The sequence below is a fragment of the Crocodylus siamensis genome, chromosome 1 (genome assembly GCF_052110815.1).
Source record: "Crocodylus siamensis isolate JL-2025a chromosome 1, ASM5211081v1, whole genome shotgun sequence".
NCBI classification, from domain to species: Eukaryota; Metazoa; Chordata; order Crocodylia; family Crocodylidae; genus Crocodylus; species Crocodylus siamensis.
Window position 1 is genome coordinate 103969082 of NC_143395.1, and position 144179 is coordinate 104113260.

The 144179-nt window shown below is 43.8% G+C and overlaps 5 protein-coding genes across 8 annotated transcripts in view; all 5 read right to left on the bottom strand.

Moving 5' to 3' along the window:
* Positions 1-15986: 15986 nt before the first annotated feature.
* Positions 15987-45247, bottom strand: TAAR1 (trace amine associated receptor 1). Of its 2 annotated transcripts, none has more exons than XM_090031456.1 (2): positions 45129-45247; positions 15987-18984 (listed from the first exon to the last, which is right to left on the bottom strand). In XM_090031456.1, exon 2 carries the CDS (start codon positions 18905-18907, stop codon positions 17855-17857), a length of 1053 nt encoding a protein of 350 aa, XP_089887582.1. In that variant the 5' UTR covers positions 18908-18984; positions 45129-45247; the 3' UTR covers positions 15987-17854. The 2 variants fall into 2 exon arrangements, with proteins under 2 accessions (XP_089887582.1, XP_089887581.1); XM_090031455.1 differs by lacking the exon at positions 45129-45247 and adding an exon at positions 43707-44108.
* Positions 45248-61724: 16477 nt separating this feature from the next.
* On the bottom strand, positions 61725-70989 carry LOC149873140 (pantetheine hydrolase VNN2-like). Of its 2 annotated transcripts, XR_016441348.1 has the most exons (8): positions 68686-70989; positions 68482-68612; positions 66771-66963; positions 65420-65711; positions 64712-65085; positions 63842-64012; positions 62614-62709; positions 61866-61984 (listed from the first exon to the last, which is right to left on the bottom strand). XR_016441348.1 is itself a non-coding variant. In XM_090039289.1 (7 exons), the coding sequence occupies exons 1-7, from the start codon at positions 68896-68898 to the stop codon at positions 61865-61867; spliced, it is 1494 nt and encodes a 497-aa protein (XP_089895415.1). In that variant the 5' UTR covers positions 68899-70980; the 3' UTR covers positions 61725-61864. The 2 variants fall into 2 exon arrangements, 1 of the variants encoding a protein (XP_089895415.1); XM_090039289.1 differs by lacking the exon at positions 62614-62709 and having other exon boundaries at positions 61725-61984; positions 68686-70980.
* Positions 70990-77444: 6455 nt separating this feature from the next.
* LOC149873141 (pantetheinase-like) lies at positions 77445-94381 on the bottom strand. Its single transcript, XM_090039304.1, has 7 exons — positions 93905-94381; positions 93691-93821; positions 90898-91090; positions 90164-90455; positions 84847-85220; positions 78238-78408; positions 77445-77953 (listed from the first exon to the last, which is right to left on the bottom strand). The coding sequence occupies exons 1-7, from the start codon at positions 94115-94117 to the stop codon at positions 77822-77824; spliced, it is 1506 nt and encodes a 501-aa protein (XP_089895430.1). The 5' UTR covers positions 94118-94381; the 3' UTR covers positions 77445-77821.
* Positions 94382-112238: 17857 nt separating this feature from the next.
* On the bottom strand, positions 112239-122198 carry LOC149873142 (pantetheinase-like). 2 transcript variants are annotated; one of them, XM_090031458.1, is made up of 7 exons: positions 121902-122198; positions 121696-121826; positions 118319-118511; positions 116753-117041; positions 115494-115867; positions 113661-113704; positions 112239-113338 (listed from the first exon to the last, which is right to left on the bottom strand). In XM_090031458.1, exons 1-7 carry the CDS (start codon positions 122112-122114, stop codon positions 113332-113334), a joined length of 1251 nt encoding a protein of 416 aa, XP_089887584.1. In that variant the 5' UTR covers positions 122115-122198; the 3' UTR covers positions 112239-113331. The 2 variants fall into 2 exon arrangements, with proteins under 2 accessions (XP_089887584.1, XP_089887583.1); XM_090031457.1 differs by having other exon boundaries at positions 113661-113831; positions 121902-122195.
* A 9964-nt stretch (positions 122199-132162) lies between these two features.
* Positions 132163-144179, bottom strand: part of SLC18B1 (solute carrier family 18 member B1) — a 24687-nt gene continuing 12670 nt past the window's right edge. The window contains exons 7-14 of the mRNA XM_090039318.1: positions 142865-143001; positions 140549-140650; positions 139065-139156; positions 137379-137474; positions 136482-136556; positions 133127-133220; positions 132979-133028; positions 132163-132725 (exon numbers count right to left, since the gene is read on the bottom strand). Coding sequence (XP_089895444.1) covers positions 132659-132725; positions 132979-133028; positions 133127-133220; positions 136482-136556; positions 137379-137474; positions 139065-139156; positions 140549-140650; positions 142865-143001 — 713 coding nt within the window. The 3' untranslated portion in view covers positions 132163-132658. The remainder of the gene's footprint in view (positions 132726-132978; positions 133029-133126; positions 133221-136481; positions 136557-137378; positions 137475-139064; positions 139157-140548; positions 140651-142864; positions 143002-144179) is intronic.

Consider the following 144179-nt stretch of genomic DNA (forward strand, 5'->3'; position numbering starts at 1 on the left):
ATGGAAATATTTTTTAAAATCTCTGAAAGCATGTGCACTTTGAATCAATTTTATCCTATGAAAACAGTTTGTCCAAAGCCTCACAGTTTATGTCATTGAAGGTTGACACATTTCATGTTTTAGTACTTCAAAGATTAAAAATGCAGTATCTTATTAAGAAATTCAGTGGGATTAAATACATATAAATGCAACTATTCAAATATAAAACTGAATTTCAATTCATAATACAGGTAAAACAGAAAACACCCCAGGAGTTGTTACTGTAAATTAATCATATGGCAGGAACGGCTGCCACTGGTAATGTTTGGAGAAGTAATTATGTATAGAAACTCAGTAATAATTTTTCACCCCTGACGTTATTGATTATTATTGACATTGATTCTTTTTGTTAGGTAATCCTTCGCATTTGAGGATGATTGTTTTTCATGATAGTCTTATCTGTGTGTCCAAAGATGGCTGATGAGCCCTATCCAGCATTATTGACGAATCCATTTATTTATTGGTTAATAAGCTTAACCTTGCTGTTTTCATGTTATACTTAATAACCATCTAGAGACAACTGCATTTGTTGTTAGCATTTGAGTGGCTTGTTTTCCAGCAACACTATACAGAGTTGAAACCCTTTCCGTCTTTGAGTTAGAGTTAGTCTTGTTACACGATAATTTTGAATGGCTCCTGGAGCTCTTAACCACTGGAGTGTCTGCCCATTAACAACTTAAAGTAGTTTTAAGCACTTGTTATGCTGCTCAAAGTTATGCTACCCCAGGGCAGGATTATCATTATCCAGCTCCTGTTCCATTAAGGTGTGGCTACTCCCCACAGATGTGCTGCTCAAATTGAAGTCCTCTAGTATCCCAGGATCTCTCACACCCCACCCCCAGTGCACAGATAGAAGCCTGTCTTGGCTCATTAGCCCTGTAGTGGCAACTCACAACTACAGCTCCTAGTCTTGTCCCTGCTCACCAGGCCTCTAGTGGCAAGTCACAGCTGTACAGGTGGGAGACAGTCAGAGAGGGTTTCTAGACTAAGGGCATGACTGTTCCAAACTCCACGCTAGCACTAGCACTGATCAACATTTGCATGGCTCACAATATAAGGTTAACAAGGCCCTTAGACTGCCTGGTTCTAGGATTCCTCTCTCTAGAGTACTGACCTCATACTCTACAGCCCTGCTGGTTAAAGAGCGGATTAAACTTTCCTATTGCCAGGTTTTTAACCAATGATTTACCTCAAGGAATTAGCAGGACCCTAGAAAGAGCAATACACTCTAGCAAACGCTGTCTCACAGATTCTATGATATAAAGTTCTATAATTTTAGAACCAAAAATTAAAATTATACTTATGAAAGATGCTGCTTTAACCTTCACATGGACATCTATTAAATAGGTAGCACATAGATGCAACAATACAGTTATTTTCAGATTGCCTTTTTATTGCTATCGTGCATTGGAGGCAATTATTTAGGAACACAAGCTGTTCAGTTCTTGATATCTGAGCTGAACCTGTTAAAAAATTCACCCCAAAAGGAAAGGTATTCATATGGACACTTAGGCCTGAACCCCACAAAATACTTAACTTAGAATGTAAGTGGAATTCAGGCATCCAAACCATCCACCATTCCTGCCTGTCTGCCCTTGTCCAAGCTTCCACCCATAAAGTTCTTCATCTCTGTTAAGCCCTGACCAGAATTGCCTCCTTGGTAAGGCCGAACAGGTAACTCAATGAGGTCCCTGAGCAGACCAGATCAAGTAGACAGGTTCAGAGCACCTCTCCCATGCACCCAGAGGGACACAAAACACAGCAGCCACAGCCCCTTTAATTCAACAACATAGGTGAATAGGAGCCACTGCTTCCCTTTGTATCCATTAGCTCAATGATCAGAGCAGTAAGCCAAGATATTGAGGACCTGAGTTCAGTAGCTACTTCAAACATACAGCTTCCATTTCCCAGGTGAGTGCCATAACCACTTGGCTACATGGTGTTCGGAGTTCCAGAAGCTTGGCAGGAAGTCTTCTCCATCCCACCTGTTGAGGCTGGGCCACTTCACAGAAGTATTTCAAGATTCATGCAATAAGGGAAACAGGGATCATGATTATAGTCGAGGACTTAGGGCTGACCTGGGAAAGGCTTGGGTTCCAAGGACCGTCTTTATATGTTGGTCAATGACTGTTTACTGTAAAGTACATTAGCAGACTCATAGATTAGATTGACCTGGGAACAGAGATCAAAACCCATGTCTCTCTTCTCCGTAAGCAGAGGACACTAATGACAAAGCTACAAAGTCATTCTCTCTTGCTTTTTCTCCCTACCCCTATGAATCAATCTTGATTTCTTTTATGCAAAGTGGAACAGCTTTAATCAGAAGGATGGTCCCTAGCCCCTGGATCTCAGCACAGATTATGGCCAGATAGGTAAGGTGTTATCCTAGAAAGTCAAAGTTGTGGGTCTGACTGTTCTCAGGCTGGAAAATAGCATTAACTCAGGTCTCTAACATCCTGGGTGAATGCTTTAATCACTGACCTTTTGCATAAATGAAAGAGGAAGCCTCACTACTAGCAGCCATGTTTTGAAAGGATTGACCACAACTCTCATTTTTTAAAGAAATGATTTAAGCACCTAATTACAGGAGGGGATTCTAGACTGAATCTCTCTCTGATACTATGCAGCTCAAAGTTCATAAAATCATAGAAAATTAGGATTAGAAAGGACCTCAGGAAGTCATCTAGTCCAACCCCATGCTCAGAGCAATACTACCCCCAACTAGATTATCTCAACCAAGGCTTTGTTTACCTTGGTCTTAAAAAACATCCAGGAATGGAGATTCCACAACTTCTCTGGGTAACCTGCTCCAGTGCCTTCTTATCCTCCTCATGAGAAAACTTTTCCTGAAGTCTAACCTAAACTTCCCCTGCTGCAACTTGAGACTGCTGCTACTTATTCTGTCATCTGCCACCACTGAGAACAGTCTAGCTCCATCTTCTGTGAAAACACCCTTCAGGTAGTTGCAGGCTGCTATTAAATCCCCTCTCAGTCTTCTCCCCTCCTCTCTTCTCTTAAGTCATGTTCCTCAGCCCTCTAACCATTTTTGTTGCCCTCAGCTGGACTCTTTCAAACTTATCCACATCCTTTCTGTAATGGGGACCCCAAAACTGGACATAGTACTCCAGATGTGGCCGCAGCAGTGCTGAACAGAGGGAAAGAATCACTTTTCCTGATCTGCTGGCAACACTTTTACTAATGCAGCCCAGTATGGCATTAGCATTTTTGGCAGCAAGAGCACACTGTAGACTCATATTCAAGTTATTGTCCATTGTAACCCCCTGGTCCTTTTTCTGGAGAGCTGCTGCTTAACTAGTCCCCAGCCTGCTCCGGTGCGTGGGATTATTCCATCCCAAGTACAGGACCCTGCACTTGTCCTTATTGAACCTCATGAGATTTCTTTTGGTCCAGTTCTCCAATTTGTCAAGGTCATCCTGAATCCTAGCCCTACCCTGCAGCATATCAACTACTCCCTGCAGCTTGGTGTCATCTGCAAACTTGCTGAGGGTGCACTCCATCCCATCTTCCAGGTTGTTGATGAAGATATTGAACATAACGGGCTCCAGAACTGACTCCTGGTTCCTCCTTCTTTCTGTTCTTAAAAATGGGTGGTATATTTTCCCTTTTCCAGTCATCTGGGACCTCTACTGATGGCCAAGAGTTTTTGAAGATAATGGCTGGAGGCTGTACAATCACATTAGCCAATTACCCCAGTACCCTCAGATGCATCACATAAGGCCCCATGGTCCAGATTTTCCAAATAGTCCTTAACCCTAAATAGTCCCCAGGGGATCCTTCCCATACTTGCCTATCCTTGCCCTTAGCAAGTCAAAGTCTTCTTTTTTGAAATGCAGGATCCTTACTCTGTTCTCCTTCCTTCATTTCCTCAGGACCTTGAACTCAATCATCCTGTGGTCACTTCTGTCCAAGTGGCCATCCACTTCTACATTCCCCATCAATTCTTCCCTATTTGTGAGCAGCAGGTCAATAAGCACATAGGCCCTAGTTGGTCTCTCCAACACATGCACCAGAAAGTTATCTCCAATGCTTTTCAAAAACTGCCTGGATTCCTCTGCACTGCTTTATTGCCCTCCCAGCAGATATCAGGATGATTAAAGTCCCACATGAGAACTAAGGCCTATTATCTGGAAACTTCCCCCTAGCTGTTTGAAGAAAGCCTCATCCACCTCATCTTCCTGGTCTGGTGGTCTATTCACCTTTGTTGCTCTCCCATCTGACCCTAACGCAGGGACTTTCAAGAGGCCTATTTCCAGTTTCATATTGAACATCTGAGCAATCATGAGCAATCTGAGCACTCTTTTACATGAGGCATACCTCTGAGGTACCTGCACCTATGAGAAGGGTGAGATTTCAAACACATCTTTCCTAAAACATTTCCTCTTGCCTGCTCTAAGTGTCTCCTCACTCATCATGGTATTAATCAGATTCTGATGTGCCTAACTCTCTCCACTCATTGTGTAGGTTCAGTGACTAACCTAGGGCTGTGAATTCTACTCTGGGAGCCAGGGATGTCTTTCTATCCTTTTCTTGATGCCTAGATGACTGCATCTGGTCATCTATGTGATCATCTAAGTCCCCAAATATCACTTATGCACAGGTTTGTACTCTATTATAGTAGCATAGCTAGGATTATGATACTAGCTTCACATTTTGAGTGAAAGGAGGCACCAGAAGCAGGAGTCAGAGCAGCGTGCAGGGAAGGTGAGGAGTTGGAGCAGCATGTGAGGAGAATGATGGGGTCAGAGTGGCATGTAAGGAGCAGTGGGCATCAGAGCCAGCTCAAGGCTAAGTGTTGCTGAATGCAGTGTTGCCATGCTCCAATGACAATAGGTTTCCACAGCACTGGCCAATGGCAGGAGGTGTAGGTCATTAAACACCTGGCTTCTTTTGGCTCTGTGCCAACACTTACCCCATCATCAGGATGCAGACCTTATCAGTTAGTTATGGTTCTCCTCTGTTCTGGGCACATAGCTCTATGCACATGGACAGCAATAGAGTACCAACTTGTGGCTATGTAGCATTTTGGGGACTTAGTCCACCATGTAGCTGACTAAATCTGTTCATCTTGGCTTTTAGAAAACAATAGAAAGCTGCCCCAAGTGCCTAGAAGTTAGCATGCAATACTGAGGCCCCTTTTCTGGATCTTCCAGAAAGTGGACTGAGAGCTCACATGAATTTTACAAAAGTTATAGCACAGCAATCACCCAGAAAATCTTCTGGTCTCTGCTGACCTTGGTTGGATTTTAACTGGCAGCCTTGATGCGAAAATCGCGGTTCGTTTCTTTTGGAGGCTCGCGAATAATAATTCCTCAGGCACACACTATTAGCAACACAAAAGGTATATTTGCAAATAGGGTCAGAGCAGAGACAGAGAATCTCAGATCACTCTGCCCCCAAGGAAACCTCTCAGCCGGCTCTATATACTCTCCCTCCTGGGCATGTATTGCAGAAACAGGAACTCTTACAACTTATTTCCGGTTCATACAAACATATATGTAAATACGTCACTTCATACATCGCATGTTCATTATAATTAACTACTTAAGTATGCGGGGCGGATAGGCATATATGCATCAGCTAATTACGCACGCTCAGAAAAGCCCCTAGGTCACCAAAAGTTGAAATTCTCCCTTTTCCAAGGACACAGCCAATTGAATTACAACTTCTGTAATCTACACGATAAAAAGCAGAGAGAGACTGGAGGAGTATGAGGGTTGAGAGTGATTTAGTGTAAGAACGGCTGACAGATTGGCAAAGGGAGTGATACTTTAGCACAAAGAGTCCTTGGTAGTGTTTCTTTTTATCAGGTACGAGATGTAAACTGTGCAGTTCTAACAACACTCTATTCATTATGCATTTTTAATAATATTTCTAACAGCCTGATGGTGAAAAGTTATATTAAAAAAATCAACAGAAACAAGGAAGTTAAACATGAACAGTCTAGTTAATGTGTGACTGGCAGGAAAGAGCAGGTATTGGAAAGTAAGGATTTAGGCCTTGACTGAAGAAAACAAACCTATTTAAGAGAGCACTAATCACATACTAATGCCTTTTCCTGAACTGGGGACCTGAGACTTGGTCTGTATTGTGGGATCTTCTGCCATTTTATCTTTGATATGCACTGCAGCAGTCAGGTTCCCTGCAGTACACTCAGTAACAGGGTTCTTCTAATGCCAGAGCTTCACCAGTATCTGCTGGTAAATAGGACAGCCATAAATCAGGGAATTCACATAACAATAAACAACACACATTTTAAGCAAGTGACTCACTTCATGTATTTATGCTCCATCATAGCACAGGAGGGAGTAGTAGATACTCAAGAGGGTAGGGCTAGAATTCAGAGGAAACTCAATAAATTGGAGGATTAGACCAAAAGAAATCTCATGAGGTTCTATAAGGACAAGTGCAAAGTCCTGCACTTAGGACAGAACAATCCCATGCTCCAGTACAGACTAGGGACTGACTGGCTTAGCAGCAGCTCTGCAGAAAAGGACCTGGAGTTAGAGAGAACAATAAGCTGAATATGAGCTAACTGTGTGCCTTTGTTGCGAAAAAGGCTAATGGCATACTTAGTTGCATTAGTAGGAGGATTGCCAGCAGATTGAGGGAAATGATTATTCTCTCAATGTCAATTATACCTGACATTGTTGAGGCCATATCTGGGGCGCTGTGACCATTTTTGGACCACCACTCACTCTCAGTTACGAAAAGGATGTAGACAAATTGGGGAGAGTCCAGCAAAGGGCAACACCAATAGTTAGGAGCTGGGGCACATGACTTCTGAGGAGAGGGTGAGGGAACTGAGCTTATTCAGTACGGAGAAAAGAAGATTGAGGAGAATTTAATAACAGATTTCAACCAACTGAAGGGTGGTTACAAAGAGAATGGAGCTAGACTGTCCTTGCCGTGGCAAAGACTCTTCTGTGTTCTTGCTGCTGGCTTTGCTCATTGTCTCGGTGAACTGTCCATGTTTCGGTGCCAGTGCTGTCCTTCCCTTGCTTGCTCCTGAGAGAGACTCTCGCTTGCAGGGAGGAGATGGTTCCTTGCACTTGGTCTTCTCAGTGGTGACAGAACAAGGAACAATGGTCTGAAGTTGCAGCAGGGGAAGTTTAAGTTAGATGTAAAGAAAAACTTTCTCACTAGGGAGTGTGTTAAAGTACTGGAACAGGTTACCCAGAGAGGTGGTGAAATCTACATCCTTAGAGGTTTCTTAGACTCCACTAGACAAAGCCTTGGCTGGGATGATGTAGTTGGGGATGGTTTGAGCAGTGAGTTGGACTAGATGATCTCCTGAGGTCCCTTCCAACCTTAATTTTCTATGATTGTATGATTAAGGAAAAAATTAAAGGAATACAAGAAGCAGGACATGTAGCCTATTGTCACGCAAGTTTATCCCAAGGAAAACTCATCTTAAAGTTTATAAAACTATAGTCAGACCATATATTACTTATGGCAGTCAGCCCTGGGTTCTCTCACAAGCAGTGAGATACTACTAGATTGTTTTGAAAGGAAAATTTTACTAAAAATCTTTGGTGCGCAATATGATCCCATTACACAAAAATACTGCATAAGAACCTAATGAGTTGCATTAATTGTATGTCTTTTTTACAGTAAATCAGAGCACAATGACTACAGTGGCTGGGTCATGTTGAAAGAATGGAAGTTATCTGGACACAAGACAAAGCAATCCTCAGAGTGCCAGAGGAGAGAAGGCCACTGGGATGACCAAGAGTAAGACGGTTATATGACATAGTGTCAGGCCTGTAGGAATGAAATGTGGTTGATGCACAACAGATGAGAATGGATGAAAATAATGGAGGCAGCCAAGGGCCTCTAGAGTCTACAGTCCTTTTTTAAAAAAAGCTTCATCAGCTCCCCTGAAAAGGAGGAGCTACCTTCTACCAGAGCTATGCCCACACCAAGAGTTTTGCAATCATAGCTACATTGGTTATGGGGCATGATCTTTTCACACCTTTGCTCAGGTATCTATATCATTAGAAATGTGTAATGTAGATAAGGTCTTAGACACTGGAGTGATAAGCATTCTAGAAACCCTAAAATGGACACACAACTGTGAAAAGGATAAGTTGTTAAACTGGTCTATATTTCTAAGCATCTATGCTGCCGTTTCTTTTGGTCACCTAAATAGTAATTTTTAGTCATATAAGTGCCTTTTTGGGCACATATGCATATGTAGAGATTTTGCTTCTCAGGCACATAACCCTGAATGTGTGGACACCTAAGTACGTGCATGCCTCAACACAAATCTAAGAAACTAAGTATTGGACAGAGACATAGTGACCTACTTCCATGCATGGGTACAACAGAGATAGCCAGATTGTCCCCCACCCCAACTTCTTCCCCTCAAATATAATACCAGTAAAAGAGAGGGAGGAAGATCCTTCCCTGTTTTAGCTCCAGTAGCTGAATATTTAGAAGCAGCTGTCTAGGAAGCTAGAAACTCAAGTTCTAGGGCTTTCCTACTTCCTCCACAAACAGAAAGGGTTTGAGCCTACACCTCTGATTTCTGAGGTTACCCATTAACCACACGTCAGGCATTAATCTAGTTCATCTCCAGGGTTCCTTTGAAAGCAGAACCACCACCACCTGAATTTAATATTTATTAAATAAAATGGATGGAAGGCAGTGCCAGGCTCCAGGCTAGAACACAGGCCTCTACACCTCTTTCAGGCCAGAAGCCATCTCATGAAGTCATAGACTCTGTGACTTACTTGTTTCCTCATAGCTCCATATATCTAGCTACCATGGAGGCAGATTCAGAAAGGAGTTCTGGAAAATAGCATGGTTAGAGAGCTGTGTTAAGAAGTCAGAAAGATGCAGGTCCACCCCCCCTCGGGCAACAGGGACCTGGAATCTAAGTCTTCAGCTACCCAGGCAACTACCCTAGCTGCTCAGCTACTGGGACTAAAACAGTGGAAGAATCTGGCTACCTACATTTGAGGGCCTTAGGTACTGGTACACATCCACATGGGGTGCACACACATAGTCTCATACAGTAGACCCCCGATTTACGTGATTCCAACTTGTGCGTATCTTGCATTTAGGTGACTTTTCATTAGGGTCTGGACTGGAAAATGCCCCTCAAGATGCACATCATTCACGTGTATACACGAACACTCGCAAGATTTGCATATATACATGCACATATACATGAACTCCTCGCAAGATTTGCAGGTGGAATCAAACGAAGCTGTGCCACCATCATGCCACCATTGTGGTAGTGGCATCTCAAGATGTATAGTTGAAATGCTAGACGTGCTTCCTAAAGATGATTCCACTGAGAAAAGGGGAAAAAAAGCTATGACTAAGGTATGTTTGGGGGACACAACCCCTTACTATTCTATTATTTCCTATGGGGAAAGTTGTCCCGACTTACACAAATTCAACTTACACGAAATTCCCCTGGAACCCAATACTCAAGTAAATTAGGGGTCTACTGTATGTCCATAGCCTACTACACATGCTCAGTCTTTGTGTACTGCACATGTATCCACTTGTGTGTTCATACTGCCAGGAAATAGAATTTCTACCTGCATGTAAATGTCAAAAATACCACGTAGATGATTAAAAACTGCCACTTAGACAACCAAAGGGAATTAGAATCTATACTTAGTATTTTTTTCTCCTCTTTTCTTTCTTAAGCTTTAAAATACTGCTTGTTATTTATTTAAGAACAGGATCAAATGTATAGGATATGTAATGTATCTTAGGAACTATTTTTGTCTTTTACAGTTTCCTGATAGAGATCTTATTTTTTTCAACCATAATGTTCCCTTATTTTTTTTAATTTTAACTTCTCAGGATAGTCCTCCATTGGCCTGCAGTTTTGTCTCAGAGTTCAGGAATAGCACAAGTTTAAAAGCAAAGCAAAGTTACAGACTTTGAATCAACAAGATCATTGCCACTGATTTCACTGGTGGCAAAATGAGCAAACTTAACAAGGCAAGGTGCTTCCCTAGTGACAAAGTCCAGAGTAATTGTTTAAAAAAGTTTTTGGGAAAGTTAAAACATATGATATCATCCTTTGGAGGCCCATTTGTTTTGAAAAAGATGGCCTTTTGGGAAATGCTTAATAAGGTCAGTAATTATATGTGTTGACAACACATTTAACAATACCCTTTGCACTTCATTTGCAAGATGACACTTTGAAGATGCACTTGCTTACATTCTGCTTGGCTAAATTCAAGCCATAATTTGACTGGACAACAGCGCAAAATATTTTCATCATGTTCTTTTAGTATGTCCAAATACTGGGTTCAGCTACAGACCCTGGGGCCTTGTTAACACATCCTTTCTCATGCCTCCGTCATAATGGGGAAAAAAAACCTTCATGGTGGCAGTGATTAGAAATAATGAAGGTAAATAGTACAGGACTTCGTTAAAGTTTCTGTGCCTTAAGGGACTGCAGAGAAGGCAAACAGGAGGCAAAAAAGGATCTTTGGGAAACTGCAAACTTAGCTAATCAGGCACAAGAGAAAAAAATTATTTCTGAAACTTTCTGAGCTTTGTGATGCACAAAAAACAGTTCCTGTTCTAGTAAGGAGTTAGTATGAGGAAGGAAATCTACCCTCTACGTTTGGTGAGGGCCATATGTTGTTTGGAAATACTTTGTCTTGTAGTCTTCCTTCAGGCAGTTAACATTCACAGGCATTACTGAGACTGTCACCACTGACATTTACTTTAGCTGGTGTGAGAAGTATTACCCTGTTATGCCTGTGGCTGGAAGTTAACTTTGTTGCTATTGTCATTCATATTACATGGAGCTGTTAGCATAACAGCTCTTGATGATTTGGTAAAGCATTTCATCACTACAAGATATTTTGTCTTCAGGGTTGCCCTTCAGAAAGCCAGAATTATACACCCCCTTCTCTCTTCACCATTCTGGACCTAAACTGAAATAGGGTCTGTTATTCTGAAAACCAAAATGCATCTTCTGCTTTTAACTGCTTAGATAGTTTCCCCAGTATCGAGCCTCATCTGGGGGTGTTGCCTGTCAACAATTGATGCCTGAGGCCTGCTTACTGCTAGACCAGGATAATTAGCTTGGAAGGCACATCCTTTGTAGTCTCACCATTGCTACAGTTTTATCAGATGTATGTTGGCCACTATGTCTTTTTAAGTAGTTCCAAAACAACTTATGCTAGGAAGGAGGCTCTCACCATTCCCATCCCCAGTTTTAGCCTCAGGCCCCCTACTAGCCCCAGCTATAATCCTCACAATAGTTTGGAAGGCCCTACCAAATGCACACCTATTCTGAATCAGGGCCCCCTTTGACCTCTGACCCTAAACCAGGTGCCAGGCCAGACTTACGAATTTCAATCCTAAACATAGTCCAGGTAGCCTTACAGAGTCCAACTCTAAATATAGATTTACCGTAGCCTAGCAATGACCCCCAACCCTATCTCTAGCCTATTGATCCCAACACTAAACTCAATCCAGTAACCCCTATCACAACCAAATCCTAGGCTGGGGAGCCCTATTGGCCCTAACCCTAACCGTACTCCTAGCCATTGGATCCCTATCAACATAAGTCCTAAATTTACCCAGGACTCCTACAGACCCTGTTGCTAAGACTAGCATGGAGACCATCACCATGTTTCCAACCAGATTTCTAACTCTAACCTGGTGATGGTTTTCATTCCTACCTATAGCCCAAGGATCCCTACTGTACTCACGGACTTGAGTACCTGAAGCCCTAGACCACGGACCCTACCAACTCCAATTCTAATCTTAACTAGGTAGCTCCAACTGGCCCTAAATCTAACCCTAGCCTAGGAGTTCCCACCACCATCCCCAACACAAAACCTACAGAGGATCCCTGTTGTCCCAAACACTAATACTAACCATAACCGAGGTCTTGCAAGCCAAATCAAATCGAACCAACCCAATCCAGCTGCCTGTTGGAATGAAACTCCCACTCTCATGGAACTCCTATCTGCTCCAGTTCTAAACCAAGCCTAGGGATCTCTATTAACCCCAACCTTAAGTATAGGTCAGGGCGCTTTACGTACTCCAACCTGAGCATCGATGACCCTAAATCTAATCCTAGTCTGGCATGACCTCCACTTTTCCTAAATCTAGGTCTTTACTGTTACATAATATAATCTTAGCCCAGGGGATCTAATGACCCAAACCCTAACTCTAGCTTTAGGTTTCCTATCAAACCCAATCTTAACCCTAACCTTTGTTGGTAGACCCTACCACTTCAAACTTATCCTGCTTCTGGGGTCCTTATAGAATAATTATCATCCTCAACTTCAAACTTGTCAGGAGAACCACTAAAGACCCCATCCTTTACCCTACACTGGGGACCTTTACAAACCACAAGCCTAACTTTAGGGCTGAAACATTTATACCCAAACCCAACTCCTACTCAGACCTCTTTTTATCCCAATATTAACCTTAACTAGGGGCCCCTTTTAACCCAAATGTAATGCTAGTGCTGGTGTCTGCTACTGAACACTATCCTATCACAACCTTGACATGAAAGCCTTTTGATCCCTCCTCTAATCATTGCCCAGGGAGCCTCAAAACTCCCTCCTACACTAATTCAAGCCTAAGAACCCCTTCCCTAACCCTAGCCATTGCCTTGGGACCTCTGTCAAATTCAACCCTAAACTTAGTGCAGAGAACTCTAGCAAACCCAACCCTTATCCTAGCCTGGGGCACCTATGATATATGCCACAGCCGAACAGTAACCCTAATCTACATATAGCTTCTCGGTCCCTAACAACTCCAATTTTATCCTAATATTGGGGTCCCCCTGGATGAAATCTTACCCTACCCTGAAACCCATACCAGCACTAACTGTTCCCCTTATGTGGGAACAGCCAGTAAGCCAACTCTAATTATCGTCTGTGGGTCTCTTGGAACCCAAACCATAACCCTATTCTGTAGACTCCATAGATCCAAAGTGTAACACCTCTTTGGGAACCCACAACATTAATTCAATCCTAGAGACCCCTACCAATCCCTACTAAACCCAACAACAACCTAATCTGGGGCCACAACCCTAACTCTAGCCTGGGGATCTCTACCAACACTAAGTAAGCCCAGCCCTTGCACATCTATTGACCCTATTCTTAACTATAGCTCCAGAGCTGTTGCTGTCCCAACTGTAACCCTACCTTGAAACTACCCCAACCATAACTTGTGGGGTGGGAGGAGATCCTACCGAGTTAAACCCTAACCTACCTCAGGGGAATTTACCAGTACCTACTCAATCCCTAGCCTGGCAACTTCAATTTGACTGGGAGCCAAAGGAGCCATTTTGGGTCTAATATTAACCCTAACCCAGGGAGTTCTGCGGGGCTGACCTTAGAACACTCACCCTGGAATGAAACTCCCTAACAGGCCAAACCTTGATGTTAGCTCAGTGGCCCTTTTCCCTCCAAGTGCTTCTGGGTGTCCCTCTCTTCAGGAGCACTGCCAAACTACCCTAACCCTAGTCCAGAAGCCCCTACCCACTATAACCTCAACTATAGTAAAGGCAGACCTACTGAGTGGGACTAGGTAGAATTAGGGTCAAACCTGGAAGGACTCCCCTTAGTGTGTTAAGGATTTAGCCCAGTAGGGCTTCTCGAGCTATGCTTAGGGTTAGCCTAGCCAGGCTCCCAGTGTTTGGTTAGGGTTGGGCCTGGCAGAATTCCTGGTGTTAAAGCTGAAGTTGAGGCCTGCAAGGGTCCCTGGACTAGGGTGAAGTGTTGGTCCCAGTTAACATCACTAGGCCAGGATAAAGTTAACTTTTTTTACTAACCAAAGGCTCTAGTTACTTTAAATACAGCAGGCCAATCCCGCAGTATGGTCAGACAGCTGAGCAAAAGCAAGTGGCACTGCAATAATCTTGCTGTGTGAGACAGATGGCCAGGTAGCCTGAAGGTAAATGCTGCAAGCAGCTGGGTTAGACTGCAGTAGGGGAGGACAGGCTGGTCATTTGACAGAAAATTAAACCTGTGCATGGCTGAGTCGTGTGTTTGGAAAGGGCAGGGTTTGGGAGCATAAGCCTGGAGCAAAGGGAGCAGTCTGGCTTTGCATGCTGCAGGGGGAAGAGCTCCTGAGAGAGAAGGGCTGCAGGAGACAGATGGGCAGACACCCAAGCCTCCCAAGAGACCTGGGATGAAAGAGAAGTATGAGGTCCCTCCCACAAGAGAAGTATGACTTGTGGGAGGGACGTTAACCCAGAGTGGGGAAAAATTTAATTTGTATAACAATTTGCCTGTGTTTATGTTTCATTTAGCTTTGATACCAGAGGATTGGGTTGGGGCTACAGGTAGATGTGGAGGCCACATAGGGGTGCCTGATAGGTACTTTTTCACAGTAGCCTAGCCTAGGATCAGGGACCTTTGGCTTAACTTAGTAAGCACTGGCCCTTAGCTTAGTGAGTTAGGGATTAGTGAGTTAGGCATTAGTGAGTTAGGCCAAGATTTGGAGGGTCAAGACCACAGGGAATGAAAGCCTCTCAGCCTGGGGTCAGGGACCCAAAGGGCTGAGGGCTGGTCTGGTGCACAAGAGTGCAAGACAGGGCCAGGGGTCTGGAGCACAAGACAGGATCAGCAGCCCAGACCACATGAGTGAGAGACGGGGCTGGGTCTCAGGGTTGGCAGCAGTGAACCTGGGCTGAGGAATGCAGCCAGAATAAAATGGCCAAGGCTGGGAAGGCTTAGGCCCAGCCAAAGGTTTGAGGCCAGGGGACCAATCTGTGTTTGAACCAGGATGCCGCCTCTGAATGAATATGAAGTAACAACTTCATGAACATGACTACAGGGGAGGACAGAGGCAAATAAATATAACCCATAAAGCAACTGGTACCCTGAGGCACTGGAGGGCCATAATTTAGTAGTTGAGGGGCTAGACTGAGGCCAGCTTAGTATGGGAAGTACCAGATAGCTAACATGAACCACAGCTCACTCTGGGATCCTGGAGCAGCCTCCCTAAACATCTTTAAAGTTCCATCAAAGCATGGCAGGTGAGGTAAAAAGGGATGGTACCCAGAGGAGCTGCTGCCCCTGGGGCCTGGTTCTGCTACACCACTAGAACCAGTACAACTGAACTCAAAGCACTACAACTGTCAGGCACAGTGAGCACAGTGTCTCTTTGGTAAACCATTGGGTAAAAGACAACAGTCTATGTGCAGATATTAACTATAAGAAGGAATGAAGAAGTCTTAGTCAAGTAGTAAAATGGGTTTACAGATGCTAGTTATGAACTCAGAAAGATGACTTCTACTCAGTCATAATATTTAAACCAACCATAATCTGTACTAATATATTAATAAAAATTACCTTGCTATCTAACCAGTCTCTTGGTTGGCAGTATTCTCAAGGCTTCGTGTTGGTCTCAAAGAAGAATTCACAGGATAACCAGGTAATGGTGACTTTATGGTCCATTCTGGAGAACATGATATGAAAGAAACTTTGGTACTGGGTAATTGGCAGTAGAAAATGCTCTGCTGTTAACTGCCTCCAGAGATTTTATGTTTTGTAAAAAGCTCCACTGATGCCTTACAATTTTTCTGGATGTCTCCCACAGGTCATATCATGGTGCTTGCTGTATGATCATTCAAGAGAATATGGTGACATGAGACCCTTCCCTTCCTGCATTAAGTACATACTATATGGGGGAGCAGAAGAAGGGAATGACAGAGAAGGAACAAAGAAGGAAAAGGAAAAGATTCTTAATTCTTTAATTATCAGTTAATTTACCAGAGTGTTATCTGATTGTTACTTCCTAGTATGAAGCATAAGCATCGTTGGTGATTAAAAACATCAATAGCATATTTGGTCAACTATAATGTATATATCAGCCATGGTTCATTTTTAGTTAGCTCGGGAGAATACAGATTTACAAAATGGCAATGAAACAACAATATATTAAAAGAGGCAACAGAGGATATCAGTATTTTGGTTTATTGAAATGTAGCATTATTTTCATTTCCCAGTGAAACACTTAACAGCTAATTTTTATTCTCTTTTTGCTAATTATTGTACAAAAACAGACAAGATCTGACAAATGACACATGCATTTTTACCATCCAAAAGGAAGCAGGATCCAATCCTTTATACATTTATACCTAGCAGAGCTCTTCCTACAACATATAGTTCACTGTGGGCACCTCTCCATTACTTCCCCTAGTAGCAAGTACAACTGATGATATTATTTGCAGGATCAAACCAAAGGTATTATTCTATTACAGTTTGATAGAACATTAATTTTAACATAACAATGTCATACTGTAAAAGCTAACAAAATATTTTGATTGACAAATGTTTTATGCCACATACAGGCATTAGTTTCTACCAGGAGAATCATAGCTCTCCTGTTATAAACCATAAGCATAAAGTCATTCACAGATTTTTTCCCAGAACAAACATGGTGGTTCCAGGAGAAAAATAACCCATCTTCAGTCCAGTAGATGTCACTCCTGGGAGAGCTTCTCTTAGCAGGATGAATATCTGTACACTTTCCTGCTGCTTCAGTCCTTCAGGGACCAACAGGTGTTCAGTGGTAGTGAAATGCTTCCTCTGTCTTCCCAAGGTTTGGAAAAAATCAAGCAGTGGAAAAATGCTCCCCATGCCTTCCTGAGACCAGAAACCAAGCAGAGGAGCAACTGTTCTTTGCTTCCCATCCTCTCCTCAAGCTGGGGTCTCTGGAGTGAGGGGTGGGTGGGGAGCGTTGGTCCCACTGCTCCTGTCCCCTCAGGAACTGGGGACTGGAGCAGCAGCTGCTTCCCACACTTCCCCCGTACTGGGATCACCCAGTCTTTGGCAGGTACAAGCAGAAGGGGAGAGGGAGAGGCTTCACACTGAACAAATCTCCCAGAAACATTTTTAGTGCTCGTCCCTTGCTGTTTGATGTTCCTTCTGAATTTGTTGCATGAAAGGGTCACTTACTGTTTTGATACTTTTTGACATGCAATCTTAAATGCTAACCTTATTAAATGTAAATAAGCATTGAAAGAGGAATTACTTTAAAACAGACCCCCTCATTCTTTAGGTCAGGGGTTTTCAACCTTTTTGGATCAGTGTAACCCTGGCAGCTGGACACAGAGCAATGTACCCTGGTGGCCAAATGTGGAGCATGGTGTGGGGGGCAGGGGATGGTGCACGGCCGAATGCGGAGCAGCAGCAGCTACCATGTGCAAGCTTTCCCTGTCTCCTGTGTCTGGCCAGGCAGGCGGCAACTGCATGGTAGCATAGGATGATGTGTGGTAGTGCTCCATCCCTGCCCACCTGCATGTACCCGCTAGGGCCTTCTCAAGTACCCCTGGGGATGTACATACCCCTAGTTGACAACTTCTGCTTTGGGTTATCACTTCAAATCCATTTGTAGATCCAACAGGAAACCCATTTTGCACATTCCTTAGAGGGCAGAAGATTCATACAGATATTAAAATGTATTTGTATCAGTTAAACAAATAAATATTTTATTTATTTGTTTCTCTTGTTCCACTGTTTCTTGCCTCAGAATGATATACTTCCACATACACTGATATAAGGTTCTTTTACATTGCAAACTTTGTCTAAAGTGTATAGTATAAAGCTCAGCACACTGTAAATATTAAACCAGTCTTTCATGAATATAACAAAAGAACCAAGGTTCCTTTGGCGCAGGCTCCAGGCAGTACTGGGAGAAAGGTTTAAGGTACTATGGTTAGCTGCCTGAACAGATTTGACAAGTGAGTAAGCAAGCATCTGTCAACTCCTTCACCGTTAGCTCTTGCTTTCATAAATAAAATCTCCAAACATAAGAGAATGGTCCAACAGTTCTAAGTGCATTACTCTAAAAATAATTGAGTTCTGGAAGAGTCCTGTTGAAAAATTTTACCCAGTAGAATCATTTTTAGTGCCCTGCGAAACCACGTGTAAAAAAAGGCATAAACTATTGGGTTAAATGTAGAATTCAAGTAACCAAACCAAACTAATGCATCTATGAGAACAGGAGGTGTGACATAATTCATAAAGGGATCGGTGGCAGTACAGAAAAAAAATGGAGTCCAACATAAAAGAAAAACTCCCATCACTATGCCTAAGGTCTTTGCAGCTTTTCTTTCTCTGCTTCGTGAAATGTGGTGCTTCATTTCAAGTCGGATCTGAGTTTGGCTACTTGCATCTTTGATGGATCTTGCCTGCCTCTTTGCTATGGCATATATTTTCCCATAGACACATAACATAACAAATCCAGGGATGTAGAAGGAAAACATGGAAGCTATCACACCTGATGTTTCACTAAAAAAGACAAAGCAGCCTCCTACGCAATGGATGTGATTATAAAAAATCTCTTCAGCTCCTCTTACGTTTAGTTCCAGAAAGATCATGACAAAGGCAAAAATAGCAGGGATGGTCCAACTAATGAAGATCATGACCAGTATGATGAAAGTATTTATCTTCGATTTGTATCTCAGTGGGTCACACACAGCATAGTAGCGATCAACAGAAATGAAGGAGAGATGGAAAATGGAGGCTGTACTCAGCATGATATCAGTGCTAGTATGGATTTTGCAGAAGAGTTCTCCGAAGTACCAGCAGTGTTCAACAGAGCGCACCATGCTGTAAGGCATGATGAAACATCCCAACAAGAAATCAACAGCGGCCATGGAAAGGATCAGGAAATTTGTAGGTGTATGGAGCTGCTTAAAGTGTGATATTGAGATGATAACAGTCAGGTTTCCAGCTACAGTGGCAAGAATGATGCACACCATGAGGATATACATGGAAATGCGAATGCTGTTTGACCAGCTGCTCTTTATGCAAGAGCCATTTACAGATTCACAGCAAAACTGCATCCTTCCTGAGAGCTCAGACCCACTTAAGTACACAGGATATTGCATGGACGCCTTCTGTCCTAAAGCTGAAATACATTTAGAGTTGTTTATGCTTTCCTCTGCTGTGCATCCAGCCAGGGTAACTACAGAGAGAAAAGAAAGGAAAAAATAAAGAGAAAATCATCTATTGGAACATTTATGAAATTAATTATTCTTAGTTCCTTAAACCGTTGGAAAGGATTAAATAGAAATATACTTTTATAATTAGACTCTTGAACTAAGAACCTTCTTTGCTTATATCATGTCCTACCTATTTCAACATCATAAAAGTCCTTGCTTATCCTTATCTCTTTATTAAAGCAGTAGCGTCACAAGCTGCATGAGGGAAGGTGTTTTATTGTATATAGATCGTTGTTTACAGTAGTAAAGAGGCATGTGTTCACCAGTTTTCATCCTTTAAACAGATCTTTTCTGAATTGTATCTTTTCTTATATTTCTAAAATAAAGTCAGTGTCTTACAGCAATCACACTCCTCTTTAAAATCATTTACTTTAGATTCTTCAGCCCACTTGACCGTTGTTTCCCTGAGACATAAATCAAAGGCCTGGAATTCTAACTGGATTGCACAACCATGCAGCTGGCAACAGCTGGAGAACAAGAAGAGGCTTCAACAAGATTCAGAACTGTTGATAAATACCCTAGAATCTGCAATGTGAAAACATTACTTATTTCACTTTCTTTTTATGTCCGTAGCTCTGTTCTCTCTACCTATCTTAATTTTTTTTGGCTGCAATGATGACAATGTTTTCCAGGATTCTTGGTATTAATATGGGCTGTTAACATGAATGAGAACAGGAGGCGATCCATCTAGAATTATCCAGCCTTAGAAACAGTGGGTGTGTCTACATGTGCCCTTCAATGTGCAGTAGCCTATAGTACTGCTCATTAAAGTGGCGTGTAAAAAGCCATGTTAATATGCTAATGCACAGTAGAAAAATCTCTTTAATGTACGTGTAAACTCACCCAGGGCACTTTTACATGGGCTGTGGGGTTGGGGTGGGAGATGCTTTAATTAAAGTCTGCTCTAATGCACTGGAATTCCAACACATTGGAGCAGCCTCCATGCTCATGTATAGGCTCCCCCAGTGTGGGCAGGCTTAGAAAATGTGTGGGCAATAACCATTTGCTATTCTGGTTTTTTTTAGATCATAGGCAGGCTTAGAAAGTGTGTGGGCACTGGCAACACATAGGGGGTGCATGCAGGTGCATGTGCACCCCCTGAGATCAGCCACGCACCCCCTGGAAGCACCAACCACAAAACCAGAAGTGCTGATGAAAGTGCTGGTGGAAACCGTGCCCCACCCCCGGCCGCCCTCCCTGTCAGCAATCTGGTGCTCCTCTGATTTGGAGGCACCAGTCTCCCATGTGTGGGTCTCTGTGTACTTTAATTTCCATATCTGTAAAATGATCCTTACCTTCTTTGTGGAACATGTTAAAATCTATTAAACACTATGTAAGAACTATGTATTATTGGTACATGACCCAGTTCTGCATAGGTAGAACCCCATGGACTTCAGTGAGGCTCCATGTGAATTCAGGAATCTAACACGCAGCAGTTTGAAGGATCAGGCCTACACATGGAAAAGTATAATATTTCTGGAGAGAATTAAGTTGTGGATGAAAAAGATCCAGTCAATGCTGGTGAGCAGCGAAAAGCCTTTTGAAGTGTTTATAGACATGGTGTGTTCTCATCTGGTTCAAGGTACATATATTCTCAAATGGTCATTTCAGTACTTAACAATAGGAATACACCTTGTATCCTTAATGATGCTAGACTCTGACATAGGAGAACATGAGAGAACCATTTCCTATCATCTCCATTTGGCTAAGAGATTGTCATATCCTAGTAGCTGATGAACTTGCTTCAGTTACTTATGCCCTTTTTACTTCTTAACTGAACTACTTCAGTGCAATAGTACAGCACAAGAAATTCCAACTAGCAGACAGCACTACAGCATGTATCCTTAACAATGCAGGTTATCTCCTCTGTACTGCACACTTGTTTTCTATGGAATTTCAAGTCAAGACAAAATCAGTCAAATCAAGTCATTATCTTCAATGTATTCTGCAACCTAGGGTTATTCTAGTCAAAAGACTGTTTAAATCTTCCACAGAAAGACTTTGGCTGGTAGCGTAATTCCTCTTGCCCAGTGGAACTATACCGCACAGCTAAGATTTATCTGTGCAATAGACAGTTTTCTTGGTTAATTCTAGGAAATGAACTCCCTTAACATCTTTGGACATCCCAAACCTCAATACCTTCTACTCTGTTTCTTTAATATTTCCTTCTATTTAGAGACAACAAAAACACCAGCAATATGTGGCCTCTCCCTCCAAAAAGGAAGAAAGAAAAAAAAAACAATCTTTACCAAAACAAAGCACTCCACTGCACCCACTTTTCCCTGGGGAATGAAATAGAGAACAAACAATGTGATAGCTGACAGTCATGCTGTTCACTGTAGTTCTGGAAGGTGCTCAGACACTACATTGATGTGCCTAGCAAAAGAGTTTATACAGGGTCAACTAGATTAGAATCAAAATGCAGTATAGTGAACCTGGAGCTTTATTTTGTCTTCTGTTCCACCATTGCAGTTATGGGGCATCTACACGTGCAGTTAATGTACATGAATAAACTCTGCTCCACGGTTTTTTTGCTCCTGGGAGCACTGTTTGAATGTGTGCCTGGGAGTAATTCGTCCACAGCATGTGGAGCCAGTCAGAGCAGCCCTGGCTGGCACAGGGGCCAGGGGGTCAGCATGCCAGCCCAAGGCTGGTCCAAGCAGGCTCAATATGCTGCAGAGGAGCTGGCTGGGGCATAAGGGTGCTTCAGTGCAGGGCTAGCTGGTAGGCAGGCACGACAGTGAAGTACCCTTATGCCCTAGCCAGCTGGGTCAGTGTTTACACATGCACTTCTATTCACAAAAAAAACCTCTGCAGCAGGGAAATACTTGTATTTACACATACTACCCTGCTGTGGAGGTTATTAGTTTCCTACCCCCTAATAAGGGTGCACATGGAGACACTGAGACATTTAATGCATAGTCAACTGCACAGTAAACATCTTGTGTGAATGCACCCACTTCTAATTAGACACCGAACCAAGCACAAAGTGTGCACATTTGTACATTTTTACAAATAATGTATATTTGATTTGCATGTTTGTATGTGTGTAGCAATATAAGCAAGTTTTTATGGGTATAACAATATAAGCATACCTTAAATATAATTCAGGCTGTAGCAAGGGAAGTTTAGATTAGATATTAGAAAAAACCTTCTTACTAGGAGGATAGTAAAGCACTGGAACAGGCTGCCCAGAATGGTTATGGAAGCTCCAGCCATGGTGGTATTTAAGAGTTGGCTAGACAAAGTGTTGGATGGGATGGTCTTTTGAGCAGGGGATTGAATGAGCTGACCTCCTGAGGTCCCTTCCAACCTTCATTTTCTGTGACTCTACAATGCTATTAAAATGGCCTTGCTTAAACTAGGTCAACTGTCAATAATTCAATTCACTTAATTAAATTATTTCTTTTTAAATCTTGTTATTTCTTCCTGATTCAGATACAATGTCAAAATAAAGTAGCGGTGACTGGTATGAATTACTCCATGTTTCTGTAGACTTGTTTTTCATCTGATATAGTGAAAACAGCACTTTAAATCATGTAGACAGAACATGGCATAATGACACTTGAAGAAACCACGTAGCATTTTACAGTAGCTTTATAGAAGAGAGAGTTTATTTTAGATTTAGAGTTAACTTGTTTTTTAAAAAAAGGTGTTCTATGATGAATTGCAGCCCAGGTCATCATGGACATTTAGGTGCTTAGGATAATGAGAGTTAAAGCACCTAAGTACCTTTGTGGCTCTGAACTTCAGTGGTTTTGCCTTGCTCAAGTGTCATGCACAAAGATTGCTGTTAACACTAACAGTAACTACTAAGGGATTCAGCTTTTCTTTAATTTGTAGTCCAGTGTCTTTACGGAGGAAAGTTTGGGCATTTGTTTAAAGGGATATCTTCAAGAAGAGTAATCTAATAATTCAACTAACCATTCCTATAATAATCTTCTAGGAAAAAAAAATAAAATATTGCTTCAAAAGAGTTTCTATTGTTTTTTAGGTTCTGCACGCAACTATAATAGCATACCCATTTGTTTTTTCTTCTGAGCTAACAGGAATATAAAATGCTTTAAAAATTCCCTGTATATGTTGCATCTATATAAGCAAAGTTTCCTTTTGTAATTGACTATTTGCCTATTTATTTAGTGTGCTGTATTTCCTCCTTCTTGTTTTCTCTTGTTCCTTTGTGATTGTTCTCTACAGTTCATCTCTCTCCACAAAACCAATAATGTCTTGCCAGTTAATTAATCCAATAGGTTCTAAATGACAAGCTGGTATGGATTTTCAGATAATTTGCTTAGTAATGGTTAGTTGCAATAACCATGTGCTATTCTGGTTTTCTTTAGATGTCTTCTCTTGAAATAGTGGGAGACAAATGTGATTTATTGTAATTAAGCAAGACACTGAGAAGTCACATAACAGCTGCATATGTATATCATATTTCTAAATCACTGCAGGACAGACTATAGGTGATAGAAATTCTATTAACTGATTTATGGAATCATAGAATGGGATGAATTGGCAAAAAATTGATAAGAGTTTGATTACAATACTATGTGACCTTACTGTATTCCTATAAACTATACTGCCTCATTTTTTCTATTCTATTTCTGTATCTGACATATTCTCTTGTACTGCTTGTGCAAGAAAATGACTTCCACTGCAGCAGGCCGGCTTCTCTTCAGTAAAATCTTTAATTTTCAAGTATCCTCAGCATCCTGGGAGATGGTGCTATGAGTATCCTGAATTCAGATGTATAGGCAGTTTAGACCTTGGCTTACATAATTACCCAAACCAGAACTTTCATATGAGAAATGTACTTCATTGCTGACAAATCAGCATGACTATGCTGTTTTGTGATTTTTACTTTCACACAAACACACACACAAACACACAGAGCATATATAGCATGCCTTATGCACTGTGGTACTTTATAAAATTAATTGATGTAAAATGTCAGAGAAAGGGATACTATTATTTGGTTTTCATTAACATCTGTTTAGAAATATTTGCCATTAATAAATACCTTCAGAGCATGACAGTAGACATAGAAATATGAAGTCAGATCTTCAGCTGACTGAAATCAGCTGAGCTTCACAGAGTTTGATAAAGCTATATGTATTTTAGCTTTATGAGACTATTTGGAGTGAATGGGCTTAGAATGTCATCTAAGGATTTTTCTCACTCTCCTATAAGGATGAGATGTGTCAGGCAAGTCTCTGCTACCGTGGGACTGTGCTGGGCAGCTCCACAGTGAATCACATCATGCTCCTTTCACATACATTACTGATCAAAATAGCTATAGTGTAGCCTCCTTAGTGCAGCTCCAGGTGTATACCAGCATACACTCTCTCTTTCAGGAGTCCTTTCTGTCCCTAGCAAACCCAGCAGCATAACCCAGACAACACTTAGCTAGTTACATTCAAGAATGCAAAGGCTGATGCTTACTGGTACAGTTATAATTGCTTATCAGCTTAGAGACTGTATTACCTATGTAGGGTAAAGCCATAGCTAAGGCCTTTCTACCCTTTGCATTAGTAAGCAGAGGCATAACAAATCTACCAGATGCCTGGGGCAGCAGGATGCATGGAGGCAGTGGCAACTTCCAACTACTGCTATACTACTAGTGCGATCATGTGGCTGCAGTGACAGATGAAATTTTTCCATCCCCATCCTAATTCAGTGCCAGGGGCAGCTACCTCAGTCACCTCACTTTAGTTACACTGCTGTTAGTAAGTACCAGCAGTAAAGCACTGGGGAGAAAATGGGTCCACCCTTTCTAAATGAGCATCTTGGACACTGTGATTTTCCAGTGTCCAAGAGGGTTCTGCTACTGTCAGAACCTGCAATACACAGGCCTATAGGGTTTTCATAGAATCAATGAATCGGAAGGGACCTAGACGGATCATCTAGTCCAACCCCCTGCCATGGACAGGAAGGAGCACTGGGAGTGGCAGGGGTCATAAGACCCCAGCCAGGTGCCTGTCCAATCTCCTCTTGAAGATCTCCAGGGAAGGTGAGAGCACCACCTCTCTGGGAAGCCTATTCCAGGCTCTGGCCACTCTTACAGTGAAGTAGTTCTTCCTAATATCTAACCTAAACCTATCCTCCCTCAGCTTGTGGCCATTGTTCCTGGTGACTCCAAGGGGGGCCCTGGTGAACAGACTTTCCCCGAGTCCCTGCTGGTGGCCCCTGATAAGGTTGTAGGCAGCCACAAGATCCCCCTCAGTCTCCTCTTGCGGAGACTGAATAGATTCAGGTCCCTCAGCCTCTCCTCATAGGCCTGGCCACGGAGGCCCCCAACCATACGAGTGGCCTCCTCTGGACCCTCTCCAGGTTCTCCATGTCCTTCTTGAAGTGCGGCGCTCAGAACTGGACACCGTACTCCAGCTATGGCCTGACCAGCGCCGCGTAGAGGGAGAGCAAGACCTCTCTGGACCTGTTAGTGATGCCCCTGTTGATGCAGGACAGGGTGCGGTTGGCTCTGTCTATTGCTTCGTCGCATTGGCGACTCATATTCATCCTGGAGTCAATCATGACTCCAAGATCCCTCTCTGCCTCTGTGCTGCTGAAAGGGTCAGCCCCTAACCTATAACCATAATGCTGGTTCCCTCTCCCCAGGTGCAGCACCCTGCACTTGTCCTTGTTGAACCGCATCCTGTTCAGATCCACCCACTTCTCTAACCTATCCAGGTCTGCCTGGATGCGGTCCCTGCCTGCCGGTGTATTCACTTTACCTCACAGCTTGGTGTCATCAGTGAACTTGAACAGGGTGCTCTCTACAACTTCGTCCAGGTTGCTAATGAAGATGTTGAACAGCACCGGCCCAAGGACCGAGCCCCGGGGGACTCCGCTGCCCACACCCTCCCAGGTCGACATCGACCCGTCCACCACCACCCTCTGGGTGTGCCCCTGGAGCCAGTTTGCCACCCATGTGACTGTGCATTCGTTAATGCCGCAGTCCCTCAGCTTGCCCACCAGAATGGGATGGGACACTGTGTCAAAGGCCTTCTGGAAGTCCAAGAAGATGACATCGGCTTCCTCCTTCCCATCTAAGCTCTTTGTTACCTGGTCAAAGAAAGAGACCAAGTTAGTCAGGCAGGATCGGCCTTGCACGAACCCATGCTGGTTACCCCTCAACATCACTTCCCCTGCAGGGCTCTCACAAATGTGGTCCTTGATAATTTTTTCAAAGACCTCCCCCAGGATAAAACTGAGGTTGACTGGCCTGTAGTTGCCAGACTCTTCCTTCCGCCCCTTCTTGAAAATAGGGACCGCATTGGCCCTTTTCCAGTCCTCAGGGACTTGGCCCGAGCACCAGGAGTCCACAAACAGCCGTGCCAATGGCTCTGTTATGACACCAACCAATTCCCTCAGCACCCGTGGATGAAGGTCATCCAGGCCCGCAGACTTGGACACATCTAAGCCCTCCAGGTAATCCTTAACTAGGTCTGAACTAACAGTTGGGGGACTCATATCCTTCCTGGGCCTCTCTATGTTGTCACCTGAGAGCACCCCATTGTCAGCAGACAGGAACACGGAGGCAAAGAACTTGTTGAAGAATTCTGCCTTCTCTCGCACGTCCGTCACCAACTGCCCTGCCCTGCCCTGCCTTGTAGAGGTCCAAAGTTACCCCAAGACTTCTTGCTACCTATATACTTGAAAAAGCACTTTTTGTTATCCTTAATTCCAGAAGCTAATCTAAGCTCCAGTGCTGCTTTAGCCTTCCTCACCAAACCCCTACAAGCTCGGGTCAGGGAGGTGTACTCCTCCTTTGTCCCTGCCCCCCACTTCCACCGCCAGTATGCTTTTTTCTTTACCCTCAGGCCAGCCTGGATATCTGCGCTCAGCCATGAAGGTTTCTTGGACTTGATTTGGTTTTGATTTGTTCCTTAGTGTCCCAAACAGTGTAAGACACCCAATCCTCCTAACCTCTTCAGAAATGGAAGTTAAGTAAAGAAAGGGGCCCTACACAGAGCCTCTTCTATTACTTAAGAAAACAGAAGGTCCATGAATGGTTTATACAGATGGAGCTTGTACTAGAAATAAATTACATGATGACAACTTGTGTAGCAAAGCTTCTTTTAATGTTCTTTTCTGCCAGACATAAGGGCTTTGGAGGAAATTATAATGTAGCTACCAATTACAGCAAAGTACGTTAAAAAGAAGGCGGTGTATTTCAGTTACCAAAAGGAATTCTTTTTCATAACAACTAAGACGGTTTTAAAAAGCAGCTAGCTAACAAATTATTAATAAAATGAAATAATATTTGTCTTCCTTTCTGGAAACATTTCTGGCTTTTAATAGCTTTCATTCTAGCAAGTATACCATCAACACATTTGGCAAAAGCCCTTGTAAAAGTATGAAGCAAAAACAGGGATGCACGGGAAGACAAAACTTTACATAACAATTTTTAGGAATCACGTTGTACTTATACAAAGACTCCAAAACTTTTTTAAAAGAAAAGAAAAAAAAGTGTTGGTAACAGACGACAAAACTTTTTCACATTTCTTTCACAAACGCTTTATCAAATGCCTGGTGAACAGATAAGATTATCCTGTATCCTGAATATTAGCAGAGTTGGGACCCTTCATAAAACTGCCCTTTCAGCAGTCCCCCTTGTTTATAAAGCTGTTCTTCTTGCATTTAACAAGGGTACTACAGTGGGAGTATATCCTCTGATACTAGCTGTGGCACTATGAAATGGGAATAGAGGTAGTGAAAATCACCAGGGGCAGGAAGGTTGATCTCCAAAGAAGCGTAAGTGTGACTTAGACCACTTTAGGGCCACTTTAGGCACCTGCTACCAACATTTAGATCCTCAAAACTTGTTGCCTAAACCACAGAAACACTTCCGTCTTAACAGTGCTGAGCAGCACAACTATAGCGTATTTGGGACTGGGGAGGAGATCTTTCTCAGTGCTGTCTACTGAAGCTCCACAACCTTTAGCACCATCTGCTTTAGCACCATCTGCTTTAAACCTTCTTTGGTGCACACATTGGAACCTGGGTCTCCCAGGTGAAAGCTGGGACTACAAAATCATTCTCACTCACTCTCTGCCCAAAAATGGCTGGTACCTTAATCCACAAAGAAACACTGATGGTCTCAACCACTTCAAAATATATTTAGGACATCCAGCGTGGGAGGAGATATCTTACACCTCACAGCACCTGATCACCTTGCAAACTGTCACATGCACAAATACAGAAAAATATCAAAGAGTAGAAAATTGGAATTTCTATTTAGCATCCAAAAACTGTTCACTCTGTTTCAATCAAGTTCACAACAAAACCAAACTCCTTAAATGGAAAGGAATCTCTGAGAATGTTTTCTTTTGTAAAAATTGAACTGTATGTACCCTGCTCCATGGTAAAAGAGGTCCTGGGGTGCCCCCTGATGCCCCAAACATCCCAGACTGCTCCTGGAGCATGAGGGTATGAGGGCAGCCTGAAGAGTGCTTTTCCCTGGTACATGGAGCCTAGAAGTCCTGTGAGCACTCGTTCCATTTGGGACCTTTGTAATGGTGAGAACCTTTTAAAGAAAAGGAGTTCACTGGAAAATTCTCAAATAAAAGACGATGTTGATTCCTTCTGCAGCAGGAAACACAGAAGCCACAAGACCTTCCAGACAAGCTGGAGCTCCCAGACTGTACATCAGGGGGAATGGGCACTCTATGTACCCTGGCCTAGGCTGGGGTTTTTCTGAACCTCTGGGATCCATGCTGCAGAACCAGGAGCTGAGGTCTAATTGGAGATGGGACTCCCAGGCTTCCTGTTGTGAAGGTTGAGATCTGGAGGCTGAGCCCTGTTTAGAGCTGGGTTTTTAGCTCTTTGTGTCCAGGTGGTAAATTTGGAACTCCAGGAGTCCCAGGCTCCTAGACAGTCTATGGTATGGCTGCCAGGGACCTGGAAAACCAAGGTCCCTGAAGAGCCTGAAATGCTAGCTGCTAGAAATAGCAGGTGAGGCTCAAACAGGGGCAGAACAAGGGTTTCCTAAAGGCAGGTGTGGAAGCAGCAACCTGCACTGCAGGGGTGGCTGTACCCTTTGCTCCCCACTCACTAATGCAGGCAGACCATGTCATGGAAACCTCTGGGGTCTTTTTTAAGTCCTTAAAGCAGGTAAAAATCCCTTTCCCTTCCTGCTCAGAGGCATGCCCCTTCCCTTCCTCTTCCCCACCTTTCTCATGAACAGCCTGCCTGCTGCTGGTGCTTCCTCCCACTCTTCAGGGGTGGAGAAAGCTCCAGAGCCATGCAGACTGAGCAGGGGCTGGGCTCAGCTGGGACAGGGACTGTGGCAACAGGGCAGCTAGAGTGTTTCTAGAACAGACACAAGGAAGGGGAATCCCCCATTCGTCCCTGTGGCCATTGTCCCCATTCCCAGCTGAGCCCAGCCCCCTAACAGCAGGCAGGAACAGCTCTGGTGCTTCCCTGTGCTTCTGGGATAGTGGGGGAAAGGCAGATGGGAGAAGGGAGTATGGGATGAGTAGGGGGCATGCCTCTGTACAGGAAGGGAGGATTTTCACCTGCTTTAGGGACTTTAAAAAGTCTGCAGAGGCTCCCATGGTGCAGTCCAGTCTAAAAGCAGGATGCAACCATGCTACTGGGCTTAAACAAAAAAATTTATCTCCCTTTGGACAAAAGTCGGGTAAAACTGAGATGTCTGCACAAAATAGTTCTACTTTAACAAACTTGCATTTTCTGACAAAATCAAGTTTGTTGGAAAATTCCTCATCAGCTCTGCCCAAAAAATAAAATACAGGGAAAAAGTCTAGCATCAATAATGATGTGAACTTTAGCCTGTTTTTTTTAAAAGTATTCACTACTTCTTTAAACAGCTATTTTTTCTCTCAAATTTTGATTTATTTCAATGTTAGTGGTTCATTTTTATACATAATTATTATATAAATATTGTTTTAGTTAATGTATACTCTATGCTCCTTTATGCTAACAATAATAACCTCTGAAACCCCAGAACATTGCAATTAGATGCAGTTTATACTATAAATTAATATACTAAAGCACATCTCTCTTTCGCTCATCATGCTATTAGAATGTGTAAATATTTTATTTTAAACATTAAGGGGCAAAGGTGCTTTTCTCAGGATTTAGTGAAAGTTTATAAGCTTAAGAATTACAAACCAAAATATAATTCTAAAATTTACATGCAATACTTATTAAAAAAATACTTATTCATGTATAATTCGTTCTTCATATTCTTCACAGCCTACAAGCAGAAGCTAAATCTCAGAAACAACATTTGCCACATTTTAAATTTCTTTTCTAGAATATAGCACTTTGTTTCAAACTTGGCATGTCTACATGAGACTCTTTACTGTGCAGTAAAATAGTCTACTGAGCAGTTAGCTAATACCTGTAAATACAGCTACTTGATTAACTGTGCAGTATACTCATGTAGATGCTGATTGGAAGCAAACTTGCTCCTGGTAAGCTACACAAGCAGGGGACCCGGTTCTGGCATTCTCTTTGTGCCCACTCCCCTGTTCTGGCAGTGCATGGCTCCTCACTTCCCACAGGAGCCAGGAGCTGAGCAGTGCCAAAATAGGGGACCTCTCTGCTTCCCGACTTAGCTGGGGGCTCACCAGCAGCTGTCCCATCTGTGTGGCAGCTGCCAGCAAGTCCCCAGGTGGGTGAGGAATTCCTGCCCAGGTGGGGCCTGACCTGGAGTTGCCCTGTGGGTGGGGCAGCTGCCAGAGAGCCCCTGGTTGGGCCAGGAATCCCTGCCCAGCAGGAGGCTGACCTGGAGCTGTCACAGCCAGCCAGGGGCAGATTCTCTGCCCAGCTGGGATTCCTTGCCCAGCTGGGGGCTTGCTGCCTGCTACCCCACTGATGGGCACCTCCTGGCCAGCTCCTGGCCAGCCCCTGGCTGGGCAGGATTTCCCACCCAGCCAAGGGCTCACTGACAGGCCAACACAAGCCAAGGGCTCACTCACAAGCCAATTGGGGAAGGGGGCTAGAAAACAGCTGCAGGGGAGGGGACACTTTCCCAGTCCCAGGAAACAGCTGTGCAAAAGTGGGACAGGAGTAGCCCTGCTCTGAATTGCTCCCATTGGGAATAAATTTGTTCCCAATAAGCATGTCCAGATGAGTATGGACATTTGGTTCCCTGGGAACAAGTAGCAGTGGTGAACCTTGCACCGCTGCTATTTCTCCCTGGGGAATACCCATGCCACGCATGCTTTATTGTGTGGCAAGTTGCCCTGGGTGGGGGAGGGAAGGCTGGAGCCAGCACTGGGCTGGCCCTAGTAGCCTTACCTAGGGTCCTGGGGGCCTTCTGGGGCTGCAGCTGCTGTGATTCTGCTTCACAGAGCCTGGCTGGCAGGGGAGTGCAGCTCTGGCCAGCCTGGCTCCGCTTTTCAGCAGTCCATGCTGACTGAGTGCATGTTGCTCCGAGGTTTTTTCCTGCAGTTTCTTTTCTTTTTTTTTTTTTAACCCCTGGATATCCAGGAGTCAAAAAAAAACACAGAAAAAAAAAAAAAACCGCTCAGCACACACTCAGCCAGCACATCCTTGCAGCATGGAGAACACCAGACTGTGGGTATATGGTGCTGAAAACGTGTTTATGGCACCACATACTACACGACCATGCTTGTCTGGACATGCTCAATGGGTGCACGTGTAGATGCACTACCAGGAGAAACTTACTGCACAGTATCTTACTGTACATTAAATTAGTCTACTAAGCAGTTAGCTAATACTGTGTATTAGTAGTATTTTATTGTGCAGTAAACTTACAGAACATTAATAGCACATGTAGACACAGCCACTGATGTGTTACTTTCTGTTTGAAAGCAAAGTGATATTCTCTAGAGAAGAAGAAGAAAAAAATCTTTCCTTACATCAAAGATTGAATTCCAGGCTTGGATTGCATCAAGGACTTGACTTCTATCAATTAATGCAGAAAGAAGAGGAAGAAAATATTCTTTCATATCCTCTAATTGTTAGAGTATTTGCTAGGGAACAATGCTATTTATAGATTCTTATCATCTATGTGATTGAAATAATAATAATGCAGGAAAAGGGAATTTCCTGTAAATAACTAACTACCATAGGATAATTTTATGGCATGAACTGTAATTTCAACTATCCAGTGAACTATTTAGTAATATCAGGTCATCCTTTCCCTTGTCTCATAGACAGCAGTGTTTTGTCTCATAGACAACAGTGTTCTGGGATTTTCAACTTTCATTTTCTTCAACAGGTGATATCATACTTGCCAATAAATATTTTTTCTTTACTCATCTATTAAGAGGGTACCCTAGAGGATACCTTGTTACTAGATAGGTTACAAGACTAGATTCAATAATTATTTAAGATGAACTGGTACTTTCATTTTGATTTATTTCAATACCTGACTAATATTGAGGGCAAGCTATCATCAAAGTCAGTGTGACTACTCATTAGCATTTGCAGCTTAGTAGGCATATGGAACTCCCCAAAATATTGATGACCATGCATTGATGATACTGTGAAATGTAACATTCTTGCAAAACCAAAGACTCTGCACCTCACTTGATCAAGCCCTAAGTGAAACATGCACTTTGATTCTTTTTTCCCCAGAGGCAGTATTTAAATTTTATGGCATATCTTTATATTCTTTATATTTAAAAAATACTTATTTTTTATTATTAGTATGTCAGTTTAGTCCTTAAAAATAGCTCCAATATTTATATTACTAGGAGGTGGCTGAGTTAAATGAATGCAGAGTATGGACCCCATCACCCACCCCTGTGTGTGCAGACCATGCTATCTAGCTCACAAGGCTTGGAAATTTGACTGTAGAAGAGAGATAGCAGCGTTAATTGCTACTGCCTCCCCCACCAACTTTATGGACCTTTTGGGAGCCCCATAGGACAGATTACATGGCTCCATATGCCAGATCTAGCCTGCAGGACAGGAGTTTAGCACCCCTGGATTAAATAATTTAGAAGAAATAATCACTTCACAAAATTTCACCTCATTTTTAATCAAGAAATATGAGTTAACTTGCTGCCATTGTCTTAGATTTCTTTACCATTTTAGATCATATAATAATATATGAAATGACATTTACTGGATAGGTCCATCAAACCCAGTATTTTGCCTCTCAGGGTGGCGGGGAACAGATGCTGGGGGGTTCCTGCTTGTCTCCTATCGTAGCTTCCATCATTCAGAGGCTGAGGAAGTTCTGATTCAGAGGCTTCATGCATATCTACCATATTCAATACTTACTGATAAAACTTTCCTCCCAGAATTGGTCTAATCCCCTTTCAAACTTCATTGAGCAATCAGCCTCCACAACTACTTGCAGTGGTGAGTTCCACAAGTTAATTACCTGCTGTATGAAACTTTGTTAGTTTTAAGCCTACTACCCAATAGCTTCATTTTATGTCACCTAGTTCTAGTACTGTGAGTGAGCATAAATAATAAATCTCTATTTACTTTCTCTGCACCATTTACTATTTTGTAAACCTCTATCGTGCGTATATTTTCTAAGCTGAAAAATCCTAGCCTATTTAGTCTCTTCTCATGTGGAAGCATAAATTCCTCACTAAGTAGTGTCTGTGAATAAATCTTAATCTTTAATTTATCAGTGAGCAATTAGTTGCAATTATTTGAGTTTTGAAATTAAAGTTATTTTCATTGGACGTGAGGGTCATGTTCAATTGCTTCTATTAGAAGTGCAGACAGAAGTGAAGCCCCCAAGTCTAACTTATGGTGCATAGAAAGTGTCATGAGTTAAACTGATCCTCCTGATTCAAAAGACATTAGTTGTTGGGTTGGGAGAGTGGAGGACTGAGCTCCAATTTGAAGCTGATCCAGGAAGAGAGGTTGCATCTTTGTAGCCAAGTCCCTGAATTGTCACTTCTATCTGCACCTTAGATGATGCTGGATGTGTCTACACATGCAAATAATCTGGGAGTTTACACTCAAGCTGTTTCCCATTGTGGCTGGGACACTGTTTCTGGCCCCTGGGAACTGCCTGCACTTCTGGCCCCTGGGAACTGCCTGCTGCTGGGGTAGGCTTCTCCACTGAAGCCTGGGTGAGGACAATGTCCCCCTGCTCCGGCAGTGGGAAGGTCCCAGTCCATGCGCCACGATTACAGGACCCGAGCTGAGAAATCCTTATCCCCCACCTGAACAGGGGACTCAGGGTGGGAGATAGGGATCTCCCAGTCCCATGATCACAGAGCAGAGGATGGGAGCTCCCTGCTGTTGAGGAGGGGGATATTGTTCCCACACAAGCTCCAGTGGTGGAGTCCATCCCAGCATAAAGCAGCTCCCGGGAGCAAAGAACAATCTCCCACACCCTGCTGCCCAGCTGACTGGGAGCAAATGCTCCTGGTGAGGTGTCTACATGCGTGCTACTGTGCAGTAAGTAAACTCAAATAAATTTGCTACTTGCATTTATTTGCAGGTAGCAAACGTACTTGCGATTAGAGCCAATTATGTATAGATGCGGACACTTTCTGTGCAGTAATAAGCTCTACTGTGTAATAAAACATCTCGTGTAGATGTGCCCTGTAATGCATAGAATAATTTTCTGCTAAAAAGACTCAAGTACTTATTGATAAATCATTTCTATAAATATTCTGCCACGTTCACTTAAAAATCAATTTTTCTGTCAATATTAGCAAAACATTTGTAGAAAACAGAAACAAAAGAGGAACAAACAATGAATAATTCAAATAGATAGTCACAAAAATGTTTTCCTGGTATTGGTTCAGCTCTGCTGTTTATCTGAGGATGCAGATTACTTTCCAGTGATTTATACTTCCATTTTCTTTGTAAGTGTTTCTGTTCTATAAGAGCATTTTAAGAGTAAGATCAACTAGTTTTCACATGCTTGTAAGGTACAAATTTGCTTTTAATTTGTAAGAAAATAACATTACTGTGAAAAATAGTGAATTTTAACCTACGTGACTCTTTTTAAATCTGGGGGTGGGGGATTTGGCTAATTATAATTATGGTGTAATCTGATTTTTAAAGTAAGTGCGACTAAAAAGACAAATGGTGACACTGGGATTTAGGAAGCACTAATGAAACCCATATGCCTTGGAGTACTTTGGTCTGTGCAGACTTAAATTGCATAATTATTTGTTCTGATCATATACAATTCAATTAAAGCTAACTTTGATTTTAAGCCTGATGGCTATTAAATAGAAGCTAACTGGTTTTACACAAGTAAATACTCTAAATATATCAAAGAGTTGAAGTTAAGGCATAGATGTGGTAAGCCTAACCACTTGGGAAAGAATTGTGTACTGTAATAGCAGAGTCCAAGATAAAAATTCAGAAATCTGGGGTTCTTTCCTGAAGTATCTGAATGTATGGATCTGAATGTATGTATTAGAGTTTGGGATACTGCTGGCTTCTTTCCTCTTTGCTTTCCTCTCTCTTGAAGTCTACATATTTCCTCTTTCTTTCTTTAATTAAAAATATCCTCTCATACCTTGTTTCTAGCTTTTTTTCCCACATACTTCTTTCCCTAGTTTAATACTTCTTTTTTTTTATTTCTTTACCCATTATAGGAAGAAGACAGTATAAAAACTGAAGCAAGTCTGATTTTCATAAACTGATCTCGAGCTATAAGATCTTAAAAATAAATAATTTGCCTTTTTTAAGTGTATACATTGAAATAATTACAACTGTTTTAGCATCAGTAAAGTTATTATAAATTACTAATGTTTCAAAAGTGGTATATAAAAGGGTCAGATGTGTCTGACTTCTTTATTTACATTAAAACTTTTTTAAAATGTAATCAAACTTTTTCAAAAGTTAATCAGAAAACATAATTTTGGTCATGTACATTTCTTTTCTTCATTTTATAACAAGTTAATAAACTCATTATTGTACTTTGAAAAGTACTAAACTTTGACCTACCATGAAAATGATACCATAGTGAAAATTCTTATTTTAATGAGTCCTTTTAAAAAGAAAATAAAAAAGCAAATCCTTTAAAAAATATTTAACAGAAATTAGGCACATGAGATCCACCACCAACAAACCAAAGCACATGAGACAACCTCACAATACGTTAACTAAAGCTTGCAGATATTAGAAGACTTAAAGAGGTAAGACCATTTTCCTTACATGAATACAGAAAGGCATTTTGGTTTAAGCAGATCTATGAAAACATGGAACAGATTTTTGGTTGAGCTTTTTTATTTGCTTCTTTCCTACCTTTTTCTCTACCCGTATAAAGGACATCTGCTCTTGCTCTTTGTTCACTGTCTGCTTGTTCTAGGAGCATTTTTACAGTCCAAGTCTCCCTCACCCAACAACCATAGCTTTTCTCGGCCATCATTACAGCTGTCAGAGAGCAATTTTTTAAGTGAGGAGGTCCCTACCACACAACTAAAGAGGCCTATAAAATCCCATTAGACTACTGCTTGAGGACCTAGCTTCTTAATTAATAAAATCCTTAGCCATTATAGCTTGGAAACAGTCGCCAGCATTAATAATCTTTTGAACCATTTATTTTGTCAGCCACTTCAGAACCGGAGTATGATTCTGACACTGATATTTGCTTAAAAGGTAGGATTTATAGGGATATTGAATTCATTTGAAGTAGGTTTACTTGTTTAATTAAGCATTATGGCCACATTACCTGCAATGCAAGATTATCTAAGAGCAGAACAAAAACATATATGTAGTTCCCCTTCTGCAAGCTTCTAAAAAGGTAACAAAATAAATAAATACGAGGAGCTCACAACAGCTTGAAAGATTTCTTTGAAAAGGCTCATTGTGTACAAAGAGTGACATGATGTACATTTATCAAGCTACCTCTGATTGCTCTCCTAAACAAACAGCTTTAATCCAACAGTCTAATCAGTTAATTGCTATTTGCAAAATAAAGCTACTAGAAACCTGTTTAATGTAAACACCTACCACTACTATGGAAGGTAAAGCATGCACTAGTAAGAAGCAATGTTTCCTTACCTTCCCCTCCCCCAACAGAAATGACACGGTATTTCTTTAAAATCGTGATTTTTTTCTAATGTTGACGCTAGAACATTGGTTTGAATATTAGTGACATATCATAGAATCATAGAAAATTAGGGTTGGAAGGGTCCTCAGGAGGTCATCTAGTCCAACTGCCTGCTCACAGCAGAACAATCTACAACTATACCATCCCAGCCAAGGCTTTCTCTAGCCAGCTCTGGTGGAGATTCCACCACCTCTCTGAGTAACCTGTCCTAGTGCTTTACTAGCCTCTCCATGAGAAAGTTTTTCCTAATATCCAACCTAAAGTCCCTTTGCTGCAACTTGAGACCATTGCTCCTTGTTCTGTCATCTGCCACCACTGAGAACAGTCCAGCTCCATCCTCTTTGGAGCCCCACTTCAGGTAGATGAAGGCTGTGATTAAATCCCCCCTTAGTTTTCTCTTCTCCAGACAAAATAAGCCCAGTTCCTTCAGCCTCTCCTCAGAAGTCACATGCCTCAGCCCTCTAACCATTTTTGTTGTCCTACACTGGACTCTCTCCAGTTGTCCATATCCTTTCTGTAATGGGAGGCCCAAAACTGGACACACTATTCCAGATGTGACCTCACCAGAGCTGAATAGAGGGAAGAATCAGTTCCCTCGATCTGCTGGCAATGCTCTTACTAATGTAGCCATGTGATAGCCATTACTAGCATAATCTGATTTTGCCAAATGCAACGTAATGTATTAAGTCCTTAGGATAAAGGGAACTAATTGTATTTTATTATTCGATTACTTGAATAAAGTACTGTTTGTAGCAGAACACCCACCATGAATATGGATCCACTGGGGCACTTTTTTATGTTTATGCACCTAGTCAACTACATAAATACTGAATATCTTTTTCATACTTGTAAAGCTAAATCCAAAGAGGTTTAGGGATTGAAATGCATCATGTTAAAATGCCTGTTTTTTCAGTACCCTTCTGACCAGTGAATAGCACAAACCCAAATACTCTTCCAAGTATGCAAGGAGAGTTAGTCCTGTAAGGCTGAGATTCATAGAAGAAAACAAATTGAGGAGGGGCCACCTAACCTGACCAGTAGGAAATATGAGGGAGAGAGGCAGGTTTCCACCCACCTTGGATTCACAGTACCATCTTCTACATTTAAGCGTTTAAATACTTCTGTGGACTTCCCACTTGGTTTCTTACCATCTTGATTCACATATTTTACAAAAAAGGTACATTTTGCAGATAATAAGTCATAGCTGTGAGACAGGTCTTCAAGTAGATGCACACACATCCTAATTGCCTCTTCAGACCTCTTCCACCTCCCACTTGGCATATAATACTGAAAGGATAAGACATGAAGATCTCTTCATGAATCATCTGCTTCAGTGGCAGCAGTCAGCTAGAGATTGTACTGCCTCTGCTGCCCACCATTCTGCTGGGTCCCAACATAATCTAAGGCAAGGAGGATGGATTTAGGATGATGGAAAGCTCATCTTAATTGGTCCTGTAAGGCAGCTGCCTAAGTAATAGCAATCAATTGTGAGGAGTATTGCCAGTAGTTACACTCTCATACTCTTCTTATTCACTGAAGGTTTCTGAATCTGAACATTCCCTCCAGATACTGGCTTGCAACACAACAATATATTGTTGTTCCTCTTCTACGAACAATTTCTCTGAAAGCAGATTTTATTAGTATTTTTACTGTCTTAAAACCTACTGTATGGACCTCCTCATGAAGAAGGTCCATACAAGGAAGGCCTTCGATACGCTTTCCCATCCCATACTGGTGAACAAGTTAAGAGGCTGTGACTTGGATGATTACACAGTCTGGTGGATGGCAAATTGGCTGGAGGGTCATACCCAGAGAGTGGTAGTGGATGGGTCGGTACTGACCTGGAAGGGCGTGGGTAGTGGGGTCCTGCAGGGCTCGGTCCTTGGACCAATACTCTTCAATTTCTTCATCAGTGACTTGGACAAGGGAGTGAAGTGTACTCTGTCCAAGTTTGCGGATGATACAAAACTGTGGGGAGAAGTGGATACACCGGAGGACAGGAAACAACTACAGGCAGATCTAGACAGGTTGGACAAATGGGCAGAAAACACTAGAATGCAATTTAACAAGGAGGAATGCAAAGTACTGCACCTAGGGAGGAAAAATGTCCAGCACACCTACTGCCTAGGAAATGACCTGCTCGGTAGCCCGGAAGCTGAAAGGGATCTTGGAGTCCTAGTGGACTCCAAGATGACATGAGTCATCAGTGTGCCAAAGTCATCAGAAAGCTAACTACATTTTATCATGCATCAGCAGATGCATGACAAACAGAACCAAGAAGGTGATACTTCCCCTCTATTGGATGCTGGTTAGACCACAGTTGGAATACTGCATGCAGTTTTGGGTGCAACACTTCAAGAGGGATGTCCTCTGGAGAGGGTCCAGAGAAGGGCCACTCATATGGGTAAGGGCTTACAGGCCAAGCCCTACAAGGAAAGACTAAGGCACCTGGACCTCTTCAGCCTCCACAAGAGAAGGTTGAGAGGCAGCCTTGTGGCTGCCTATAAATTCATCACGGGGGCGCAGAAGGGAATCGGTGAGGCTCTACTCACCAAGGCGCCCCTGGGGGTCACAAGAAATAATGGCCACAAGCTAGCAGAGAGCAGTTAGAGTGGCCAAGATCTGGAATGGGCTCCCAAGGGAGGTGGTGCTCTCCCCTACTCTTGGGGTCTTCAAAAGGAGGCTGGACAGGCATCTGGATGGGGTCATCTGAACCCAGCACTCTTTCCTGTCTATGCAGGAGGTCAGACTCGATGATCTACTGAGGTCCCTTCCAACCCTAACATCTATGAATCTATGAATCTATGAGTTTAGGAAAGTGAAGAAGAGTCTTGACAAAGATGGTATAGTGGACAAAGTTCAAGTAAGGAGGTCAAAGTCTCATGAGATGTATAATGTATAATGCATAATGGCATGTATAATTTACCAGATGGTTATCACTATGGTGTATATTTCTGTCTTCCTACATGGTGTATTTATCACTGATGTTTAATGGAAGATCAGACATTTCAGAGACACTCACTATCCTCTTTGCAAACTTGTGGAGATCAGGTGAGACTAGTCCTAGATGCCAGGAAGAGGGCAAATGTAGTGCCCATCCTTAAAAAAGAAAAGTGAGATCTGGGGAATTACAGACCTGTCAACCTGACATTGGTAGCCGGAAAATTCATGAAACAGGTCTTCAAGGAATCTATTGTGAAGCACCTAGGTGAGAACAAGGTGATCAGCAAGAGCAGCATTGATTTACTAAGAGCAAGTCATGCCTGACCAACCTGATTTCCTTCTCTGATAAGATGACTATCCTCTGCAGATGACAGTAGAGCAGTGGATTTGATATACCTTGACTTCACCACGGTTTTTGACAGTGTCTCCCATGACAGTCTCATTAACAAGCTAAGAAAATGCAGACTAAATGAAAGTACTTCGATGTGGATACGTAAATGGTTGGATCATCATACTCTACAAGTAGTCATCAATGGCTCAGTTTCTTGATGGGAGAAAGTATCAAGTGGGGTTTACCAGTGTTTTGATTAGGGTCAAGGATTGTTTAACATCTTCATTAATGATTTAGATGATGGCATTAAGTGCACTTTTAGCAAATTTGCGGCTAACACCAAGTTGGGTGGAGTTGCCGATACTCTGGAAGATAGGGCTAGGATCCAGAATGACCTGGGTAGATAGAAGAACTGGTCTGCCTTGAGAAGGGGCTGGACTAGACGACCTCATGAGGTCCATTCCACCCCTGCTTTCCTATGATTCTTATAATTCCTATTCTTCCTTAAAAGAGTCATTGGAAACCAGCCATTAGCCAATCAACATGTGGCAGCTATCTTTATCAATTTATGTAAGACAATCAGAGGGATTCACTTGTCTGTTTGCACAGTCAAGGAATAGTGAAAAACAAAGGAAGACTGGTACTATATAAAAGGCATTTACCAAACCACCAGTAATGTCCTGTTTCAGTAATGGGGTTGAGAGAACAGGAGTCTGTAGTGCTTTGTAAAATGCTTTCCCATTCCACTTTTAAGCAGTATCTTCCATCAATGACCAAGATATTCCAACTTTCAGGTTTTCAGAATTGATATGCTATTATCCTAGACTCTTCAAGGTAATTTTGTATAGATGATCTAAATAGTTTAAACTTTAATACACTATGCTTTCATGATTAAGGTACTGTACTTATGGTCAAGGTACTAATTTGAAGAATCATTCTTCATATATAGTGGGTGTGTCTACATGAGATGCTACATTGCCATAGTGACGAGCTACGGAGATGTAGCTCATTGCTATGGTAACAGTGTCAGTGGGCACTAACCATGATGCCACTGCAGCTTTATTGTAGCAACAAGCTACATCACTGTAGCTCATTGCTACAGCAATGTAGGGTTGTAAACAACCCATGTACCACTGGGACTGCACAGTCACTTAGTACTTGCTTTAGCAACGCACTACCAACTGCACTATTAGGGGCATGTGTAGACGTGCCCACTGGGTCTCTTATAAGTTAGGACAGATAACCAATGGCAGACTGTGCCCTCAAATTACCACCTCAGCCACAACAATAGACAGCAAGCTGTTTAGAATTAGCTACACAGGAGTAGCTTGATTTCTCCTTGTTAAACACAAATTCTAAGAATCTGAAATTTGGAGTGTCCTGGTAAAGGAGAGAACATACCATCCAATGTGATGCCCCACCTATATGGGTACTCACACTGGAAGTACTAAATTTAATGTGCATTAGGAAAAGTGTATTCATGTACATGTAGATGTACCCATCGAGCGGTATGTAACCTGAGAATTGACTGTCTTCCTTATGGGCACCCATGGAAGGAACAGGGTTGGGCAGGATATTGTAACAGCCCAGCAATCTTCATGTATTTGAATTGAATTGAACCCTGGAGTAGCTGGCAGCTGGTGCAAATTAGAGTAATTGTGAGGTTGCTCTAAACTTCATCAGAAACTGGAGCTTTTCAGGAACTTCATCAAGAACAAAATAAGTGAAAAATAAGTAATGGTAAAAAGCCAAATTTGCTTGTTCCTCTCCCTAAACACTGAATGCAGCATTATTTTTCTCCACTGTCAAACAAAGTGCATTTCTCCCAAATGCTTAGTTTTTTTATTAATATTTTTAATTAGTTTGACATTTTTGGCAACCCTGACTGGTATAATTTCTCTGCCAACTTCAGAATGTAAACAGAATTTCAGCTTGAGAAAGGATCCAAGAATATAGCAGACTTTCCCAAAGAATTCCTGGGCTCCACATGAGAACATTTTCTACTGCTCTACTGTGTTTCCTGTTTCTCAGCTACAAAAATATTAGAGTGGCACTAGGCTCTAAGGAAAAAAAAGAAAAGAGAACATATTTTCATGGTTTTAAGCATTCAGATTCATATAGAAGTTCTCACTGCTAACATTTAAAGAGCAAGTGTGAAGATGAATACTTAAGCTTACAAACAGTAACTGCTCACAAGTCAGCTGGGACAACAATCTTAAATTTTGGAAATCATGCACCACAGCACTATAACCTTGAAATAAAAGTGTATCTGTTTGGTCATAGGAATTCCTTTCTTCACTGTGAAATTTATATTTGCTGAGTCATTTCAGAGTTTTGAAAAGGAAATGCATCAGCAACAAAAAAGTAAAAAAAACCCACTAATGTCTGGAGTATGCTGGATCACATGAAACACCTGGAATTACGCTTTGGAGAAATGATAAACTTAATGGAAAACAGTACATCAAGAAATGGGAAACCTTTGGCCTAATTTCAAACTCACTGAAATACTGTACTCAGTAACATAGCTTGAAACCAGATGTAGGTATATAAAAATAAAACAAGGCAGGGAAACAAGAAAAGTTAAAATGCAAAAAGAAAAGGCAGGACCCCAATTAATCCGTGTTGAAAATCCACTGACTTCATACTATATTAGTATAATAGTTCCTCTGTAGGGTACTGTTTGTACAAGTCCACCTGGGTTGGGGAAAAGGCACTTTTATCCACTATAGCAGTAGTTCCCAGCTGTTCCAGACTCAAGGTACACCTTGTTAGATTCAAGGCAGCCCTCAGAAAACGTCAACTCTTAGCTTTCGTTCATTTTGACTACTGAAAAAGAGTAATTCTTCTGTTGCCAAGAACCCAGAAAGACTACAGGTCAGAATATTTTTGATGCTGTTGATTCCTAATTGAAATCTGGATGTATCTTGCGAATCATATACAGGTGCCTGCACACACAACCATGCTAATACTGCACAGCACCCCAAAGCACCCTTACAAGGATTTCTCAGAACCCTGGGGTGCCACAATACCCTGGTTGATAATCATTGCCATATACAAATCACACACTTCCTTTTAGCTAGAATTCATTCTTAGAATCAAGTCCCTCCTAGAAGGAAAAAAACACATTTCAAATAGCAAGAAACAGGAAAGGAAACAACAACTGAACCTTATAAACTTTGAAAAGGTCCCCAAGTAAACTGAGAAGTTTGCAAAGCTTAAACATCCATGAGGTTTACCCAACCTTATCTACAATCCTCAGAAGGAAAAGGAACTGTACTAAAAGAATACTCCTTGGACATATTCATATGATTTAACATTAGGAAATATCACTGTTAAACTGCCTTAGATTCAGATCTAGATAGTATTACTCAAAAGAATGGTTTAGCTGTAAGGGTAAAATAAGAAGACATGCCAAAAACTGAACTAACCTGTACTGGTGCAAAGCTGGAGCAATTTCATTGTGGTTCATTTGCAATTATTCCAGATTTAAACCAGGATAACAGAAGAATGAAGGAAGTGACTGATCTCTATTTTTTCCACAGCATATACTGTATTCTGTAGTGTAAACAGTGCTCTTTCTGCAAGCAGGAAGAGTCAAATATAGCTAAGTGCATACCAAAGTGGTATTTTGTACTGTTTTTTTCTGAATGCACTGTATGTAGCAATGTGATAGCACATCTTCAAAATATAGAAAAGTCAAGCCTTTCTAAAAGTACAATGAAATAAAAGTTTTAAACATAAAAGGAACACAACAAAAATCACCCACCCCCACTCCAGCAAAACGGCAACACCAGCTGAATGATGTCAGAATATAGAGTTTAATCTCCTTATCTTCCCTGTGGTAAAGTTCCTAAAATATCAGTAGTTCTTGTATGGGGTGTAACAGTGCATTTTGTTAGCTCCACTCAGCAATAAAGGGCCCCTCCCACCAAAACTGATGCCAGAATTCCTAGTGATTCAGTAAGAGTAATAGCAGTCTTCATGACTTTCAAAAGGGGTGTACCTGGTAGCCGTGTTGGTCTGAGACAAGAAGACATATAAAAAACTAGAACTCTTGCTTCCAAAATGATACCTTTTATTAGACCAACTGGGAAATCAAAATAAAGTTGTCCTTTTTCTTCTTCTCTGAAGGACAATTTTCTTGCAATGAAGAAAAAAGGATAATTCTTTTGTGATTTCCCAGTTGGTCTAATAAAAGGTATCATTTTGGAACCAAGAGTTCTAGTTTTTTGTATGACTTTCTATAAGCATCGGTAAATTATCTAAATTACAGTGGTGAGACTGATAGTGCGCAATTATTTTCACACACTTGTCCCATTTACAATCTGCCATTTATACATTTATATGTACAAAACAGGCTTTTATGTCCAATAAACTGTTGAAACTTGGATTGCTGATAACTTTCACTGGGGTGAACGGGTGTTTAGGGATTGTTGGATTGAAGGCAGTTAGCAGATGTTCATTGGTGTCCCTTGCTTTGGAATCGCCTTCATATACAAAGATAAAACCTGGGAAAACAGTAAGAAATAAGAATATATAATCCATGGCAAAGGTTTTAGAAATGATGGGTAAAATTCTGCTTCAAGACTCATCATTTTGACTCTGGAGGAGTTCCCCAGAATGTAATGATTTAACTTTATCGGTGCTCCTGAAAACAGAGTTTTGCTCATTCCCTATCTTGTTCTGGTCGTTACTATAATTGAATGACATTATGAAGATCTTTTTGTTGCCTACATTACTTCATTATGTAAAATCCAGCAGAATTAGTGACACAACTTTTTAAGCCTTTAACAAAGAACATATTGCTTCAAAGTTCTTTTCTAAGTAACGTGTATGACTCGGAAGCTTACCGTACTCTCTCGGTAGTCAGTTCCTCATAAAAATCAAAGCAGCCTGTGGTTACAATGGTTTAACAATCCATTCCATGTATATCCCACTACTTCAGCTGTTACACACTTGAGTCTGACTTTCGCTTACAGCCTGTCGGAAAAATCTTACATCAGGGTGACGTAAACACTTAATATTCAGAGAAGATAAGCAGGTAATAAATCATTCCTGAGACGGGCAAACAACACAGGGAAAGATAAATGCCTTTGTGTTAAATCAGAGCCAGGTCATGGCAATATGCATGCTAGGGAAACACAAATGTTTATTATGAGCTAATCAAGGGCAGGGCTAGTAACACCACTTCTTATTAAGGTAACCTGACGCATCCTATTACTGATCCTGTTTCAGTTGCTTATCATTTTGCTGGAACTTAACTGTTCGGGCTGAAATTGTTGATGCTTCAGGGTAAGTATTTTTGAACAATTTCATCCCCAATGAAATTTAGCTATTTTTGAGAGCCAGGCTGGTAAAAAGATCTTGTTTTTTGAAAATTCTGATAACATTTAAGTGCGCTAGCACATCTGAAGCTTGTGATAGGGACCTGAAATTAGGAAGAGGTGGTGGTCTTTGTGCCTTGGATGTGCCTTTTGTAATCCCCATTGAAAATCTGCCTGAATTGGGCCAAGTTATTTTTGGTCTTTGAAAGATTCCTATTCATACATACTCACTAAATATACTGCAATGCTCTCTGTTCCCTCTGAGCATGATCCATCCCCTCCAAGCTCTTAGTGCTGACTTCACTGTGCATGAACCATCCCCACAAGTAAATTACCATGTGTCAGTTCAGGCCATGGGATCTCAAGGAGACTTTCCCTGTAATGGCTGCCTTGATCTGCTTTGGGTTAGGGCTGAGGTCAGGCAACTAGAACTGATCAAGTCCGTCTTTCCTGTGCTCTTCCTGATAGCCCTGCTGTCTCAAAGACAGACTAAAGGAAAAAGCCATCTGATCTGAATGCAGCAGGAACAAAACCTGATCCAAAGTGATGAGAAAGAATTAGATTGGCAGTCTGGCAATACTACGAAGAAATAAGAAGAAACAACTGTAACTGACAGGGGGAGGAAAAGTAGGACTGGATGGATGAACAGGGATATAAGGAGTGGTAGCCAGGGAGGTTATCACAAATGGCAGAAGAAGAAACATCTGAAAAGGAACTGAGGTGTGGAAGAGACCTGGAAATGTGTAGACTCAGAGACTGATTCAGGGAAGGAGACAAGGACTAGGGCTGGATGGACCTCCTTTGAAAATAGGTTCAGGTGCAGGTGCAGGTGCTGGAGCTGGAGCTGGAGCAGCAGTTCTGGCAGCAGCAGTATGACTTGGGACTAAACTGGCAGAAAGGGCAGAAGGCATGAGGGTTCCTGTCAAAGCACAAGGGACAGGACCCCCCCATGACTCCCTGCAGAGGAAGAGGGCAGTGCAGGCGGGGACTTTGCTAGTGGCCTGCATCTCTCCCTTGGGGTGGGTTTGCTGGCCAGGTAATACAGCCCTGCAGGGGTGGAACACCTCGTTGCTTGTCTAGGATTCAGGTGTCCTTAGAAGTTTTGTCCCTTCTGGGACAGCAGGTAGGCTGAGACTGTATTTGCTCCCAGTAACCAGCATGGCTTCCCCTGCTTCACCCATCTTCATCCCAGACAAGCACCCAGCTTCCCTGCTGGACACTGTCATTGAGAGAGGCGGCATGATCTCCTGGGGGCTCTGCTCTGCTCTGCTCTGCTCTGCTCAGCCCTGGCAGGCTGGGTGCAACACAAGTGGGGACTGGGCCTTGGATCAGGTTGGCCAAGGACAGAGCCGAGCCCCAACCCGCATTGCACCCAGCTTGCCTGGGCTGAGCTGAACAGAGTCTCCAGGAGTTCATGCCACCTCTCATATGGACAGTGTCTGACAGAGGCCAGGCGCTTGGAGGTGGGTGGAGCAGGGAAATCTGTGCCAGGTGCTAGGGGCAGATGCAGTCCCAGCCCACCTGTTGTCCCAAGTAGGAGCCCCAGTGCAGACTTCTAAAGGCACCTGAATCCTGGGTGGACAGTGAGGTATCCTGCCCCTGCAGGACTACATTGCCCAGCTGGCAAACCCACCCCAAAGGACAGGTGCAGGAGAGCCACTAGCAAAGTCTTCACCTGTGCTGCACTGTGCTGCGCCCTTCCCTGGCAGGGAATCAAGGGGGAACCTTTCCCTTCTGCTTCAACAGGAGCCCTCATGCCTTCTGCCTCCTCTGCTGACTTAGTCCCAAGTGGGTCAGCACACCAACAGGGACTGCTGCTGCCATAATTACCATTGTAGCTCCAGCATCTGTGCCTTGCAGAACAGCACTTACCACATCTTCTTGGTGGACCTGTCACAGCATGGCACCCTCAGGCTTGGCTCCGACCCACTGTCATCTGACATTGGGGCAACAGGAACAAGGGGAGGGGGGTAGAGCCAGGGCTAGGGCCGGGCCGATGGTGTCTGGCGGGACTGGAGGCTCCCACCCCTTGGTTGGTGCTGGGCTGCACTGCCCAGGTACACTGCTACGGGCTTCCATGGGCTGTCCAGGGTGCTTGCCAAGGCAGGCTGCCAATGTATTCACCCAGTGAGCTGCTTTAAGGTGCCTTAAAGGGTCCACATGTAAATACATGCCTAAATCACCTTAATGCACCGTAGGCTAAGTTGCATTAAATTTGGGTATGCATAAATTCACATTTAGATGTGCCCAGAGAGATCTAGACAAATTGGAGGATTGGACCAAAAGAAATCTCGTGTGGTTCAATAAGGACAAGTGCAAAGTCCTGCACTTAGGATGGAACAACCCCATGCACCAGTACAGGCTGGGGGCTGACTGGCTTAGCAGCAACTCTGAAGAAAAGGATTTGAAGGTTACAGTGGATGATAAGCTGAATATGAGCCAACAGTGTTCCCTTATTGCCAAGAAGGTTAGTGGCATACTGGGCTGTAATAGTAGGAGTGTTGCTAGAAGATCAGGAAAAGTGATTCTTCCCCTCTATTCTGCACTGGTGAGGCCACATCTGGAGTACTGTGTCCAATTTTGGGACCCCACTACAGAAAGGATGTGGACAAATTGAAGAGAGCTCAGCAGAGAGCAACAGAAATAGTGAGAGGGTTGTGACACATGACTTCTGAGGAGAGGCTGAGGGAACTGGGCTTTTTTAGTCTAGAGAAGACTGAGAGAGGATTTAATCACAGCCTTCAACTACGTGAAGGGGGGTTCCAAACAGGATGGAGCTCTCAGTGGTGCCAGATGACAGAACAAGGAACAACGGTCTCAAGTTGCAACCAATGTTACCTCTAAGGTGTAGCAGTCCATGAACACACTGCTTCAGTCCATGAGTGCACCACTTCGGTCCCGCTTCCCCCTTTCAGTGCACACCACTTTGGAAACCACAGGTACCTGAGAAGCACCCTGCATAGAGCCCTATAAGGGCCAGGGACCCTGGCCTGAGACTGTAGTGGAGGGTGAGCAGCCTTGTCTGGGGTTAGGGACCCCAGGGGACTGGGATGGATGGAGAGGAGCCTTGCCAGGGCCAGGGATCCCAGGGGAGAATAGGAGTCTACACACAACCAAAGAAGGGAACCCCAAGTCCTATATCAGGGGTGGGCAAAATACAGCCCACAGGCTGAATCCAACCTGCCAGACAAATTAATGCAGTCCACAGGCAGGCACCCAATTAATTGCATCTGGTCTTCCCTGCAGCTGCCCCTGCTATGCTCCACATGGGCCCAAGCCCAGCCCATTCCCCCAGTACAGTGTGATATGCTGCCACATTCACTAGTGGGCACAACCAGTGTGCACAGCTTCCGGGCAGGGCAGCCGCCACTGCTGCAGGCTGCAGCCGGAGCCCATGCCAGCCCCCACCCTCACCTCACCTCACCTCACCTCAAGAAGCGAGGAGACACGTAGCATAAAGGTTGGGAAGTGAAACAGTTCCCCGGCACCAGCCCCTAAGCCCTAGCCCCCATCTTGCCATGGGCTTCCCCCTGGTAAGAGTCCTGCACCAGCCCCAGTGTGCTCTGTGCCCAGCTCTTCTCCGGGCAGGTGTGCAGTATTAATAAGTTAGTGTGTGGCAAGGTTTTAAATAATGCACTGCCGCGCACGCATGCACCTTGGAGGGTACCTCGGTTGCAGCAAGGAAAGTTTAGGTTAGATATTAGGGAAAACTTTCTCATGGGGGGGGTAGTAAAGCACTGGAACAGGTCCCCTAGAGAAGTTGTACAGTCTCTGTTCTTTTAAGCCCAAGGTAGACAGCTTTGGCTGGGATGACCTAGTTGGGGATGGTCCAACTTTGAGCAGGGGGCTGCACTAGATGACCTCCTGAGATCCCTTCTAACCCTAATTTTCTGTGATTCTATGATTCACTGAACTATGGTGTCTGAACAATTTTAAGACCATGTGTATTTTGCTATGGAATAGAGAGGTTGAATTTAAGCTTTCTGCTTTATCATTCTAACCATTAAATATAATGCCATGTGATGTTTCTGAAATATGTATGAATGACATCTGTTAGGAAATGTACTGCCCTAGTGTTTTTATCCATACCTGCCAGTGATTTCCTAATCTAATTAGAAGAAAGTCTGGCCAGTTTCCCTTAATGATTATGTTAAAATCTAGCTCTTCCTGTCTTACGTCCCAGTTTCAGATGTGTTTGATTTCTACTTGTGCAAGCTTGATTTTTTTTTATGAAACAATAGGTTTCTAGGGGTGAATTATTAGGCCATTGCTATGTGATTTCCCAGATTGTTTACATTACGTATTACAAAGCAGAGCAGCATGAAACCTGCAACAACAAAAAGGGAAATGGCAACTCTCTAACCAGGTGGTGTTGGGGAGAGTAAAACCTTCTACATTTTCAGTCAGATGTTGGTGTAGCTTGATTCTTGGGTTACAGACTGAAGACCTATTTTACCTACACATGCACACAAATGTATTTACACATATTTATAAAGTCATATTTCTATTTACTGAGAGGTGAACCAATCATAAGATTCAGGAAGGGTAACATGCTCAAATTCTGCCAACAATATGGAACATGATGCATTATTCTCTATTCCAACTGTATTTGGCAAGTTCCTTGAGTGTTCAGGATAGTCTTTAGCATTCCAACTTTTTATACCAAGTCAAATGCTCTGAGATCCTCAATAGTTTCATAGTTTCATAGTGTTTAGGGTCAAAAGGGACCTAAACAGATCATCAGGTCTGACCCCCTGCCCTGGGCAGGAATGGGTGCTGCAGTCAAATCGCCCCAGGCAAATATCTGTTTAGCCTTCTCTCAAAGACCCCCAAGGTAGGAGAAAGTACCACCTCACTTCAGAGCCCATTCCAGAGCCTGGCAGCCTGTAGAGTAATGGCTCCTGGTGTCCAGCCTGAACCTTCTAACAATTTGTGGCTGTTATTCCTAGTAACCCCGAGTGGTGCCCAGGGGAACAGAGCCTCCCTGAATTCTTGCCGGCCCTCACTGGTAAGTTTGTAAATGGCCACCAGATCCCCTCTCAGCCTTCTCTTGTGGAGGCTGAATAGGTTCAGACCCTTTAGCTTCTCTTCATAGGGCCTGCCTTGACCATGCGAGTGGCCCTCCTCTGGACCCTGTCCATGTTGTCCACATCCCTTTTCAATGCTAGCCACATCCCTCTTGAAATGCGGCGCCCAGAACTGAATGCAGTACTCCAACTGTGGCCTGACCAATGCTGCATAGAGGGGAAGGATCATTTCCCTGGACCTGCTTGTGATGCATCTGTAGACACACAACAAAGTGTGGTTAGCCTTACTGACCGCTTCCTCGCATTGGCAGCTCATGTCCATCGTGGAGTCAAAAATGACTCCGAGATCCCTTTCTGCCACCATGTTTACAAGAAGGGTGTTCCCCAGCCTATAGGTGTGTTGCTGGTTCCTTCTCCCTAGTTTCAGTACCATGTACTTGTCTGCATTGAATTCCATCCTATTCTTACCTGCCTCTGTAACCTGTCTAGATCTAGCTGGATTCTGTCCCTTCCCTCCAGCGTGCCCACCTTGCCCCACAACTTGGTGTCATCAGTGAATTTGGACAGTGTGCATTCCACACCCACATCCAGATTGCTGATAAAGATGCTGAACAGTACAGGCCCCAGGACCGAGCCCTGAGGGACTCCATTGCCCACATCCCTCCAGGTTGAAAGTGACCCATCCACAACCACTCTCTAGGTGTGATCATCTAGCCAGTTTGCCACCCATCCAACTGTGTAGGCATCAATGCCACAGTCACCAAGTTTTTTTAAGAGAATGTGGTGGGAAACTGTGTCAAAGGCCTTTTTAAAGTCCAGGAAGACAACATCCACCCCGACCCCCTCATCCAGGGACTTTGTGACCTGATCATAAAAAGAAACCATGTTAGTCAGGCAGGACCTGCCCTCAATGAACCCATGTTGGTTGCCCCTGGGCATTACCTCCCTTGCTGGGCCCTTGCAGATGTGCTCCTTGATGATTTTCTCAAAGGTCTTCCCAAGGACCAAGGTAAAATTGACTGGCCTATAATTGCTGGGGTCCTCCTTTCTCCCCTTTTTTTAAATGGGGACCACATTGGCCCTTTTCCAATCCTCTGGAACCTGGCCAGTGTCCCATGAATGCTCATAGAGCCATGCCAGGGGCCTCACTATGACCACTGCCAATTCCCTCAGCACCCTTGGGTAAAGAGCATCTGGACCTACTGATTTAAACATGTCCAGCCCCTCCAAAACTTCCCTAACTAGGCTGTCCCTGACTCTAAGCATGGCGGTGCCTCCCCTGGGTCCATCTGCAATTCTAGTGGGGGAGATGTCCCGGTCCCTGTTCAGGAATATGGAGGCAAAGAATTCATTAAAGGGGTCAGCTTTTTGATTTGCCACAATCACTACATTGCCAAGCCCATCCTGTAGGGGCCCCATGTTACCCGATGCCTTCTTCTTACTTCTTATGTATTTGAAAGAGGAGTTTTTATTATCCTTAATTCTGGTTGCTAGCCCTGGCTTCATCTCAGCCTTGGCCTTCCTAACAGCCTTCCTGCAGTCCTGAGCAATGGAGATGTAATCCTCCTTGGTGACAGCCCCTTGCTTCCACTGTTTGTACACCTCCTTTTTTTCCCTCAGGCATCCCTGGATGCTTTTACTGAACCATGGGGGCTTCTTAGCACCCCTGCCTCCCTTGATGTGCATTGGGACTGACTCCCCTTGAGCTCGGAGGATCGTCTTCTTGAGGAACAACCACCTGTCTTCGACTCCCATCTCATTGTAGCTCTGAGACCCCAGTGCCCCTCCTACTAAACTTCTTAGCTTACAGAAGTCAGCCCTCCTGAAGTCAAGGACCTCTGCCTTGCTGCTTGCTTTCACCGCCCTGCGCTGAATAGTTAATTCCAGCAGGCGATGATCACTGTAGCTCTGGTGGTCCAGTACCTGCAGACCACTTACCAGGTCATTGCCTGTGGCAAAGACCAAGTCCAGCAAGGCATTTCCCCTGGGTCCTGGCTAGGAACCTATGTGAGCTGTCAGACTTGGCTGACTGCTCCTCCCAGCAGATGTCTGGGTAGTTTAGGTCACCCATGAAAACCATGTCCCCTGACTTTACTGCCTCTGTGAGCTGACCTGAGAATTCCAGGTCCACCTCGTCCCCCTGGTGAGGCGGTCTGTAGTAGACACCTACGATCAAGTCCCTTTCTCCATGCCCACCTTGCATTCTTACCCAGAGCACCTCATTTTGCCCCTCCTCCAACCACATCTTGATCATTGAGGACATGTATTGCTCTTTGATGCTACACCCCGCCCCTCTTTTCTCTGCTCTGTTTTGTCTGTACAGCCTGTATCCCTGGATGTCCACTGCCCAGTCGTGGAGTCATGGGTAGAATCCCACCAGGTTTCTGTGAGCCCCACTAGATCTAGGTTTTTGCTAGCTAGAAGGAGGATGAGTTCCTCCTGCTTATTCCCCATGCTTTGAGCATTTGTGTAGAGGCATTTGAGGACTCCTGTAGAAGCCTGTGCCACCTCCTTATTACTAAGTCTGCCCTGGCCCCTGTCACTTAATTTGGTACTACCTGTACATGTCACTTGGTTTGACGGTGGTGTGTCCTCATATTCCTCTCTGTCCCCATCCCCCAGTGAATCTAGTTTAAAGCTCACTGTATAAGATCAGCCAGCCTGGCAGAAAAAATGCTCTTACCTTTTGGGGAGAGATTAGATGTTCCCCAGAGGCTTGCCACTAGTCCAATTGATTCTGTGGCCCATGACAACTTGCATGTGTCATGGTGGAAAACAAATGTCCAGCATGCATAAGGCCAGGCTTCCCATACAGCCTTGGGCTCACAACCTGCTGGTGCAGAACACAGAAAGCACACCACAACACCAGACCTCAACTGCAATGCCCCAACCTTTCCAAGTTCCTCCCTACCAGTTGACCACACTAACATACATAGGTTTTCCACCAGCACCCACACTTTAAAAAAACCAACCAAACAAAAAAAAAACCAGAAAAAAAATGTAAACCCTTGACTGATGGCCCTGTGCCCTGGAACAGGAGGCCATTGGCAGCCACAAACCTCTCTCTTTTCCCTCCCAGCATCATGCGCAGCCCAAGAGACACAACAAAAGCCTCCGGGGACTGCTGGCTGTTTTGTGCTCGGGCCACAACTGCCCTGGCTGCCCCAAAATTCAAAAAGAACAAAAGAGGCCGTTTTGGCCCCACCAGCTTCCCCTTCCTCACAGACACTCCAAGTGCTCCCTTTGGAGTTTGGCATGCCATGCCGAGGCCTGCACTTTTGCATCCCGGAGCCTTGCCACTAGTCCAACTGGTTCTGAGGCCCATGGCAGCTTGCATGTGTCATGGTGGGAAAAAAAAAATTCGGCATGCACGAAGCCAGAGGGAGTGATAGGGCTCTTACCTAGCCTTGTGCTTGCAACGTCCTGGTGCAAAACACAGAATATACACCATAACACCAGGCCTCAAGTGCAACTCCTCAACCTTTTCAAGTTCCTCCCTACCAAATGACCACACTAACATACTTAGGTTTTCCCATCAACACCCCACACTTAAAAAAAACCAAAAAACAAACAACGCCCCTCCCCCCCAAAATGTAAACCCTTGACTGATGACCCTGTGCCTCAAAATAGGAAGCCATTGGCAGCCACAAACCTCTCTCTTTTTCCTCCCAGCATCATGCACAGCCCAAGAGACAACAAAAGCCTCTGGGACTGCTGGCTGCTTTGTGCTCGGGCCACAACTGCCCTGGCTGCCCCAAAATTCAAAAAGAACAAAAGAGGTCGTTTTGGCCCCACCAACTTCCCCTTCCTCACAGATACTCCGAGTGCTCTGAATGAAGCACAGGCCGAAATCTGGGCCTTGGCATTGCAAGTCGAGTCCCTTTGGGGTTCAGCATGCCACGCCAAGGCCTGCACTTTCCATGTGTCACAATAGGAAAAAAAAATTTTTTTGCATTCCCCTGCACATGTTAGGTGTAGGAACCTCAGCCAATATTAAATTTACAACTCTTGATTTTGGGAGCCACCAGGGAGAATCCTCTAAGCTACAGAGACAGCACATATGGAAAACTTTTCCACAGTCCTTGCCTATACCCAGATGACGCTCACTTTGCTAACACCACCCCACCATTTAAAAAAAAACAAATTCAAACCCTCGAGAGAGGGCCCACTGCCATGCAAGAAGAGGTCAGGGGCAGCCACAAACCCTTTAGCCACAGAGCCAGGACACCTGCAGAGTCTTGCTATGCTCCCAGTCTACACCAGGACCATGCTCACATGTGAAACACCACCCTACCACTTAAATAAAAAAAATTAAAAATATAAAAACCTTGTCGGATGACTTAGTGCTCTGCAAGATGAGACCCAAGACAGCCACAAACCTGTTAGCTGCAGACCCAGAACACCTACAGAGGCTTGCCTCTCTCCTTGCCTATACCAGGACCACCATCACATGCTTGCCAAACACTACCCTACCATTTAAAAATATATATGTATATTCTGTGCTTGACTGACAGCCCAGTGCTCTGCAAGAAGAGGTCACAGACAGCCACAAACATCCCCCTTCCCTTCCCCTCCCAATATGTGATTGTCGGCTCTTCCCCACCCAAGAGTCAGGAGGCACCAGTCTCCAATGACAGAAAATGCTATTTCTGGTAACCCAAAGCTATTCACAAGTTTGACCTGAATTTTTCTAACTGTTTCAGCTGAAGAAAAATTATTTAGGATTGGCTTTTCATGGGTATATTCCCATGGACAGAGGAAGGAGTAGGATGCAAGTTTCCTACATATAGGACTCATCTACATGTGCTATTAATGTGCTTTAGGTTTGGCATGTCTACATGAGATGCTTTACTCCACAGTAGACTAATCTACTGCGCAGTATACCATCACTGTCTATATGTGCAGAGCATTTACTCTACAGTAAATTAGGCCCTGATCTTAGTTACTGCCCAGTACTGCACTTGCACCATACTTGTAGATACTGAGTGGGAACAGATTTGCTCCAGGTCAGGCTTGGCAGAAAAGGGCCACAGGGGACAGGATGTTCTTTGGCCCTGATCCTGACACTGTTCAGCTCCTGGATCTCCCCAGGAGCTAGGAACCAATCAGAGCCAGGACTGGGAGCTCTCTGCCCCATATCCAGTTCCCAGCATGGAGCTGGGAGCTCCAGAATGTAAGCAGAGGCTGGAAACACAACCCCACCTCCCTCTCTGGAGCAGCTGTGTGTAGCATGGAGCTGGGAACTCCACCTCATGCCCACTCTCCTGAGTTTTCATCTCTGTACCTTGCAGAGCTTCTCCAGAGGGGAGGGAGGGGGCTGGGAAATAAGGTAACCTTATGCCTCTTTGCTTCACAGGGGGCTGGCCAGAAACTGTCCTGCAAATGGGACAGTAGCTGGCAAGCAGTCCCCTTCTGAGTGTAGGGGTGTGGGACTCACCAGTAGCTGCTCCACTTTTGGGACAGTTCCTGCTGGGTTGGGGGTGCTACCTGACAGGAGGCTTTCTGGCAGCTGTCCCACACCCAGGACAGCTCCTGTTTCACTGGCAGCTGTGTGTCCTGATGCACACAGGGCCAGGAGAGCTCTGCCAAGGAACCAGGATGGGGGCAAGAGAGCTTCCCAGTTCTAGCACTGATTGGTTCCCAGCTTCTTGGGGGAGCCAGGAGCTGAGCATCACCAGGACTGAAGCCAGAGAGCTCCCCATTCCCTCTGACCCCCTCCTGCCTAGGCTGACCGGGAGCAAATTAGCTCCCAGTCAATGTGTACAAGTGTGGTACTGCACAGTAACTACTGCACAGTTAGTCTAGTACCTGTATTTACAGGTACTAGCTAACTGCACAGTAGCCTAAATTACTGGGCAGTAAATGTCCTGCACATGTAGACTGTGATACTTTATTGCACAGTAGATTAGTCTACTGTGAAGTAAAGTGTCTTGTGTAGACACACCTATAGAGAATGTGCGGTAACCACTGGGATATGGTACAGTACGGAAACCACCTCTCCCCCGTCCCTCTGTCACTTTCAGTTCTTTATCAGCTTTACTTTTCTCTTGCAAGTGCTCAATACAAAATGGAGCACAGCATAAAACTAAACATCAGAGGCATAAGAAGTGTAGCAAGCTCATTGAGGGCACGCCAACTATAGTATACAAGGCGAAGGTGGGTGGTGTAGAGAAGTGGAAGGGATGTCATACCTGCCTGGGCTACTGTTTTCATAGGTGCTCCTGTAGCAGCTGCAGAACCAGTGGCAGCAGCACCATGGCTGGGCTCCCTGGGAGTTGTGCCTAATGCCCTATTTGCTCCCCTCTGTCAGATACACATATGCTGGGTGCAGGGCTGTGCCTACTCTGGGAAAGTCTTGAGGGAGAAGCAGCACAATTCTGTTTGCCCCCCTCACTCCCCAAACCCTAGATACACACCTTGGTGTGGTGCTTCACTCCTTGGCTCTTCTGGCTGGGCAAGAGCAGAGCAGATTTACCCCTGCTATGGCAAAGACTGCTGGTGGGAGAAGTCTGGCTTCCCCTCATAGTTGGCAACTGGTGCTGGTACCCAGCTCACCCCAGCCTAGTTATGTTAAACATAGGAACAAGGAACTGGAGGGAACCTCTGGACCACTGAACCTTGCCCCTTCTGTTCAGTTCAAAACCTCACACACAACTGGCTGAATGCTAGAAACACGAAGAGTGCTGCATAACATGCCATAGCTAAACGCAGGGGAGATGAGGGCACTGTGAATGTCCTGCCACTATGATAACAAGTTGGTTAACATATACTCAGAAAATCCTAGGAAATGGTCCATGCCTATGTAACAGAGAATTAATGCCCCCTCCACACTAGATCCTTGCCAATGAACGAAGTAAAATTTTTCTTCCAGTTCCCACCTTTGGTGATTAATACGGCTGAGGAAGACAAGACTCCAGCCAGCAACCTCCGAGTTTTCTAAGTACTGGCAGGAACATTTTTAAACACCCCAGCCAAAAATTTCCAGCCTTAGTGGTGGCTGACATCGCAATGCTTCAGAGAAAGGAAAAAAAGTAAAGAAGGAAAAAAGAAGGAAAAACAGAAGCTGGAAGTACTTAGGAGAGGAAAATATACTCCTTACAGACGTTCAGCAAAATCCCTGCCACACAGGATTACCAGACACCAACCATACTACAAAGGAGTTGCCCAATGCTGGAAATAAATAACAAGTAAACAAATAGGCAATTATTTTTAGTTTTTATTTTTATTTCAGTGGAAAAAAAGTGACTATGTTTTAAGTCTGATTTATTCTGAACTAAATTTTTCCTCAGGTTTTTGGTTTGGCAGTTACACCTACAAATCAGTTGTTCTCAACAATCCTACCAGAATTTAGCTCAGTGAATCCAAACTTTTAGAACACTATTTTAAAAATTATTTGTAAATATTGAATACAAGGCAAGATTAGCCCCCAGAAGGCATAGGAACTTCAGAATCTGGAGGTCTGGCTGACTGATATGTCCAGGCTTTTGAGATCATACCTATTTAAATCAGAATCTTAAATGAGGGATATATCTGAACTACAGCCACACAATTTACTGCCAGTCATCCCAGACTAGCAAGAAGCTTTGTCATAAGAGCTATTATCAATAATTATGTTTTATTAGGGGAGACCAAGGAGTTCTAGTCATCGATCAGCATCCTGATGTATGTAGCCCTGCACAAAAACAGAATATTTGAATAATATATACATTTGAAATAGAGACATTCCATGTGAAGTCACATTATATAAAAAGGATATAAAAAGACACTAGCTGTAGTGCTTTTTCTTTTAAGAAATTCTACTATGATCCTCAAGCAATTTATTTTTGCTCATGATAGAAGAAAGGCGTGCTGTGAAAGTCTCCAATATGCTGGGGGCAATAAAATGTACCCGCAGGTGATTATACTTATACATTATACTCAGAGAAGCAAAAAACCCCCAAATTTATGACCATGCTTAGCTAAGTCAACAATGTTTTGAATCACATTTTTTAATGTTATCATTTTTTATTACTTCATTCGAACATTTAGCCCTGCATCAGTAAAATCTATTAAGGACTTTTTGCAAAGTGTTGCCACTCTTTCTGTGTGATCAGACACATCGTGGACAGGTGGATTTTGTTTGCTTTGGCAAATGTTCAGGGTATCAGGAAGAAATATTGACATGTGAAGAGCAAACTATTCCATCTCAGGAAAGGTTGTAGTAAATTTTCCTCACTTTTTGGTTCATTAGAACACCATCTGGAGCAGCTTTTAGAAAATGGGCAGAGTAACATACATGCAGTCTAGCTAAATTGTATATATTTTCATTTTACCTTTTTCCCTCAGCTCCAGTACAGAGTATGCAAATGCTAGTTCTCTCAGAAAATCAGTCATCCTTCCTCCTCTGAGGAAGCAGTGTTATTATTGGTTTATTTTTGCCAAAGACCAACATAACTTGTTGCTTCTCCTAGAAAGAAAACGAAGTATAAATATTTGAATGACTTTAGTGGAGATTTTTCTGCATTTTTTCCAAGTAGTTAAACCTCCTTGATTCTCTGAAATCCACTCTAGGTCCTATAACAATGGTCATGGAGAGGTGTTACATTTGTGCTGGAAAAATGCCTTTTTTGGGGTGCAAAAACCAAATGTATGGGCAGTTTGTGGAGGAAAACATGGTGCTTCTTCCACAAACGTTTAGCTGTTTCAAACAGCAACTTTGCTGCCTTCTAATGTCCTATATAATGCCTGTTTAGCAACATATAGCAAGACCAGGGCCCCTAGGTTCTCAAATATCCCATAATGGAGGAGGGATATTTATCCATCAGGGAGGAGGCACAAGGAGCAGCCGCCTAGTGCCCTCTGTTTGGAAAGATCAGCTTTGAGGCATCTGCGTAGCTCTCCATGCAGGGGGCTGGAACTCTTGTATGCCCCTATTCTTGACCCGGTCCCTTAGTGCTAAGAGTTTCCTGGAACTTTTTACTAATGGACCTGAACACATGTCCAGATCCAAGTTAAAGTGGTCTGAATGTTGGCAGTAGCCTCTGTTATAAGCTCAGATCTTCTCTGCCCCTGACTCTGGTAGTTGCTGTCACCACCAACTTTCGTACTTGGAGTTTTGTATCAGGTCACCCATCGCTATTCTAATCACCACATCCGCAGAAGTATAGTATCCACATCTGTCCACTGTTGTAGGGTCTTGCTGATAAATAGCGTAAGTGTTCTTCACAAGTTGGCTGAAGAAGGAACAGCTGGTTACTGCAGCTCCACTCCAGACTTGGTTAATAAATACATACCTTAAACAACCCAGGAGTGAACTCATTTACAGTGCTTCTAGAAGTCCTGTCATTACCCTTTCAAGTACAGGAAAGTATAATTGAAGAGCCAAGGTCAGACTTCCTTCCCAGAAGCCACAGGATGTATCATCCTCTGAATATGTTTTTACCCACCTTGTTCCATGGAGCCTGGGCTTCTACAACTCCTGATGGATAAGACTTGAGAGGTCTTTTCATAGATTTCATAGACATCAGGGCTGGAAGGGACCTTGGGAGATCATCGAGTCCAGCCCCCTGCCAATACTTTCAGCAAGATCCCTCCACCCCCTGCCCCAAACCACCTCTAGCCAGCAAGCCCCAATCTTTTCTTCTTCTAGTCCTCATTCCATCTCCTCCCACCCTTGTGCTGCCTTTTGAGCAAATACTCCAGGTTGACACTTACTAACCAAATTGGACTTTTCAGAAATATCAAATTTTAACCTCTTTTTTATGTCTAGTGACAGTTTTGTCCTTGACGCCATAAAGCAATACCACATAAAATACTTACACCAGTCCCCTGAATACCATATGTTCTAAATAATTGGAAAATATTGGATTGCACTGGTCTTACCACCACCTTTTTCCATTCTGTGCCTCAAGACAGGGGATGCAGGAACCAACCAGACATGCGCACAGAACTATTCTAATATAATAAAAGCCTTACCACTTACAGCTGTGTGTCTGTCTGCCTGTAACGCTCCAGACCAACTGTGGGTATGTACTCGGAGCCTTACAGATGGAGAGACAGACAGGCGGAGGCAGAGGCAGGGGTGGACATGGGTGAGGCCAGGCTGTGCTCCCTGCTGCAGGGTGGGGGGAGGACCACCTGTGCAGGAGGCATGGCTTGCACGCTCCCCCGTGCAACATGCCTCAGGGCTGCTCCCCACGCTACACCCTGCAGCTGTGTGCCACTCCCTCTGCGTGCACCCTGCACCACACCCTGGGGACACTTCTCCTGCCACGCAACTGTTGGGTACTCCCTGTGTCATGGCTGCTTTGCGTGCCACACCCTGTGGCTGTGCCCTATGCCGCTCCCACGTAGCCATGAGTCATGCTCCCTCGCAAGCGGAGTGGCGGGGAGGGGGAGTGGAGCAGGGCTGGACCCAGAGTGAGCGGGACATGACCTAGAGAGGCAGTGGGAGTGCAGGGGGAGCAGGGCAAGACCTGGAGCAGCAGTGGGGTTGGGGGGAAGCAGGACAAAACCCAGAACAGCAGCAGTGGAGAGGAGCGGGGCAGGATCCAGAGTGGCAGCAGGAGTGGCGGGGAGCATGGCTGGACCCGGAGCAGCAGCAGGAGGGCACAGGGCCAGATGCTGGTCTCCATCCCCTTCCTGCCCCCATCATTCATGATGGGCATTTTGCTAGTCCCATAATAAGCAGCCCTTTGGCAGAAGAGGCACAATAGGGTTTGCGCTCAGTTAGTACTGGCTGCCCAGTGATGACAAAATGGAACAGGGCAGAAAATCTGCTCCTGAATAAAATAACTGTTTATTTAAAAGTTAACTCATTCTCAGAAGGCCCGGTTACATTAACCTTCACTCAGATGTTTTAATAAGCAACTTCTGATTGTTATAGCATGGATATTTCAGGAAAGTTTACCCTGATATGAGAAAGATAAACCTACTAATTATAGACCAAATGTCAATAAGTCTTTTCAGTTCTGGCCTGTTTAATTTAGTCTCTTTTATCCCCAGTAACATTTTTTTTCATTGTGTGTTCATGTGCTTTTTGTATGATGTAAGGACACTGCCAGCAGTCTCAAGCATGCATTTTGTATATAGGATAATAGAAATAAATGTTCACAAATTAGAAGAATTTTTTTTAATTGAACTCCTTTCTTCTCTGGGATAGCAAACAAAACATTTCTACCATTTTCTTAAGGACAGGATGCATTAGAAAAAAAAGTCATTTGATGATGGCAGTGATGTCAAATCTCAGTAATGACATTATGGGGCGTTCCGTAGTGGGTGTGGTGGATCCTTTTCATAATACCTCCCAAAAAGCGTCACAGTTAGGATTGGTTTAGCTGTGCCATTATTATTTTTCAAACGTCCATCATTTAATACCTAGTTAAAAAGAAAAGGATCCAAATACACTATTAATGGAGCAGTAATATTACATGCCATATAAAAGAGGCACAGTTATAAATTAAATATTAAATATTTTGATGCAGCTATTTCTCTTAAGGTAGTCATGGAAACACGACACACAAGCCAAATCACTCTTGTTCACTTATGATTTTAACTTGTCAGGATACCTCTGTGGTTGAATCACTGAATGGGTTCAAAATATCTGGGGTTTGATTCCCATCTCTGTTATAGCCTTCCTATATGTTTATGAGCCAGGTCTCTAGAATCTCTTCTCCAGTTCCACAAGAAGGGGAAATGAGTTCCTTTTCAGTTTTCTTGGGGTGCTTTCACTGCATGGTGACTTGAGCTGTAAAAATGCCTAGATGGATAGACTGCTACACTGCCCATATTTTAGAAGCCTCCATTCAAAGTTCTGAGGACAGATTAGCAAAAAGATTCACAGTCTCTAAAGGATCTCAATCACAATTTTTAAAACATTCCACTATACTAAGTAATAAAACCTCACTAGGTCCTGAAGCTTATGAAACTTGTTTGTTGTACAGACTGGAATGGTAATAGCACAATAGCTGCAGCTCATAAACCTCATTAAGTGAGCAGTCACATACCTATGATTGTTACTTTCACCTTGAAGATACTGGAAGACCTTTTCTAGTCCTTGATACAGTATATTTTTATTTAAAGGCAAACATTGTGTTCCAGCACTAAACAGATGAGAAAATACAGTCAGCTCTTGCACTGACCAAAACATTCCTTATAGAATTAAATTTTCAATAACAACTAGGGTTTGTAGATGTCTGTTTTTCAGAAACTCAGTTTGAGACACTGCTTCTTAGAATCCAGGCCCTCTTAAAATGTTTTTCTAAAAGGGGACATGAAAGCTGAGGAAAATAAAATCATTTTAAAACAGGCTATACTAACAAGAAAAAAAGAAAGAATAATGCAACAATCACCATTGAAGAACAACAAAAATGATCAGAGGCCTAGGAAACATGACTTATAGGGAAAGGCTGAAAGGTCTCTCAACCTTTCCCTATAAATCATGTTTCTGTGGCTGTTGGGGACAGGACTAGGAGCAATGGCCTCAAACTTTAAGGGAAATTTAGGTTAGAGAATTAGGAAAACCTTTCTATGAGGGTGGTCAAGCATTGGCACAGACTACCTAGAAAAGTTGTGGAATCTCCATGCCTAGACATTTTCAAGAGTGGGAGAGAGAGATACCTGGGAAAGATGGTTTAATCAGGGATGATCCTGTCTTGAACAGGGTGGCTAGATGACCTCTTGAGGCCCCTTTCAGCCAAACTGTCCTATGATCACTACTGACAGTATCTCAGTCAACAGGAGTACTTCATCTTAACAACATTGTTTGGGGAGGTTTTTTTGTGTTTTGTTTTGTTTTATACTATGGCATTATATCTGATGGGGAGCATCCACCCAGCAACTAATCATGCACAGTAGGCTTCACTGTGTGCAGGCAGATAGGTGACTCCATACATGTGTGACTGGGTGAGCATAGTTCATAAAATTGTAGCCAGACAAAAATCCACAACTTGTGGATATTCAGTGTCAGAGGATAAGCATGTCCATATTCATGTGGATATGATTCTAAACTGGGTGTCAATGCCAAAATGCAATCAGAGAGCTAGACAACTGTTGTTTGGGCAAGTTAAGTGAAATAGGATTTGGCTTACATGCATGTCTCACTGCCTTCCTAAGGCACGGCCTGTAGTTCAAAGTTGGACTTGGCTTTTCTTTAACTTCATTCCATATCAATTTCCATTTCCATGCCAGGGTACAAATAAGTTAGCTCAAAGCAGCTCAAGGACATCTCCCTACCTGAAATTCTCCTGGTGCCAGTCGAAGCCCACTGAGCAAGACTTCTGGAAAGACGTACTTAGTCCCAAATGTCCCACTGAGGGAGAATGCCTCAAACCTGGTCTGGGTAGTTGTTACTGGCTGTCCACAAGTTTTTAAATCCATTCTTTTACATTTCAGGAGTGTGCATATCTGTGGGGAAGAGAACAGAACAGAACTTTTACAGAACCTAGAGTGAACAAAAGTTGGGATTTACTTCCAAGAAAAGCTTTCTTTGCATGGGTGGATCCAGGAGGAGGAGCTAGAAGGGTGGAGGCAGTGCAACCACACATCTCTGAGTTCATTGGTTTCTGAGTTAACCTGCTTCTTAGCTTGACCTCAGTCAGGGCTGCTGCCAACAAGCTGACTCTGGAACCCAAGGAGTGGCCACTTCTTTCTCCCCCTTTTCCCCCGCTGCCAAATTTGGTGGCAGGCAAGCAGGTCAGGGTTGAGTGCAAATGGTAGCTTTTACCCCGCAGGCTCTGGAACTGCACTGAAACAGCAGCTCCACCAGCAGTTGTGCAGCCAAGCCAGTGAGCTCAGAGACTTTACTGCACATGTATTACACAAACAAAGGGCATAGGTAGGCCAAGAGGGAGCTATCAGGCCTAAGGGCAGGATTTAGATTAGTGGGTCCAGGAAAGATCCAGTGTGGGAATAGTTCAGATTAAGTCTCACTCTAAAGTCCATGAGCAGCCTCCCTTACCCAGCTTTCATTAAGGTGAGGCAGGAAAGCAACTGAGGGAAAGTGATATGAGAATCAGAGCCAGGCAGGAGCCACACAGCTACCAGGGGACATCACAGCCACCCCTGTGGCCACAAGCCTGTTACACAGCCATAGAGGCAAATTACCTGCCAGCAATATTTTATAACAGAGCCATGAAGTCCATCAAAAGCACCCAGTACATAAACTTCATCTTCTCTCTTCTCTACCATTCTATAGATCAAATGACAGCAAAGGTCTTTCTGGCAAACTGTATGATTTCCTGCTATAGTAATAAGTTCAGTGAAGGTGAAGTTATCACGGTGAACAGCTCCCATAAAAGTATTTTTATCTACATGGAATTGTTTGATGCTTGTAGCATATGAGCTCCAATTGACAGCAGCAGGATAGGTGGGAGAAAGATGAGGGTATGAGCTCAATTGTGTAGTCAGGAGATGACCGTTCTCCGTTTCCATGTCATAATGATATGCTCTGGGTCCATCTGGTGCATAGATACCACTGCCTGTGAATGGCAAATATGATGCCTTTCAACCAGCTGAGTGGTCATATTGTATCTGTAAGAGCGATGGATTCCCCATTACAGCTATACAAGCGTTTCATTGTTTGGAGTAAAACTAAATTAAATCAATTAATTAAAAATCAGTTCTTTAGCAAAACTAGAAAGGACTTTGCCAAAGAGAACATAGGAGAAGATTATATATCTTTGAAGAGAAATATAGAACCCCTGATGTGATTAAATAAGATTGTCCTTGTTTGGAATTAATATCTATTTCCGAACAGAATTAGAGATTAAAGATAAATCATCATTCCCCCTCCCCCCCCATATTGCAAATTACCTGTCATAGCCATAAGGGTATTGTGTGTGTTAGATGCTAGAAGGTTGACACCCATCCCCATAGCCCAAGCTGAGTGGATTTCAATAGCAGTCAAAAATGGCAGGACATTCATCCAAGCTGTTGGAAACAACACAGTATCTACATGTAATTTTTTCACTAAGACAACAGCTGGGTCATGGAAAAGGATGTCGAAGCAAGTGAAAATGCCAAAGTTTCCAAAGGTTGTGTTGAAGGTGACCATTTCCAGCTCTTTAGGGTAATCAAACTGTGTTTCTGACCTAAATAGATTATACTGTTAAAAAAGAATTAGAAATATAAATTAAGATATGTCAGTGATTGCTTACAGCTAATTTATAAAACTGAAAAAATCATCCCTGAACTATAAGCTATTCTGCTGGCTTATGCCAATAAAACCTGACTGAGTACATTAGTCAGTGGTGACATGTAGGGGGTGCACAGGGGTGTATGTGCACACCCTGAGAGCGCTGGTGCACCCCCTGACAGGCCACACTCCCTGCTTAGGCAACAGGAGCGGGGGCAGGTAGGAGTACCGGTCTCCCCCGAGAGCGCCAGTCGGGGAATGGGAGCCTGCAGCCACTTCCAGGAGTGCTGTGGCCACTTCCAGGAGCACCACAGCTGCTTCCTGTCTGTTGAGACTGGCCATGCCCCCTGCCCCTCCCCCATCTCCAGTTGGAGAGATTGGCTGCAGAGAGATTGTCCACAGTCGAACCCCCCACCCCCCAGTCAGAGAGATTGGTTGCAGGGGGACCCCCCCAGATACTGACTGATTGTGGGGGGGCACATGCCCCCCCGACTAAGGTGGCACCAGTTGCCCATGATACTAGTTATATATTCACTGCATTAGAGATATTTGACAGATTGAAGAAGAACTGAGAAAGAGGTCTAATTTAAGTTCCAGTTTTACAAGGATTCTTCTCATTTTCTGAGCACAGGTACAGGTCTTGAAAATTACACAAGTATTATTAATACATAATTGTATTGAGATAGCAGTCCAAGACATGGGAAGAGACCTTGTTCTGCTCTATGCAAGTCTTAGAATGTTCCCTGCCTCAGAACTGACCGAGTAAGGGGCTCATTCCCAAATTTAGCTAATAAGATTTTTTTTAAAGGAAGTGTGAGCCATCATGAAGAAACAGCCAAAATGATGAGGAAGCTTGTAATAAGAGTGAGCTCTAGGCATCCAAGAAAAGCACATTCAGAAGTTGAGAACTCCCCACTAGTATCTTTTTCCCTGTTCAGTCCCTTGGCCCAGTCACCCAACAACATCATGATGAAAAGGAATCAATTAATTACCTGCTAAAATAGAAATGGTAATAAAAGCATTCATTACCTTGTGATAACGTGCTACCAGCTTCCCTTGTGAATCAAAGACAACATTAGTATTGTACTGATAATGACCATCTCTGGGGCACTTGGCATCACTGCAATTACAGGGCTTCTTGTCCCCCATATTTGCCACTACATAGATGGAGTTGTTCCTTGCCAAACAGCTGAGTCTTTCTTGCACTGGTGCGGGAGCAAATCTAGTTTGTAAGTGGTGAAAGGAAAACCAACAGGATCAAAACAAATTAAGAGTATGAATGAGGATGAAATAGACTTGACATCATTATTTCAATGGATGAAAACCCCACAAGTGATGCAAACAGGATTGATCAAATGGAACGTAATGGTAATGACTAAGGGGTGTACGTACAGATGTTATTTCTTTCACCATTTAAAGCATTGTATTGCTGTGCCTTAACAGAAGTGCACAGCTTTACAGCACTTTAGAAATGGGTACAGCTCTTTAAATTAATCCCTCTTAAATAAGGTATTAAATTTGAAACTCTGTATTTTGCAGCAGTTTAGCAACCTACAGCACTTCAAATAACTTCTGTATGCTGGCCAAATTTCTGGTGATTCCACCAGTATCCCATGGGCTTTGCAAGCTGCTGCCTGGCTGTTTGGCAGATGTGGTGCCTGTTCCCAGTGCAATGTTTAAGAGTGCTGTAAGTTCATACTGCTATAAAAAGTGCTCTAAATTACAGTGCTGTAAAACATACATGGAGCACTTCTGAGTTAAGCAGAACCTTTTAAAAAAGAGAGATAGAAGCACAATTTCTCCCTAAATTAACTAAATGGAGGTCCACCTAGGAGAGATCTTGGAGGAAGAAAGGACGTTCACTAACGCGGCCAGTGCTGATTAATAATGTAGACATGTAATAGCATAATAAAGGTTAAAATATTTTCTGAAAGGTCAAATTTTAGTCCATTTTCAAATAATCTTACATCCATGTGGTTCTATCACCTGCTGTTCAAAGCAGCCATATTACTAGCAGATAAACTTGACAAGGGCAGCATTAGCAGTTTGAAGCAAGAGGTCACACAATTTACACCCTTCAGAACTGGGGAATTCATGCTTCAGACAGCACCAGAATAGAAGAAGAATACAGTAGTCTCAGTGATGGAAACAAAAAAGACAAAGCATATCATCAGGGTGCCACCTGCTGGTACACCATTTAAAACCTTTCCGTATAACAACAAAAATCATAGTCCAGATGAATGCTGAAAATAGCAATTCTTTGAAATCAAATGTGTTTAAGTGAAAGTCTCCTATGTAGGGGAGGATCAGCCTTACCTTAGCTTATGTTACACACTATCTTCACATAACACAATTAAGGCAATAAAGTAAATGGGGAAAAAAGAAAAAATTAGAAGGCAAAAAGAAGAGAACAGGGCAAAACAAGCCTGAAGCTTCTCCACTCTGTTCCTTGGGTACAAGTTAAGAGTCAGGTTATCTCAAGACCTTTCAACAGTCAGTGTTTCATATTATTGCCTTACTAAGGAGTTTGGTGCATCTGATTTATAAAGCAATTATTTTTACCTGGATGTCCCCTTTAGTTGGTGTGGAGATGGGATATATTGGGCTATCTAATGGCTGCATATAAAAATCATAGGGCTGAAGGCAAAAAGACTTGGGAACTATGTTGCTTTTGTTAGTAGACCATTTCTATCAAGATCATTGCAGCATGTTAAAGCTGTGAACACAATGTAAATCATACCTTTGGGGATTGGTACATGGAATCCAGTTCACCTGTGGATCTGGGATATCCTCCAGGTAAGGGTAAAGGGCTTCTCTTGTGAAGTTCCAGCCGTAAATACCATCTTCTGGAGTCACGATGATGTGTGCCCCCTGGCAAAACAGGCTAAATTAAGCACTTGCTATCATTGTCAAGCAAATAACCCAGGGAGCCAACAGACAATACCTGCTGAGCAGCTTCTTTGATGGCTACTTCCAAAACATCTATATTTCTGTTCATCAGTATCAAAGCTTCATCAAGAGGCACAGGCTTGTCAGTGACATCTGGCAGAATAACAGCATGCTCATACACTGCTGCAGTGTACATGTCCGATGCAAATACCTGAAGAACTGAGAGTGCAGAAATCATAGCATATAGATGTGGCTGGAGAGACATCATAGCTGAAGCTGGAGAGTCACTGAAAAACTGAGAGCTGGCATCTAGAGAGTTCAGGTGCTGAAGTTATTATTGGTTTACTTTGAAAGCCTCTTGCATCATCATCATCATGTGAAAACCCAGTGTTACTCAACAAGATTACAACACAATACTATGAGGTGAGACTATAACATTACATAACTAGAGTGCCACAGCCCAAAAGTATAACAAGGAATTTACAAAACAAAAATAAACCTAAGGTAGCAAGTACTTTCATTTAATCAGAGCTAGAAACCCAGCAACAGAACAGAAATAGCAGACCAGGTATTCTCCCAAGCTGGGTTAACATCCATTATGTTTGGTCTCAATCAACAGCTAATAACTAGCTGTGTTCATTTTTATCATTGGATGTTTGTATGAAATACAGTTTTCAATATAAAATGTGTATTGTAGTGATTGAGGGAAACCTAATCAACAAATTATCTTTTTGTTAATGCTGTGGTGTGAGAGGTTGGGCACAGACAGAAGGGACAAATTTTTGCCTTATCTGGCCACAGAAAGTGGTCTATAGTAGTGACCAAACACAAGTGCATGGCTGCAGACCAATTACAAAAAGACCAGTCAGATGAAAATGAGGAAACCCATTGTATGATGGTTCAGATGAAGTGGTTTCAAAGCAGAGCATCTTCTGTAACTTGTATCTGCCCTGCCTCCCTGCCTGTTGCTGTTTTCAGAATGGAAAGGAAGAAAGGGAGTGGAGGGTGTTCAGTCTGGGGTTTTTTCATCCCCTCCTGGAGGGTGAGGTGAGAGTACTGGAGGCCCCTGGGGTGTGGGGCTTCCACAGCACTTCACAGCACAGACTAGGAGAGAGGAGGGGCCATTGCCTGGGAAAACTGGCTACAGGCTAGCAGCCAGCAGTTAGATTCCCCTCTGGAAACAACAATGAACTTCTGTTTGATCCAGGGGATCCTTGTAACTCAGAATGCTTCCTACAAATTGTTCTCCGTTACAGCAGGGAGCTGGACTTCTGTCTGCCCAAGGCATTGCCACTTAATGATAGCTGAGTCCATATCTATGGGAACTTAATTAGCGTATGTATTAAGTGGTTTAGAAACTCTGGGAGGAGATCCTCAGCTGAACATGAACAAAATTTCAGGGAAGAAAATGCAAAAAGGAGGAAGAGATAAGTAAACCATGGAATGGGTGGGAGTCTCTGGGAGGATCAAACAGACCTAGATTTTTAGGAGGAAAGGAGGTGAGGGGACCCAGCCAGAGAAGCTAAAAATATCACCCCAGAAATGAGTGGTGCTGATAGCCATTTGAAGCAAAGAGAACATCTGGAGGCAGCTCCAAGTTGGAAGAGAGCAGCACAGGAGTTTTGTTTCATTTCTGTATACTTATTTCTAAACCTAACAACTCTTTTTTCAGTCTTATGGTTTTATAAGTTTGTCCTCTTATAAGAGTGATTTGGAGGCAGCTGGTAGAAGCAGTCTCTCCATTCCTATGTGAATAGCAGTCCTGTCTTCACAGCCTCAGGAAACCCCAAGAGTTTACAGGATTCTCATTCCATAAGCTGTAGGTCCTGCTCAGGGTGCTGGTGGGACCAAGATTTGCTGGGGGGAAATGAGCCTCTCATAAGAAAAATCCAGTGGAGCACCAAGGATACACAGCAAGATATTGAGGAAAGGGCTTGAATCTCTTCATCACCCCAAAGGAAGTCCAGATTTTGTCATAGTTATATGCTGCTATTGTTTTCCCCTAAAGAAAAAGAAACCCTAAAATACATGGTCAGAATACTTTTGTTTTAGATTAAGAGAAAAAATTATGAGATGCCTCTCTGAGAAAACATAAAACTAGTAAAGCAAATAGACACTGATGGGATTGCAAAGAGTCATGGTATAAATCCCCTCTTTTCACTCTCCTGACCCTTCTGCAACTCATTGGACTAATTCTTCATGCACCAGATTAGGGCAGCCCAAAGCTATCCAGTCCTTCTCTCTAAGTTAGAGTATATGCATCTGCTCTTATAATGATGGATTGTGGTTTTCTCTGTTTAAAAATTGCAAATTCTCTGATTTAAAAAAATCACAAATTCTCTTATTTAAAAACCCTAAATCCACAATTAAAATGAAATACTGCTATATATATATCATTTAAACACAATGATATTTACAACTTTAAAGCAATTTGGAAGATTTAACAGTGCTTCAATCACTATAATAAAATATATTCAAGGTAGCTATAAACTTTGGTATTTGATTTTGGGTTTTTTATCATGGAAAATCAGAGCTTTCCCTGGCTCCTTAGCTCACCAGTATGGAGGTCCAGGCCCCTCACATCTGCCCCACAGCCCCCCACCCCAGCTGGTGCCCCTCACTCCTTACCCACAGCCCTGATGGTGACCTTTACTCCCCATCCTCAGCCCCTCCCCAGCCCTGCTGGAGGGCCCCCCCAGCTGGTAGGGCTATGGGACCAGAGACCTGAGTCCTTAGCCCCCTGGCCCTACAGCAGTGCCTGAGCCCTAGCTGCTGCATCAAAGTGGAATTTGGAGCTCAGTTCCCCCTTCCCCCCAGTTCCAGGTGACATAGCCGGAGTGAAGCCCATAGATGCAGGCAGATGCAAGCTGCCCACTACGGGCTTGGGCTCCCTACCCTGCTGCCTTCCCCCTCCATGGCCCAGTGGGAAGGACCTGGCACAGCAGGATAGAGTGGGGTCAGGTGGGGAAGCTCCTTGCCGCTGCAAGCTCCACGCTGCCCTGGTGAAGTGCCCCCTGACTGCTCAGCAGTAGTGAGAGGTCCAATTCCATGCTGCTGTTGCACAAAGGCCATTCGTTTCCCTGGAGGCAACACAGAGATCACAGACACACAGACATCAGTCGGCACAAAAGGATGTATTTGTTTGCAAACAAAGGTCAGAGAGTGGAGCTTTGAAGCTCAGATCACCTCTCTGGCAAACTAAATGCGTTTGCAAGAGGAATTTATCTTCTCTCTCCTGGGCACGTGTGCAGACACAGGAATTCTTGCAGCTTACTTCCGTTTCATACAAACATACATGTAACTACATCATTACATACATTGCATGTATAGTATAATTAGCTATTTGAGTATGCGGGGCGGAGAGGTAAATATGCAACAGCTCATTAAGCATACTCAATGCTACAAGAGTTCAAAAGTTTATACCCCAAGGCCATACAGCTAAATTCCAGTCTCTGTAATCAGTATGAGAAAGTTTAAGGAGGATGGGGGAGAGGAGCCTTGGACAGTATTTCTTTCTTATCAGGAGCAAGATGCAAGTGCTTTTCTAACACTGCTACCCCCACGGCTGCCAGCCTGGCAAGTGGCACCTTCTCAAGGCAGCACAGGGCTCACAGCAGCAAGAAGCTTCTCTGCCAGGCCCCACTCTCCCTGGCCACGCCAGGTCCCACCTGCTGTGCCCAGGGGGCAGCAGAGCAAAAACCTCAAACCTGTAGTAAGCAGCTGTATCCACCCTGTGAACAGATCTGGGGAGCACATGCCCCCCTGCCCCACTGGGAGCCAGCCCCACCCCCTACCCCATGGATGAGTTGCCTGTGGCCCCATCCCACTCCCTGATGGGGCCCTGTGGCCACACATTCTGGTCCTGGGCCCCAAGCCCCACACACTGCCCGGGCTGGGCAGCAGCAGCAGCCCAGCTCCAGTCAGCCCAGCTCCTTCCCTCCCTCCATTCCTGTGCAGGCCTCAATCTCCCCTCACCCCAGCCCACCAGACTTACCTGTGGGAGCTGCTCTCCAGGCTGCCTGGTGGGCATGTGCATATACATATACATGGGGTCCCCTGCCTGACCGCCCTTCTCCTGCTCTCCCCCAGCCCCTTGCAGGCTGGAACTCTGCATGTCTGCAGAGAGCCCTTTGCAGAAGTGAAAAATCTGAGTTAAAATCTCTGTTAAAATAAAAAGATCTTTTTTTTTTTCTCGGTTAAAGGGAAAATCCACATTTCTTTCCGTTTTTCTGTGGGAAATGCAAAACCTGGATCCCTGCTAATAACATGCAGAGAGATTAACCCAAAATGCTGCATCTCTTCACAGGAAGCAGAGTCATGTTAGAAAGTCTGAAAGCGTAATACTGGGGAAACTGAAGTACAAGAGTTACCCTGCTCTCACAATCCCGTCTCTGTGCAGGCTAGTGACATTTGTGCAATTGTTCAGGTACAGCCAATGCATTTAGTTAAATATCTACCATGTTAAAAAGAACAAAGGTGGATGCATGATTCTGTTCCTGTTGGCGACAACCTCCATCCTTTGGGTTCCATACCTTCCAGGACTCATTTTTTATGTATTTTCTCCTGAAGGAGGAATTAAACAATACCACCGGTTTTAAACATACTTCTCTGCCACCGCCCCATAGGCAGACACTGGAGAGGATTCTCCAGCTCCCTTGAAAGTAGGATGGTCGTGTTGGGTCTGGATTTAAAATCCAGATACCTTGTTTTGGAAGCAGGGAGTGGGGACCCACTCTCAGACCAACCATGACCTTTCCACTTGATAATAGGCAAATTTATTGATACACAGTGTTAACAGAAAAGAAGCAGTACAAACAATGAAGCAATTCTATATATCTGCCAAATTCTAGGGCTGTCATCAGAGTTAAAAACTGCCAGGACGCAGTCTTCACTCTGAGGCACTCTCTTATGTGTCAGATGTCAGCATCTCAGCAGCCTGGAAGTGGGACGCCGAGGCCCACTCCCCGCTCCAGTGGAGTACATAAGATGGGCTGCTGGTTGTATGTGCTCCATGGTGGCCTCGGGGACCCTTCCCTAGGGGCAGGGATGTGGACCCCTCTCAGGGAGGAAAAGGGGGGATGGAAGGGACCAAGGAGGGAGGGAGGAGGGATGGGACAAAGGGAGGGGCCCTTTGTTACTCTCAAGTCTCTACTTTTGTACTCTCCTCCCCTCTTGATGACTCCTGATGACTCTTCATCCGCAGCTGTCTCTGGTTGGTCCCGCACAGTCCACGTACTGTGTCATCAACACATTACAAGCCCCTTGTGTGCACACATATTAACTTTGTCTTTCTGGGCCTTTGCCTAATTTGTTCTGTTCCCCCAAAACCAGGACTAAGCTCCATCCCTGCCTGCTCTGATGCCTTGTTAGCTGGTGCCACTTATCTTGTGTTATGGGCAGCATGGTACCTACTCCTTTGGTTCCCAGCCTTGTTGGTCTTGTTGTGTTAGACAAGCTGTCTGCTCATAATGAGAAACTTTATGTGTGACACCCAAGTTTTTTAGAAATCAATTAATCCAGGCTGTCCATCTTAAACCACTCTAATGAATATGCATATACCTATAAGCCAATTTCCAAAAAAATCCTTTAAATACCATTTTTAAGTCGACAGGTGGGGGTGTGGAAGGTTCTAGAGGGAGCGATAGCTAGAAGAGGCTCCCTGTGAGGAGACATGGATGGAGGAAACTATCTGTTAGTGAGGGGAGGTTGACCTGCAGGGAATTTCCATAGACATTTTATGAGGACTGGATGGTAGTCCAAACACATGCTGAAGATTTTATTAGTTTTGTTTTACCATAGCCTGTAGTCAAAACATTTGATCACTTTTCCTTTCCGTGTAATAAACCATTTTCTGTTATTTGACTGAAGTGCCTGTGATAAATTGTGATTTCTAGACAAATGAGTAACATGGACATACCCATTCGAGAAAGTGAGGACAAATAAGCTTACACAAATCCAGGTTATACCTCTGGGAGCACCCCAAAACCTGGGTTTTTGTCACTGTCTCATACAGAGGGTTAGTATGTTAATGCGAGAACTTATAGCTTCTTTATCTGCTTGCCTCCTTGACAAAAGTTGTTTCTTGAAGACAAACAAGTCTTTTATTGCCAAGATTATTAAAAACTATGTTAACTTGTATTAGTTGTTTTAAGGAAATATATTTGGAATACATTTGTAATATATCTGGGGTATATTTTTCTGATATAAATTTGTCTTGTATATTTGGAATGTATTTGTCTTAAAATGGATACTGTAATAGAGGTTGGAACCAAATTTCTGGGTCCAAATAAATACCAGAAGTTGAGCAAAAAAACATAAGCCCTTGACCAGAAGACTTAGAACTGTCTTCCCTTCCCTTCTATTGGAGGGAAGGGAAACTGCCAACTACGGTCAAATTCATTTCCCTATAATTCTACCGCCTAAGTTTTCATCAGAATTTATTTTCCTTAAGGCTTAAGGCACTTTTATATGTGTTCTGGTGGTGGGAGGGGGAGCTGCTTTAATTAAAGCACTGCAGCGTCTCATGTATCGGTGTGCCCACGCTTCAGAATGGCGGTGGGGGTGCTTGAACTAAAGCTTGCTCAGTGAATTTTAGGTAAAGCTCCCCCACCACTATTTTGAAGTGCAGGGACACTGATACATGAGATGTGGAGGCTGGCTGGAGCATGGTGATTGCTATGCTCCAGCAGACTCGATTAGTTGAGTCTGCTCCAATGCGCTGTAATTACAAGTGAGCAGTCTCCTTACACATGTCATCCTCCCGCTGTACTTGGCTTTGGTGAGACCACAGTTGGAGTACTGCATCCAATTGTGGGCTCCACAATTCAAGAAGGACGTGGAGAAGCTTGAGAGAGTCCAGAGGAGAGCCATGCGCATGATCAGAGGACAAGAGAACAGGCCTCATGAAGAGAGGCTATGAGCCATGGGACTCTTCAGCCTGGAGAAGCGCAGGCTCAAGGGGGACCTGATGGCAGCCTCTAAGTACATCAGGGGTGTGCATCAGGATCTGGGGGAACACCTGTTCACCAGAGCACCCCAAGGGATGACAAGGTCCAACGGTCACAAATTCCTGCAATGCCGTTTTAAGCTGGACATAAGGAAAAACTTCTTTATTGTCTGAGTCCCCAACGCCTGGAACAGACTCCCCCCAGAGGTAGTGCAAGCACCTACTCTGGACACTTTCAAGAAACATTTGTATGCCTATCTTGCTGGGATCCTTTGACCCTAGCTGACTTCCTGCCCCTTGGGCAGGGGACCAGACCCAAGCTGTTACGAGGTCCCTTCCAGCCCTAATGTCTATGAAATCTATGAAATCTATGTACAGGCACCCTTAGTGTGTATGTGATAATAAGTATCTCTCCTCACTCTATTTAATATGTCCTGGGTATGGAGTCACCATAAAAGCACAAGACTGGGTATTAAAGACACAAGGCTGCCAATCTGAAGTCCCTATGCTTTGTATGGAAAAGTCTGAATGACAACCATGATGGGTTTGGCCATTTTGGTGAAGCAAAACCACCTGCACAGTGTGATGTGATTGGTCTAATAGTACAGCAGAACGCTGAGCCTCTGAAGAGGACTAGTCAGATCCACAGCAGCAGAAGAGAGCTGGCTTTCTGGCAAGAAGCAACTGAACTGGTTGCAGAAAATGGTGAAGAAATGACTCCATGTTGGAAGAAATGATTGGTGAAGAAATTATTCCATGTTCCATTCCTCTGTACCATCAAGGGTGGCAGCAGCACCACTGATCTGACTTCAAAGCTGAGCTAAATCACTGAGTGACACTGACTTGGCAGAGCAGTCAATCTATTGAGACTAAATCAGAGGTAGATGATCCTTGGACATTCTGGGCATGTCCAGATGACTGGGAGCATTTCTTTCCCCATTGCACTGCTGCTACTTGTCCCCAGGGAATGCCTATGCCATGCACACTCTGGCACTCAGCAGGTCACCCTGGGTGGGATAAGGGAGTCTGAGACTAGCAACTGTGCTGGCCCCAGCAGCCTTACCAGACTTACCAAACTGCACCAAAGTGCTCTGGCAGCAGAAAGCCTGGCTGGCAGCTGCAGCCTGGCCCCAGCTAGCCAGGCTCTGGTTTTGGGCACTGCGTGCTGCCACTATGTGCACTGCCCCACTTTTTTCTGTGTGGGTTTTTTTGACCCTGGGATCTCCCAGGATCAAAATAACCCATGACACTGCAAGGTAGCAAAGGGGGAACACCTGCACGTGCAGTGTGTGGTGCTACAGATGGGTCTGCAGCACCACATACCACATGTCCATGCTCATCTGGATGTGGCCACCAAGGCTGATTCAGCCAGTGAGCAGGGTTTTCAGTAAGAGAGGTAAGACTGAAGCCTGACCACCTTTATTACACTAGAGGGCACAAATATAACATGGCACACTTAACAGTGACACACTTCAAAATTGTTTGTCTTTTATCAATGATCCTTTTTCAGGATGATAAATAGTGGCTTATTGCTGTGCGTCACCTGTATCCTAATTTTTAGGGAGTTTTAAAGGCTGATGAGGTCCTACAAACATTACATATGTCCCTACCTATGATGACTGGTTTAGATAATATATGCTGATTTATCAAAATTTCTATGCCCATGGCCTTACACTCCTGACAAGTAGACAGGACAAAAATCTCAAGCATCCTGCCAGATGTGCTTTAAAGAACTGCACTTGTATACTAGTTGATTAGCTTAACTGACTGCATAAGTCTAGCATTTATGTCCTTGCATCTTATACAGAAATAAACCACTAAGTTTTTTTCCCTACTAGTTGCAGAATTATCTAAAATTATAAAATGTATGCTAGAAGCAAGGATATTTTGGTGTGATATATTTTATTGGACCAATTGCATGGTTGGAATAAAGTTAGACAAGCTTTGAATGCAAGGTATTCTTCATCAGGCATTCAAAAGCTTGTCTAACTTCTTGGATGTTAGGAAAAACAAATTCCAGATATCAGTGAGCCAAAGGCATAGGCATTTAAAACTGATAAAAGATCAACAGTAGCAATGACTGGGATAGCCGATTTGATAGTACATTATAGCAAAGAAATATAATGTTTATATTTATCAAACAAAACACAATTAGAAGTTTTCATGATAGGAAACAAGCAATATAGCAATGGTTAAAGCATTAAGAGAGAAACTTATTCTGACAAGACTGTAGTGGTAGATAGCCTCAACTATAGCCATATAGGGAAGCTTGCTGTGGTTGTGGGGGATCCTTTTCATACCACCTCCCAAAAAGTGTCACTGTGATGACTGGTTCAGATATGCCATGCCGACTAACCAAACGCCCATCACTTAACACCTAATTAAAGAAGAAGTTAAGAGAACACAGTTAATATTATCAGCAGATACAAGAGATACAATGCATTTAGGATTTAAAACCTAAGCATTTAGAGGACACCATTTAATACTAGGTGTTTTAGGACTATGACACACAAACCTAATCTCTTCCTAAAAGTGCATCGTATACATCTGAGTTCCTACCATGAGCAAGTTTTCCTCAGCTTTGCTTTGACTTGGTTGCAATGACTTGTTCTGCTCCACTACCAGGCCCAAGAAAAGGCAGACAGAAGCAAATTTTCATACCTGAAATTTTCCTGGTGCTAGTTGAACCCCACTGAGCAAGACCTCCGGAAAGACATATCTCGTGCCAAATGTGCCACTAAGCAAAAACGCCTCAAACCTTGTCTGAGCAGTAGCCACTGGCTGCCCACAAGTTTTCAAGTCCGAGTTCTTACATTTCAACAGCGTGCATATCTATGGGGAAGGGAAGAGATATTAGGAGACATTTAATGTAAAAAGAGATCTGTGCTTTTACTAGCAAAACAAGACTTTATTCTCGTCAAGACAAAACAACTTCATAGGAGTGAGAGGGGCCTTCTGAGTCACCAAGTTCAGTCCCATGCTATCATAAATCACCTCACAAAGTATTAAGCAGCATCCTAAAACTGGTTACCTTGTTTGTGCCCACTATCTCAACTGGCAAGCCATTCCAGAACATCATTGCTCTAACATTTAGGAGCCTCCTGGTAATTTCCAGCCTAAATAGTTCTCTCTGTTCCTCTGCCCTTTCCTCAACTCAGTACACAGAGACAGCAACTCCTTTCAGCCAGCTAGCAAGGAGGAACTGGCTATGGTTTTTTTGTCTCTCCAGATTCAGCTGCCTACCCATCATGGACTTCCGCACCTGTTTTCTCCCCCATTTGTCCCATTTCATCCTCACATGATTCAATTCCTCCACCCCTTTTTATTTTCTCTCTCAAGACAACTTCTACAACTCTTCCCCCTCCACACTGTAGCAGAGTTTTTTATGTGGAAAATTAAGATGGGTTCATTGACAAAGGACTCAAGCAAGTAAGTAAAGAAGACTCTCCTGTCTCCGTAGATTTTTGGTATCCTTTAAGGGTTCTGAAAGCCAGGTTCTGAGCAACCTATGAGGCATCTGAGTGGATTTAGGTACCCAAGTTCAATTCCATTCCACCCTGTTTAAATCCTGAAAAATTCATTAATGCATGTATTTCTGTAAACTACCTTCATCTAATCCTTCAGATTGAGTCACAAAAAGCAGAGAGGAGGAAAAGGATCCACTCACCTAGAGGAGGAAGAGGATCCATTCATCTGCTTTAGCTATTTTTCAGGGACTTGAGTAGGGTGGAACACAATTGCACCTAGGCACCCAAGTCCTCTTAGCCTGTAGGTACCCAAGTGTCCAATAGAAGATAATATGGCCCTTAATGACAAAATCATTTGGTGTATTTCTGGAGAGCTATGGGAAATTCTGAGCCAGTAACATCTACACAATAAAGACACTGCCACAACTGACCTGCTTGTGTGACAGCCGCAGCAAAGAGTTTGGAATGAGTATGGAAAATGAGCTATCCTTTCATCCATAGACATACAATCTTCAGGTCAAGGTCAGTGCACATTGGAAGGCAATGGGAGGAAACATGAACTATGATGTCCTGTTTTGTGGAATAATACATAACTTTGGTTCAAAGTCTTGTTCACTGGGTGACTTTCACATGAATAAAAATAAATGTATCATGTGAACTAAACAGGACTTGAATTCTATTAGAGATTTATAAATGTATTACGAGGAACACAAAGTTAAATGATAATCTGCACTCACTGGTATGGGAAATGACTATTGGCAGGTAGAAGAAAGTAAATTGAAGAAGAAAGTAAATAAAAGACTATTTGCACATTCAGTGACCTTGATAAAAATACAAAGCATGTTCCCTGCTACATGACATGTGTGGTGATTGAGTTGCAGGTGCCTCTTCCAATGTGCTGTTCCAGTGTGTATTCTCCTCCATGAGTCCTCTGAGCTGGCAAGCCTCTTTATAAGTTTCACAGATTGTAGCATCCACTGTTCCCAAGTTCTCAAATGATGTTGGACCTGTGACCTCATGCAGAAGCAGTCTCAGGTAAAAGCATTCAAAATTGTTTGCACGTGGCCAAGTGCATCACTGGCTTTGATGTCTAGCTGGTCTGGCATATTTTGTCCTGATTTGCAGTAGGTCCACATCTTGGTGCCAACATTCCATGTGTAGTACCTGGGTACCTGATTGTCCCACGGAAGAATGGGGAAAAGAACCCCGAACAATAAGTGGCAACCCCCTGGGGTAGGGAGCACACAGTAAAAAGGGAAAAGATATAAAAATAACGCAAAGAGATTACTTACCAGCAACAACAGGACCCGCGACACAGCTGGAGGGAAAAAGGAAATCTGCGCAGGTCATAAGCTGTGCCTTTATCCAGCTGAAACCGGTAGGTGACATCACTGGTAATCACTGGCCAGTGGGAATAAAGCAAAACACCGGGGAAGCCGGCAGAAAGAGCGGAGCAGAGAGGGGGAAGTCTCTGACATCAGATGCTGCCCAGAATACACTGAGGAGAGGAGGAGAGTTGGAGAAGACTCTCAAGCCAGGGGCCGTAAGGGATACTCCAGGGGAGAGAGAGTCGGCAGGGGTTCTCTGTGCCAGTGGTGAGAAGGCAGAGGAGCCAGAGGAGGCTCTCTGCACTGGCAAAGGCAGGAGTGTCGGAGGAACGGGTCCAACAAAGGTTGGAGTGTCAGGGGGACACGAGAACCAGAGGAGGCTCTCCCTCCTGGCAGGAACAGCCATGAGCAGCAAAAAAGGCTGCGGAGCAGAACAGCAGGAGGCTGGGCACCAGCACACAGTATAGGAGGCAGCCAGCCACTTGAGAAGGTACAGCAGGATGTCAGAAGCAGAACGCCTCCAACAGTATCTGAGGAGAGCAGCACCACATGCCGCGCTCGGCAGGATGAGGGGAGAAATGGCTCGGGACAAGGGGCTGTGGTCACCCCTGGCCAGATGATGGGTCAGCCCCCAATGGGATCCTAGGGGTGACCCGTTATGCTAGCAGGAGGGCTGGGGAGGAAACCAGATGGGTCCTTCCCAACTTATAGTTTGTTTTATTTCCTTTCATTTTCCCTCTTTTGGAGGGGTTGAGAAGTAGGGCAAGATGATGCTGTCAAGACAACTCTGCACCATCTTTCTTTTCCTTTTTTGTTTGATTGTTGGTTAAATTTAGAGTCCTGGGTCCGAGACTGCTTTAGGGCAGGTGGAGGCCCTTCTGAAACCAAACAGCTAAGTGATTGAGTTATCCAAGGAGGAAGTGTTAAAGGTGTAATAGGGCTATGGAGATCGTCGAGCTCAAAAAACGCAACATCATCGGGGGTATGGCCCAGAAGATATGACGACCTGCCAGAGGTTGGTGTAAGGTTGGGTTGTAGGGGAGGTGGAGCCCCACAGACTACCACTGGGTGGTCTCCCCACTGCAACTGAACCCACTGGTATAACATTCAAAGTCGTGGCAGGAGAGATTGGAGGAAGCCACTCAGGGGATAGACGGTAGCCCACGGGCCTACAGGAGACCTCAGGACGGCCTCTACTGGCCGCCCAGACCAAGGCTGCATGAGACCAGATGTTTGAGGCCCGGTGGGTACACCGATGATACAACAGTGTCTGAGCAAATTCATCATCTCTGCAGAGATTGAAGAAAGCAGTGAGAGTTGTGTCTTGTGGAACTCGGGTGTAATCATGTGCCTTTTCCTCAGTGAAGTACACTCTTTGGCCGTTCTCAAGGTGCACTCTGAGATGAAGCACTGTGGGATGTCACTCATGAATTGGGAAGTTCAGAATCCTTCAGATAGCTTCATTGGTGCTGATGCATCTCCCCAATTCATATTGCCAAACCTCGTCATGCACAGTCTCATCCCTTATGAGGCCAAACAGCTATGTCAGATCCTTTGTTGACATACTTGCGGACATATTTGATCGATTTCACAGAGTGGCACTACTCAGCATTGATGTGTGCATTGAAGAGTCATGACAGGAGTGGACAGTAAGGAAAAATCCATCTGTTGTCAACTTGAACCTCAGAACTATGAACTTTGATTGTTGTTGTGAATCCACCATCTTCTGGTTTTCTCCGATGATACAGCGGGTACCCATCTTGTCCGGTCTGTGTCTCTGTCAGAAGATCGCATGAGAACCTATTTGTGCATTTATTATCTTTCCTGCATGGTGAGTTTGGATTGATGCTTCCACAGGGACCATGCACCATCTGTGTTCTGACAATGCTGAACAAAAGCGGATCAATTTCTGGATCTGGAAGTTCATCACTGATGATGTCATCCACTCTGTGGACATGAAGTTCACCCTGAAGCCACAGCAGAATGGGGGTATGTGGCAGGCAAAATCTTTCCCTTGTTGATGAGATTCATTGATGCCTTCACTTTTTGGTGGAATACTCTTGCCAGCAAATCATGCCAATCCTGTGGTTTTTGGCCTAGCATCAGTACATTAGCCACTTCTGCCCAAGCTGGGTTGGAGGTGAAGGTAATGAAGAGATCAGGGTGGCCATAGTTTCACATGTATGTCATGGTATCCTGAGCATGCTCAAGCATGTAGCAAGGCCCACCTGTGAAACTGAAAGGCAAGATGACCAATTGGCCAACATTGGCAGCATCTCCATCATTGTTCATGGCATCCCCGAAGTGAATATAGTTTTCAACTCTGAGTTTCTTTTGGTTCATTTGAATGAATCTTAACCTTTCTGCTTCATTTTTGGCATACATGTCCACAGCAAATTGGTGGAAGAGATCTTTGCATCACAACATACGATTGAAACTTCTAGCTCACAGCATCATCCTGTAGCCATAAAAGTCCATGGCAGAAGTCTTCTTTTGAGTTGGCAGCCCCGTTGCTGCGTTTGTCGCAGTTCAAAATGGTAGCCATCATCACCCTGCCAGGAAATTGGAGGATACTGAAGTGCATCATATGATTGGTATGTCTCAGCAATTCTCTGGAGGAAGTTGTTCCTGAGTTGCAACACAATGTCTCAATCGCCATGTTGTTCACCAGGCAGAATGACAGCCACTTCTGATGTTGTGGGTGCATTGAAGTGCCGCTCATGCTCACCAGCTGGAGTTTTGTCTGCTTGAATGACAGCATTGTACTCTGGAGTCATCTTCTCCATGGCACTTTTGAAACTGTAAACATAGTTGTTATAAAACTGTGGAGCATGTCTTGCAACTGCAGCACCACCTGCAGGTTGGTTTGAATGACATTGTTATAATGCTGTTCAGCCTGCTTTGTATTGTTACCCATGAAGTAGATCTGCAGGAATTTGGGCTCTTCATTTGGGAGTGGAATCAGACTGCCAATCAGATGATAAACCTGGCCCTGCACTTTAAATGTGGGCATGTAATGAGATTCTCTGATGTCTTTTGTGGTGCCAAAAGATGTCATTTGGAAGCATGAGTTGTATTTTCTAATATTGCTTTGGAAATTACATGCATCTGGAGTGTTGCCGGTCAACAATGTGTAAAGGAGCTCAGGATGATCATTCATTTGGGGCAATTGAACCTTGCCATTGTTGCAGCATATCCCTGGAGCTTCTCCTTTCCATCTCATGGCAAGCCACTGGCTGCAAGAAGTCACCATTGAGCCAATTGCAACTAATGGATCAGAAGCATAATCTAAGACTGGATTATAGAAGAATGCAGAATTTTCTTTTTCCCTCCAGGACCAGTTCCTGGCTGCAGCTATTGCTGCTCTGTTTGTTTCTTGTCTTGTAACCTGCTGTGCAAGAGTCTCAGTTGCTGTGGATGCAGCCATTACTGCTCTGTTTCTTTGTTGTCTTGCAATTTGCTGCTCTTGAGTCTCAGCTGCTCTGGCTGGAGCTTTTGCAAGTCAATTTTTGGCAAGTTTTGCTTCTTGTAGATTGCCTTACAGGGAATGCCTCTCACAACCCCCTAATCAGTCCCTGAGAAGACACAGTATGTTTTTCTCTCTGCACCTTTCTTAAGCCCTCACTCCTCCTGCAGGTGCTCTTAGGTCCTGTTAACCAGTCCCAACCACAGCCCTTAGAGGAATACTCCTAAATGCGGAGATTTCTCCAGGTGTACCAGTTGACCTTGGCCAGGATCTTTGAACTTTGCTAAAGAATGGTTTGCACATGCAAATTTATTCTGCTTCCTGGGGCTGACCTGCCACAGGGGGTTATGCAGTACAGAGAGAAAAAAAATCGGTGAAATTTTTTTGAGCCAAATAAAAAAATAGCACCCACGTGCATGCTCCCAGGATCCCCTTAGTATGCATGCAAAGTTTCAGGTCTCTAGGTATCATGGTCTTGGAGCTATGGGACTAACACAGACACACAGGCCCTTTTATTAATATATAGAAGAGTTAATTGATAATGATGCTCTAGTTGATGCTCCAGTTGCTTGCTGTGGATTTTATTTGAAAGAACAGTGTTTTTCCAGTCAGCTGCATAGGAGTACACCAGCACTCCAGGCCATCAGACAAGGATCTGAGTGGCTCATTCCTACCTCAGCAAATACTTATGAACTGAGAAGATGATTTCTAGATGATAAATTCAGGTTCTACGGAATTTTTGTCCAGAAAAGACCAAACCCTTCTCTCAAACAAACTCTGCATTTGTACTCAAGGCTGTTTCAAAATTAATTTTTTTGTCATGAGGGGGAAGTCAATTCATCAGAAATTTCAGCAGCAACTCACCACTCCCAAACAGAGTTGGGGAGGAAAATGTAAGACAACACCAATGTCCATTTTGCCTCCTACCAAGCTACTAAAAACAACTTTCACTAAGGATGCTTCCTAAAACTAATAAGATGTTCCACAGTCCCCAAGAAAGAAGTATTACCTGCAAATAGTATTTTCCTTCAATCACATGAAGCCCATCAAAAGCACCTAGCACGTATACCTCATCTTCTCGTTTCTCTGCCATTCGGTAGCTCAAATGGCAGCAGAGGTCTTTTTGGCAAACTGTGCAATTTCCTTCAGGTGTGGTGAGCTCAGTGAAAGTGAAGGGATCAGAGAAAATGACTCCTGCAAAGTCAGGTTCATCACAGGAGAATTGTTTGATGCTTGTGGCATATGAGCTCCAATTGACAGTAGCAGGGGGGGTGGCAGAGAGATGAGGACGTGAATCCAATTCTGCAACTAGGAGGTGGCCATCGTCTGTTTCCATATTGTAATGAAATGCTTTGGGTCCATCTGGTGCATAAATACCACTTCCTAGTAATTATAAACAGAATTTGTAGAGCCATATTTTGTACTGTCCTATCCATTCCCCTGACTCCCCCCTATATTCTTCTAGTACCTTTATATACAATACTATAATAAAAACTTTGCTCTATGAACTTGACTTTTTTTTTTTTTACTTTTCCTAGTAGGTGTATAGGATGCATAGTGTCTCTGCAGAGAGAGTGGACTGGATTTCCTGTTGGGGTTGAGATCTGCTCAACACAGCAGAACAGTGTGGGTTATTATCGAGAAATCAGATTTGGTTCCCTTATTCTTCTGGCCCTTACACAGTTGAGGTTTGCTTTAAATTAAGATGAAAATGGGCCCCAAAGGACCAGTCACCAGTTCTGAACAGCTAGTGGGCCATACCTGTGGAAGTATAGGAATAGGTAGGAGTGAGACTAGATTGGTTTTACATCAGTTCAAAAATCTTTGAGGGGAAGGAAATTAGTGATTGACTAGATACAGGCAATTCAGAAAGAGGTACTAGTCCTGCAAACATATGAGTAGAGGGAGTTACATGGCATATTTATATAATTTTGTGGAGCCCTCTACTCAGGTGAGTTAGCATGCCTAACATGGTAGAGACTATGGCTAGGTACAAACTTTACACATAAACTGGTATAAGAGATTAGAAACTGGTTGAACCCTGTAACACAACAGAAGTTCAATGTGCATAGACCAACTTAAAAATGGCAGAACCTAGTCTAAAATAGACCTGGATGAATGTAGTATCAGATTTAATTGGTTTAGGTTAGTTTGGTCTATCAAACTTCCTTACCAAATCCCCTTCCAACTCAAGTTAGGTTGCAGACCCCAGCACCTCAGGTGTCTTTGTGGCTCTCCCTTTAACTCCCACTTGCAGGGTGGGCAGGCTAGTCTTTGCCTTCATTCATCTACTCCGGGCAAGTGTGGGGCCGACCCCACCCCACCCCACCCCACCCCCAGGTTGTCACAGAGCCACAGAGCTGAGGCAGCAAGGCCTCTCTTCCATAGCCCTGTGTCCTGCTTGCACCTATCAGCCAAGCCATGCAGCTGGGTATGTATGTGTGTGGGGAGGGGAGGCTTATCACCTTCAGCATAAGTGGCAGAATGCTGGGGCTAATGGGACTTAGCCCCCCAAAACATGAGGAAGTGGTGGCAGTGGAGAGGGCCACAGAGCAGCCCAGGCACAGGCTCTGGGCAGCTGCAGCAGGTGGGGAGGCATGGTTGATTGGTGCCACCTCAGTTGGGGGGGGCCTCTGCCCCCCCCAGCAGCAAGTCAGGTCCCCCCACAGCTGATCATGCTGGCCAGAAAGCACAAGCACTCCCAGAAGTGGCAGTGGCACTTCACCTGGTGCCTCCACTCCCCAGCCAGTGCTCATAGCAGGGGCACTGGCACTCCCACCTGCCCCCCGTCCCATCACCTAAGTGGGGAGTGCTATGTATCAGGGGATGCACCAGCATTCTCAGGAGGTGCATGTGCACCCCTGTGCAGGCCCTATGCATCACCACTGTGGGGAGGGGTTTCATAGAATGAAAAATGGAGCATGCCTGGGGACTGGCACACAGGAAAGCTCCCACGTGGAAGCTTACTAAGTTACTAAGATAACTGTTTTTGAAAATGCTAATGGAACAGTGTTCCCACAGCATCTCAGGAAACTGAGGGTGTCAGTTGGGGATCTCAGCTGCCTGTACACCAATGCCAGGAGCATGGGGAACAAGCAGGAGGTGCTAGCCCTCCTGCTCTCTAATGGGCAATATGTCCTGGTAGGGATCATGGAGACCTGGTGGGACTTCTTGCATGATTTGAGCATAGCCATAGAGGGCTACACCCTGCACAGAAGGGACCAAGAAGCGAGAAAAGGCAGAGGGGTAGCTCTGCATGTAAGTGAGCAGTACACCTCTCTGGTGGCTGACACTGGCTCCAAAGATAAGCAGATTGAAACCCTCTGTGTCAAGCTTTGCGGTGAGGAGGGGGACAAGGTGAGAAAGACCTAACTGTGGGCATTTACTACAGGCCACTAAACCAAGGGGAGGAGCTTGATCTGGAGTTCTCTTAAGAACTGACAGAGGCCATGCATGCAAGGGACTTGGTTGTCATGGGTGACTTCAATTACCCAGACATCGATTGGGAGGAACACTTGGCCAGGTCAGATCAGTCATGTAGCTTCTTAACTGTAATAGAGGAGGTTTTTCTGACCCAGGAAGTGCGAGGGCCAACCAGAGGTACTAGATGTGGTCTTGGCCAAAGGAAATGATCTTGTGTGTGGTCTGAACATTAAGGATAGCTTGGGCAACAGCTACCATGAGCTCATCAGGTTCACTGTCTGCTGCAAGGCTGACAAATCAATTAGCAGGATTGAAGTCCTGGACTTCAAAAAGGCTGACTTTAACAGGCTTAGGGCATTAGTAGGGGAGGTGATGCAGGACCAGGGATGGAAGGCAAATGGGGTGCATGAAGAGTGGTCATTCTTCAAGGACACTATAGTCGAAGCACAAAGGAAAACTGTTCCTATGAAGAGGAAAGGTAGCAGAAGGGCTGGCAAGCCCCCCTTGGCTCAACAAGGACATCATGGTCCTCTTGAAAAAGAAAAAAGAGGTGTACATACAGTAGAAGCTAGGGACAGTCTTCAAGGAGGACTATACAACAGTGGTCCATACTTGTAGGGAAATGATTAGGAAAGCCAAGATGACAACTGAGTTTAAGTTAGCCAAGGGAGTCAAGGACAATAAGAAGCCCTTCCTTAGGTATGTAGGGAGCAGAAGGAAAACAAATGGAAGTGTGGGGCACCTATTTAACACCTAGGGACAGTTAGTACTGGACACTCAGGAAAAAACTGAACTCCTGAATGCCCACTTTGCTTCAGCATTTCACCAGACCAAGGGGAAAGACAAGCAAGATAAGGATCACAGGGGCCATGGTGGGAATGATAGCTTTCCCACTGTGGATGCTGAGCTGGTGGAAAATCAACTAGAAAAGCTAGACATTTATAAGTCAGCAGGATCAGATGGACTTCACCCGAGAGTGTTGATGGAGCTGGCTGAGGTCATTGCAGAACCCTGGCAAAACTGTTTCAGCAATCAGGGCACACAAGGGAGATCCCTGAGAACTGGAAGAGGGCCAACATTGTGCCCATCTTCATGAAGGGGAAGAGGGAAAACCCAGGCAACTATAGGCCAGTCAGCCTAACCTCCATCCCAGGGAAAATCCTGGAAAAACTCATTAAAGAATCTATATACAATATGCTCATTGAGGGTAAGATTCTGAACAACAGCCAGCATGGCTTCATTTCAGGTAGGAATTGTCTTACCAATCTCATCTCCTTCTATGAACAGGTCTCTCGTCACCTGGACATGGGAGAGAAGGTTAACATTATATACCTAGACTTCCAGAAATCTAGTATCCCATGATGTCCTTGTGAAAAAATTCACAAAGGTTAGGCTGCAGATACAGGAAGACCTGGACAGGCTGGAGAGTTGGGTGGACCGGAACCAGCTGAAGTTCAACATTCAGAAGTGTAAGGTGATCCATCTGGGGGCAAACAATCCCCAACATACTTACAGGCTCAGTGGCGACAATTTGACTTGCACCATGGCTAGTGTAGGAGGACTGGATCCAATGATCTACAAGGTCCCTTCCGGTCCCTAACAATCTATGAATCTATGAATCTGTGAAATGGGGTGCACACAGACACACAGCCACAGCCTGGAGAGGCCAGGCTGCTTGTGGAGCACTGCCCAGCACAGCAAGTAAGCCTGTTGTGGAGAAGGGATGTGGAGGGGGTAGACTGAGGCCCCCATGGGGGAGTGGCTCCTGCTGCTATGCACACCCCGGGAGGCATGGCGGATGCATGCCCTGATCTGCACAGGCAGGGTGGGCTGCCACTGTGGGCTAGGGCCAGGGCTGTGCCAGGCTCTTCCTGGTGGGGGGGGGGCCATGCTGTGCTGGGGGTGGGTTGCGACAGCGATGTTGTGAGGGAGGCTATGGGTGATGGGGATGGCTGCAGCCATGAATGCACTCTTAGCTGAATTGAACTTATGCAATTGTATGACCTCCTCTCTATTGAGAAAAGAGTCTGATGCAACTTGTTTTTCTGCAAGAGTCTGATGATAGAAATTCCTATTATGGATAAAAGGGTTTGTTATGGTGTATTCCACCCATATCTGAAGTAAATGGCTCCTGGTACGAAGAAGAAGAGAAAAACAATGATAACGTGAAGACAAGTTGTTGAAGAAAAGCAGAAAAATTGGCCTAATTGGAAGCTACTTGACTAAAGGACTATAAATATTATCCCCCTTTTCCCTTCCTCTCTCTCCTCCTTCCATCCTCCTCCCCTTAACAATGCCTGAGAACTGAAGACATTTCCTGTCCTTTCAAAGAACCAGAGCCCACTCAGAGATGCTTGGCCACGTCTCGAGTTGTGTGTTATTAGGACTGGTCATATGCAATTACTTGCTTGCTAAGATTATATCTATATGCATGGTTGGAGTTAATACTTTATAGTGCTCAATAAAACTGATTTATTAAATAGCTAACTGGGTCATCATTGGGAGGAAATAACTGGTTCCTTGTTTGCAGGAAATAGATAACCGAGTCCTCATTTGGAAGAGATAAATAGGTTCTCATTTGGAGAAAACTGAAGCATACTTTAAGGTGATATTGATCCTGCTGTTTGCTCTCTCACCATTTGGGAGGAGAACCAGATATCCTCTCATTCTTAGGGCAACACCAGAGACACAGCAAAGGGAACAAAGGAAGCAATGAAGCGGAAAATCAGAATTATCTCTGTGTGTTTGCTCTGCAGTAACTCTGCAAGCTAGGGATGAGGCTACGTAAGGGGTAGGAGACAGTGAACTACAACTCTGACTCCAGAAGAAATATATAACTCTGCACATAATAATCTACACAAATACAGTCCCAGGCCCAAGGAGGTATCTCACCATGCACTAACCTGTCATCTCCATGCTGGTGTTATGTGTATTTGCTGCAAGGAGGTTGACCTGCATACCCATCGCCCAGGCGGAGTGGAATTCAATAGCAGTTAAATGTGGTAGAACGTTCATCCAGGCAGTTGGGAATAGCACAGTATCCACTTTTAACTTGCTCACTAGGATCACAGCTGGGTCATTGAAAAGGATGTCGAAGCATGTGAATATGCCAAATTTTCCAAACGGGGTGTCAAATGTGACCACCTCTGGCTCTTTGGGGTAATCAAACTGCTTTTCCATCATAAAGAGGTTATACTATTTAAAAATTGAAAAGGAAGTCATTAAAGGCTGCTAGTACCATTACCTGAAAATATCCTATAACCTGGTAAAAATATTTTTAGTAGTGTTGCAGGGGTGTTGTAGCCAGATATATGAGAAGCAAGGCTTTTTGTGGATGATATCTTCTATTGGCCAAACTGCAGAAGAAGAGTGCCTTGCACTCAAAAGCTTGTCTAAATCTCCCCAGACTATGCAGTTGGTCCAAGAAAATATATCACCCACAAAAAACCTTGCACCATGAGGAAGTAATATTTAAAAAAATTAACAGAAAAGTAAGCATGAGAAAGAAAGTCCTTAGGCATGTGCATACCCAGCTATCAGACATTTATATGGTTCAGGTACACCAGAATTAGAGTGAGAGATTAAGAAGTTGAAAAAAAAAATGTCAGTGACTGACTTGGGCAAGGCTATTTCTTACCTTATGGTATCGTGCCACCAGCTTCCCTTCTGAATCAAAGACAACATCAGTATTGTACTGATAGTGACCATCTCTGGGGCACTGGGGAACACTGGAATTGCAGGCCTTCTTGTCCCCAATATTGGCAACCACATAGATGGAGTTGTTCCTTGCCATGCAGCTGAGCCTTTCCTGCACTGGGGCAGGACCAAATCTAGTCCATTTTTGGAGAAAAGGAAAAATGGGAAATAAAGAAAATAATTCAGAATCAAAACAATACTTCAGAATGTAAAAGGGATGAGGTAGTTCTACAAGTTCACATTTCCATGAAAACTTTGAATTAAGCATAGCTTGTGTTAAGAAAAATCCCAAGAGAAACTGTTTATTTTCTTATCCTATGACTAGAGCAGGGCAGGCAGACTCCTCAAGCCTGTGTCCAGGCCCCTGGAGTGCAGTTCATGATATGTCTCCCCTCATATATCCAATGCAGAATTTCAGCCTTAAATTTTGAATGACTTGGAACAGTCTAATTCTTCCCATGTGCTCGTAGAGACCGTAGAAATATGGCCCAAAATTGAACTGGATTTGTTACAATCAGTCAAGGTCTGTACCTAGGTAGGCTATTGGCATACCAGGCTTCCTTAGCAAAAAGCAGACAAGATATTGGGTTAGCTAGCATTCACATCTAGACACCAATGACTTCCCAGCCCAAATAACCAAATACCCCTTTAGAACTAGGATCACTGGCATCAGTTATCAGCTCAGATCCAGAACAGTGCTTAAGTTCAAGAGCACTAATGACTTTCTATTTTGCCACTGTACCTCTAGTACTACAGAATAAATATTTAAGACAAATAAATGGGTCTTGATTCTCCACTCCCTGATGTCTTTTCTACCTATGGGAAGGAATCTAGGAGGAAAGCATGCTCTCTTCAGTGATCGCTGTGGCCTATGGTACAAAAGTAACACAAAAAAATCCTAATGTTTTAATTCAATTTGTTGCAGCCTTCTGACATTCTTTACATCTCTCCCACCAAGGCCTTATGATGACTACCTGGGAGTATCTAATGAGTACACACTGATAAATAATACTAACAATCAGAGCTAAGCAGGAAAGGATTTTCCCATTTTGTGGAGAACTAAGATTTCAATACCTGTGTTCCAATTAGGATGCACACAGTGCTTCTTGAAGTGAAAAACAACAGACCATAATTACCAAAAGCCCACTGATGGGAGCCAAACTTAGCTTCAATGTTTCAGGTTTTGCATCAGGCAAGATGTGGTCAAACTTTGGTCACACACAGCCCCAGGACTGCTTTAACCCCTAAGTAACAGGACACTGGTCTGTCTCTCATTTTGACCAAAAATTGCAGCCTCACCAAAAATTGTATATACTCACTACCCTCCCTCCTGAAAAAAAAGATTTAATATCAACAATTTCTGATGAAAAATATTTTGGCACAAAATGCCTGATCATCTCCTCTATTCAAAGTACTACACAAGGAGAATGGAATATAAAGGTGGCAAATCCTGACAGCCAAACTTCTTCAAGCACTTATGGTGATATTGCCTCAAGACTTTTCAACAAGCTGTGCACAGTAATCAAACTAAGGAATCCATCTTGCTAAATACCTGGTGTGATGGGAAGCCCATGCAAAGCTCCTGAGTACCCCAGAAGCGCGAGCTGACCCTGAATGGGACAGGCAGAGAGGGGAGAGAAAAGCTTACCAGGAGAGCAGGGAAAGATGGAGCTGAGGCAAAGTGCAGCACCGCCATACTGGTTTATAAGCACCATCTCAACCAAACTAGGTAGCACCTTACTGAAGATGTCAGCCAGAGGTACTGCTATGGGAAGTTTATAAGGCACTGGGAGTGTCATAGAGAGGGGATGAGGCTGCCACCAGGCCAGTGGAGGCCAGGGAGTGGAAGATGTCTTGGTGCGCCGAGGCAGTGAGGTGCTCAGGCAATAGGAACCCTGCTAGCTAGGGACAGGAAGGCCCCACTAGGCAGAGGCAGAACGGGCTGCTCCAGCCCAGCTCAGGGGCAATCCCCTGAAGGAGGGGAGAAAAATAATATAAATCCAAAGGGGCGATTCTGAGCCCATTTGTAGATAGCTCCTCTGTAGAAGAGGCTTTCTTCTTTATTTTCTTTATTCATAATTTGAATAAGTTCATTGGGCTAGTGTATCCCTGGTCCCTATAGTCAGAGCCAGCTTTGGGCATAGTGCCTAGAGATAGAGAAGCGGGGAATAAATGAATGGCCAAGAGAGGGCCTTGTAAACTCCTTCAAATGCCAGCAGCAATCCAGAAAGTGCCAGAAGAACGGTCATAAGTTGACCACTGCTGAGTGGAACCAAAAAGGCTGAAGCTCCAGTACAATATCATAAAGCCTCAATGCCAATGGTTGGTGCATGGCTGGGGTATAGGGGAGGCAGAGCCCCAACATCAATCACATCAAAACCATGAGTACCCCTAGCAGGAACATACCCATCTATACCACTGAACCCCTCCTTAGAGATTTTAATTATATCAAGACATTGCAGGTGAGTTGGGGAAGAGGTCCTGTGACAGGTACACATGGGATCAGTCATTGAGTGAGCACTGACATGACACCTGATTTATAAAGCATTCATTTCCATCTGAATTTCCTGTTCAGTTGATCAGGAAATTTTACCCATTAGGATATTTAAGCGCTGTGTACAAAACTATTGAATTGAAAAGACCTGCCTGATCTTTTGCATTTTTCATTAATCCAGTTCTTTGGGAACCATTACCCATGATTTTATATCTACTTACCATGCTGCATAAGCCATACCTTTCAGGGGCTGTGCATGGAATCCAGTTCACCTGTGGATCTGGGATATCTTCCAGAAAGGGGTAAATGGTTTCTCTTTTGAAATGCCAGCCATAAACAGCATCTTCAGGAGTTACAATGATATGTGCCCCCTAACAGGAAGAGACTAATATAAAAAACAGCTGTCAACAAAATCAGGATGACTTATAATTACAGCATAATCACTGGACAATACCTGCTGTGCTGCTGCTTTGATGGCTGTTTCCAAAACATCCATATTTCTGTTCATCAATGCCAAAGCCTCTTCAGGAGAAACAGGAATGTCAGTGTGCTCTGGCAATATAACAACATGCTCATACACTGCTGCAACATAGCTGTCAGAGGCACAGAACTTTAAGACAAAGAGAAGAGAAGCAATAATGGAAACATAAGGATAGAGACAGACCATGACTGAAGCTTTGCAGTTCAAACTGAATGCAAGTACACAAGGCAAACTTTGGAAAGTCCCTTAGCTTTTAAATCAAGTCAATCTTCTGTGGAATGCCAAATTATTCAAAATTGCCACACCTAGCAAACTGTATATTAGCAATTTCAAATAAACTGCAAAGATCAAACTGTGTCCTGTTCACAAACAGTCTATAGTGCCAAAGCTGAAAATGAAGAGCTGCAGATAGTGCATGTCCAAGTCACTGTGGCGCAGAGTAAATTGATCTGGAAATGGAGTTTGTTCAGGAAGTGTGGCATCTCTAAGGGAAACGTGGGAGTTGGGCTGGCTCACACTGCCTTATGTTGCAAAACAGGACAAAGGTTTGCCTCACCTGATTCCTCTTCAGAGCAGCATTAATCTGTACATAGTTTTGTACATACCACCATTGTATATAACAGTGTTTGCACCATGTGACTTATCTTTAAAGATACTCCATAGTTGAAGGAGGGGAAGGCACAGTGTGCTGGAGATGTAATGCAAAATGACTCTCAGAGAGTGCAAGTAAACACACCACAATCCCTGTGTAGCAGTGGAAGGTTTTGTGCCAGCTTTCTAATAATTAATTGATGTCACAGTTAAAGTTGAGCATGTGCAGTTACAGTTACCGGCAGAAGCCTGGTACTTGGAACCTGGAACTTCCTGATCTTCTGACCCACTGATCTTGTTAGACAGCATGGGCATGTGCAGACAAGCCAGAGTGTTTGGTGGGAAATATATGATTGGTTTCTAGGTAAAGGTGAGCATCTGGCTTGTGTGACAAGTGAATGGGTCTAGTAGGAGTGAGACTGATTGGTAAATGCATGATTAATGGTGATTAACAGCTCTTTACCCAGACTTGATTGGTTGGAGAAAGTGGTGTGATTTGGATGAATAAAACCTGCAGTTTGGTGCTCCTGAGGTGTTTGAATGGTTTGGGCTGTTGAGTGGTGTGCATAGAAGTGAGAGGCTGTGCTCTCTGAAGCTATCTGAGAGAGAGAGAGCTGTGCCTGGCTGTGTTTGGTTCTGTGAGACTGTGGTATAAGTGGTCTTGCAACTCCCCATGGAGGGTGAGAAGCAGCTTTGCTTAAGGTCCCATTTCTGGTTATCTTCCTGCCCCACAACCTGTTTGGTTCTTCTGAACTTCTTGGACTGATTAACCAATTTTGACCTTTGCATTGCTACTGTTTTGACATTGCTGTTATTCTGACCAGTTCTTCGAGTTGATTGCCATTCATTAGTTGTTGATATCTGATAAAGTATTACTGTATCATTGGTGTGTGGATTTCTCATTGTTTACCCACCTTGTTATTATCATCTTTTCCCTTTTATTTTAATTCCCCTGTTGTTCTTCATACATTTCTTCATATTTTCTACCCCTAATCTTGTTTCTTTGTGTTTCTAATACATCATTGAAAGTTAGGTCAGGCTCCCACCTGGCAGTGTCTAAGAGATGCCAGCACTGCTGGTCAGCCTAATTTATCTTAACCCTCCTGTCCACATGGGCCACAGACGTAATTTATCTTAGCAGGATTCAAGTTTTAGGATTTGGCCTGCTACACCTGTGCATCAAAGGGAATAGAGAATATCATGGAACAGGTTCATATAGCAATTTGAGCTGCACATGAAAGTCACAACCTAGATAAATTAGAGCAAGAGTAAAAGCTTGCTCTACCCTTAACAAGTTTCAGGCAAAGAAGCACTGAGTGAATATACATAATGCCTTTCATGCAGCAGGGAAAAGAGAAAGGAAGAACTGCATCCAAATATAAGGAAATTTTTAAGGGTCAGCATGCTCCTAGAAAAAATATCAATTATGAAAGGTATACATTCAGGATAAGAGCCCAGGAGGGAGGAGAAACAGTAGAGTTTGCCACAGACTTGAATCTAAAAGTCAGTGCCAATGAAGGTGAAACACTCAGAGACTCAAAGATAACAGACCAGATTATCCTGGGATGCAGCTGCTGCAGCCAGCATAGCCTGGTTCATAATTTTAAACATGGGAAGCAGAAGCGGTTTTTTGTTTTTTTTTTACCGGAACAGCCTTTAATCACCATCAAACAACTGATCAGACTGTTGTAGCAGAGAATAAAGCAGGGATAGATTAATTTCATTTTTTGGGTACATATTGGGTGCACATTTTGCTTTCTTACCAGTCATAACATGATTCAATCATACTAACACCATACAGGCTAAGATATCAATTACATATATAACCACATTTCAGTTAATTAATTTCCACTGGCGGTGTCTACATGAGACGCTGACTGCTCCATAGCCCAATATTACTGAGCAGTAGTGCTGCATAACAACAACCATGATGTGACACCACTGCACAGTAGTATTAGGCTACGGTGCAGTAGTATCACAAGGTGTTTGTCAACTTTTTGGTGCAATAATAACTGTACAGTCAGTGTCTTGTGTAGACACAGCCACTATCAACTTGATTTCTGCCATGTTACATTTGATCCTTTAAAATAAGCATGTTGCAATGCTATCTTGCTCGGTACAAAGTTCTTTGTTTGTTCTGCTCACTCAGTTCAGTCGGGTAACTCTCAGTTCTGGAAGGGGAATTTAGGAGTTAATCCTAGTCATTCTACTGAAGCCTTAGCCTCTGGTGCAGCTAATAGTTAAAGATAACAAGTCTGTGTTTGATTACTGAGAGACAAATATGACACTAGAAAGGGCAATGGCCATGTGCCACACTGCAGAACAAATAGAAACGTAAGTAAATAATCTTAAGGGAAGTTGAGTGAGTGCAATAACAAAGTCACCAAAGGAAGAGTTGACAAAGCAAAATGGGCCAGGGGAACATTTCATACTCAAGTAAACCCATTTGTTGCACTAAAAAGTGCGAAGAAAGCAGGAAAGGCTACCTAGTAAGTGTAAAAACTGACTGCTCAGGTGAAAGGAGATCTTCTGAAGTACCATTCAGTGACAGTCCTAAACCTCAGAAGACTGGTTAATTAAAATGCCACCGAAACAGCGCCCTCAGAATGAAAATTAAAAATATCACTTGAAAGATGATAAGGAAGGGCACCAAACTGGTCTGTAATCCAAGTCCATAGAGTTGACAGGGTCTCAAAATAACCTAGGGTAGGCTAACGTATGAAAAATACAATTGTCTTTTAAAGCAAAGTTCAGGAATATAAATCATACTTAAGGCCTGGGAATCATCAAGTATCTGGCTACTGTTATGTGAACTTTGATGAGATGCTCAGTATGGTCCTTAAGTCCACAGCTGAACTAGTGGCTGTGATTGACAGGGTGGCAGATGGACAGAAGGACAGACCTGAGGGGTCAGGGGAAGCAACTACTTGACTGCCTACTGGAGCAACCTTCAAGGTATTCATCTTTCCTGGTTTCCTCAGAGGATTTCTAGAGGAACCCCTCAGCAGTCATAGTGATGATGGGGCTGCAACATATATAGTCAGCATTTTAAAAATATTTATATAATCTCAGAAATAACAAAGGTGTGCATATGAGCTACAATAAAAGTTGCAGTGTAGCCTTGTGCAGCTGAGAGGATGTGGGAGGAGTCTATACCTAACACTGTGGCACAAGGACTCCATCTGCTGTACTGCAGTTGATACATGCTGTTTTGTTTAAGATGGGCTGATTTGTTGCCTGTGACTCTGGGTGCACTTTGTCCCATTATAGAGATAAAAATCCCTCTCCAGGAACTGTGCCAAAGGGGGCCATGAATAACTACATGGTGCGAGGACATTGACCTGATAATGGGGAAACCAGTCCCTTCCTGTTCTTCTACATGTGCCCTGACTGTGCATTTCATACTGCACGGTTAGTACTTGCTAAAGCAGTACTAAATGAGAAAGCAGTCCTGGCAGCACATGGTTATTTTTAGATGCTATGTTGCCATTGTGACAAGCTATGATGATGTAGCATCTTGTGTAGATGTGCCCAGTGAGAGCTAAAACCCTGGCCTCAGAGTCCAAAGACCAAGGAGCAAACCCACTCTAGAAGCTATGACTGGGCTGGCTTCAAGGGCTATTTAGAGTCTGTGTTAAGGCTGGGATCCCAAGCAAGAGCTCATCTGTGATGACCCTCCTTAACCTAGATTGAAAAGATGCTGCAAGAGAGGGCATGCAGGAAGTAGGCCATCAGTGAGATACTGATGGAGCTGCAGTGTCAAGGCAATGAATTATGTAGCATCACAGATCAGCAGGAGGAGCTACAGTAGTGGGAACATGGAACAGACTGCCAGCAGAAGGAGCAGAAGTGACAATCACAACCAGACAGTGAGTGGGACAGTGTGCTCTTGTGGGAGGTGGCCACAGAAACTTTTAGGAACCATCACCAAGCACCAATGATTTCAGGCCCCAAAGCTCATATGTTTTGTCACTTAGATATTTAGCTCACAAGCTAGAATTCTCCAGATGACAGTCTCGGCCCCCTACACAGGCCCTGGCTCTATTCCTTCACTTGCCCCAAAGCAGAAGGAGTAACTACACACTTCCCAAACTGTGCCTCTCACTGTGGTATTCCTAAATAATAAAACAGCAGGTATTGCTTCTTTAGCCCTTTGCCTATAGTCCACAGAACTTCAGAGGACCTTGACCTGATAAGGAGGAAAGCCACCCCTTCCTGTTCTTCCCCTGTTCATGTCTCAACTGGCACAGCTATATGAGACATTTAATGTGGAGTTGCCTAATCAGCTCTTCGGTGGGCGCATTTGCACAAAATGCTAACTGCACAGTAGCTTAATAACACCATGCAGTAGCCTAATAACATTGCATGTGGCAAAAATCATACTAATACGTATTGTGTATTAGTATCAGGCTACTGTGCAGTTAACATCACTAAAAAGCTGTGTGCTGGGGTTATTATGCAGTAGCACTAGTTAGTGCACATTGATTTAATATTTGGTTATACAAATACTAAACTTGACGTGCATTAATAAAGCTATTAGGTCGGAGTAAACCAATTTGCTACACCACAGGATACTGCTTGTATAGACAAGTAGTATCCTGCAGTGAAGTAAAGTACTTTGCCACAACACATGTGTAGACAGAGATGGGAATGACTGGGGCACAAGTGTTTCAGTTTCATAGTTTCTAGGGTCGGAAGGGACCTCAGTAGATCATCTAGTCTGACCCCCTGCCATGGCAGGAAAGATTACTGGGGTCCAATGATTCCAGCAAAGTGTTCATCCAGCCTCCTCTTAAAGACCCCCAGGGTAGGAGCCTGCACCACTTCTCTTGGAAGCTGGTTCCAGATCCTAGCCGCCCTGACTGTGAAGCCGCCTCCTGATATCTAGTCTAAAGCTACTTTCCGCCAGCTTGTGACCGTTATTCCTGGTCACGCCTGGCGGTGCTCAGGGGAACAGGGACTTCCCCAATGCCTGCTGATCCCCCCGACTAGTTTGTAACAGAACACTAGATCCCCTCTCAGCCTTCTCTTCTGGAGGCTGAACAGGTTCAGGTCCCGTAGCCTCTCCTCATAAGGCCTGCCCTGCTGCCCCCAGTCATACGAGTGGCCCTCTTCTGGACCCTCTCCATGTTGTCCACATCCCTCTTGAAGTGTGGTGCCCAGAACTGGATGCAGTACTCCAGCTGCAGCCTGACCAGTGCCGCATAGAGGGGGAGGATCACCTCCTTGGACCTGCTCGAGATGCATCTGTGGATACATGACAAGGTGCGGTTTGCCTTCCTGACTGGCTCCCCACACTGCCAGCCCACGTTCATCTTGGAGTCAATGATGACTCCAAGATCCTTTTCTGCCTCTGTACTGACAAGAAGGGAGTTCCCCAACCTGTAGGTGTGGAGCCAGTTGTTCCTCCCCAGGTGCATCACTTTGCACTTGTCTGTGTTGAATCCCATCCTGTTCTCATCCGCCCACCCTTGTAACCTGTCTAGGTCCGATTGTAGCCTATTGCTCCCTTCTAGAGTGCCCACATCCCCCCACATCTTAGTGTCATCAGCAAATTTGAACAGGGTGCTTTTTACCCCCTCGTCCAACTCACTGATGAAGATGTTGAACAGTGTGGGCCCGAGGACTGAGCCCTGCAGGACCCCATTGCCCACATCCCTCCAGGTTGAAAATGACCCATCCACTACCACTCTCTGGGTGCGGCCCTCCAGCCAGTTGGTGACCCAATTGACTGTGTAGGTGTTGACACCACAGTCCCCCAGTTTCTTAATGAGAACAGGGTGAGAGGCAGTGTTGAAGGCCTTCCGAAAGTCCAGGAAGACTATGTCCACTGCTACCCCTGCATCTAAAGATTTGGTGATCTGATCATAGAAGGCCACCAGGTTGGTCTGACAGGATCTGCCACTGATGAACCCGTGTTGGTTGCCCCTAAGCATGAAATCCCCTGCTGCCCCTCATGGATGTGTGCCAGCATAATTTTCTCAAACAGCTTGCCTAGGATCGAAGTAAGACTAACTGGCCTATAGTTTCCCGGCCACATGGTGTCACAAACAGAAGCACAAGTAGACGACCAGGCCATGCTAGTCTGCGTGTGTCCCTGGCAACTGGGACACCGTTTGACCCCACAGACCTCCGATGATCTCTGGAATCATCTCGCCTACCATGCGGCAGGCAATAGCGACCCCAAAACACACATCTCCGGTCGCATTTGGGTGAACGGGCCAGAGAGTAAAATCTGGACATGCTCGCTAGCTGCTGCTGTCCTGGGGTGTGTAATGGCCACCCCCAAAGTCTTGTTCTCCCCAGTAAACACAGGGGGAAATGGAGCCCTTGCAGACATTTTTCCTTCTAAAGGAGACACGTCGCCGGCCAGTGATGAACAGGCCTCCATCTTAGGGCTCCTTCATAATGCCCTAGGAAGACACCTCTCCAGCCAAATCAATCCCCAACAAATACCTGAAACCAGAGAACCTTATAATGGTCTAGTCCACTGCCGCTGCGAACTAGAAGCCGAGAGGGGAACTAAGAAAAGACCCTTTAGTAAAGCTGAACTTACACCCGGTAAAGCGGTAGAAGTTTTATTGCGGCACTTCATAAATGCCGTAGGGGCTATAGGAAACTTAGAGTCACAGCTCCACACAGCATGCCACAACGCCACAGAACTAGCAGCAGCGAAGGCATCTGGCATACTAACCAACCCGGAAGAGAGCCCTGAGTACTTAAAGGAGGCAGAGCCACATCCATGCCGCTCCCAACCGCTCCGGAATACACACCCACCGAGTGCAAAGAAAAAGAACCACCCCCTTATTTGGAGCCCAACCCTCCAGCTATCGTCACCACCATGGAACCCAACCCTCCAGCTGTCGTCACCACACCGCCATCAGCAATTTATCCATCATTGCTGCCAGCAACTCTGCCGCTAAATGTTTTACCCATCACCACCCGCAAAATCACTACAGAAGAGCAAGAGGGGGAAGCAGAAAACGACGAGAAAACAATTGAAAAATTTGAGAAAACTGTTGTCGTCTTCCGGACACGAAACCGTAGTGAGCTTAGAGAACTTTATGTTGACACTAGTGTACGATCAGGCGAGACACCCATTACTTGGCTTGGCCGTTTAGTCCTAGAGCATGGGGCAGAAACTCTTGATAAAGCAGAAGCGCACTACCTAATACGACAGTCAACATGGAGTGGGGGAACATGCATCGACACAACTCTAATCGACGATCATGATGAACTACCCCTGTTGTCCCCTGCCTCACTAGCTGCAGGAGGAATTTTACGTTGCACTTATAGAGCACATGAAGGAGATGCAAGCAACCTTAGAAGGCCACGAGCACTACAGCTCGTTTATGCAATGGTTGGGTGCTCATTCTTACAATGGAATCCAAAGAAGAATCCCATAGATCAAGTCAAACTTGAAAAAGAAGATAATAACTGGCCAAATAAATATTTACTAGATCCAGGCAAAGTACCCATCACACTTGGGGGAGTAGAAGAAGCATACCAAGTGTATGGAACAGTATTCGGACAAGCAGCACGCCTCGTTATGCTCGCCTCAGTAGGAAAACCATGTAGTACCATGTTAAGCCTACAACGGCAATTTGGATCCCCATCGGATCGGGAATCTGATCGTCAAATGTTCCCAGTCAAAGTTCCTCCCACAAATGCAAACTCTCAAGTCCTTATGACCCAAAAACAATGGACACTACCTGATGCACAACAGCTACTACACCCACCCGAACGCCTCTAGAGCAAGCAAGATTTGATTTTTTATTAGGATGATCTGGACTCAACAAGGCCACCCTACGGAAACTCTTGGAAGAAGAACAGTTAACCCTTGCCATCAAGCTTGGGTGGGACCACAACCGCCAACCGAAGCCAAAAAATGAGTAACAGCCGCCAAGGCGGTAAGCTTCAGTGGCGACCCTCAGCAATTCCGGGATCCGCGTCCCTACATCACCTTACCTATCAGAGACCCGTCTTCACCCACTAAAGCAAAAGAAATCAAGTTCTTACTAGACACAGGTGCACAAATTTCTGTCATTCGACCGTCTACACCCCATATTCTACTCAACAACAAAATTCACGTACAAGGCCTAAACTCCACCGCCAATGTCTCCACAGCCCATTGTGTCATTTAACAGGAAAATCGTTCACCGCCACAATGGGAGATGTTAATCTACTTGGTGTTCCTGAAATTCTCATATTCGACCTCAAACTCACGCTCTTACAAGCATTTCCGATTAGCCCCTGCAAAGCACCAAGCATCGTGCCTCACAAGCCGAAGATCGTCAATCACCTGTCGTGGCGTTACATACCTATCCCTACGAAACCACATCTCCAAAACTCGCTTCAAAAACTTCTTGACGTATTACAAGCAGCAGGCCACATTTCTAAAATTTCACATGCTAAGTTTCTGTCACCTGCATGGGGTATTGAGAAAACCCGGAGACCCTAATCAAGCCTGACTCGTAGTCGACTACCGCCACGCCAACAAGCAAGTAGAACCCTTATCGCAGCCTAGCCCCAAGACACTACCACAGACTCTAAGTGAGATGATAGCCTATCAGGCAACTCCCTGGTTTGGAAGTACCCTAGATCTCAGAAACATGTTCTTCTCCATCCCCATCATTGATGATGTCAGGATACTCAACATGTGTGTAAATGGACAAATGTTCAAATGGAACGTCTGCCCCCAAGGATACTGCAATTCACCAGCGGTAGCCACAGCAGCCATCAACAGCACCCTTGAGGCCTTCACTACACCTGGTGACATCCAAATCTGGAGTTATGTAGATGATATCGCCATCATGGGCAGGACTCCAGAAGCAGTAACCCAAACTACAGAAAAACTAATACATCACTTACAAGCCCACGGATGGACTGTAAACATGCATAAATCTCAACTACAATCCTCCACAGTATTAGCCCCAACGAATCCATAACTGTTACCCTTGGACATACAAGTCAAATACTCTGGGCAACTGGCACTACCAGCATCAACAAACTAGTATTCTCAACCTACAAGGCTCTGCAACCGTCTCAATATCGATATGGAGTCACAGGAACCCTTTTACTAGCATCCCAGCTCGCCACAGCTGCCTATCCCAACATTTCTACAACTACCGGAACTCTCATCAGATCAGGCATCACACTACTTCCACCTCTCACTCCCGACCGACCGGACCCAACCTTTCACAGCCTATGTACCACCTGGTAAGAATTAGTACAAGTCTTTCATTTTCACTTCCACCGTTGGAAGATGAAAGAGGCGCCAGCAAGTTCAACGCCTTCCCTTCATCATCAAAACCCTTCACTAATGTACGGCACTATTCTTCCCACCTGGATAGCATCAGACGGAAGTACAGCCCATGGCGGAGCACATGGATTCTTCTGTAACCCCTGCCAATACATTGAAGTAGAGCCTGCAGCCCCACCTCCAAATGCACAACTGAAAGAACTCCTCGTATTCAAAGGAGCCCTCCAACACTGCTTAGACGCCCATAATGTCCGTGAACCTGTCCCTGTAATAGCTATTGACTCTCAATACAGCTACAAAATATTAACTGGACAGGCACAAGCCACAGAAAACCAACCCCTTTGGAATACAATCTTCGCTATATTGCCTCACTTTAAAACCATACCTCTGCTGCAACACACCCGCTCTTACCAACCGGATACTGACCCAGTCCACGCCCACATCGACGCCGTGCTACAAGACCCAGAAAAGTGTGCAGAAGCCATCAAGAAAACAGCAAATCAACCACAACAAGTTGCAGCAGCCATTCTCGCTAAGACAAATGTCAATAACCAACACTTAATACAATGGCTACATGAGTTCTGGAGCCACCCCAGGCCCAAAAAGGCCCATCTCAAATGGAAGTGAATAACCGCCGAGACACCACTGTTCACCATCACACTTCAAGATTGGAAAACATGGAGTCAAACCTGTTACATATGTAACAAAGTCAAGGCCATGCCAACCGCATCAGCTAAACAAGAATTTGACCCAAAATACTTTTCCCTAGGAAAGACGTGGCAAGTCGACCTCATGGGACCACTCCCTGGAGTCAAACATCAGGCCAAGGCGTTAGTCCTAGTTGATCTAGGCACCAGACAACTGCAATGCATTCCTCTTACAAAGACTACCGCCAAAACCGTTTGCTCTGCACTGCTCCAGGCCATGAGCCTCTGGGAAATACCAAATGAAATCCAATCCGACGGAGGACCACCCTTCACATCAAAAGCCCTAGCAACCTTTTGCAGTACCTACAACATCGTCTGGCACACCCACATCCCATATCACCCACAGTCAAATGGTGTCGTTGAACGCTCCATAAGAATCCTCAAAGAAAAGCTCCATCTAACAGGAAACGGCACATATTTAAGTTGGACAAGCCGTCTACCACAAATTCTAATCCAACTAAATGAAGACAAGTCATTATGGACTGACAGAAAGCAAGAAACACCAGAACCATGGAAGCCCCGATTCCAGCCGGGAGAACTTGTCTGGGTAGCCATACCAGGACCTGCTGAAAAGAAACAGCTACTATACCAAGGAATAGTACAATCTGCAGGAACATATCCGAACACTACCAAGTTAAAACCGACGTACCCAACAAGACATTACTAGCCCATCACAATTGGCTAAGTCATCGCTCTGAGACAAAAAACTAGCCATTTTACTGTATATAACCTTTATATTCTCTAACTATCTTATTTCCTCTCCCCTTACTATCATTACAGATATTATATAAGACAGCCATTTGGGAAAAGCACATCGCCCACCTTGTATACGCGCCTCAAATCCACAAGGTCAACCTATCCGAAAAAGTGCCGTATTCTCTGGCAACGCGATACATCGGCGAGCCTGTTCATCATTCTACCAGCACTATCCCCACATGTGACCATCATGACCACTGCACTAAACCATCTGCCACCTAAAGAACATCTACAATGAACCACAACTATGAACTGACACCCGTTATGCTATATCTATCATTGCCGACACTCCTCGTTATCCTTTTCCTAGTTACCATACCTGTTCTTACCCCCTTTTCTTCACCTAACACTGTACTTCAACTTTTATCCCTATGGGCCAATGCAACTGGAGAAGAAGAAAAAGGACAAGGATTAACTGCCTGTTTAAAAATTCCCATGTCTGTCCAAGACCCAGTCCTCACTCTTTACCCTGAACCATTTAATCTATCCAATTGGTTCTCCCAAATCTCACTAAGCCCAAAAACTTCCAAAGATGTATTCTTAAGCGAAACTTTCGGTTCTATTAACTATTCCTGGCCACAAAATTTTACACTTGCTAGCCTGTCCTCTGAACCCACTGAAACGAATTGCTTTTTTAACGGAACCCCATACGCTTGTTCAGCTATCCCCTAGGAAATACATCCTAATGGTAATAATTGGTCCTGACCAGACCAGTCTCTCACATGGAACCCTCACTTAGTTACTCCACCATGGTACCTCGACCTTACGCCACATGGTCAAGCTACTATATCTGTAGTCACGTTATCCCCTTATCCAGCTGACACCCTTAGTAAAATGGAATGATTCTCTAGCTGTAAATTTAACTCAACCAGGTCCCTTCGGAAATGATTCCTGGTTCGGATTTTATTATCCCACATTATGAGCAATATTGTTAAACGCTGCCTGCCATGGCATCACACTTCTGATAAGGCAACCCGGCCCCCCAGAGCGAACGAGAGACGCTTTTCCTTTTCCTGGACAGTGCTCAGAATTATCCACCGCAGCACCAATAGGCCTAGCCTGGGCCTGTTCTAATGGAAAAGTATATACAGCCTTACCTGCCACCCTCAGTGCCGTACAATGTTTTTTAGCATCACTTTTATTCTGCCCACCTTTAAAAGCATCTACTGTTTACCCACCGAGTCTTCATATAAAACATAGGCAAGCTAGATCATGTGCGCCAGTATGGAGTTCCCTAACCCATGGAGAGAAAGTAACCTAAGCTCTTAGTTGGACCACCGAAGGCCTATTTATCTGGGGAGTCAGCATTACAAAAGCCTGCATTGCACTAATCCCGTTAGCCGAGGAAGTAGAGTTATTAGCAAACCGCACAGCTGACAGCCTTTCTCTCCTTAACCAACAGTTACAGGCCACCTCCCAAATAACTATTCAAAACTGCCTTGCGTTAGATGCCTTATTACTCCAACATGGTGGCCTACATCAATACCTCAACCTATCTAATGACCTATGTTGTATTGCAATTGCCAATGTTTCCATTCCACTCAACCAACTAGTCGATAGCATTCGCAAAATAGCCACCCGTGTCAACGGCATCGCTGGTGTTGGCAACAGTTTACTTTCTCAAGTCTTTAATGCGCTAGGCTTTAATATCTCATCTTGGCTATCTAATTTACTTTCAGCACTCCTCTTATTATTCATACCTATCATTATCTTTTTATGCATTTGTTCTTGTATTGTAAAGTTTATCCAAAATTGTATAAACTCTGTAAGTGCCTTCATCTACACCAAACTTCCCAATGAACTCAACGAAGAAAAAGATCTGTTCACTATCAACCCATTTCTAAATGAAACCACTACATAAATGTTCTACTGCCCCACGGCACGAGGGCATGTAAATATCTTATTTTATTTCTGTAAAACTGCCGTGCAGCACTCTCACATTTATGTATCCTTGTAGTTTTGGCTTCTAATCAAAATGAAAGCTTTGTACTTTTCCACGCTTGTATTAAGCTGCACATGCGTATTCTGTAGGTTTCATTTCTTATCTATAAGTGTCATTTCTGCAGAAACTAAACTTACGTAGAAAATCTGCCTAGTAACTATTATGTAAAAGAAACTATCCTATCCCTGTATACTTAGCTTATATCATAGTGTCACAGAGGCAGTCCAACCAACATCTATAAAAGAGGCAAAGAGGCAGGAAGTAGCAGAGACGATGACTAGACGACCCTTCAGGCCTGATCACCCTGTAGCCGGTCCTCAACTCTCTGTCTGGGCGTATCCCAGCGAAAACCAAGGCCTCGAATATCCAACAATCGACAACAATTCACCGTGTTACAGTTTTGTATTCACCATCCTGTTTATGAGCTGTTGACCAGCCCTAGGACTAACTAGAGGGCAGCTGCACCCATCCCGCAAGGGGTGGAGAGCAAGGGCTCACTAGTGAACCCTGTGGGCCAACAGACCCCCTTCGTATCCAGCATACTGTAACTGAAGAAACATCAGAGACTCCACCTCTCGCCTGCCTCTCTTCACAGCTTAGACAGCATATCTATGCTTTCTATACTTATATTTACTGCAACTTCATTCCAGCCGGCCTCCCCTCTTAGTCGTAAGAGGGTGAGGCCAAGTGAGTGAATAAAACGAATCTTTACTTTACCTTATATTTACTCTGTAATAACTTTTACTACCAACATCCCATCTCAGTGAGCTGTTGACCAGTTCTGGAACTTAAGGAGTCGGCAGCCACACCCATCATTGGACTAGTTCCAGTGGTAGAAAGCAAGGGCTTGCTCCGGAACCCCGTGAACCAACAGATATCCTATAAACTTATTATAAAGAACTAACAACTTACTCTAAGTCATCTACTTGTGCCAACTCGGCAAACTTCGAAGGCGGTCATAAAGCTACCTCCAATCCCGCCCCACAAGCCACGCGCTCGCCTGCTCCGTAAAGCCCGCGGCTCCCCAAGAGGTGTCGGAATCGCTAGCCCGGCATTCCGCCACAAGACTAACTGGCCTATAGTTTCCCGGGTCCTCCTTCTTCCCCTTTTTGAAAGTTGGGAACCACGTTGGCCCTCTTCCAGTCCTCTGGCACCACACCAGAGCACCACGAGTGCTCGTAAAGCCATGCCAGGGGTCCTGCAATATGACGTCAGCCAATTCCTTTAGTACTCTAGGGTGGAGATTGTCCAGACCAGCTGACTTGAATACATCCAGTCCCTCCAGAAGCTGCCTAACTAGTTCCTCACTAACCCTTGGCCCAGGTGTGCCTCCCCTGGAGCCTGAGGGGGGCCCAGTGGGGGGGGTGGCTGTTCCGGTCCCTGCTTAGGAAGATGGGGGCAAAGAAATCATTAAATATGTTGGCTTTGTCGTTTGGTGTGACGTCCAAATTTCCTAATGTGTCCTGCAGGGGCCCCATATTACCCGGAGCCTTCTTTTTACCCCCTATGTATTTAAAGAAGGACTTCTTATTGTCCTTAATCTGGGAAGGTAGTCCCATTTCCATCTCTGCCTTGGCCTTCCTGACTGCCCCCCTACATCCCTGAGCAACTGCAGTATAGTCATCCCTGATGATGTCCCCCCTTTCCACTGGGTGTACGCCTCCCTTTTAGCTAGGAGACATTCCTGGATGCTTTTGGTGAGCCATGGAGGCTTGTGTGCCCTCCTGCTCCCTTTGATCCTCATTGGGATTACCTTCCTTTGGGCTTGGAGGATTGTCTTCTTGAGGAGCAACCACTCTCCTTGGACACCTGGCTCCCCTCCTGTCTGGGACCTCAGTGCTTCCCTGAGTTGGGAGTCTGCCTGCGAGTTAGTCCCACACTGGAACACCTTTGTGCCCAAGTCACAGTGGCAGATTAAGATTTATGGGGGCCTGGGGAAACAGAAAATTGGAGGGGCTCCCCCAGGCACTTCCGTGACACTCGAAGAAGTAGGGGGATGTGGCTGGGGAGGGGAGAAAGGGGCTTCCACTCTGGCGTGTCCTGAGTGGCAGAGTGCATGGGGCAACATGCAGGGGCTCCTGGAGCAGAACACAAGGCACCATGAGTCTCACTTGAAGCCATGTACCACTGCAGGGGCGGGGGCAACAGTTGGTCCCAGGGTGCAACCAGCACAGACCATTCCACCCACACAGGGCCCACTGTTGCTGCCAGTCTGCAGGGCTGAGCACTTGCAGCAGCACCACAGGGAAGTGTGATAGGAGTGGGGTAGGGCACCTGGAAACTGAGCTAGACTGGACCAGTGGGGAAGGGCTTGAACAGTCCCAGAACATGGGGCAGCAGGGGCCAAGCTGTGCTGGCTCTGAGGCAGCTCCTGCCCTGATGGTGCTGGGTTGCCACCGCTGCAGGAGGAGGGAGCCAAGCATAGGCAACTGGTGCCTCTTGAGTCTGGGGGACATTCACAGAAGCCAGCATCAATGTTGGTGGTGGGGATGGGTTGGTGAGCACGCTCAGAAGCTGCCAGAGGCATTGGTGGGAGGGACGAGGCTGGTGAGCATCTGCAGAAGCTGCTGGCAGCACGGCCGTGGGGACGGGGCTGGTGAGCACCCACAGAAGCCACCTGCAGTGGAGGAGGGGCACATGCCCCGCTCCACTCCCACCACGTCACTCCTACCAGTTGCCTATGGAGCCAAGCCTGGAGCAACCTCCATGCTGCTCTGCTGCACCTGCCCAAGCCTGCAGGCACCATCAGGCCCCTCCTGCCAGGCTACAGTGCTAGTCTTCTCTCCTCAACGCACCCGTGCTGTCCTGCAGGACCTGGGCCTTCTCTGAAGCTGCATGCTCCATCCCCAGTGGGAACAGTGGCCTGAGTGGGACATGCTGCTCCCCAGGCCCAGGGCAGGAGCCACAGCTACCCCCTCCCACAGGTCTCTGCTGGAGCCAGAGCCTGAGGCTAATCATGCAGGACCCACACAACATCATGGCAGGAAGTTGCTGGGGGGAGTGGACCCACAGCCCACTGGGTGTGTGCAGCATGAACTGAGCTCTGGGGGTGGCCAACGTGCAGGATTGCAGCCAGACCGGGCCAGGGACCTGGCTGCATTGGGGTCACTCATCCACCAGCAGGTCCCAGCCACACACGATGCCTGGCTCCACTCCCTGCCACCAGCAGCTCCATCTGCTGCTAGGGCTCTGGCACAGTTGTGCCCTGCTCCTCACCCAGTACCTGGTGGCCATGGCCCACTGTGTTACATGCCTGGCCTGGCCCAGCCTGGCTGCTGGTTTTGTCTGTGCCTAGCTGCCCCACTTCTTCCACACACCCCAGTGCCTGCCCTCCAAGCCTCTGAGAGGCCCCGATTGGCAGGGATCTCTGGGCCTGGGCTGGCCTGTGAGTTAATCTGCCTGTGCCCAGATAGCCCCTCTGCCACATGTTGAGCCAGCTCAGAGCAGCCCCAGGCTGGCAGGCTGATCCCCTGAGCCCCCTGCTAGCTGGGGATACCCCAAACTAGCTCAAGTTGCAAATGTTCCCAGAACCACAGCAAACACGATGATATGTGTCACGGTTTATTGCTTTGAATTAATTGCACAGGTACATGCACCCAATGAGCAATAAAAAGGTCCGGGGTGGGGAACAAAACAGGGGGAAGATATTTTACAACTGCTGTTGCTACTTGTTCCCTACCCTAGTGCCTGTAGATAGTATTTTCCCCCTTGGTTGTACTTGGAAAGTTTTCCTTAGACCCCCTGCTTCTTTTGTGTGGCTATTTTTCCCTGTTCATTTTCTCATATATGTGTATGCGTGTCTGTGTGTTACACATTGTAGTTAGTGAGTTTTGTTTGTGATGAATAGTTTTGGCTTTGGATATCATTAGTTTATGTCTCTCTGTTTAACTTTACATGAATAATGTATTGGTTTATTTATTGGTGATTTATTCTATTCAGCCATTTCCACCTTGTTATATTGTTTGGCTTGACTGTGAAAACTGCTACATTAGTCGAGTGTCTTGTTTACTTACATTCTTGCATCTCCCACTGTGGTGACCAAGTCAAACAAAACAGGAAAACCTGACCTTGCCCCAGAGCCTTGTAAGAATTGCAGAAGAGAAACAGACTCACAATTTGCTGAAATGCATCTCCCAGCCCAGTGTTGCTAACAGGAATGGTTGCACAGTTTAAAAAGATGAAATCTGCCCATTCTTACACACAACATTTTCTGCAGGCCAAGAAAATCATGATAACCAGCAAGACAAGGCATGAAAAGGGAAAGAATCTATCCCTAAAATTATTTTTTGGTCTAAATACCATTCCAAACATAAAGAGAGCATGACAAGGACCTTCCCTGCTCCCAAATTCATGGAAATTAAAAGAATCACATTTTGGTTTGCTACCCACAAGCACAAGGCCTGAAGCCTTTATTGTGCATTACTCACTAGAATTTTATTAAAGCTACTTCCCAGTTTCTTAAAAAGTTTTAGTCAAATTTCTGTGAATTTCATCCTTTCAAATAGGATATTTTTCCTGCTAATGCTCTCCATTCTCGTATCTGTTTTTTGACTTTTTCACATAACATGCATTTGTATAGAGTGGCAGAGCTTGGTTAAAATAAGTATTTCCTTTACCTTTACTATGGCTGTCTTGAGATTATCTAGAATTAAGATGACTATATGGAAATCCCAGAAATCCAGGACATCAACCAGGAAATCTGGGAGACAGCTTCCCTCCACCCCCTGCTCTTCTGGTGCTCTCACGTGTCATTTGGGGTGAGGAAGTATACCGGGCAGACCTGCAAGGTGCTTCATACCATTCCACTTACCGGCCAAACTGCTCCCAGAGCCCCTGCATTTCTCGGACACCTATTAAAAATTCTCAAGAGGCAGCCAGGACCAGCCTCTCAAATCCCACCTAAACCAGGACATAAGGTCACCCTATGTAGAATGGTTACATTTTAGTGACAATACATAAGCATAAAACTGTATTTTAGTTTATCTTGTGCAATATCTAGTTGCAATATTTAATATTTGCTTAGGTATGTCCATAAAACAAACAAAAAAGGAATCAAGCAGTATTTTTATTTTAAAAAGTATGTTCAGAACAATATTGAATTACAATTACACATACCCACATTTGTTCTTACATAAAGTAATCTAATCCAAAAATACCTAGTTTAATAGCACTGTAGAGGCCCCACTCCACTATAATTTAAGTACTATATCCCAATCTTACACATACTTGCGCAAGTGCTCTCAGTGAATCTAATCAGTCTACTAATTCAAACAGGTTAAGCATATACCATAATAAACTGAATTCAGGATAAAAGCTTAAAATATAGTCAGAACCTCAGCACAGATTTGAAATCCATGACACAATGACTGCCATTTCTTTAAAAAGGGCATTTCCCATGCATTTAAAATGTGCCCATAATATACAATGCATAGGAAAAATATGCCACATCTAGAAAACTCAGCTTTTTGAAACTGCAATTTATTGTAATGGGATAACCTACTAAAAGGCACACTTATTTGAAAGTCATATTAGTATATTTGGCAAAATATATTAACATAGTTATTTTCCAAATCTGTGAAAGATGTTAATACTTGATCTAATTAATTATTTACCTAAACTTCTGTTTTTTCTAAAGACTCATTTAACACATACCTAACAAAATCCCAGATATGCTATTATTTACTTCAACTGCTACAGAAATTATATGGAGTATTAAGAAGTCAGGTTCTAAAGGGAAATTTTACTGCTTGGGCCAATGTCTGCTGAGATAGGGCATGAGTCTTAAGCATCAAGTTTTTAGTTCATCCAAATGGTAGCAGGATCAAGCCTGTCACAAGCAGAGGCCATCAGCCAGTGAAGACAATGACTGATGGACACTGACTTATTCAGTGGCATTGAAATGGAATCATGACAGCAAACCAATGTAGGGAAACTACAGAACGATTTTAGAAGAGGAGAGATAATGATAGTACTTAACATTCTTCAGTGTTATGCAGATGTTACGTTCTAAGAAGGCATCAATAGTGACATTATGGGGAAGCCTGCTGTGGGTGTGGTGGGTCCTTCTCATACCACCTCCCAAAAAGGGCCACTGTCAAGACCGGCTTGGATGTCCCATTCTGGCTTATCAGACGCCCATCACTTAATATCTAGTTAGAGAAAGAAGAAAGGTAAAGAATACTATTAACATTCCAGTAATACTGCACTGTGAAAGGCAACAACAAATTATTAATATGTTCCAGCTGAACTGCCTTCTTGGAAAAAGGCACACATGCTGTAAAGAATAAAAAGGAAGCCACAGCAGTAGCCACCTCTCAGCTGATCCAATTAGTAAAGTAGAGGGTGTTTAATACACCCAAAATGTCTAATTAAAAGAAAATTGTATAGTACTGGCCCACATTCTCTTACAATAGGGACAAAGGACACAATCATATGAAATCAGTTTTAAACAGTTTGAGGACATCCTCTTACCTGAAACTCTCCTGGCGCCAGTTGAACCCCACTGAGCAAGACTTCTGGAAAGACATAACTAGTGTCAAACGTGCCACTGAGGGAGAACGCCTCAAACCTGGTCTGAGCAGTAGCTACTGGCTGCCCACAAGTTTTTAAATCTGTGCTCTTACACTTCAGCAGTGTGCATATCTGTGGAGAAGACAGCGATATATTTTAGGAAACTTACAGTAATTGAGAACTAGCCTTGAAAGCAATGAGAAAAATCTTTCATTGCGATGCTATTGGAAAAAGTACAGACACACTTAATTAAGCCAGTTATCAATTCTCTGAAGCTTTGCAATACAATAGAATTCTACACCCAGTACCACAATGTTTCATACACGCTTCATATCCCTTCATATACACAAGTGTTCATCTTCTATTGGAATGGTTTGTGACCTGCAGCTCTGTCTTAGTTTCCCAGAAACACAAGGATATTTGCATGCCTTACTGGTAATATTGCAAGGAGCCATTTAAGTTTATACAGCACCAAGCAAATGGCAAGGACTAACTTGATTACATCCATGCTCTAGATTCTTCATTTTGTTACTGTTATCACAAATAAATGATCTTGTGATCTTCATTATGAGCGTTATCTCTGATGATGCTAGTATTTATAGCCAAAACCAGCTCTTCCACATTACTTAGTCTACATGCTAAGTCAACAAGCTCTAGATTCATTCATTCATTCATTCACTCATCATACAGGCTCACGGTAAAACCCAGACTGTAGTTCTACTAAAGCTAAACTGTGTCCTAGAAGAATAGCATGTGTTGCCTTTTACAAACACTGAAACTTCTCTGAACCCAAAGGATAGGGATAAACTCCAGACATTTGGGGGAAATGCTTTAACTCACAACACTTTACACAAAGTGCCATGAGTTAGAGCTCCCTTCACCCAACAGATGTTGGGTTGTGGGGCCTGGAGCCTGCCTGCACTGGCCCTGGCCAGCAAGCAGGGGTGATCTGCCAGCCTCCCAGAGGGCTGCCAGACCACCACTCTCCCCAGCCCCGCCCCTCCCAGGTCCAGCCACGACAAAGCCAAGCTGGCAGCTGTGTACTACCCCTTTCAAGAGGCTCGGGCAGGACCAGGGGAAGAGGGTGTCCCTTTCCCATTCCTGTGCTGAGCCTCTTGACAGCAGCAGCATGCAACTCCCAGTTGGGTTTTGCCATAGTTAGAACTGGGGGCAGGGGGTAGAATGCAGCCCCCTTGCCTCGCAGGCCTGGCCTGGCTCCCCACAATACCTCAGCTGGGTAGCTGGGGTGGGTGACTGTGAGGTTCGACCTTCCCCTTCTTCACTCACTGCACAGGGAGGATACTTTCTCCTCTCTGTGACAGCCCTGTGCATGCAAAAAATGAACCCTCAAGGAAACCTGAACAGGATCCCTCATGCACTGTGTTCTAGAATGCCTTCCGCAAATAGTTGATTTGTTGAGGGGGTTTTTTTCATGCAACTGGCCATTTTAAAAGTGCTTTACAGCTGGGAATGTACATTGTCACAGCTGTAGAGCACTTTCAGAGGCCAGATTGCGCAAAAAATGTAAACGTACATAAGCACCCTTAGTGCTTGGGGTGTCAAAGACATTGCAGATCTCAGATGACTTCAAAATTGTAGGAAGAGCTGAGAAGGAAGATCCTAAAGTCTGTTAAGACTTCTTAAGAAAGTAAGTTCTTATTTTTCAAACACTGCTTTTAGGAAAGCACTTTGATGATGTTCCTACATACCCCCTGGAATAGGTGTGAAGAAGCTGTATATGAAAAAGGAATGCCACAGCCCTCCATCCCAAAAATGAGTAGTAAAAAGCTTTACCTGCAAATAATATTCGCCTTCAACAATGTGGAGCCCATCAAAGGCACCTAGCACATAAACTTCATCCTCTCGCTTCTCTGCCATTCGGTAGCTCAAATGGCAGCAGAGGTCCTTCTGGCAAACGGTATGATTTCCTTCAATCTTGGTAAGCTCCATGAAGGTAAACAGATCATAGTAAATGACTCCAGTGAAGTCTTGATCAGTTGGTGAGAAGTGTTTTATGCTTGTGGCATATGAGCTCCAGTTGACAGCAGGAGGGTAGGTGGGAGAGAGATGAGGCCGTGAGTTCAGTTGTGCAATAAGGAGTTGACCATTCTCTGTTTCTGTATTGTAATGGTATGCTATGGGTCCATTTGGTCCGTATATACCACTCCCTGTGAATGCCATGTAGGAAAAAACAATCAATGGTTCTATACTTCTGATTGCATTTTTAGCAGCAAGCTATATTCTGACAATATTAAACTAAACTGCACAGAAATTAAAATAAAAGTAGCACTTTTATAAACAATAAACTCAATCCACTAGTCATTGCAACCAATGAAAACTGAACCAAACTCAAAAACAGTTTTGTGATGCTAAATTGGTGCTAGCTACATTCTGATGCTGATATTAATAAAATAGCCACACATTAAATGCCACAAAATATACCATCCTCCCAAAACAATATGCCAATGTTATTTTAGAAATAAGTACAAACAGCTCAGAATTGCATAACTTGCCTCAGGGATAAAAAGTTTAGTATTAACTCTGTTGGAATTGCTCACCCTCTCCCAAGTAATGCTAAAATAATGACCTGGACAAGCCTTGTAGTTGGAAAGGGAAAGATATGCCAATTCATTTTTATTTACCAACTCTACAAATCTAAACTTCATCCTTTAGATGCATCAGCTCATATTTTATAATAGTGAGTGAAAATCACCCATTGCAGCTTGATTAAAAGTATTTATAAGCACGGAGTCTCCATCTAGTGGCGAGGATCATTTGTTACTTCAAAGTAACAAGACAGTATTATTGCTAAAGAACAATGCAGCCTTTAATTGGAACACAAATATAAGAGTTCAGGGGAATCAATTAATTAAAACCATCCAAAGGTTTAAACATCCAAAATTAATGTAAAACATTTTAATTTTCAAGTTTAACATTTTAATTTGATTGTAAGTACCAGTATTCATTACTAAGCCCATGACACTACAAACACTTGCATACTTGCAAAAATTTAGCAAGCTAAGGTACTATCCAATTAAATCATCATAAGTTACCTGTCATATCCACACTGGAGTTACGTGTATTTGCTGAAAGAAAGTTGACACGCATTCCCATAGCCCAGGCAGAGTGAAATTGAATAGCTGACAAAAGTGGCAAAGTATTCCCCCAAGCTGTTGGGAACAGCACAGTATCCACCTGTAATTTACTTGCCAGGACCACAGCAGGATCATGGAAAAGTATGTCTGCACAAGTGAAAACACCAAAGTTTCCAAAGGACGTGTTGAAAGTCACATACTCTGGCTCTGGATAATTAAAATATGTTTCAGTAATGAACAAGTTGTACTGTTCATGTAAAAGAAGAAAGGAAAGAAAAAAATTAAGATGGAAACTGAGCCATATAAATTAGAATTTAATACACTTAAAGATGGTCATATAAATAGGGAATGGAGTCTACTTTTTTGTTAGACTTCAAAACTTCATTTTAAATCAGGCCAAAATATAAGACACAGGAGAAGTCAAATATGACTAAAACCATGCCAGGGTTCTGTTAGTCCGCATCATATTCTTCCCCCACTGCAGAAATAGTATGCCCCAAATTTCCCTCATGCCACCATGCTAGGGACTCTAAGTATGAAACTCTTCTCCACAGTCCTCTTCATTTTCACCCACACCATCCTTATTCCTCTTTTATTTCTCTCTGAAGGCATCAACATATTAAATTGGATGGGAGGGTACAGTGAGAGGGATTCTGTTATACTGCAATCATTCAACTCTTTCCTTTATAGAGAGATTCGTAGGTTTTGTAGCTGCTGACTCTGATAACTAGATGTCAGGGGCTCTGGTATCCCCGATATTCCCATTTGTAGGCATCAGATTTTTCATCAAAAATAGGCTTCTGCCCACCCAGTCTACACTGAAATAATACTGGGATGAATTCAAGGCTTAAACTTAGCTTACTACCTATAGGTACGTACACAAGTACTAAGTTAACTTAAAATAAAGCGACTTAACTAATTCATTTTAACTAAGCCTATGTATGTTAAGCCATGTCAGATTGTATACACATACAGCTCCTTGACATGGTGGAAGTCATCTTGTGAGTGAAGTTGACCTAACTGTGACTCAAGATAATACACTTTCAAGGTGTATTATCTCGTACCTCATTTAAGTTAACTCTACTGCATACATGTGTGTACACTCCAGCAGTTAAGTCGACTTTAAAAAGTTAAATCAGTTTACCAGTCAGAAAGTTAGTACTTGTATATGCACAGTAGGAATCCAAGTAGATGTTGCTTACAGTTCGTGGGCAACCTTGGGCTGCCTTTCGTCTCTACTGTTTGTGAAGAAGCAGCAACTTGTGGTTGCTAACTGAAAGAAGAGCTAATTCAAACAAGAGTGGAAGGTTAACTTTTGAAAGGTAAAGTGCAACCACAGTAAAAAGGGAAGAGCACAATTCATCATACTCCCACATTAAAAAAGAGTAACTGCCTATGCTCTCTTAAAGCATTAAACTCTGATATTTTACATGGCACTAAAACTATGGTGAAATAATATTTACAACTACGGTACAATTGAAACGAATCCATTATTGAACTGAACATTGCAAAGTAATTTCTGACCTTATGGTAATGTGCCACCAGCTTCCCTTCTGAATCAAAGACAACATCAGTATTGTACTGATAGTGACCATCTTCGGGACACTTGGGATCACTGGAATTACAGGGCTTCTTGTCCCCAATATTAGCAACCACATAGATGGAGTTGCTTCTTGCCATGCAGCTGAGTCGTTTTTGCACTGGGGCAGGACCAAATCTAATTGTCAGAAAAGAAAAAGTCAGTACAAATTCTAAATTTAATATTTTGGATCAGAAGAATGATTATGTCAAGCAATACATTCAAATAAAAGACTGGGTATTTGGCGACTGGGTATTTGGAAACAGATTTTATTTATAAAAACAAACAAAAAATCTAGAATGAAGTATATTTATGTACGATTAAGCAAAGAAAAACTAAATTAAGCTTAGGAGTACATATCAGTGTGAGGGCACAAGAATCAGTAGTGATATGATTATCCCCAAAAAACAAAATTATAAATCAGAAAATCCAGAGTTTGTTCTTTAGAAAATGCATAAAACTTTGGAGATGTTAAAGTATGCTTGTGTGAAGCTTAATACTGGGCTGGAGAAATGTTCCTCATTAAAATAAAGGATACCTGCTCAAAATGTTGTATTTTTTTTTAATTCCATCTGTAGGTATGTATGAATCTAAACTGATCAATGAACCTTGTTAGTCTGCCTTTATAAGGTTAATATAAGGCTTCAATTAGGTAAACCCTCAGATTTCAAATATAAAAGAACCTGCATTTAAGGACAAACGAGGTTTGGTTTTTCGCATGCTTTTCTCTCTTCTCAGAGTTCTCTTGATACTTAATTTTGACATTTCCTAACTTATGAGCACTTGGCTTTATAATCTTCATTGTTCTTTTAATGCATTTTTTTTATAAACTGATCTCAGTGGGAAGAAGGACTGGATTTTAATTAGCGAGGAGAAACTGGGTGAAGAAGAAACAAGGAAAAGAGTGGGGAGTGAGAGGATGCCCTTAAACTCTGGTGTCAATTGGCATAATGTGTGGTGATGCAAGAATGACTATTTTCCACAGTTCTCCAGGAACATAGAAATAAAAGGGTCCTCCTGGGCCATAAAATCTAGTCCCCTGGGTTTGTAGGCAACCATTTGTCCAGAAGGGTCCCCAGGAGCCTTAAGGTCCTCTTACATGTTCCAACCATAAAGCCTCCCTTAAAAAAGAAAACCCTACCATATAATAAAGATAAAGCTTAGGGGAAATATGGCACAAAATTTGTTAGCTAGGCTCAGAGGATCCTAGGAAATGGATCATGCTCTGTGCTACAGAGGGAAGCAAAAAATCCATGGTCTTTGTCAATTTGACTTGAGGGTAAAATTCCTCTCTGTTTTGACCCAGTCTCATGAACAGAAACCTCCAGCCAGGTATTTGAGATGTTGTTAAAAAAACAAATAGCACACCCCAATGAACTCTTACCTCTAGCTGTGGCCAATGCTTCAGGGGAAGGAAAATGAGACACATGGTAATTACGGGTCCAAGGACACTCTGTCCTATCACATTAACCTTCTGTGAACTTGTCAAACTTCATCTTGCAGCAACTGAACTTTCTCGTTCCATCTCTTTTGTCTAAAAGATGACAGAACCTTCTGGCTTCTGATGTAAATAGCCCATTTGTGTCATTTGTGTCCATTCAATCTTGGGCTAATGTTATTCTTTAATTTAAATATCTCTTCTCCCTCTCTTATAGCTGCATCCCAAATGTACTTTAAAAAGTAATAATATTCCCTCCCAATTTCATTTTTGTTAGTTTAACCAAGTCAAGTTCTTTTGATCTCCTTTGAACATAACAAGTAAAGCTGTTTTGATTTCCCTCATGATATAGGTCCAAAATAAATAAACTAAACTAGAAAAGGTACAAAGAAGGACTAATTAGGAGATTGGGAAAATAGAGAAGTTAAGTGATTAGACTTGTACACAATATTCTAAGTGCCAGTAGTCTTATTTTTTGGCCTTTAGGTTGTCGCCAAATACCCTTGCTAGTACAAGTACGAAATAAATGAGCAGTAACAACTGTACAATAGCATCCTGTGTAGACACACCTGCTGAGAACAAACCCTTGTTACATGGAAAAAAAATCAACTAAAATGTGCTTCTAGTGTCATCTAGTGGCAGAACCTTAACACAGCTAGTGCCTAATACTATCATTCACCTGCTCACCAGAGCACCCCAAGGGATGACAAGGACCAATGGTCACAAACTTCTCCAAGACAGTTTTAGGCTGGACATAAGGAAAAACTTCTTTACTGTCTGAGCCCCCAAGGCCTGGAATAGGATCTCTCCTGAGGCGGTGCAAGCACCTACTCTGGACTCCTTTAAGAAGTGTTTGGATGCTCATTTTGCTGGGATTCTTTGACCCCAGCTGAGTTCCTTGGGACAGGGGGCTGGATCATAGGTCCCTTCCAGCCCTAATGTCGATGAAATCTATGAAATCTATCAAGATTCCAGTAATCTTGCTATGTTAAAATACTGTTAGATATAATGTCTGAGGATTTTAAAAAATAAATTTTGAAGAAGAATATTATGATTTCAAATCTCACAATTTTTTTTTATTTATACAGAAAATAAATTGGCAAACTTCCCCTGCTTGGAAAAATCTTACTGACCATTGATGAAACACAGAAGCAGCCAAAATAAATACACACAGGGTTCAGAGGTCCTTCACTAAAGAAATTAAAGTTCAGTTTTAAAGATTTGTTTTTAGTACTACAGCTTATGCAATTAAATCGGACTATGTTCCCTCAATTGTAACCTAATACTTATTCAAGTAAGTGTATTTCCCCCTCTTAGAATATATATTTAATGTTTCCAACAATTAAAGGAAATGTGACCTTGAGAATATCTATTTAGAAATGATAACAAGAGTTGTCATTTAATAATTAGGTAGCAGTCAAAGCATGTTTTCAGAGTACTATGAAGTTTACTATATCATGTGTAATTGCTCAAATCAGGTTCAAATTAAAAACAAAAATACCACAATTTGTGTATTTTCAACTTCTGAGCAGGTTTTCCCTTGTTTTAGGAATAAACATCTCGTATGCCTCATTTTCACACTGGAATGTGCATGGAACACATTGAATAAAGAAAGCCTAATTCAGTATCATACTTATTTTTTTCTTCATTTCTTTCTTAAATATTGACCCCAATAAGTACATTAAATAAGCAAGACATTTTAATTAGACTAAACTGCAAGAGGGAAGAGAGAGAGGGGGGGAAAAGAATAAATGAAGTAAAGATGACTCATTACAAATGCATAATATCTATTCAGCATTTGTCCCACAGTGCTAATACAGATCTGAATGAAGATTTTTTTTTTCCCAACAAATCTGATCCTATTTCCAATAGCAAAGGCAATACCTTTCAGGATCAGTACAGGGAATCCAATTCACCTGTGGATCTGGGACATCCTCCAGGTAGGGGTAAATAGTTTCCCTCGTGAAGACCCAGCCATAAATGCCATCTTCAGGGGTCACAATGATGTGTGCTCCCTAATAAAAACAGATGAAGTTTAAACAATCTTCACCAAAATAAATACCTCTAATTACTGTACAGTCAGACTATACCTGCTGGGCTGCTGCTTTGACAGCTATTTCCAAAACATCCATATTTTTGTTCATCAGCTCCAAAGCATCTTCAGGAGAAACTGGTAGGTTGGTTTCCTCAGACAATATAACAGAGTGCTCATATACAGCTGCGATGTAGCTATCTGAGGCATAGGCCTTAAGGACAGACAGAATGAAAACTATGGCAGAAAAATGAGTAGGGGAACAGCCCATGTTGGAAGCTTCTTGGGTGCTCAGAAATGTGGGCAAGTGCAAGCAAAGTTAGAAGCTTAAAAAAGAAAATAGATTGACAAACTTTGGAAATTTCCATTTGCTTTTAAATCAAGGTATCCTATTGTGGGAAGCTAATATTGTGCAACCATTGCCACATCTAGAAAATCTTAGGTCAGAAAGGCCATAGAAGTGCAGGCATCCTGAAACTGAGTCACTGTGTTCACAAACAAGTAATTGCACTAAAGCCAAGCAAAGGCACAGCACTGCAAATTTGGAAATAGCACATATCCAAGGCAGAAAAAATGCTGTGAATTCAAGGCTGGTCAAGCTCACAATAGTAAAATGAAGAGGGGAGAACTGGGAAATAACAACAGCAGTGGTAGGTCCCCCAGAAGCCAGCCGGCTCCCATGGCACCTGAGCCAGCCTGCACCTGGATTCCCAACAGCTCCACCCCAGCCACAGGGCTGCCCCAGCAAAGCAGCATGTCTGGGCACAGTGCCTGGATCAGCCGCACAGGGCCGAGGGGCAGCAGCCAGGGCATTGCAAGCAGGGAGGCAGCAGAGCTCAGTGTGGCCTGGAGCACAGCAGTGGCAGGACCCCCAAGAGGAGCCAGCCAGCCAGCCCGCCCCATGGAACCTGGGCCAGCCTGCACCTGGCCACCCAGCAGCTCTGCCGCTGCCATGAGGCTGCCCCAGCTGTGCAGCACATCTGGGCACAGTGCCTGAAGCAGCCATGCAGGACCTAGGGGCAGCAGCCAAGCCATTACAAGGAGGAAAGTGGCCCCAGGGTCTCCCTGGGCCTGGCCTTGGCAGGGCCACTTCCTTGCTTGCAATGCCCTGGCTGCTGCTCTGGGCACTGCACCCAGGTGTGCTGCCAGGCGGCCAGGTGCAGGGTGGCCCAAGTACCATGGGGGCCATCTGGCTCCTCCAGGGGGACCTACCACTGCTGTTGCTCCTGGCCACTGCTCACAGGGGTGGACCCAGCTGTCTAAGCCATCTGAAAAAGGAGGCTGCGATCAGGCAGCTGCAGTACCCAGTAACTCTGTGGGCCCACACTGGGAACTTTCCCGGCAGTAGCGGGGGCTGCCTGGAGGTGGGTGAGACTGGCTCAGTGGAGTTGGCAGCATGGGTTGAGGGAGGGGGATCCCCACTCGCCTCCGGACCTGTGCCACTACCTTCCCCTCCCCTGGGGACATCCACCCTGTGCCAGGCCTGGGCCCATGCATGGCCCCAGTGAGAGGAGAAGCAACTCAGCAGGTGCCCCCGGGGCTGCTGCCCACTTCCAAATACCTCACGTTCTCCCCATTGTTGCTGCACAGAGACGGGCAGTGCTGGGATTTCTCCAGGGGCATCTCTCCCCCTGGCCTGCCTCCCCTCTACTTCTGCCTGCAACAACACTGGCAGGCCCTTCCCTCTCCCCCTTCATCTCAGGCCTGGGACCAGCGCCTGGCCACACCTTCCTCTCCACTGCTCATCCCACTCTCACCCCCTTCTCAGCCAGCTAGAGCACTAATAGAGCTCTGACTAGGGAGGAGAGGGGTAGCGCCAGCCCTGCTCCCCCAGCCCAGCTCATCACAGGGCTGCAAAGCATGCTGGGATGCTGGGGAACTGTAAGTTAACTTAAACCAGGAAGGAGTCTGGTTGAGAAGTTACATAAAACAGTTTGACCTAAATCAATTAAATCTGATGCTACATTCAACCAGGTTTACCTTAAACCAGTTTCGGGCATTTTGAAAGTGTTTTATGTGCACTGAATTGCTGTTCTGTTACAGGTTTAAACTGGTTTCTAATCACTTAAACCAGTTTATATGCAACTTGTGTCCCTAGCCTACTAGTTCCTATTTGAAATCTCTGGGTTTATCATGCAAGTTATGTTTGCACACCTAATAGTCTGGCATCCCACATCACCCTTGAGAGGATCTCAAGATGCTGTGGCACTCCGGTTGGGAATCACTGGCTTAAAGCCAGGTTGGATAGGTCTGTGCTACAGTCATTATATACTAATGACACATTTACTGCTGGGGGATTGTTCAGTAGATCACTCAGCATGTTATTCACCAAATTCTGAAGAGAAAAGAGACCGCTCAGAGTCTGATCTAAAAACAGAATTTAATAGAATCGTAGAAGAGACCTGAAGAGTAACCTAATCCAACCCCTTCACAAATGCAGGAAGAGCTATTCCTATGCTATCCCAGACAAATGCTTATCTAAACTCTTCTTGAAAACCTCCAAGAAAGATTTAACAACTTCCCAAGTTATCTTATTCCATTGTCCTACTCTTCTGGCAGTAAGTTTTCTTTCCCCCGATATCAAATCTGAATCTGCCTTCCTGTAGTTCACACCTTTTGCTTCATGTCCTGCCCTCGGTGGCAAAGGAGATAGTTTTCACACACCCCCACACACTCCCTCCCCCACTGCTCTTTCAATATGGAGAAAAAGCAGACCATTAATCCTGATCATTATTGGATTACTGATTACTGAAGTACTGATTACTTAAACTAAAATTAATTACATACTTCACCTACTAGTCAGCAGATGTCATTTGCCCTGTTGTTTTGCTTTCATCCTAGTCAAATAGACATATAACAATGGGCATCAGCCATGTGCGTCAACCATCACAAACCCAGGATATTAAGAGCCTAGGCTTCACACCAGCCTCATTGCAAACATTGGATTTTAGGTTCTTTTGACACTTCTCCTACCTATGTTTAAACAGACACTTAATTTAACAAGTTGTATGGCTCTCATTACTATAATATCTGGACATTACAGTGGAGCAGTTGAGATGGGAATGTGCTAATATATCCATTTCAGAACTGGGAAAGAGACATGGAGATTAAAGACTTGGCCAAGGGCACACAGGTTCCAAGTGTCACCAGAGTCGCTGTATCAGCTCAGTCCCTGGGAAGCTGGTAGCAGTGAACAGAGCTGTTTCCCATCCTGCAGAAACCCTGGAAACAGCCTTGCTTCCTGATGCCTTTTAAATAGCAACTAACTTCCCAGTGAAGCCAGTCCTGTTAAAAGGGCACTAATAAGCTAGGTTCCCTAGTGCTGTTCCATGTTCCTGACAGCCCCGGTTGCTGCCCTGGGACAAATTATGAATACAGCCCCAGTTCACTTGATGAAGAAGCCGGGAGCGCAGCCTTCCCCCAGCTTCACCCGTGTGACATCAGCTTCAGGCATCCTATCTGTCATAGGGGTAGGGGGAGCAAAGAAACAGCTGTCTGCCACCCCTTGCTGAAGAGCTCAGCTTTGAGGTGACTTTGTTTCTCTCCTTCCAAGGGCTTGGAGGCCTGTATGCTCCCTCTGCTCACCAGACTTTCCAGCACTGCAATTTTCCCAGAAATTCACATTGCCAGTATTGAACTCATGTCCCTAGCTGAAGTCCTGCAAAGAATTTGTACATGGTTTATAGCACTGTCCTACATTCAGGGTACAAGCATATCTGTAAAACTGCCTGAGAGAATTGACTGGATACCTTGGAATTTCCCATGCAATGAGAATTTAAATTTCAGAAGATATGTCATGCAGCTGGGTGGGGGAAAGAAGGGCGGGGGGTGCAGCATGAGGGTAACTGAAGTATGGGAGCACCACCAATGGATGCTATGATTAAAATGTCTCCCCCTAAGGTTAGAGGGCCCCAGGAGTCTCTTGCAAGCCCCCAAAGTGTGAACCCTGCAGCTTGAGAAATGCCGACCTAAAATAAAGAGTAGGGAAGAAAAGGGCATTAGTAGTGTCTTGACAGCACAGCAGCAGAAAATTAGTTAGGATTATCCAAGTTTATTTTAACTTAGGAAAAGGAACATGTCCTGTGCTACAGAGGAAGGCAGATATGGTCCATGCCAATATGATTGGTGAAAAAATCCTTCTAGACCTAAATTTGGGATTTATTCAACCGCATATCAGGCCCACCCATTGGTTGCCTCCAAAATGAAAACCTGAGAACCTTGCTCTCTGTTGCCATTTAGGAAGGGTGGTGAGGATATAGGCAAGTAAGCAAGTTGACAAAACCTGCCTGGTTTCTATTGAAGGCTTGTCAAAACTGTCATTTACTTCTAAATACTGATTTTTTATTAAATCAACATTTCTCCAGTGGAAATATAATCTGATGGAAGACTTGCAGCCCACCCTACTCAAACTTACTACAGAAAATAATGAGTGGTAAAATGTCAACATCCAAGCATCAGCAAACACGTGGCACAGCCTCACAAGCCCAAAGAATAGAGAACATTTTGACTTCCTTAATTCCTCTTAAAATTACACTCGTGACTTTCAAAAGGCTTTCTGTACACAGGCATGAAGGTCCTGCACAAAAAAGTTGCTTCTAGAACTTTATTAGTGGATGCTTAGCTAAACAGAAAATACTACTACTACTACTACTACTACAATAAGGACTAAGAATCTATAGTGTTTGAATACATTTGATTTTAGTTTGTATAGCCTCACAGCATAGGCATGGCTACAGTGAGAAGGGAGACTACAGCAGGAGCCAAGGGAAGGCACTAAGTATTCGATTATGGGGCTAGCACAGGAGACCAGAGAATGAGAGACTTGACAATGGGGGTAGGGGGCAGTACAGAAGACTCCAGGGAGAGAGACTGATTAGTCAGATGACAGAGGCTGCATGCCCCAGAAAAGAGAAGCCATTTGAGGGTGCTGAAGGGAGAAGGGAGCCCTGGGTAGAGGTTAGCATAGCCCCTCCACTCCTACCTCACAGCCCTTAATTACTCTCTTAACCTGTCCCACCTGGATGATCTCCAGTTCCCACTGCCAGGCCCCTCTGCATGGAAATAAGCTCTGAAATCCATAAATTAGTTTTTGAAATTGGGTGCCACTCAATTCACAAAAGTTATAGAGGGGTGCTTTGGTGTCTTGAGTTCAAAATGGTTGAGAACCACTGCCCTAGTTTATGCCCATGAACTGTGATTTTCATTCATAGTTTCATAGTTTCTAGGGTCTGAAGGGACCTGAACAGATCATCAAGTCTAACCCCCTGCCCTGGGCAGGAACAAGTGTTGGGATAATACTACCACAGCCAGATATCTATCCAACCTTCTCTTGAAGACCCCCAGGGTAGGGGAGAGCACCACCTCCATTTAGCACCTCTGCACAAAATCAATATGCCCAACAAAAGTTGCATAATCCAGGATCCCTCACCTAGTCAGACTTCCAAATCCACAATGGATTCTTGTACCATAAGCATGTAGGTTGCAGAAGGGTAGCCAAGGATGGAGGTTCTGCGACAGTGTCATGATGCTCCTACAACTGTACACTTTGGTACCAAAACACTGAGTCAGATCTCCCATCATTTTTGGTGGCCACAAATGAACCAAGATGCTAAGTGTACAAAGTCCTGTAACACCTGTGCATGGACAAATGTTTCCAGTGCTAGAGCCTTGGGGGTCTTGCATGTCTCATCATAGTCTTGGATTACAGTGTCCTTGGGATTCATAGCTGAACTACCCTGCTGTAAGGGACAAACCATTATTATTGTAATAATCAACTCATTAACCCAAAGGACATACTTAATTGCTATTTAGAACACGCTAAGAGTTCAGGAAAGAGTGTAGATTTTAGGGGTTTTTTAATTATATTGTTTGGCTTCACGACCTACAAGCAGAGAGAATTTCTGGTAGAGGTGCCCAATTTCTCTCAGTTCTGGAAGGAATTGCTCTAAACATGTGGTTCCTGACCCACTCTGCATTTCACCCACAGACAAATAGGGAGACTAAATGGGTTAACCAAACCCTGGAGCAGTATCTATACTGCTTTACAAATCACTATCAGGACAACTAGGTAGCTCTCCTGCCCATAGCAGAATTTCTCTCTAAAGAAACCTGTCATGCCACTAGGAAACAGAGCCCTTTCTTTATTGCCTACAGTTCCCACCTTCATGTACACCCAGATCTCAGACCTTCCATCCATGTCTTTGGTTCCAGCAGCTATGGACTTGGTCTCACACACACCCTCCAAGTACAGTACAAGAACTGAAGGAGTACCTGCAAGCTGCTAAGGAAGCTTACAAGAAGCAGATTCACCAAGGTTGCCAGACCACTTCTGTATTTCCCACAAGGGACCAAACCTACTGCTGACAGAGAATATGTCACTGGCCCATCCATTGACATAGGTGGTCCTTATTTCTTTCCACACTATCAAACAGCTCAACTCCATGACTTAAGCTTGGATTCCCAGATATCATGAAGGTCTACCCATATTTCAAGTATTCATTGCAAAACTAGATGTAGCAAACCCCTTCCCAGAAAGAAGCACAGTCCAGGGGCACAATAAGTATGTGGTTCCTTTAGGCAAAGAAGGGGTAAAACTTAAAACCTAATAGGCTAGGCGAGATAAGGCCCAGTAACCTGGTCTGGGATACATGTGGAATGTGTTCATTCCTCTTACCTAGAGATGTGTACCTGGCACATCCATAAAAGCCAGGCCCAAGGGCCCCTGGAAGGCACCCACAGAGAAAGAACACTGTTAAAAGAAAATCTGGGTCCTCAGCAGCACCACCTGGTCTCAAAGTGGCATTAGCTGCAAGGGTTAAGCTCATTGCCTGCAGGATAGGCTATGGATAGTGTAAGTGCAAGCTCTTCATTTGGGTTTTTGCTGCTCAGTGCCTCACTCCACAGGTGCTCCAGCCTTAGACCCTGGTGCCTTGTTCCTGCCATGCCCTGGCCTTGGATCCCAGTACCTCACTCCCACCTTACCCTACTGTGTGTTCTGAACAGGTCCCCAGTTCCTGACCTCTAGCCTGGCCTAAACCACAAACATGGACATCACTACACACTAGCAACATAACACTGGGTGCATATACACATGCAATTAAGGCGAAGCGATAACTGTGGAGCACTCTGAGCTGGAATACACTGCTCCTGGGTGCAGCATCTACCTGTAGCACTAGGTTGAAAATGCCCAGCTGTGGCTAGGTCTAAATTTCCATGGCATGGTGGATACTAATAACAGGGCGTGTGGTACAGGGCCTTGGTTTTCAGAAACGGCTACGGGAAAGGCAGAGATCAGAATTTCCTTGAGGCGCATAAGGCATAATGTTGGAGCACCCAAAAAATTTTGGCCATCCAACGTTTTAAGGGGAAAATGTTTTCCCTGGAATTCAATGAGGAAGTGGACAACGTCCGCTTCCTTGGCCTCATCTGTTCCTTTGACCCATATCCGCTGATTCATTTTTTGATGGGGAATTGTGGGTTTTACAACATTGGCTTGTGCCCCCGTGTCTAACAAAAACTCAACGGGTTTGTCCTTTACTTGAATGGTAATAAACGGTCTGGGATCCCTTTTTGGTGAGTGGGTGGCCACCAGAACAGCAACTGCTACTGGTTTTTTTGGATCTCATTTACCTGTGCTTTGGTGTCCAGGTTTCCATGGAACCCTTTTGCCGGAGCCAGGATGAGTTGTTCTTCTGGCATTAGTTTTCTACCCTCCTCCTTTGTGAGACCCCCTTTGTTTATCAGGAACCCGAACACTCGGCATTCGAATGGGGTTCTTTTGGGATATGGAGCTGTGGGGTGTGGGGGTCACCCTGTGACAGCTGCAATGGCTGCCTGTTCTGCACCGAACCATTTTGGGATGTTTTCGGTGATGTTTAGGAGATCTTGCACCGGCTGGCCTTCGATGGTGCAGAGCGAAAGGGTTAATCCGGGTTCATTTGCGCCAGTGGCCTGGACGGCCCCAGTAATCACTAAGGTTTGTAAGGGGATGTCAGTGGGGTTGTTGATAAACCGCTGTGGATACGCCCCCCAATAACCTAAGCTGGGGTCACATTGAGCGGGGTTCATCAGGAGTTCCATAGTGAAACTGAAAGACTCGTGGCAGCATAAATTAAGTTCTCACGAGTCTTTACCGATCCTCGTGGATAGTGATAACTGCTTAAGCCAGTGCCAGTGAGTTGAACTATTAAGGCGGACAAGGATATGTGCTCCAATATGCCGGCATTTAGTGCCAGCGAGTGTTTCAGGACAGATAGGTGGCCTCCTCCTTATCGACTAATTCCATCCTGTGATCAATGACTATCTGTCCTAACCAGACCATGGCGGCCTCCCTGGGCCACCGTTGTGTGATTTCGTGGAGGTCCTTTAACTCGGTCATTGAACGTATTCTCAGGACCGTTTGTGCTGTGGTTTGGTGAAGGTGATGGGCAATATGGGGGTGGGGTCTCTAACCTCTGGGTATAAGTTGGGCTTTTCTATGGTGCTGGGGGAGCTAGGAGGGCTAGTCTTGGCTGAAGGTGGTGCTGAAGGGGGCGGGTATGGGGGCAGTGGCAGTGTCGGAGCAGGGCATGGTTCAGCGTCTTTGTCGCTGGTGGGTTCAGGAATGGCCCTTAGGGCAGTCTCTAGAGAGGACTGTTGGTTTTCTATCATCTTGAGGGCTGTGAGAAACCGTTGGGGCTCATACCTATCGCTGAGCTTCCCGGAGGTGCAGGATTCATGGAGTGCCCCGAGGGTCTGAACAAGTAGGCTGTGTCCTGGTCCCCCTTTCATGAGAGCTGGGGGCTGCCATCGGGGGTCTGTAGTACTCCCTGACTTTTTAACAAGACCGTAAAATTGCTTTAAGGCTCAGGCAGGGTTGTTGTTGGGGTCAAGTGGTTTCTTTATCCCTTTTAACTTAAGGGCTCAGTTCTCATTTTTGGGCTCAGAGAGTAACCCCACGCTCCTTGAGACTGTTTATGCCCCAATCCTGACAATACCTGAGACTTTTCGCTTCAATATGACAGTTATGCTGAGGTGATTAAGAAATCCTATGATATTAAAATGCCAGTAGGCAGCTGCTGGCAGTGTAATCTCACCTATGGCCATAGGCGAGTGGCGCAGAATGCATGCCCAGTCACCTCTGGACGTTAAAACTTCCCACTTCTTATGCCCTTGAGTCAAAGATACATAACCCTCAATTTGGGGACCACCTGAGTCACCCACGACTTGGTGGTAATTACAATGGTGATACAAGTCGTTGTCAGTGTCGACCGACTGATCCTGCCACAGACACGGGCATCTTGTTCATGACGCCATGTTGCACTAGGTTGAAAATGCCCAGCTGTGTCTAGAGTCTTGACTAGCCACACCAAGGTCACCCGCAATTTTGAAAGCAAGGGGCCTTGACCTGAACCCCGTGACTCAATGGATGTAATTTCCCGTTTAGCTGTTTGTAGTTATTTTGATTATGTTTTGATTGTTAAATGACCTTTTAAGAAATATGAGCCGTTGACCAGGTCTGAGACTAGGGCCCTGGCCAGCTGCACCAAAACTACTCGTGGTTCTGAAAGCAAGGGGCTTTGATCCGAACCTCGTGACCCAATGGACATCGTTCCCCAGTTTTGATTGTTTGATTATTGTGTGTTGTCATAGATTAGTATTATATAGGAAATCATTTGCTTGAGTTGTCAATATTTTATAGGTTAAAGCCAAATAAATATTGCATATTAATCATAAACTGCATCCTCATTGGTGTCCAGCCAATGAGACTGTTTATGCCCCAATCCTGACAATACCTGAGACTTTTCGCTTCAATATGACAGTTATGCTGAGGTGATTAAGAAATCCTATGATATTAAAATGCCAGTAGGCAGCTGCTGGCAGGGTAATCTCAGTGAGAGCTTCAGTTTGATGCTCATTATTCTCAAGTTTGGAATGCCCTCAATTTAGCAGGAAATCAGAAGTCTACTCAATTTGAAATCTGAAATACTGGTTTGTTTATCATTTGAAAGCTTCCAGCTACTCTCAAGAAGCAAGGTAGGACTAGATGTAGGCGTAAGCTATGCAACTTTTAAATAATAGCAGAGCACATAGACCCCAATTCTACAAACTCCCTCTTCATTAAGAGCCAAATTCAGCCCAGGTATTTAAAACAAAACAAAAAACCCCCACTACCATACATCGTTTCCAAGCTAAATAGAAACATAACATTTACATTTCATCCTCCCATCATCCAAGATTGGTCATTGCTGCCCACTCCCTGTTTGTTAGGAAAGGTCTGGAGATTTCAAGCACTGGCAGAAATGGGAGTATATAATCTTGTTTGGCTCAAGAAAACTCAATAACTTAGAAATTCGTTATTTTATTTAAAAGAGCATTGTGCTTACAGCTTTGCTATTTCAACATTTTAGTTCCTCAGTCGAGAAGTTTTGAAAGTTTTAAAAAAATTACAATACAGCATAGTAAAGCTGGAGTGACAGGGGGTCCAGAAACAGTCCATGGCAGGTATAAATGTAACACATGCTTTTTACAAGGTACCTAATATATCTTCAGTGTACAGTACAGAGAAGAGTTTAACAGGGTGACCTCTCTCAGTTATTTATAAATTCAAGCAGTCCACAGCAGGACTGTTGAAGAGAAAGGCAGTCAGTGTTTAATGACAAATGATTGCTTCTTAAGTTGTGTAGTTATATATGAGCAAAAAATAAACCAAATCACTATTTATTATGGGAAGATGCATCTTAGCACCTCTAGAATTGTTTGATACCATGTTAAGCCCACTTGGTTTCAGCATTAGGTTAGCCACAAATAAAAGAGCTAGTCCAACAATGTTCCAGGCTATGTTTCACTGCCCAACAGATGAGCTCTTTCTTCATTTGTATCAGGAGGATTTTGTAGGTTAGACCTGTTTATTGGGCAGGGAAGGAGAGAAGGAAGGAGAGAAAAATAGAAGCATGTTAAAATTGTTCCTTTAAAAAGTAAATAAAAAACCTACATACACCATAAAGTTTGGTCTGTGCCACAAGAAATAGTTGAAATTATTTCACAACTAGGCTGGTTTTGAAAAAAGAGCACAACTGAAATCCTGATTTTTCTTAATGGGACAAAATAAAACCTGATTTGAAAAAAGGAAGTCAAGAATAAGAGTTTCACAGTACCTCTTTCTTTGTGAAGTCTCAAGAACATAGAATATTCCAATTCCTAGTCCCTTTAAGAAAACAGCCATCAATTATTAAAACTTTAATTAATGTAACATTTTTCTACAATCACAGCAGAGAAAACCAGCAAGAACACTTGATTACTTACACTCAGTAATGGCCATCCTCCCTGTATGGTTGCAGCCCATTCAAAACCCAGCCTTTCATTGAGTAATCCACCAAGTGTTGGTCCTACAAAAGATCTGAACATATCAAAAGGAAAAAAAATATGAATACTTCATAAAAAGTAATATTAAAAGCACTACAGTTATTCTTCATCAATGGCTAAAACAAGATTATCAGGTATCTAGCTTGTTTACTGCTGAGACATCTCCTGGCAGAATCAGAAGTGATGCATCAGCACAAAAGGTGTTCAAACGGAGGTTCTTCTCTTAGAAACTCAACACTTAAACAGAGATGATGTCATGTTTCATTGAGAGAGTTACTGTACATAAGGATTTGCCTTTCAGTTGGATCTTCTGGAATTCTGTGTCCATAGAGTCCTACCAATTTCACTGGCATTCTAGAAGCTGTCAGGACCTGCACTAAGACCTCAGTACAGGAGTTGGTTCTTAGGTTTATGTCAGTCACCATCTTAGAATCTACTCCAATCTGACTTCCATCCATAATGGTCTACTAAAGTTACCCTTGCTGATATCCCCAGTACCTCATCCCCTTGACAAGACAACTCTCTTTGATGGTAGGTCAAGCTTTTCTAAAAATCACGCTTCCCTTGCCTTCTGAAAACCTACCCTTTCCTGGTTCACCCCTAATCATTCCTTCAACATTTCTTTTGAAAGAGCCTCCTCATCCCTAACCCTACAGTTTTGTGAAGTTTGCATACAACTCTGCTCTCAGTCCCTATTCTTTTCCAGTAATTCATCTAGAAACCCAAATTCAGCCACCATTTACCCCTTTACACCATACTGAAATCCTTCTGCCTCAACTTAAATCTCAACCAATATCTCTGATGTCTCTCAAGCTTCCTCCTCCCTTCCTCCTTTTTTAAACACACACCACCAGGGACAACCACAGCATCCTGGCCATCACTTAATACTCATAACTTGGGCATCAACTTTGATTCTGACTTCATCCCTTGTCATCACAGGACATACTACAAAAATCTTGTAGAGATTTTTTGAACACCTGTAAGATATAGCCTTTCCTGTCTAGACAACTCTTGTCCAGACTCTCATTATCTCAGTTACTACAACATATTTTTCCTGTGGTCTTCACAAATAGTCTTTCCCTGCTCAAAGACATTTAGAAAGCTGCCACAAAAGCCACTTTCCTAGCCTAACATCTACCCTATTACCATTTTCTTTGTATCCCTTCACTGGCTTCCTCATTCCCTTTGCAAATAAGGAACAACCTTCATGCTTATCCATTATTATTTGGCTGGCACCATAAGTCAACTCCTGCCTCTGATCAGCCCATACCAGCACCTATTTATTAGACTTTTTCATACAGCAAAGGAGCTTTCCCCATGGTGGCCCCACAAACATTCAAACTACGCCTAACGCTTCATTATTATCCTTCAAGTGCCTCAACTGTTTTATCCCCATGACACACACCTCTGGACAACAGTCAGTCTACTGGTATGTTGCAACTATTGCCTACTATACAAATATTGTCTCAGTTTCTTTGAACTCCCCTGTCTGTCTATATTCATCTGCTACATCTTGTACCTTGATGATAAGCTCTTGGAGACAGGTATTACATTTTTGTTCTGTGTTAGAATACCACTGTGTACACCAGAATGCTAGCACATAGGCAGAGCTCCTAATACACTGAGGTATTACAAATAGCATCTTACTGCACGAGAACAAGAAATGAATGACAGAGAGAGCAAGAGAGAGCTCAGTGTTATTTCACAGTTAAAGCCTGGAGAAGCATAAAACATCCTGCTTGTATTAAACTTAGGCCTAGGGGCTCCAGTCAAGGTGCTGACAGACTGTACCACAGAAACAAGATAGATCAGATGGAAAGAGAAAGTCTGGGGTGGGAAGGAGGGTGATGGCAACAGTAAATCCAGGAGTTAGAAAATATTTGCAAAAGGGTTATGAGGTTGCTTTTAGCTTATGAAATAAACTATATGGACATGTCTGTCCATAACTTCTAGGGACTGCACTTTGTGGCCCAAAAGGTCTCAAGTCCTCTCTCCAATATATATCACCTAAAGTGCAGTACAATAGCAAGGGTAGTGCCAATAAAAAGTGGCTGCTGCCAGCAGACATGCGATTGCAATTGTGACTGTAGTGGTGACCAGAAGTCGCTACAGGCCCTTGCACTGGACACTTGGCCATGTCCCTATGCTACTATAAGCGTGCATCTAGAAAAAGCAGTGGTTTGCTTAGGGGCAATGCTGTACTTTGTTTATTATGACCCACACTGGCCAGAACAGTCAGCACCCCAGTCACTATGGGAGAAGTGTTTGCACTTATGTCCTTAAATCCTGTGAGGTGCCATTGCTGAAGAATCAGGTAGGCTAAAACTCTGGAAACTGCTGCCCAAACCTAGTATTAACAACAGGACAAATGCATGCAGGTTGGGCATGGCCCTGACAGTGTTAATCTCATTTTCCTCCAGCTTTTACTTACTCGGTGGTTACATCCCAGTGAGGAACTCTGTACTTGGGCTTCCCAGGCTGCCCAAAATATACCTATTAAATAGCATTTAAAGATAACCCTCCAATAATGAGATCCTATGGACATGTCTACACATTTAGTTGTGTTCCTAAATTTAATGCACCTTTGCTTAAGGTGCATGAAGGCAATACAGGCGCACGTCTACACGTGGACCCACTATTGTGCATTAAGGCATATTAAATTTAGGTACAAATAGCTACGTCGCATTAGTGCATGTCCAGATGCACTAATGCACATTAACATGGTGTGTTTCCATTGACATACACAGCGTTACTGCACATTACCACTTCTACATGCACTCTAATGAGGCTTAGCTATTCATGCCTAAATTTGATACCTGCTTGACGCAGTATCAAATTTAAGCTCACGTAGCCTTAAATTGCCATTTTTAAGGTGCATTAAGGGCATGTGTGTGTAGACACATGCCCTTAATGTGCCTTAAAAATGTTGGTTTTAGACTAAGCCTGCTTAAAAGAGATATGTGTAAGCGTGTCCTATATATGGAAAATAATAAGGAACTCTGAATTTTTCATGCACAAAATCTAATTTTGGGGGGAGAGGGGGGTCTTAAACTTAAAAGTCATCTTGGATTTGGGTAAATATGGTATTCAGAATCCCCTTGACTGAGAAATGACTCAAGACAGACCATGACTACTGGCAGCACTTTGGTAACAAGACTTTGAACCAAAGACACCAAAGTGTCAGAGGGAAAGAATTAAGTGTTTTTCTTTAGTTGCCATTTAAAGGCCAGCAATAGTATTATAAGATGGAAAAAGCATAACACTACAAGTATATAGAGAATAACTGCATACCTACCCAAGTGACCACATTGCACTGAAGAGCCCCGATACCAGTCCTAACAAACTTAACCCTTCTTCAAATCCATTCTCACTGCAGAAAGATAGACATGGGTTATTTGCAGGAAGTACAATCAATTGCCTTTTAAATGCTGAATTGCATAGGTGTATTATTCCAATAGGAAAATACATGGGTACCCATTACAGCAGACAGAAGCCCCTTCACATCCTGGAGCCATGCCCATAAGGCCCCTTGCACCATCTCTTAGAAGAAGAAAGGTAAGGCAACGCTACCTCTAGGGCTTCAGAAGTGATATTCTCAGCAACAGTGTTGCCTCCTTTGACTGTATGATATTTGATTACTTATGTCATACCTAGCCTTGTGATGAGGCACATAGGAGGGCAGAAACATATGGGCTGGCAGTTAAATGGACCTTAAAAATGAGGGAGGCCCCTTTGTGCCACTTTGCCTGGATACTGAACCAGGGGGATCTCAGTCTACTATGATACTGGCATGTGAGACTGTACTGTATGTAATCTTGATTCCTGTTGGTAGAATTATTGGTGCACTGTTACATAGAAAGCCAATGGTATTTGTTGGGCATTATCCTTCTTATGGATCTGAACTAGTCACACAAGTATTGTGCCTTGCTATGAGATGGAACCCAATGATGTTACCAAATTCCTTTAAAAATGGGTTATATTTTTAGAACTGCTTTTTTGATTCAGGGCCTCCCCTGGCATTCAAGTAATTTATTTCAAAACACCACACAAACACAATGACGGTGTGACTTGTGTACTTCTGAAAGTGTTACCAAATAAGGCAGCTGGTAACCATTCCCTATGAGAAGTGTTAAATTTGCAGAGCTTCCCTATAACAGTAACAGTGAAAGGTGTGAGAGATGGGAACACTTACTATGCACAGCTGATTACTTCAGGGAATAGTGGGATACCAGTCATCCCAAGCGAAAAGCCAATCAAAACCAGCATAAGAACAAACATCCAGAGTTGACTGTCAAATAAGCATTTAAAAGTGATTCAGTAAATTAAAACTGTTTACTTTCTCCCGTCCCCCAGATAAAAGTCCTAGTTCAATTATTTAGGACTCCTGAAATAGTCATCCATTATTATTTCCTGACAAAGCCATCTGCATGTTACTTGTCAGTTATCAGGTCCACATTTTATATGCGATTCTTTCTTAAGAATGTTGCTTAACACTGAAATGAAGTTCATAAAAGGAATATTGTTAACAAATACAGAATTTTTAAATATCAAAATAAACTCAGTTTAAAAAAAAAAATGGTTTTCCCAACTTCTTCCCTTGCAAATTCTTCCAGGGCTACAAGTCAAACCGTGGTGTTTGCTTTATTGTTCCAATAGTAAAGATTATGCTGTCCAAAGGCTGCAACCATATACCTATGTAGACTGAAGTGAGAAAGATCTGGACAGTATTTTACTAATGTCTCTCTTTCTCCTCCATCAAGATAAATTAGGTCTCAAAGATTCTGACAAGCTCTACATATTAGCATCCCTACTGTCAGTATCATTTCATTTGCCATAGAGAACACAACCAAGACAATGGGGTTGCAGACAATATTCACACTTCTCTTTACAGTGATTTTACAGTGAGACAGCTATTTCAATGAAATATCCCAGTGGGAAAAGGTACCAGCTCATCTTCAGTTAACTACTTAAAGTCAACTCTATCTTTCACTTGATGCTTAGCTTAGCTAGCAACTGAGACAAAATCTGTAATGCCTTATCTAGATAGACAAACTTCAGCTTTTCTTCCCACCATAGTAAGGATATATCTTCAGTTAGTTTTGGTGCTGCACAAGTCACAAGAGGCCAATTTGATTTCACAGTTCTACTCATCCTAAAAGTTACATTTTTATTTTCCCATCTCACATACAGTAGATACAGCTCTGACCAGGCAAAGTAAGCAGATCGACTGGGGAAAAATGTCATTTTCTCTGTAGATTGTGTTTTGTTCTTTAAGTAAGATCAATGTCAATTACTATATTTTTTCCCATTCAACACATTTTCCCTTCAAATTGGTGTATGTGTATTAAGTGAAGATGCTGATTTTCTGCCTGGGGTAGGAGCACTGTGCTTTGATTTCTAGTCCACAGTGCAGCAGCTATTGCATTATTATTCAGGCAACTGAAGGAGTCAGTTAGTCTAATGTCTTACTGTTCTTCACTCTAGAAGTGTAACAATCATATCTTCTTTTCAATGGCCTTGATATTCCACTAATCAAGTTAATCTTTCTTACAGGAATTTTGCTGTTTGCTAGCTGCACTCAGTCCCTCCCCTCCTATTTCAGAGCCCTGAAACCTCTCTCCTTTTTTCAAAATTACAGATACACACCTGGAGACCTGTCTTTAGCAGCAGCTGGGGTTTTAGCTTTAGTCAAACAGAAAAGGAAAGTCAAATTAGCTGAAAATCAGGCTCTGCCCTTGCTCTATGCAGCCATAACTGTTACAAATTTTTTTTCATCATTTTACCTTTTAAAAACAAGGTGTGTATTATATTCTGGGGTGTGTATACGCAAGAAAATATGGTAAGAATAGCTCAGAGAAACAAAGCAAGCAAAGTGTACCTTTTAATGTGCAAGACAGGAGCAGGTCCTAACAGGAAATAGCACAGAGCTGTCAGTAAACCCCCAAAGACCATTAGCCATTTCCTTAGGCGCTGTGGGGAAAAAAGCAAAAAACTCTTAAAAATGACAAATGTCAGCTACCTCATATGCAAATATAGATTACAAGTAATAAATTTATATTAAGTCTACCTATCTATGTACACTCTGGCAATTGAAAAAAAGTAAGAGAGATGGGCAGGTATATCACCTATAAGCATTTATACACATACATTTTCATGCCCAGATATGCTGGAGATCTGGTACATTGGACTCAATTAATCAAGTCTGCTCTGCATGCAAGCTGACATGCATGGCACTGCGTTGCTTGTAATTGTATAAGTGGCAAAACGCACGCCAGCACACAGAAAATGGCAGTAGCATGCTTTTGAACTAAAACACATAGATGTTTCAGTTCAAAAAGCTCACTGCCCCCTTTTTCTGTGTGCTGACGCACATTTCACCACTTATACAATTGCAACTGATGCAGTGCCAGGCGCTTTTCATAGTGACCGGAGCTGCAACGCTTTCATGTGTAAAAATGCCTCTAATGTCTACCATGCCATTATAATCGGTTTTTTGGAGCTAGGTCACAGTTGGATACATTTCTTTTTGCAGAAACTTTCCTGCTTCTCTCCCAAAAGAAGCTAGATGATGAGGTCGAACGGTCACAAACTCCTGCAAGACCATTTCAGGCTGGACATAAGGAAGAATTTCTTTACTGTCCAAGCCCCCAAGGTCTGGAACAGTCTGCCAGCGGAGGTGGTTCAAGCACCTACATTGAACACCTTCAAGAGTAAATTGGATGCTTATCTTGCTGGGATCCTATGACCCCAGCTGACTTCCTGCTCTTTGGGCAGGGGGCTGGACTCGATGATCTCCTGAGGTCCCTTCAAGCCCTAATGTCTATGAAATCTATGAAATTTTCCTGGACACGGTGAATATTCTTTCCTTGTCACAATACAGTAAAGGTCATTATAAGCTTAATACATGCCAGTTAGCTGTAGTTATAGTACCACAATATTGCCTCTTTCAAGTATAAGATGCTGCAGTTGTTATAGTTACCAGATGAGATTTTAGAATTTGCTACCTCAATCCCAGCTCCCCTCCCCCCCCCAGAAGAGTTTATTACAGAAGTAGTTTATGGGGAAAGACTGAGACTCCACAAATGTTTTGTCAGTACTGAATCTATTAATTTCTGTGCCAGTGACCTCTACCCAATCAAGTGTTGTTGGACTGTCACTCTCACGACTTGCTTTCTGCCACAGAGGTGCCAATGTACATCTTGAGCTTACGAAGCCTGTTCTTTTGTCCTTGGGAACTACTATTTAGGTGGCCAGCTGTTTAGTAGGAAAGTGCTGCATATGCACTTCTGGCAAGGACTACTTTACAAGCTGTGAAGCACCATGTCTGTGGTATGAATCCAAGCAACAAACAGTGACACTCACCGGCATTTTATCACTTAAGACTCCAAGTAATGGTGAAGACAGGGAGTAGGATACTGCCAAGCCAAGGAACACTAATCCCACATAACCAGCTGGTAATTTGAACTGTAAAAACATGAGAGTGTTAAAGCATTCCACAAGAACCACATTTTAGTTTAACTGGCAGAAATCACTGCCCAAATTATGTTTTCCAGTAGTCTGATATCAGCTCCAAGCCACATTCTCCCCTCCAGCTTCTACCAATCCAAAGATCAACAAAGTTCAAAATTTGCTTTCGGTCCATTACACTGCCAGGTCTAACTCACCTATTACTGAGGTTGGTATTTAAGTGGTGCCAGAATTATATCTGATATTCAGTTTTGCTGTTAGTTAATAATACATGACAAAAGTTCATCACTTCCAACCAAGTAGATGTTACAGCATTGCTTGCTTTTGATATATTCCTTTTAGATTCTAAAACTGCATGCATTTTCAAGAGAGAAACTGAAAAGGACTTCTAGGTGGCAGGGATCCTAAATCTTACCCTTTCCAATCCAGGGTTCAAATCCCCATTTTAAAAATCAGGTAGAGTAGATTTTGAATACGATCTCCAGCCTCTGAGATGAGGGCCCTAACCAGCATACTACAAGGTATTCTGAGGCATTCCATATTGCATGGAATACATTCATTCAGACAAAGGGCACGAGAGCAGAAATGACACTGCTCAGCCTGGTGGTGGGGGCACTACTGGAAGCAACCTCTTAATCTAGCTCTACTAAATATTTATTGATCTCATTCCACTCCTCTTGAATGGGGGAGAGACTGACAGCACACCAACCAAGAATATACCACAGTATGGTGATCAAGAAATTATGTTTGGAGACAAATTGTAGGTTCAAAGTTCCTCAGGAAGTGGAACAAATTGAACCTGATCACCTTCATGCTAGGGGAGTGTGTGGCCACTGTGCTACTGAAACAAAGGGGAACAAATAGCAGAAGCCTCTCCACCAATAGCAGTTTTGTAAGTTTAGGCCTGGACATTTTCTCTCCAGCCATAAATATTAGCAATTGTCATTAAATAGTACAAAAACAGAGTTGTCAAGTCAAGATGTATCCAGCACATTAGCACAGACTTTAATTTCAAACACCTCAGACAAAAAAAAATGTTTCTATATGTTAGGGAAGTTAAAATCTGCTAACATGTGAATTTTGTTGTTTGTTTTGCAACAACTTAAGCCATTTGCATTGCTAAAAATGAATATGGAGCTAAAAAGCAACAGTTCCATTAAATCACAGATACAGGAGTTACTCCTTTTGTCTGATAGATGAAGTGCATGAGTACAACAATTGCTTGCTGTGTGAAAGTTAGTTTGATTTGCTCACATAACTGAAAGCTTAGTAAACTGGAAAAAGCACATTTAAGAGAATATTCATAGGTGTCAGCTGCCTGTGATGCCAAGTCAGTAATACAGGACAACCCTAAATAGTGAGTTGCCGATATCATATGAAGCTAAGTTAATACTTACACAGTAGGACTGTGAAAAGCTTTGGTCGCTAATTCAATTTGGGGGAGATTTGGCCTGATTCAGTGGCTGAATCGCCAAATCTGAATCAAATCAGGAGACCCATGAATTTCTCCAAACCAAATTGAAAGCCTCTGATTAGATTTGGAGAGATTCGATGATTCAGCCGCAGACATAGCTTTATATGTTTTTTCTGCATACCTCGCACGGCTTATGAATGCTGAGATGGTGGGGTGGATGGAGTATCTCACAGGAGCGCAGGGGGTCCCCAACATGCTTGGCAGTGCACCTGGAAGTGGACCAGAAGCGCTTCCAGTCCACTTCCAGGTCTGCTGTGGAGCACGAGGGGGACCCCCCCACCTCGTGACTGGTGCCTCCTGGGTCTGGAGAGGCACTTGGGGTCACCCCGTGGACAATCACTGAGCTGGAGGGTGTGGTGGGAGCCGCTGCCAAACTCCTGTGGGATGCTCCATCTGCCCCATGATCTCAGAATTCATAAGCCATGCCTGGTACTTCAAGGTATGTAGAAAAAACATTTCAAGCTGTGTCTACGGCTGGATCGCTAATTCTTCATATCAGAATCAAATCTTCAGATTCAGATTCAGCCAAATCAAATTGGGACAGTGATCCAAATCAATTAATCGAATTACTGTCCCCTGAATTGGGCTGAATCTGAACACGGCCCGCTTCACACACCCCTATTACACAGTAAGAGCAGTGAATATATTAGAACATTTAATCTGAATATCGTAAAAACAAATACTTCAAGTTTGTCACGTCATTAAGTAATTTAATCTTGCACATTAAGATGACTTACCTTCTCTGAAACAAACAGTGACATTGTGGGATCTAGAAAACCCAAGCATCCACTTAATGAAAATATAGCAAGACACAGAAGTACAACTTTTGGCAAAAGAATAAGCTTCCAGAATGAGTCCTTGCTAGGGGCTGAATCTGTCTCAAGAGAAGAAAATAAAGAATATTTTTTGGTAGTTCAAATTATTGGAAATACTCATGACCCATTTTCTTTCTTCCCGGATTTAATGCACTTGCCCTCCCACTCTGGTAAAAGTTGATATTAGGCAAAAAAAAAGAAAAATCTTTGAGGATCATTCCTGCATAGACTATCAAGATCAGGGGTTTCCAGCCAGCCAGGGAAACTGGACATATTAACAAAAGTGCAGGCTTACTTTTTCCTACCTGAATCTCTAGTATTGCAACACTTAAACGTGTGTGCAGTTTCACTGGGCTCAGTGAGACAATGCCCAATGTGACTACTGCTTACAGGCACCAACAACATCACTGGTTCAGTAAACTTCCAAGTCACAGAAACCCAAAGCTGAATACAAAATAATCTGAACTGTGTTCAAATATGGACATCTTCTGAAGACAGACAAACTGTCAAAGTGTTACTAACCACGGTAAGCAGGATACAAAAGCAAGCACTTCCTTTCGGGAACTTTTTACAGAGCCTTAGAACATTTAAGTCATAGTTAACTTACTGCCCCTATGCAACAGTGAAAGTGTCATGCCCTGGCATGACAACCTTTTTCCAAAACCAGACTCTTATTGTTACATAAAACTACCGTCAAGCAACATTTCATCATAAAACTGGGCCATCTGAGACTTGATCTAATGAAATGGATTCACAGACTCTAAAGTCCTAGGCCTCAAAATGCAGCAAATTCTTGTTCACGTATTAAATACATCTTGCAGTACCCAAGAACCTCTCATTCCATCAACGCAGGTCTGATTTTTCCAGGTTTTGTTACTCATGTGCTGTCTATGGTACATATTTCTTAATCACAACACCAATATGCTTCAGAGTAGCCTTGCTGATACTGAGCAAAGACAACCGATCTTTTACACACGCTAAAGCTAAGACACATGATGCTGAGAAAGTCTCAGTGCATTTTCATACAAGAGCACTACTGTTTGCAAACAAGACACAAAAAGTTAGATTAATTTCAAGCCACCTACACCCATTAGTTTCAGTTACATCAAACAAGTGCCTGATCCTGCTCTATTGAAGTCAGCTGGAGTTTTGCCACTAACGTGATCAGGCTGTAGGGATAGAAAATGTCTTTTAATTTCCTGTCTTAAGCTTGAATCGCTGACCCAAGGAGGAAGAG

What these genes read in the sequence shown, in the direction of transcription:
- LOC149873141 (XM_090039304.1), bottom strand. Translation starts at nt 94,117, where the DNA reads ATGGTCTGTCTCTATCCTTATGTTTCCATTATTGCTTCTCTTCTCTTT. An exon ending in CCATGCACAGCCCCTGAAAG is followed by an intron (nt 91,091 to 93,690) that starts GTATGGCTTATG and finishes AAAATGGACTAG; the next exon opens with ATTTGGTCCTGCCCCAGTGC. An exon ending in AAGGAAAATACTATTTGCAG is followed by an intron (nt 78,409 to 84,846) that starts GTAATACTTCTT and finishes CCTTCCCCATAG; the next exon opens with ATATGCACGCTGTTGAAATG.
- LOC149873142 (XM_090031457.1), bottom strand. Translation starts at nt 122,114, where the DNA reads ATGGGCTGTTCCCCTACTCATTTTTCTGCCATAGTTTTCATTCTGTCT. An exon ending in CCCTGTACTGATCCTGAAAG is followed by an intron (nt 118,512 to 121,695) that starts GTATTGCCTTTG and finishes TCTGACAATTAG; the next exon opens with ATTTGGTCCTGCCCCAGTGC. An exon ending in CTCCAGTGTGGATATGACAG is followed by an intron (nt 115,868 to 116,752) that starts GTAACTTATGAT and finishes TGGCATTCACAG; the next exon opens with GGAGTGGTATATACGGACCA.
- TAAR1 (XM_090031455.1), bottom strand. Translation starts at nt 43,737, where the DNA reads ATGAAATTGCTCCAGCTTTGCACCAGTACAG. An exon ending in CCAGCTTTGCACCAGTACAG is followed by an intron (nt 18,985 to 43,706) that starts GTTAGTTCAGTT and finishes TTCTCTCTGTAG; the next exon opens with TTACCCTGGCTGGATGCACA.
- LOC149873140 (XM_090039289.1), bottom strand. Translation starts at nt 68,898, where the DNA reads ATGATGTCTCTCCAGCCACATCTATATGCTATGATTTCTGCACTCTCA. An exon ending in TCAAAGAAGCTGCTCAGCAG is followed by an intron (nt 68,613 to 68,685) that starts GTATTGTCTGTT and finishes CTGTTTTGCCAG; the next exon opens with GGGGCACACATCATCGTGAC. An exon ending in TACCCTTATGGCTATGACAG is followed by an intron (nt 65,086 to 65,419) that starts GTAATTTGCAAT and finishes TGCCATTCACAG; the next exon opens with GCAGTGGTATCTATGCACCA.